Source organism: Oryctolagus cuniculus, chromosome 11, assembly GCF_051225735.1.
Source record: "Oryctolagus cuniculus isolate XC-2025 breed Fujian yellow rabbit chromosome 11, ASM5122573v1, whole genome shotgun sequence".
Classification (NCBI taxonomy): Eukaryota; Metazoa; Chordata; class Mammalia; order Lagomorpha; family Leporidae; genus Oryctolagus; species Oryctolagus cuniculus.
In genome coordinates, this window is record NC_142877.1 from 20,632,868 (window position 1) to 20,776,677 (window position 143,810).

Consider the following 143,810-nt stretch of genomic DNA (forward strand, 5'->3'; position numbering starts at 1 on the left):
CTGTCTCTCTCATTGTCCACTCCGCCTGTCAAAAAAAAAAAAAAAAAAAAAAAAAAAAGAAAAGAAAAAAGAAAGAAAAGAAAAGAAAAGAAAAGAAAAAGAAAGTCACTTGGCCAAAGCTCCAGTTCAGTGACGAGGTTGGGACCTGAACCTGGACCATGTGTGCAGCTAATGTGGGTAACCGACTGCAGCCTCTCCACACAGTTGTTAATGTTACATAAAGGTAGAAGGATTCCAGCGAGATAGGGACACTCTTCAGTCCTCCTGAAACGTCAGCTACACGCTGAGATGCGATTTCTCAAATGTCACTCAGTTCTGCAGTGATGGAACTGATACTTCAACTGGGTTCCAAATTCAAGGCTCTATGCCCTAGCCTAGAGCAAGCTGAATGGACTAATCTGATTTAATGGAAGTGGAAATGAATCTCCCAGGGTTGCAATGTCACAGGGATCCTATCCAGGGAAGCGAAACATATTCTGATTTTGAGACAGATGCCTATGTGGCAGGCCACTGTTCCACGGCGGGTCCCTGGCCAGAGAGAAAGAGCTACTCAATCTAAGCATCTGATTTTTGTAAGTGCATGTGTTAGGAAATACATGGAGACCTCATTAATTCATTAGCCAATAGTTCAAAAGTCATCCTGGTCTGCGCTGGGCTGAAGTGAACTGTACATTAACCCCAAGGTGGGCACACTCTTCCTTGTAAAGGGCCCTTCTCAAGGGTTGTGCAACAGCACCGTGAGCACAGCGAGTAACACAGGGTGATCCAAAGAGTTGGAGACGAATTGAAACCCAGCTCTATCATACACTAGCACCTTGCACTTTTGACAAGTCACTTCTCTGAGCCCCTGCTTCCTTGTCTATAAAATGAGGGTGTTGTGATGTCACTGAGTTGTTGTCAGGAATAAATGCAGAAAAAATATTCACAGCAGCACAACAATACAGGCACCTCACTTCAAAGGTAGTGAAATGTTTACTCCTCCCTGTGAACCCTGGCTACATGATTTGCAAATATTTATTGTCTCTTCACTTTCTTTATGAAGTCATTGAAGAACCTGTAGTTTTTTAATTCTGATGAAGTCTGATTTATCTATTTTTTTTTTTTGTTGCACATGCTTTTGGTATTATATCTAAGAAGACTATGCCTAAATCAAGGTCATGAAGATCTACTCCTATTTTTTTCTAAGAATTTATAGGCTCTTGTTCAAAAGATTTATTTACTTGAGAGGCAGAGTTATAGAGAGCGGTCTTCCATCTGCTGGTTCACTCCCCAAATGGAACCAATAGCCAGAGCTGGGCCTATCTAAAGGCAGGAGTCAGGAGCTTCTTCTAGCTCTCCCACATGGGTGCAGGGGCCCAAACTGTTAGGCCATCTTCCACTGCTTTCCCAGGCACATTAGCAGGGAGCTGGATTGGAAGTGGAGCACCCAAGATTTGAACCAGTGCCCATATGGGATGCCAGTGCCAGAGGCAGAGGCTTAACCTACTATGCCACGGCACTGGCTCCTTTTATTAGCTCTTATGTTTAGGTCTACGGTCTGTTCTGAGTTAATTTTTGTGCATGATGAAAACGGGGTGAAATCCCATTCTTTTCTGTGTGGATATCCACAGTTCCAGCTCCATTTATTGAAGAGACTGTGGTTCCCCAGTGAATGGTCCTGGAACTGTGGTTGAAAATCAATTGGCCATAAATATGAGGATTAGTTTTTAGATTCTAGAGTCTATTCAGTTGCTTTTTTCTATGGCTATACTATACTGTCTTAATTACTTTACTCTGTAGTTAGTTCTGAAATTTGAAGTCTGAGTTTGTCTTTCCCAAGATTTGACAATTTCCATATAAATTATTGGATCAGCTTGTCAATTTCTGAAAAAAAACAAAAAAACAAAAAAACAAAAAAAAACTCTGCTAGGTCTTGACAAGGATTGCACGGACTGTGTAGCTCACCTTCAGAAGTGCTGCCATCTTCATACCACTGTCTCCCAATCCATGGACAGGGGATATCTTTCTGTTTAGGTCTTCTTTTCTTTCAACAATGCTTCTTGTTTTCAGAATGTTTTGCACTTCTATTGTGGCATTTATTAATAGTTATTTCATTGTATTTGATGCTATTGTAAATGGAATTGTTTCTTAATTCTATTTTTGCATTCTTCATTGCTAGGGTTTAGAAATATAACTGATTTTTATATATTGATCTTGAAAACTGCAACCTTGCTGGATTTGTTCTAAAAGTTTTTTAGTGAATTACATATAAGATCATGTCATCTGCAGATATGGATAGTTTTACTTCTACTCCAATTTCCATGCTTCTATTTTGTTTTTCTAGCCTAACTTCCCTGGCTGGAGCATCCAGTACAATGTTGAATAGAAATGATAAGGGAAGACATCTCTCTCTTCTTCCTGACCTTAGGGGAGTTTTGAGTCTTTTACCATTGAGTATGATGTTAGCTGTGAGTTTTTCCTAGATACTGTTTATTAGTTTAGAGAAATTCCCTTCCATTTCTAGTCTGCTGAATGTCTCCACAAATTCCAACATGTTGTGCATTCATTTTCATTCAGTGCAAAATATATTTTGGTTCCTCTTCTGATTTCTTTGTTTATTCATATGTTATTTAGTAATCATTATTTAGTTTCCAAATATTTGGGGATTTTTGAGAAATCTCTTCAGTCTTGATAGCTAATTTAATCTGTGATAGAGAATGAACTGTCTATGGCTTGAATCCTTTTGAGTTAAGATTTATTTATTTATTTGACAGGTAGAGTTATAGACAATGAGATAGATAGAGAGAAAGGTCTTCCTTCCATTGGTTCACTCCCCAAATGGCCACTATGGTCGGCGCTGCGCCAATCCAAAGCCAGGAGCCAGGTGCTTCTTCCTGGGCTCCCATGTGGTTGCAGGGGCCCAAGCACTTGGGCCATCCTCCACTGCCCTCCCAGGACACAGCAGAGAGCTGGACTGGAAGAGGAGCAACTAGGATCAGAACCCAGTGCCCATATGGGATGCTGGCGCCTAAGGAGGAGGATTAAGCAAGTGAGCCACGGCGCCGACCTCTAAGATTCATTTTATGGCATAGAAATATTACCTATATTGGTGAATGTTACTTGCATACTTGAGAAGAATTTGTACCTTTGCTGTTGCTGGGAAAAGTTCTCTCTAGAAACGTCACTGAGGTCAAGCTGGTTAATAGTAAATCTACTTCAGCCATGATTTTCTGTCAACTTATTTTTCCTTAGTCAGCCCAGGCTGCTGTAACAATTACCGTAGACTGAGTGGCTTAAATAACAAACATTTATTACTGGAATTCTTGAGGCTGGGAAGCCTAGGTCCAGGGTGCCAGCATGGTTGATTACAGTGAGGGCTAACTTCTGGCTTGTAGACAGTTGTCCTTTGTGTCCTTACATGGTGAGGAGAGAACCAAGCTCTTCATGTCTCTTATAAAGGTACTAATGCCATCTTGAGGGAGCCACTGTATGACTTAATTAATCTCCCAAAGGCCTCATCACCAAATATCATCACATGGGGATTAGAGTTTCAACATATGAATTTGGGAGGAGGGGGCACATGCAGGCCTTTGTATTATTTCATCGGTTATTCAGGGAGGTATCAAAATCTCCACTACAATTGTATATTTGTCTATTTTACTTGCATTCCTTTTTTAATATTTGTTTATTTGAAAGTCAGAGTTTCAGAAAGAGAGATCTTCCATCTGCTGGTTCATTCCCCAAGTGGCTGCAATAGTCAAGGCAGAGCCAGGCCCAAGCTAGGAGTCAGGAGCTGGGTTTTCCACATGCAGAGACCCAAGCACTTAGGCCATCTTCCACTGCTTTTCCCAGGCCATTAGCAGGGAGCTCGATGGAAAGTAGGGCAGCCAGGACTTGAACTGGTACCTATGTGGGATGCCGGTACTGCAGGCAGCGAGTTTACCTGCTAAGCCACAAAGCCGGCCCCTTTATTTGTATTTCTACAATGTCTTCTTTCATATCTTTGATTATTTGTCACATTGGTAATAGCTGTCTTAGGGTTCTTGTCAGTTAATTCTATATCTGTGTCATTCAGGATCTATTGATTTATTTTTCTCCTGGATCTAGGATATGTTTTTCTACTTGTCTGCATGGTGATTTTTGCTGGATGCCAGACACAGTAAATTTACATTGTTGAGTGTTGGGCTTTGTTGTATTTAAGAAAAAGCAAACCAGTGTTGGACTCTGTCCTGCCATGCAGATAAGTTATCCACAGATCAGTATGAAGCACACAAGCTGTACACTGAGAGCAGTCTATATTTGAAGGATAACTGAGCCCCACTACGACAGCCTGACCTTACTGAGGACCCTACACAAGGCTCTCTGTGTTCTAGCTAATGGAAACCTCACCTATTCCCAGACATGTCTTAGCTATGAGAATTCTGTGGCTTACTGTTTTCTGTTTGCTCTCAAGATGTCTCACTCGACACATGATCACGAACTCACCAAAAGTTCAAGAGGACCCTCTGCAGATCTCCTATGCTATGTCCCTGTGCCACTGCACTCTCACCCTCACTCTCACCCTCCCTCCCTCCCTCCCTCCCTCTCCTGTTCCTCCCTGTAAATTCAGCCTCCCCAGCCTTTCTGAACCCTGACTTCTGTCTCCCTCACTCAGGGATATGATGTTCCCCTGGTTCTCTCTCTCTGCGGCAGCCTGGAAGTGCTCTAAATAAGTAAGGGGAAGCCAATTACAGAAGTTCTCCTTGTTTGTCTTCTCTCATTTCAGTCCTGTGTTTCTTATTCTCCAATGCCTGAAAGCATTTTTCTTAGATATTTTGCCTGCTTTTCTAGTTGTTTACAGTAGAGGGTAATTCCCAAAGTGGTTAATCCTTCATGAGTGAAAGCCTGTAGCCAAGCTCTTTTCCTTATTGGTTTATTCTTCAAAATATCACTTAACTATCAGCTGATGACTTCATTAGAGATTGGTAGAGACTTTTAGGAGAACTGGGGTGGGTGTTTGGAGTAACCATTAAGACACTGCTTGGATGTCTGCATCCATATCAGAGTGCCTGGTTTTCAGTCTTGGCTCCACTTCTGATTCCAACTTCCCACTAATACACATCCTGGGAGGGAGGCAGGAGGTGAGGCTCCAGTACATCCTGGGAGGCAGGAGGTGAGGCTCCAGTACTTGGGTCCCTGCCAGCCACACTAGAGACCTGTATTGAGCTCCATACTCCTGGCTTTGGCCTGGCCCAGTTCCAGCTATTGTGGGCATTCAGGGAGTGAATGAGTGGATGGAAGATCTTTGTCTGTCTCTGCCTCTCAAGTAAAATAAATACATAAATAAAAATATAAAAGAAAACTGTATTTGGAGTTAGTTCATGAATAATGAGTTTTATAATCCTACCAGGAAGCCAGGCTCTGTCCATATTTTTATGACTGTTGAGCTGAGATCTGCAAGGTTACCTGAAATGATTAACATGTGACTCATTACTTATGTTAACTTTTCATTTCACAAGTAGAAGTGTCCAAGATTTTGAGAAGAGTACCAAGACTATTCAAGGGGAAAGAACTGACTCTTCAACAAATGGCACTAATACCAGGAAGCAAAAGCAAAAATAGACAAATGGGATTATATCAAACTAAAAGGCTTCTGCACCACAAAGAAAATAAAACAATCACCTGGGTGAAGAGAAAACCTAAAGATGAGAAAAATATTTGCAAACTATTCATGCAGTTCCAGAATATAAAAGAAATCCAAACAACTCATTGGTGAGAAAAGAAATAATCTGTTTAAGAAATGGGCAAAGGATCTGAATAGAAATTTCTAAAAAGAAGACATACAAATGGGCAACAAGTATTTGAAAAAATGCTCAAGATTACTAATCACTGGGGAAATGCAATCCAAACCCACAATGAAACACCACCTCACTCCAGTTAGAATGGTGATTATCAAAATGGCAAAACAAACAATGCTGTCCAGGATGTGGAGAAAGGGGAACACTCATAAACTGTTGGTGGGAATGTAAATTAGTATTGCCATCATGAAAAACAGTATGGAGTATTCTCAAAAACACGAGAAATACTGTAAGACCCCATACTCCCACTACTGGGTATATACCTTAGGAAAGGAAATCAATATGTCAAAGAGATAACCGTACTCTCACTTTTTAAAAAGATTTTTATTTATTTGTTTATTTGTGAGGTAGAGTTATAGACAGTGACAGGGAGACAGAGAGAGAGGTCTTCCATCTGCTGGTTCACTCCCCAAATGGCTGCCAATGGCTGGAGCTGAGCAGATCCGAAGCCAGGAGCCAGGAGTTTCTTCCGGGTCTTCCATGCAGGTGCAGAGGCCCAAGCACTTAGGCCGTCTTCTACTGCTTTCTCAGGCCGTAGCAGAGAGCTGGATCAGAAGAAGAGCAGCAGGAACTAGAACCGGCATCCATATGGTATGCCGGTGGTGCAGGCAGAGGATTAATCTAGTGTGCCACAGTGCTGACCCCTGTATTCTCATTTATTGAAGCACTATTTACAATGGCCAAAATAAGGAATTAACCTAGGTGTCCACTGGCAGATAAATGGATAAAGAAAATGTGATATAGGAGCTTAGCAGTTAAGATACAGCTTGGGGCTGGCGCCGTGGCTCACTAGGCTAATCCTCCGCCTTGCGGCGCCGGCACACCGGGTTCTAGTCCCGGTCAGGGCGCCGGATTCTGTCCCGGTTGCCCCTCTTCCAGGCCAACTCTCTGCTGTGGCCAGGGAGTGCAGTGGAGGATGGCCCAAGTGCTTGGGTCCTGCACCCCATGGGAGACCAGGATAAGTACCTGGCTCCTGCCATTGGATCAGGGCAGTGCACTGGCCGCAGCGCGCCGGCTGCGGCGGCCATTGGAGGGTGAACCAATGGCAAAGGAAGACCTTTCTCTCTCTCTGTCCACTCTGTCCAAAAAAAAAAAAAAGATACAGCTTGGGACACCTACATCCCACACGAATGCCAGGATTGCATCCCAGCTGTGCTCCCAACGCCAGCTTCCTGCGAATGTGTATGCTGGGAGGCAGCAGTGACGGCTCAGGTAGCTGGGTCTCTGACACCCACATGAGAGACCCACCTTGAGTTCCTAGCTCCTGCCTTCCTGTTCTAGTCCTGGCTGTTGTGGGTATTTGGGGAGTGGACCAGCAGATGAGATCTCTGCCCCCCTCTCTGTCTCTTTTAAATAAATTGATTAACAAATAAATAAGAAAATGTGATATATGTCCATAAAAGAATACCATTCAGCCATAGAAAGAATGGAATTCTGTCTTGCAGCAATATGGATGACGCTGGAGATACTATGTTAAATGAACTAAGCCAGGCACAGGAAGATAAATACCACAGGTTCTCCCTCAATATGTGGAAGCTGAAGTTCTTAAGAAGTAGCATAGTAGTACCAGAGGCTGGGAAGGATAGAGAAAGAGGAGCACAGGGAGGCTGGCTGTTAGGTACAAACAGGCAGTTAAGTAGGAGGAATGAGTTCTGGTATTCTACCGAACAGTAGGGTGACTAGTTAACAATAATTTATTGTACATTTAAAAAATTTATTTATTTGAAAGGCAGAGTTAGCAAGAGAGAGAGAGAGAGATCTTTGACCTGCTGGTTTACTCCCCAAATGCCAACAGCCAGGCCGAAGCCAGGAGTTAAGAACTCCATCTGGGCCTCCCACACGGTTGGGTGGCAAGGATTCCAGTGGTTGGGCCATCCTCTGCTGCTTTCCCAGGTGCATTAGTGGGGAGCTGCTTCAGAAGTGGAGCAGCCAAGACTCGAACTAGCACTCCAGGGATGGGATGCTGGTGTCGCACGCGGTGAAGCAAGCAGAGGTTTAGCCTGTTGCACCACAAAACCAGTCCCGGAGTTCACCTTCTTGAGCAAAGTCTCACTTCTTGATGGGGCCCTGAGACGACCCTGGGACATGGCCAGGTCTTCTCCAGCACCTTTCCCTGCCAAACTTTAGTGGTAGAGGCTGCATTGAGCCCAGCTCCCTCTCCCTTCCTCCCTCAACAAAACACCCACTGGCTGGCCACTTGCATCTCAGCCTTTATATATATATATATATATATATATATATATATATATATATATATATATATTTTGACAGGCAGAGTGGACAGTGAGAGAGAGAGAGAGAGAGAGAGAGAGAGAGAGAGAGAGAGAAAGATCTTCCTTTTGCCGTTGGTTCACCCTCCAATGGCCACCGCGGCCGGTGCACCGCGCTGATCCGATGGCAGGAGCCAGGTACTTCTCCTGGTCTCCCATGGGGTGCAGGGCCCAAGTACCTGGGCCATCCTCCACTGCACTCCCTGGCCACAGCAGAGAGTTGGCCTGGAAGAGGGGCAACCGGGACAGAATCCAGCGCCCCGACCGGGACTAGAACCCGGTGTGCCGGCGCCGCAAGGCGGAGGATTAGCCTAGTAAGCCGCGGCGCCGGCCCTAGCCTTTATATTTTTCTAGGCAGGGTCTGTCTGGTTGCCTGGATTGCCATCCTACAGGGGACACCTCTTCCCTGGCCTTGGAGTAAGGCACAGGTGGTACCCACAACTTCTCCTGCAAACACACTGATGGGCTCTTTTCAAATTCTCAGCTTTGATCCTCTTCCTTTGTCTTATAACTCCTGACCCTTTAGTCCCTCGTGTGGCTGAGGAGGTTTAACGGGGTCACAGGTTTTTGGCTGCCTCCATTTTGAACACTGCATATGGCCCAAGTATGTGATTTCTTGCACTTCTAGTACTGCCCTCCAATAAACACCTGTTTTACTCTCATTACACGTGCATGCAAATGACTGCACGCATCATGTAGTGCAGTAATAGCCATCATCATGCCTCTAACTTGTCCCAGACACGGCTCTAGGCCTTTTCAACTAACATCTCACTATAGTTATGGACAGGTATGTTCGTAACTGCTGTATCTTGTCCATAGCTAAGCGTTCATCCAGGCATCTGGCTTTGAAAACTCTACAAAGTATATTGTGCGAATACTTGGTTTATTAGTAAGATTAGCAGTGGGAGCTTTAGGTCTGGAAAGGACCTGAGGCTACTCAGCCCTCCTCACCTCCTGCAGGAGGGAGCTGTGGTATTGAAAGGCTGAGTGGCTTCCCCAAGGCCAGCACAGATGAGAGACCTGGGTTATATCACCTGTTACTGCTGCTTACTCCTAAAATATATTATAGAAATTTTGATTCATTCTGCTAATTTTAATAGTTGCCAAACTGGTGGTAGAAATGAACGTTTAATGAAAAATAACTATCTCAGAGTCTAAAAAACTGAACAAATAAATGGTGCTTTGAACACTACATAAAGCTGTATGAATCCTAACCTATGGTACATGAGAATCTTAATTGAATCTGTAGAATTGACTTTTAAATGGAAAACCCCACAGAGGTGGTGGCAAGAAATGAGCTGAGCCAGATGAATTATTCTAGGAGAAACTAAGATGGCAACACCAGGCCAGAAAATGGCCTTTTCTTAAACACCTCAAGTAAAATGAATGCCCACTGTCTGTGCCCAGGGCATTCCTGTGTTTGCCAGCAACGGCCTTCCCGGTCTTGGCACTGTCCCGTGTCTGGATCCTTACTATGACCTCCAGGGTGTCACGTAAGCATAAACAGCACAATAGTGGTGCTACCCATTAACCTAACAAAAGCCACCAGGGACCCAGGCTATGCCATCCTATGCTCTCCAACCAAGCTTTTAGAGCTGGCAGGGAGCCTACAAATAATCTTGTCCAATACCACATTTCATAGATAGGAAAACTGAGACGCAGAGAGGAAGGTTCGGGAAGGTCAGCGAGTTAATGGCTCTCATCACCAAAGTTAAGCATTTTGACAGATTCATGAACTCCGGTAGCTCTGTCTTCAGTTCAGAGGACCTCAGAGTCGTTCTGTAGCCTGGAGTGCTAATTAAACCAGAGGAATTATGGACTTACTATTTATAGGCAAGAGAGAAGAAATTAACTAGGCCACAAGGCCCAGGGACACGGATTCACACCCTACATCCAATCTTCATACTTTAAGACCGAGCCTGGGTAACACATAGCTTTGTTCCCTAATGCCAGACCTTTAAGGTGCTGTCAGTCCTAGAGGCCCACAGCTACTGGGGTTTTGTGCCTGGGAAAAGCTGGCAACCCTGCTTCTAACAAGTGCTTCCCTCACCAGGAGAAAGGCTACAATCCTTCCAAACGTTACCACTTGCTTCACAAGGACCCATTCCAAACCTTTTTTATATTGAGAGTTTTTATATTGAGAGTTTATATTGAGAGTTTTAGGCTCAATAGGCTAATCCTCCACCTGCGGTGCTGGCACACCGGGTTCTAGTCCCGGTCGGGGTGCCGGATTCTGTCCCGGTTGCCCCTCTTCCAGGCCAACTCTCTGCTGTGGCCAGGGAGTGCAGTGGAGGATGGCCCAGGTGCTTGGGCCCTGCAACGCATGGGAAACCAGGAGAAGCACCTGGCTCCTGGCTTTAGATCAGCGTGATGCGCTGGCCACAGTGCACTGGCCGCGGCGGCCACTGGAGGGTGGACCAACGGCAAAGGAAGACCTTTCTCTCTGTCTCTCTCTCTCTCACTGTCCTCCACTCTGTCAAAAAAAAAAAAAGAGAGAGAGAGAGTTTTAACCAATAACACCCAGTCAATATGCTCTCACTGACAGCGAAAGTGAAAAGGGGAGAGGAAAGCCTTGAAAATGTTTTTAAAAGGACAGGCCACTTGGGTTTGCAATCACCTTGTGGTTTGCTTCTTTCTACTGTTCAGTGGCTTTCTCTCTACTGCCAAAATCAAAGGGCTCTCAGGAGGCCCAATGATGAGAACAAAAGCATTGAAATCAAAGTGCCACGTTGTAATCTGTCAGAAACTGGCTGTGTGGTACTGGGGAAGTCATCGAACCTCTCCCCATCACTTCCCACCGCTGTACAAGGGGAAAGCTATGGCGGCACCTCTCCTGGGTACCGTGTGGATGGGCTAATTAAAGCTAATTAAGCCCCTGTAAAGAACCAGAAAATACTATGTTAAGTGCTGAGTATTTATGTGCCATTAACAGTCACAAAACTCCTAAGGGACAAGATTCTGCGCAGACAGCACATTCTCCACTGCTGATCACTAATCACCCACTGCTCGCAGAAGCAGCACTGCGTCTTCCGTAACAGGGCAGGGAAAGAAACATCACACCACACTGTTCAACAACACATCTTTATTCAAAAATATATATCTATGAGACATTTCAGAATATACTGCTGTCACCAACGACAGCCTATTCTTCTAAATAAAGTCCTAAATTAATATACAAATTTAAGCTTTAAAAATATTCTTTAAGAAAAACAAAACAAAAAGGAAGATTGAAGACTTTCTGAGGAACATGACCTAAAGGAAAGGTCCCTTGAGGCCTACGGACGCCTTAAGAAGAAAAAACACAAAACCAACCCCCACCAGATCACCTGGGACAAAGAGAAAGGTTCAATTAAATTAAGCAAATGAAGCAAAGCACGGCTTGGGAGCGGAGCGTGTGGAAAGGAGAACTGAGATTTTAAAAACAAAAGCATTTCATTAAAACAAAACAAAACAAAACTAACTTCCTCATAGGAAGTCCACTAGTAAGAGGTGTTAAGAGGCCAACATATTCATTTACACAATTGCTACAGTTTGATTTCTTGCTTTTCTCTGTAATAATTACGCACCTACTGCTGGTCACTCAGTTGGATCAAACAGCAGCGGGCTAGCTCTGTTATGTTCTGATAGCACTGCCATCTAGCTGATCAGAGCTAGAGCGCATCCTCTATGCCCTTCTGGCTGGCTGTGACTGGCGGGATGCTGCCTCCCTGGCAAAGCAGTGTGCCTACAAAGCGTCTGCTGAGAAGCAAGCTCCGAGGTGCAGGGCGGCACACCGCATGTGTGTCTGTATGCAGGGCAGGTTGGGGCAGGGGGTAGGTGCGGAGACACAGAAGTTCAGTAAAGTCACAGACTGCCTGGTGGCCTCTGGGAGACACTTTGTAGACTCGCTAATTTAACAGTGACAGAAGGCAGGCAGTGTCAATGAGCAACACACGGTCTTTTCAAACCCGAAAAACAGCTTCACCCCTAAGAGGATGTGAACTCCCTTTTATTCTCACCTCACGGCAGGCAGGAGCGCTGCGTGCAGGGAAGCCTGGCATACTTGGAAAACTTAGGTTATAGGTTATGGTTTAACATGCAAAATTACATGTTGTTTTTGGTGATCTTGAAAACGGCAACTCAAAGTAATGGAAATCCCATTTCCCCTCTGCTGAACTACTCTTGACAGCTTTTGGGTTTCAGCCTCTGGGCTGCAAGTCCTATGACACCACTGGGGCAAACTGTTTTCTGCCCTTTCCAAAGTCAAAAGTAAGCCTGCCAGATCAGTAAGATTTACATGGAACAGGCCTCACCACGACTATAAGCGAGATGAAAATCCTAACTACATCATACAGTCATAACGTCAGCTGGCATGATAATGGAACTAAAACCCCAAATCAACATCCTGACCTCCCAGGCCCTTGTCCCAGAGCCATTCAGCAGTATCTGATGCAAGGACTCCGCCTCAGGAGCAAGCAACGAGCCCTGCGGTGGCAGGGACCGACAGAAAGACACAGCTAGTGTCCCATCTGCAGGGCAGACGCTCAAGCTGAGGCCTCACACTCAACACCACGCACACAGCGGAGGAAAAGTCAGTGTGCGCCTGCTCCCAAAAGAGAGGGTCAAGGCAACACCCACACCGAGCCAGACTCAGCAGGTCCGTGTGTGGAGCCCTTTTCCTAAGGCCCGGAGAGGACACTGCACGGTTCCTTCAGCTTCCTTCACCACTACCAGGGATCCAAGGACCCTTTTAGGAACACGCTCTACCCCACCAGGGGTGGGGCCCTGAAGAAGCACAGCCTGGGAAGGTTGTATTTGGAACCAAGCCAGTAATTTATGTTTAACCTACATTTGTGATCCCTGTTACTCTGTCTCTGAACTGTGACTTTCTGTCCCAGATCAGTTTTCAATCTTATTGCTAGATTCTCAAGTCTGCTTAAAAAATAAATGCACCTAACCTTTGACTATATGTCACCAGCAGAAGTAACGGCAAGGGAGGATCAGAGATTTGGCAAAAGCCACTGTCTCCAGGGCAAGTCCCTCTGTGGAAGCCTGCATCAAACTTGAACAAGCCCAGCTCAGAGAGGAAACACTGCTTTCATGACAAAATGCTGTCACCAGGGACAAGATTCTTTTGAAAGCTTCCTGAAGTACACATAATTTTCCTAACTTCTTGGTTGTAGAGCGACCGTGTGCGCTAAGAATGGAAAACCAGCAGGGGCACAAAAACATGCAGCGGGAGGAAGAGTCTGTGTTCTTTCAAACTTGAATCTCAACCGTGTCCCACTCGCCCCTGTCCAAACTTGCTCAACAGCGGCTGGAGAGGAGGGTCAGAGTCCATGGTTCTTTCTTGAGGCGGAAGGGCTGGGTGGAAGAAGGGATAGAGGTGGGGGGCCAGGTTATTTCCAACCACGACTTGCACTCTTCTTTCTGCTGGTACAGATGGGAATCTGGGGCACAACACTTGTCCTAGTCAGTTGAAAACAGGTCACCAGCAGAGGGCAGGGGGGCTAGGCCCCCTGTGACATTGGGCAGCAGAGAGAGGTCTGGCAAGCTCTGAATGTGGGACTTCAGCTCCTTGCGGACCTGGGTGACTCGCGCAAGCTTCTGTTTATATTCCTAAGGCAACAAAGAGAAGACAATGCGAAGTAAGTGTCTGCTGTGAACAGGCACGCGACCTAGTGACTCTCACCCCTTCAGGCCACGTCTCCCCTGCTCAGCACTGCCACAACGCCAGGCTTTCCAGACTCAGCAGAGGTCCAGTTTTGTAGAGCGCAGACTAGTAACGCTGAATTAAGTGGTATCCAACTTAGCACTTGAGGTTTGGAAGTAAACACTAATGACATTTAGTATCTATCTATCTATATTCTCTTTTAGTTATTTCTTAAAATTTCAAAATGCCTTACAAAATAAAATAAAATATAGATTGCTTAAGTTTCAGTTATTGTGAGGGCTTCATCTAGACATGGCTAGAAAAGCTACTACAAAGCTATACTTCCAAGGTTAAACTTCAAGGTTCACCCAGGTTTATCATTTGTATAAACAAGCACTACATGGGCTGGCACTGTGGCATAGCAGGTAAGGCTGCTGCCTGCAGTGCCAGCAACCCATATGGGTACCAGTTTGAGTCCTGATTGCTCCACTCCCAATCCAGCTCTCTGCTGTGGCCCAGGAAAGCAGTGGAAGATGGCCCAAGTCCTTGGGCCCCTGCACCTGCGTGGGAGACCCGCAGGAAGCTCCTGGCTTCAAAACGGCCCAGCTCTGGCTGTTGTGGCCATCTGGGGAGTGAACCAGTGGATGGAAGACCTCTCTCTCCCTTTGCAACTCCGCCTTTCAAACTAAATAAATAAATCTTAAAAAAAAAAAAAAAAAAAAGGCACTACAGAAGCTCAAAGTACCCCAGTGTGCAGGACTTCCCGATATTCCTGGGTAACTGCAGTAAATCCCTGATGAGGCCTCGACACAGTCCCTGCTCCCCTAACAGGCCACTGGCTTTATCTCCAAAAAGTCCAGCTTTCATTAAGCCACAGCTCTGAGAAATAAGGTCTGGTACACATAATCTCAATTTTTTTTTTTTTTTATAAGTCAGAGTTACACAGAGAGAGAAGGAGAGACAGAGAGAGAGACAGAGAGAGGTCCTTCTCCGCTGGTTCACCCCCCAAATGGCCGCAATGGCTGAAGCTACGCTGATCTGAAGCCAGGAGCCAGGAGCCAGGAGCTGCCTCTGGGTCGCCCACATGGGTACAGGGGCCCAAGGATTTGGGCCATCTTCCACTGCTATCCCAGGCCATAGCAGAGAGCTGAATCGGAAGAGGAGCAGCCAGGACTAGAACCGGTGCCCAAATGGGATGCTGGCACTGCAACCGGCAGCCTTACCTGCTATGCCACAGCGCCAGCCCCTCGGGGGTTTCTAATATTAGTCACCAGCCAAATGCCTTATTCCTAACTTCCTAACCCCCTTGGAACAGGCCACTGCCTGCCTGGGCCACTGAGTCCAGATCTGCCTCAAGCCCAGAGGGAGCTTCCTCTCCCAGTCCCAGCAACGCTTTGCCTCCCTTCCCTTTGCACCCGCCAAGTTTAGCCCACTAGGGAGATCCTTCCTTTTCACCCAGGACACTGCTCCAGAGCTTGGCCTCACATGGGCATGCACCTGAGCCCCAGGAAGGCTGCTGGTTCCCAGGGTGTCTCTGTCTCTTTCTCCATGTCCCATCTCCACATTCCTCCAGTGAATCCCTGAAAACAGGATGGGGCAGATTCTCTCTCCTCAGCTCCCAGTGACAGGTACTCTTGATAAATCTGTGCAGAAAACAACTCTGGGCTATGTGAGATCTGAGGCTCACACACTCCTCGGGGTTATCTTTTTTCCTTTAGGTATTCCTGCAAGGGTAAGCAGGTCTCTGAGGCTGGGCCCCTCCTGCAGGAATGTGACAGAGAGCACTGGGCTGAGACGCAAAGACCTAGGTTACACGCTAGTTCTGCCTCTAATTTGCTTTACGATCATGGACCTGCTTCCTCCCTTCCTTATCTGAAAGTGGGGAAACTGGACCATACTATAAGATTTTTCTTCAAGTTCTAAACTCCTTGATGCCAAATACCTTATGCATACCTGGAGAGATTAGGGATTTCAGGATAAAAGTTTAAGAACTGGTAAGAAGAGAGACAAGGCAGAGAACAGGTTGGTTCAAGCTATAAGGACAGAAGTCCAAGCCAAGAGTCAGGGAAGGCTCTCCCTCACACTACTTCAGGCAGGCAGTCTTCTACTCAAAACAAGAGCTCTCACGCAGGCTTGCTGAAGAGAGGGGGGCAAAGGGGAAGCTCTCCATTTCTCCCTTTTCTTTCCTTCGTTGGCTTACCACAACTAAAGATAAAGATGACTTATGTAACTTATTAATAATATGCCCCCGCCCCCATTAAACTAGTAAGCTCCAGAAGACTAAGATCACATTCACCTGCTCGAGGCAGCACCCACCACATCTGCAACGCCCAGGAAACAGTAGGTGTCCAGCACACTTGCCAAGTGGATTAACAACAATACATAAGAACTAACAGTAGGCACAAGTACAACACATTAAGTAATCTTCCTGAATCTACACTGGGTCAATGGTAACTTTTTTTTAATTAATATTTTTTTTAAAGATCTATTTATTTGAAAGGCAGAGTTACAGGAAGAGAGATCTTCCATCTGCTCATTCACTCCCCAGATGGCTGCAACAGCTAGGGCTGGGCCGGGACGAAGCCAAGAGCCAGGAGCTTCTGGATCTCCCACGTGGGTGTAGGGGCCCAAACACTTGGGCCATCTTCCATTGCTTTTCCCAGGCAGGGTTGCTGAATGGGAAGTGGAGCAGCTGGGAATCGAACTGGTGCCCATATGGGATGGTGGCATCACAAGTAGCACTTCACCCACTGTGCCATAACGACAGCCCATCTTCTATTCTGGAAACCGAAAAACATTTCAACTCTGAGGATCTGAAATACCAAGGTTTTCCCCTTCCTCCACATTTTTCTTCTCTGGTTGTATGTACTTCAAGGGAAATTAATAGAAAGCATGAAGACCAATAATCTATTTCTAGACACAGATTCATACAACAAACTTCCCCAGAATGCTAGGTAGAAAAATGGTAAAATCAGTATGGTAATGTTCCCCTTGCCCTGCTCCCCTCAAATTCTCTTTCCAAAGTTGACAAATGAAAGCCGACTCAACACGCAGCCACCACCCCACCGTACCCCCTCCCTGGCCCCGGCCACTACAGACAACTGTAGTTGACAGCACTACGCAGGAACAGCCAGCAAATCACTGAGTGTGCCAGCCAGGTCAAAGCCAGGGCTCTTACTCAGAGACCAGCAGACTGACTTCCCAAGCCTACAGAGGTAGGCGATCCAGGACCAAGCCTTTAATCCTACATTCACACAACCCTGGTGGGTACAGGAATCTGAGTGATCAGTACCTGACCATTTACACCAGCAGATGACACACTGTGTGCTCCTGCCCCAGGGCTTCTCCCCCACCAGCAGTTCCACCTCAACCCTCAGCTTCACACACCTGCCTCTCCTCCATGACAATCTTAAGCAAGAGAAGATAAGACAGAGTGGTGCTGTCACTTTTCCATTCCTGCTCATGCCTGACTCGGAGAGGAGAGGGGCTTTGCGGCCCCTCCATTCAGATCCAGCACCTACTGCAGTAAACCCTGCCTGACCACAGAGAGGTCGGGGAAGGAACCACGAACTAGCTAAGAGTACTCATAGCAGACCTGGATCCTCCGGAGGGGAGGCAGAGAGGGAGGCAGGCACCTGTGATAAACTGCCTGGGTTTACATGACTGCCTAGAAATGTTTAAAATATAGATAGGTAAGGTCCAAAATGCAGGTCTGAGATAATGCCTAGGATTTATGCTCCTAGAAAAGCTATGGAATCTCAATCCACACTTTCCAGACTTTCCAGAGAAAATGCATCTATAACAGCCCTCTGCTTCCTGTGGGTCCAGCTGACACTGTGAACTCAGACCATCATGGAACACTAAGACAACTCACTGAAGGAGCAGGGCTTACACATTCTTTGCCTTTTATGGTTACAGCAGTGAGCCAAACCTGACAAGTTGCAGATGAGCTCTGGGATAAGAGGGTTAGAAATGACAGGGGCTGACATTACAATGACCTTTCTATAGGAATTTCATTTTCAAAACAAACAAAATTACAAGCATTTTCTCTAGCAGCTCATGTAAGAAATACTAATCAAAATGTAAACACTGTCAGAACCTACTTTCTTTCCTGCTAGGAAATATTTACAAAAGAAAAAGTATGTCAGCAATAACAGCACAGGCAGAGGCTTTACTTGCAAGCTTTCCAGTATGGAGAATTGTTTTCCTTTATCTTGCCCTGTTGTGCCACAGGACATATGGTACATAAAAATCACCCACTGCGTGGCCACACACAGTTAAATGCCATAAAGGATTAGTATTCATGAAGCAATTTATGAAGGGCCCTGCTTCAAAGGTGACCTGCCACACTGACTGTAAGAACTGTCCCACAGGGTGAGAGCCACACCCAAGGAGGCCAACCCGTGATAATGCTGTTGCATCTGTCCACCTCAATGATGCCAGGAGGTTCGCCCTGTACCACTAAACCCACAGCACCTACACTTAGCAATCACAACCTCTACTTAAACTACATCGATTTTCATTCACTCACTCACTCATGTTTTTGGGAAACACAATACATAAATCTTTGTGCTGAAAATAAAAATGCCCATTTCAATTTTTTTTCCAAGACCCATTCAGGAGCAAAAAACCATCACTGACCTGTACCTCTCTCCCAGCTAGCTCCACGCTTCCAGAGGATGTGCACCCGTGACACTTTTTTTTTTTTTTTTTTAAAGATTTATTTATTTATTTGAAAGGCAGTTACAGAAAGAGGAGAGACAGAGCAATCTTCCAACTGCTGGTTTACTGCCCAAATAGCTACAATGGCCAGGGCTGGGCCAGGCCAAAGCCAGGAGTTTCATCCTGGTCTCCCATTTTGGTGCGGGTGCCAAAGCATTGGGGCTATCCTCTGCTGCTTTCTCAGGCACATTAGCAGGTAACTGGACTGGAAGTGGAGCAGCCAGAACTTGAGCCGGTCAATATGGGATGCCAGCATTGCAGCTCAACCCACTGTTCTGCAATGCTGGCCCCAGCGGTGACATTTCTAAATGACATTCTGGGTTGTCACACAGCAGGACTGTTGCTGCTGAGTAAGACACTAGGAAAGATACAAGGAAAAGAAGAAACAGGGGTTCCAATCCCAATGCTTAGGGCCTCTCGGCTACATTACCAAAACCAATAATAAAGGTACACACAAAGTATTTTCCAAAAGGAAAGATGACAAAATGGCTACACTCAGAGGAATGCAACCATCCACCACAGGAGTGAGCGGGGAACAAAGGCTTCTTAAACTGGAAATCACACTGACCAAGTGTTTTCAGAGTACTGCCTTCTCCTCAGAGGAGTCGCCACTGCCCCAACTTAACAAGGGTTTGTAGAAGCCAAGAATAAAGTCGTATTTACACATAAGAAAACTTAGTAAGTCAAACAAAAACATTTCAGGCCCAGACAACTTTTCAGACCTTATTGCAATCACAAAGCTTAAAGCTGGGGCAGGTGCTGCACACAGCAAGTTAAGCCACTATTTGGGATGCCTGCATCCCACATCAGAGTGCTGGTAAGTCCTGGCTACTCTGCTTCTGACCCAGCTTCTCACTAATGCATCCTGAGAAGCAGTGGTGATGGCCCAGGACTTGGGGACCCGCCATCTACATGGGAGACCCAGATGGAATGCTTGGCTCCCACCTTTGGCCTGGCACAGCCCTGACTACTATGGGTATTTGGGGAAATGAACCAATGGATTAGAGATCTCTTTCTACCTGTCAAATGAATTAAAAACAGAACACTAAACTTATGTGCATATATGCAGTATGGTTCCTCATATATAAAACCAGGTAAAATAAAAAATAACAACATTAAGACAAACTATTCAAAATTAAAGTAACTGTCAAAAGGTAAGCTTGGGACCAGCACTGTGGTGTAGCTGGTGAAGCCACCTCTTGTGGGTCCCACCTCCCATATGGGCACCATTTTGAGTCCCAGTGGCTCCACTTCCAATCCAGCTCCCTGCTAATGCTCCTGGGAAAGCAGCAGAAGATGGTCCAAGTCCTTGGGTCCCTGCACCCATGTGGGAGACCTGGGAAGAAGCTCCTGGCTTCAGATTGTTCCAGCTCTGGCTGTTGCAGCCATCTGAGGAGTGAACCAACAGATGGAAGAGCTCTTTCTTTCTACCCCCACCCAACTCTAACTCTGCCTTTCAAATAAACTAATAAATCTTTTTTTTTTTTTAAGGTAAGCTTTATGCAAGCAACAAAAACCCCACAAACTGGCTTCCATAGTGACAGTTTTAGGGGAAAGCCAGGTTACTAATACCACGCAAACACTGCAGGCATACGCAGCCCAACTGTTCCTGCTCTGGAGCTAAATGCTGGCAGAGTCGAGCATTCCTGGAAAGCAGCTGAGAAGCGAAGCGCAGAAACGGGAAAGCTTCCACACAAAATAACTTTCAGCACTGTTCGTGTAATAGTAAGTGCAGGTAGGCCTGCCCAGGGCAAAGGCAGCCTGTAGGTCACAGCTCTGAATTTGGATATAACTCTCTCTATAGGCAACAAAAAGACTTACATTCTTTTTCATCACCAAACTAAAAAGAGAAGGAAAATACAAAATTCCCAATTTCTCCAAAAGACCATGAGTATGTCACATCCCTCCCACTGGAGAGAGATGACTGTAGCAGAACAGAAAAAAGTCTGAGTCAGAAAATTCAAGTTCAAATCCTACCCCCTCACTTGCAAGTCTGTGGTGTGACATGTGACTTCACTTCACTGGGCTCTCTATTTCATACAAGATTGGAAACTTCCTATACCGTGGTTTGGCTGTAAGGCTGAATGAGACCAGGCACCTGCTAAACTTTACAATGTGAATTAACAGATCTGTAAGGGGAAAAGGGGCAATCAGCTTCTCAGGTTCTGTTATTTTATGAGCAAAACATAATCTTGATCTATATTTTAGCAAAAGACAGGCCGAGTTGAAGAATTATGAATGGGACACAAAAATCCTTCCCACAAACCATTTGAGTATGCCCTTAAAATTTAGCACATTAGAGCTTCCTTGAGAAAATGAAAGGGCCTTTGACTAGGGGCACCCTTTTTCTTTAAGATTTACTTATTTACTTGAAAGGCAGAGTTACAGAGAGATAAAGGGAGAGACAGAGACAGAGAGGTCTTCCACCTGCTGGTTCACTCCCCAAATGGCTGTACTGGCCAGAGATGGACCAATCAGAAGCCAGGAGCTTCTTCTGGTTCTCCCACACAAGTGCAGAGGTCCAAGGACTTGGCTATCCTTTGCTGCTTTCCTAGGCACACTAGCAGGGAGCTGGATCAGAAGTGGAGTAGCTGGGACTCCAACTGGCACCTGTTTGAGATGCTGGAACTGCAGGTTTAACCTGCTACGCCACAGCACTGGCCCCTTTTTCTTTAAAGATCCACCTCGGAGACTAGAAAAACAAGTAACAGAACTTTTTAACTAGGTGCCAGCATAGTCCAAATGCATCATGCCAAGCTGGGATTTTGTCTGCAGAGGAAGCCTGGATCCCCTAGAACATCCTCCATCTGGAAAGAATCCCCAGCAAAGATGGACTTGGACTTGGACCTGGCCTGAGCTGAACTGAGCTGCACTGCTATCTGCCACCTTGAGATTAGCCAACAGGGTCAATCAAGCATCAGCACTGGATTAGGCATGCAAAAGGGACAACACAGATAGGACTTTGTGGTCTGCTCAGGGAAATAAACATAATTCTCCAACAGAATGACAGTGTGGTGCTTTGCAGGAAAAAGACAGGAAGTTAAGTTGGCATACATGGGGATAGGGGTGATTTTATAGGATAGGAGTCTGAGGGAAGACTTGCCTGAGAAAACAGTTTACTTCAGGGATAATGAGGAACAGGACTGACTAGGTAAGGATAACTGGTAGAAAGTAAAAAGGACAAGAATATTGCAGGCAGGCAGTGGGGGCGTACATATGTAAAGCTTGACACAGAGAGGCCAGCACAGACAAAATGCCAGGAACACAGTGAGAAAGGAGGCTGAGGGTGTCAGAGGGCCAAGTTTTGGGGGTGGGGGAGCAGGCAAAGACTTGGGCTGAAGGTTTAGGAGCAAAGAGAAGCCAGGTAATGCTTAAGCAGGGGAATGACATGCTCTGGGAGCTGCGCTGTGCCATCACAGGGCTGCCATGTGCAGCACAGACTGCAGACTACAAGAACGAGTGTGGACGGGTTCTCAGTGAGGCTGCTGGGCCAAAGCAGTGCAGGTGGAGACAGAGGGTGAGAAGGGGAGATTCAAGTTTGGATGAATGGCAACGCCACTCTCCAAGGAAGGGAAAGGACAGGAAAGGTGAGAAGGAGGAAGAAGACAGTACTTCCTGGCCACGCTGTCTGAGGCGTTTGGGAAATAAGGTGTCTGGATCTCAAGTACAGGAAGGTCTGGGCTAGTGGAGGTGCCAGCACACAGGTAGTATGCTCAACAGCCCACGGAGGGAAAAGATTCAGAATGAGAGAAAGGCTAAAGGAACAGCAACACATGCAGGAGAGGGATGGAGAAGAGCTGATTGAAGGACGAAGTAGACAAGTTAGAGCCAGCAGAAAGCAGCACCCGGAACCTGGAGAAAGGAAGCAGTTCACAGGTAATAAACAGTGTTAAATGCTACAGAGGGAGGGGGATTCTGGAGACAGACCAGTGGGCTGCAGATCTGTACACCTGGCAGCAGAGGCGCAGGGAAAACAGGACATGGTGCTGGCTGGAAAGGAAGAACAGTGTGGAGGGCGTGCTCCTGGCAATGCGACTGGTACATGCCAAGAAGGACATCTTCAGCCAGGAAACTGGCAACTGCTTCCATACACAAGAAAACCAATGAGCCCAAATGGCCCCGTGTGACATGGAAAGGAGGAAACTAACTTTAGATCAGTCAGCACGTTGAAACCTGCTGCCCCAGGTGAGGCTAAAATTGTTGTTTTGAAATGAAATCCCACCTTAAACAGAGAAGGCTGTGAGGACCACTGGCCTCCAGGGGGTAAGTCAGACAGAGCCTGGACCAGGTACTGCAAGTCATTTTCAATGACTCATAACTGGGGTAAGGGACTCTGTTTTCAGTGACTCATAACTGGGGTAAAGGACTCTGTATGGGAATAGGAATAATAATAAAGCATAACTCCAAGTAAGTCTATGCTCCACAGGACAGAAATGTGAGCAAAAGAAGGGGCTTGGAAAAGCACCTAATACACACACACCAGGCCAGGCATGATGAGGAACAAATGGGCTGTGTGTCTGTAATCACTGTCCAAACCAAACTACTATGCTTGAAATTCTCAGAGTAGCTAATGACTAGATTTTGTTTTGTTTTTATTTTAAAGTGTTTATTGAAATCCTTTTGACAAAACCAGGTACTTGTACAATGTAAACTCAAGAGCCCCCAAATTTCTTTGTTTTTTTTTTTTTTTTTCTGCATTTGTTGACAGCTACTCAGAAAAACACTGGAAAGACTTAAATTCCTATGATCTTCTCCACATCAGTTAGAAGACAACCTTCTATTAGCAAAATCCATTGCAATCAGAGAGAAAGGGCTCACTCTTATTTGTCAAAGTCTGAGGATGAAGTAGCTCAGGAATCATTACTTAGGTAACCCACCATCCCAACACCGCTTTTGGTTCCAGGCCTCAGAATCTCTGTGCAGGCGTTCTGCCCCGGCTGGGTTTCCGGAGTTCTCATTCACCCACCGTGGCACTGCGGACCCACTGCCATGCAACAGGAACCTGCATGAGGACTGCTGTACACAGGTGGGCTCCGGGCCTTCCCCTAGCTCTGTGCAGCCACCAGGTAGACAGCAGCCTCCTCATAGCTCCCCACTGCCGAAACCAACGCACAAAGAGCTAAGACTAGATTAAGCCTAGAGCTGACTCCACTTCTTCCTCAGGAGGATAAGGGAGCTTGCAGAGCCACAACAACAGCTGGCTGGCCTCGTCCTGGTCCCCAGAGCAGCCACACCTGTGGGTGCACATGGATTTCATTTGCAAAGCCTCCGTTTTGACTCCTGACTAACCAGAACATTTCTGTCCAAATCACAGAAAAGGCCTGCTTTTTCAAGTCCCACATTTTACATACAGAGAAGTCAAGTCAGAGAGGAAACATCCAAGATTGCAAAGCATGTTGCAATCCAATTTAACTTTTTTCAAAACCCCAGTCTTAAATGGGGGTAGTAGGTCTGCCTCACCCGTAGTAACAATAGTTGTAGAAGGGGCCGGTGCTGTGGTGCAGCGGGTTAAAGCCCTGGCATCCCATATGGGTGCCAGTTCCAGTCCCAGCTGCTCCACTTCCCTGCTAATGCACCTGGGAAAGTAGCGGAGGATGACCCAAGTGCTTAGGCCCCTGCAATCACATGGGAGATCTAGAAGAAGCTCCTGGCTTTGAACTGGCTCAGCTCTGGCCATTGTGGCCATCTGGGGAATGAATCAGAAGATGGAAGACCCCTCTCTGTCTCTACCTCTCTTTGTAACTCTTTCAAATAAATAAATCATTAAAAAAATTCATAAAGACCAAAATAGATTTTACTCAAAATAACATGTAACCTAAAGTCATACTTAAGACACTATTGCTCAAATTTCTGTAACCTGAACCCTGCTCTCTAAACTGCGCTCACTCAATCCATGTTATAAGTATCTGCTATTTTCCCACAGCTGTTTCAAATGTAAACAACATCATTTAAATGTCAGAAGAGAGCCCAATTTGTCTAATTACACTATTCAGTGTTTACCCCTTCATAAAATGAAAACTAATCCTTAACTTGGAGAGAGTTTTATATGAAAACTCAGTGAAGTCCTAGACTGCTTTTAGGATCCACAGAGAAAGAGCAAGAACTCCTGAGATCCTGCAATGTATATGATCTTCAGTGTACTTAAAGATAGACAACTGTACACACACACACACACAATTTCCAGAAACCTAAAGGAATAACCCAAACCCAGAAAGTTAGCCCAAACTAGGAGCTCAACAAAAGTGATCACCAAATATCCAAAATGCTTGTAAAATTTTGATTCAAGGGGCTGTGCTGTGGTACAGGAGGTTAAGCATCTGCCTGCAGTGCCTGGTATGTATCCGGCTGCTCATCTTCTGATCCAGCTCTCTGCTTATGGCCTGGGAAAGCAGTGGATGACACTCAAGGGTTTGGGCCCCTGCACCCATGTGGGAGACCCGGAAGAAGCTCCTGGCTCCTGGCTTCAGATCAGTCTAGCTCCAGCAGTTGCAGCCATTTAGGGAGTAAGCCAGCAGATGGAAGACCTCTCCGTCTCTTCTTCTGTCTGTGACTCTGCCTCTCAAATAAATAAATCTTTAAATAAATAAATAAATAAATAAACAAACTTCGTTAAAAAAGGAAAATATTCATGTTAAGTTAAAAAAAGCATGATGGAAAACTATGCATTATCATCCATTTACAAGCTTTTAAATAGGAGGGAAAATATAGAAAATGCACCAAAATTTAGAAGTTTTTCTTCGATAGTGAGATTATAAACTTCTTTTGATACTTATTTGCTAAATTCCCTCTGATGTTTTGCTTTATAATGAGAGAAGAATGAATGAGCGGACTGAATATCAGTTGAATAAGAGAATGCTCTGGCAGGCAGGGAGTGACAAGGAGCCCAGGCACTGCTCTGACTTCACATGTGTATGCATTTTACAAATGGGGACAGTCAGTGCCTGAAACTCAGTGGAGCTGCTGTAGAGAGCAGGGGTTAACCACCTACAAAGCTGGGCTAGAAATATGACAACAATGCCATGGCTGAAAGTATGGAGCTCTTGCTGGGAGTTTTGAAATCATGTCACTCTTTCTTTCTTTTTCTTTCTTTTTTTTTTTTTTTTTTTTTTTTGACAGGCAGAGTTAGACAGTGGGAGAGAGAGACAGAGAGAAAAGTCTTCCTTCCGTTGGTTCACCCCCCCAACCCCCAAATGGCTGCTACGGCCGGCGCGCTGCACCGATCTGAAGCCAGGAGCCAGGTGCTTCCTCCTGGTCTCCCATGCAGGTGCAGGGCCCAAGGACTTGGGCCATCCTCCACTGCCTTCCCGGGCCACAGCAGAGAGCTGGACTGGAAGAGGAGCAACCGGGACAGAATCCGGCACTCCGACCGGGACTAGAACCTGGGGTGCCGGCGCCGCAGGCGGAGGATTAGCCTAGTGAGCTGTGGTGCTGGCCAATCGTGTCACTTTTTCAACATGAAGTTTCAAATGCTGGCAAACCACACTCTGGGGTTGTAAAGGATACTATAATGAAGTATGCTATAATGTGGCAGCTTTTTCCTGGAACGCACAGAAGTATTATAAATGTCACACTACAGTAAAGCGTGCGTGAACATACCCACCTCCACACTTCCCCCACACCCTCCGACAGTAAAAGCTCAGGCTGTAAATCTGGCCTGAGCTGTAAGGGTCAGCAGCAGCTGAAATGAAGGGAAGGAATCCACGCACCACTATCTAGCCTCTAAACTCCAAATCGCTCCCCAACCCCACACATCGACTAAGCAAAGCCCTCACACACTGCAGTGAAACCTGTGGGGAAATAAAACGTTCCCACATCAAAGCGAGAAAGAAAAATGAGCAAGCCACGCCTGGCATGTGGGAAGTACAAGTACAAGTCCCCCATCATCACTTGACTTGTGTAAGCAGACTGACCTGCTCCAACTGTTCTAGCAGCTCCTGGTGCCGCTGGCACTGCTGGTCCAGGGAGGAGGGAGCTGTATGCTAAGGGCAGTGAGTTAGAGGACTGTGGGTGAGGCGGCACCAGCTCGAGGCCAGGCCTCTCAGCTCCCAGGGAGCACCATGAAATGATCACTGCAATCAGGAGTCAGGAGATCTGGGTGCTGGTCCCTGCTGACCTCCTTTGTGACCCTGAATTGTCCATATAAACTCCAAGCTTAGTTTTCTAACCTAAATTAAGGATTAGATTGCCTGCTCCCATCTTGCATTCACTATAAAGGATGACAACAACGTACTGGCTGAAACACGAGGTCATCATGAGGCACAGGGAGAATCAGCCCTAAGCTGACAAAAGGGGACTCTACCTTCACCTACTGGCTGCCCCATAAATGAAACAAGCGCTTCTAGTCATCTGCGCCATGCGTGGACGTGTTTGGGGGAGTTAGGAGGATGCTGCCAAAAACAACAGACGGCCACCAGTTTGCTTTAGTATCTCTCAGCTGTAGCCAAAGAATTTCTCAAGTTGTAAGAGCCACAACGCAAACAGAAACATCAAGAGCCACGAGGCAGTGCTAGATTCTGGCTCACTTTCCCCTCCCAGCTGTGTTGTCCGAAGTCAAAGGCTCTACTCTTGGGTATTCATTCCAGCCAAGCGGGAGGCACTAGGCCACGGGGAAACCCACAGTCCTAAGTTCTTTGCGCCAATTTCTCCCCCTCACTTGGTTAACAGCCTGCAAAGAGGCACAGGAGAAGTACTTGGACAAGGATGGCAGAGTGGCTTCTCTCACATGTATAAGTGACCACCAGACATCATGCTGGAATACTTTCATGCGGCCATATAAATATTCCTACATAAGTTTCCATTTCTCTGAAAAAAGATTCTTGGAAATTGTTTAACTTTGGTTACTCTTCTATGTAGGATGTCATATAGAATCAAACTTTAAAAACACAAAAACAACAACACAAACCTGACAAAGTTCCCAGATGTCTGCCTTGGATATCTGGTCTGCAGCTAAATCCCTCCCCTTGAGTTTCTTCACCAATTCAGAAGTCAGAATATGCGTTCTCTAAGGTTCTGTCCAGCTTTAGTGTCCTATCAATGACATTACCTAGATATCTAGGCTTCTGTGTGTCACTGCACTCAGCAGAGTAAAGCTATCTGTCTCGACTGTGCCCTGGTGACTTTACTGAATGCAGACACAAACGTACACACACCTCATGGGGATTAACAGTGAGTCTGTAAGGCAACATTTCTGCCATCAATCTATGGCCCCTGGTATCTGTGGTATCTAGATGGGCCTCCATGATGTCAAATGCAACAAAAAGTTACTCCATGATGCCTTTTAAAGTTCTACATCGGAAATTAAAGACTTAAATAAGTGAAAACAAATCCATGTACATGGGTTGAAAGATTTAGAGATGAAAAGACCAAAACTTCTCAAGCTTATCTTCAGATGCTATGAATTTCCTATTAAAATTTCAATGCCTATTTTGCAGAAATGAAAAAGTTGATCTTGAAATTCAAATGGAATTATAGGAGGTCCTTAGGGAAAAAAAAAAACTGAAAAAGAAAAACAAAGTATGAAGACTTACACATCCTGATTTTAAAACTTACCACAAAACTATAGTGTTCAGAATAGTATGGTATAGAAATAGAATAGACACATAGATTAATGCAATAGAATTTAGAGTCCAGAAATAAACCCACACATCTATGGCTATGACAAAGGTATCAGGCATTCACTTGGGGGAAAAACAGTCTCTCCAACAAATAATGCTGGGACAATTGGTTTCAACACATGCAAAAACAATGATGTTGGGGCTGGTGTTGTGGCACAGCAGGTAAAGCCAATGCCTGCAATGCTAACATACCATGTGGGTGCTGGTTCAAATTTTGGCTGTTCTACTTCAGATCTAACTCCCTGCTAACGGCCTAGGAAAAGCTGTGGAAGATGGCCCAAGTTTTTGGGCCCCTGCCAACCCAGGTGGGAGGCCTGGATGAAGCTCCTGGCTTCGGCCTGGCCCAGCGCTGGCTGCTGTGGCTATCTGAGGAATGAACCAGTGGATGCTAAGATCCCTCTGTCTTTCCCCCTCTCTCTTTAACTCTTTCAAAATAAATAAATAAATCTTTTAAAAAATGTGATAAAGTTGTAGTATACAGGAGATACAAAGAATTCTCACAACTTAACAAAAAAAGTAAATAACTCAGTTCAAAACTGGGTTAAGGATTTGAATAGGTCTTTTTCTAGAGAAGATATATAAATGGCCAATAAACACATGTAAAGATGACCATCACAATTAGAGAAGCAAAAATCAAAACCACAATGTGATACCACTTCACGTCTACTAGATTAGGTTGGCCAGAATAAAAAGCTAACAATGAAAGTTGACAAGGATGTTTATGGATGCTATTGCCAGTTGAACACTGGTGGTCCCTCAAAAATTTAAACAGAGCTGCCACATGATCCAGCAATTTCACTATGATACACACACACCAAGAGCAATGAAACATGTATTCACACAAAACTTTGTACCAGTATTTACAGCAGCCTTATTTCTAACAGTCGAAAGGTAGAGACAAATCCATACAAAGGGCTATCACTCAGCCATGTGACAACATGGATGAACATCAAAAACACTAGGCTAAGTAAAAAAGTTGGGTGCAATTATATAAAATTATCCATTAGGCAAGTCCACCATGGCAAAAAAGTACGTCAGTGACTGTCATTGGGCTGGGAGGTGATTGCTCAAAAAGTAATGAGTTTCACTCAGAATGATGAGAATGTCTGGACATTTCATAGATGGCGGTTGCATAATGCTGCGAATGTACTAAATGCCACTGAAAAACTTTAAAATGGGTGATTTTGAGTATCAGCTCCAAGGCAAACAAACCTGCAGCCAGGAACACCTTTGCCAGAGCTCGTCCTTGTGTGACACAGAATCTTTGTGCGCGCAGCAGGAGGCCTATGTATCACACACAGGACAGCCTCGTCACTTGTGTAGGACAGACACCACGATCTGACAGAAAAGGACTTCTGTGTCAAGGAGGGACTGTGGGTTCCTGTCCCCTTCTGTTTGTTTCTTTAACATGATCACTGGGACAGACCACACCCACAACATGATTTATTCAAACTGACCAGTCAGGAGCTCTGTCCAAGCCATTCAGACTACAGCTTGTGAGCTTCTAGCACTCACCTGGGTGATAATTACCTCTGGCAACAACAAACAAACATGCCCATTCTCTACGAAGTGACATTTGGAGACTTTTCTGGTACCATTTTGGACCAACTTTCGTCAAAACCCTCCAGTCTTTAACCTCACTCTGGGCTGCTATTTGTGCTTCATTTCACAGGCTGCCTTTTCCATTTCTGGGTTATCTCACTTTCATGATAAAAGCGTTACAAACAGATTTTTAGCAGCATTCCTTCTGGAATTTAAAGGAAAGGTGGTGGGCCAACGTCAACTGTGACAGCAGAAGCAACAATGGATGGTAGGTGAAAAAGATCATTATCTTAAAAGGAACCATAATTCCACTAAAAACAAAAATAGCACAAGGAGAAAAAGCTAAGTTTCTACCAAAGTCACCTTTCTTTTTTTTCTTTTTTAAAGATTCATTTATTTATTTGAAAGTTAGAGTTACACAGAGAGGAGAGGTAGAGAGAGAAAGAGAGAGGTCTTCCATCTGCTGGTTCACCCCCTAGATGGCCACAACGGCCAGAACTGTGCCGATCTAAAGGCAGCAGTCAGGAGCTTCCTCTGGGTCTCCCACATGGGTGCAGAGGTCCAAGGACTAGAGCCATCTTCTGCTGCTTTCCCAGGCCATAGCAGAGAACTGAATTGGAAGTGCAACAGCCGGGTCTCAAACCGGCGCCCATATGGGATGCCGGCACTGCAGGCGGTGGCTGTACCCGCTTTACCACAGTGCCGGCCCTTGCAACACATTTCTTTACCAACACATTCATTACAACTTAAAATTAAATAAGATTTGTTAAACCACTTGCTATGTAACCTGGGGGGGAAAACTAAATTTTCCTCATAGAAAAAGGTTACAGCCGGCGCCGCGGCTCACTAGGCTAATCCTCTGCCTTGCAGCGCTGGCACACCAGGTTCTAGTCCCGGTTGCCCCTCTTCCAGGCCAACTCTCTGCTGTGGCCCGGGAAGGCAGTGGAGGATGGCCCAAGTGCTTGGGCCCTGCACCCCATGGGGGACCAGGAGAAGCACCTGGCTCCTGCCTTTGGATCAGCGCGGTGCGCCGGCCACAGCGCGGCGGCCATTGGAGGGTGAACCAACAGCAAAGGAAGACCTTTCTCTCTGTCTCTCTCTCACTGTCCACTCTGCCTGTCAAAAAAATAAAAAGGTTACAGTAAGTGATGAATTTTAGTTACGGAATAAATATTTACTGAGGAACAAATACATAGTCAAGGTACTGTGAGAGCAGCCAAGAGCACGTGGTCTGGCAGGCTCTAGACGTCCTGCAGAGGGCATCTTCAGCACCTGCCCGTGCTTCTGATAATCCTCTACTTCAACTGAGACACAATGAATTAGAACATGCCCCTTCCTCATAACATTGCTCACATTCTATTTGAACTCCCTGTTCACTGCTGCTTCTCCCCAAGGACCGTACAGGCTCCCTGGGGAGCACAGCACACGGTGCCCCTCCTGCTGCATTGCTTTGTTGACCCACGAAGGAGCAGCTCTGCAAAGAGTATACAGCTGACCCCAGTTCTCCACTGGTAGTCTCTGGTCTTCTAATACCCTCTGCCTTTTATTCTTTATACACTGTCTGGACCATTTGGCTGCTTCCCATTTATAAACATATTTCTCTTCTTCAATTGCTTTTTCCTTTAAAAAAAAAAGTCTTTATTGCTTAACAGGAAGTTTGGATATTCCTTTAGCCACATTAAGAATTGCCAAATGCCTCTACATCTACATGATATAGTCAATCAGTTTGATTTTATGCTTACCTATGCTGTTTAATACCAAAATTTTAATTCCTTGACACATAAATTCCTTTCGTGAGCCCTAACTCCCCTGACCTAACATCCTAGCCCAAGAATCATCACAAACCTCCATCTCAAAGTTTAGGAGCCACCAAGAACTCTAAAACTAACATGGTACCCAGCAAACATAAAATTCTCAAAGAAGAGAAAAAAGATGTCTTCAGGCTGGTGTTGTGGTGCAGTGGGGTTAAGCTGCTAACTGAGACGCTGCATCCCATATGACCACTAGTTTGAGCCCTGGCTGCTTCCCTTCTGATCCAGTTCCTTAATGTGCCTGGGAAAATAGCAGAAGGTGGCTCAAGCGCTTAGGCCCAAAATCCATGTAGGAAACCCAGGTGGAGTTCCAGGCTCCTGGCTTCAGCCTGGCCTAGCCTCAGCCATTAAGGCCATTTGGGGTGTGAACCAGCAGATAGAAAATTCTGTCTCCCCTTCTCTCTTTTAAGGAAATAAAAATAAATCTTGGAAAAAAAGGAGAAAAGATATCCGATACATAAAGATATAAAGCTAGAAAACAAACAATCCTAAGTGTCAACAAATTAGAGATCTGAGAATCAAGAGATGCCCAAGCAAACATGCACGTTTCCAAAGAGTTCTAACAATTTCACGCACTTCTACCCTGAAGGCAATGAAAGGATTAAAAGGGATTTCACTGCATTCTGACTTGGCAATTTTAAAACAAGGACTGGCTGTGTTACAAAAATGACCGCTAAACAGGCAGTTTTACCTTATGCCTAACCAGCGAGAGACTTAAAAGATTTGGAGGGATTCACATATTAACATCCTTTCATTGGCACATGCTTCCCAAGCTTTACCACCACCAGCCCAGTCCTACTGTAAGAGGAAATCTGAGCTTCTGGAGAACAGACTATTTACAAAGAAAGAACCGTCTCTCAACATCTTATGTTGTATCTACTTTGTTTAAATGAACCAAATTTTGCTGTTTTTACAACAAATGGTTCTGTTCAAGCAGCTGAGAGATGTGGCTTCGGACAGGAACCTTTGGTTCAGACTCTGTACGTTCCAGATTGGGGTTCCCTGCCATCCCTCTGAATGAACTGAGTACAGGAATGAAAACTGTAAAGCCAAACAGATCCAAATCTCAGACCCATTTCTCTGCTTTGATGACCTCTCGTGGCAACCACCACATCACGGGCTGTACTGAAACCAGAGTGGTTTCCACAAAACAGAGAGGGGAGTGCAACTGTGGGGAAGGAAAATAGAGCGGAGTTAACCTAGCTCTACCAACCCAATCTTCTCAAATACTCCATCCTCCATGGTAGTGAGCCATGTTCCACCCAACAACAGCTGCTCAGGATAATCGATGTCTGACAGATCAGAGAAAGCCCTTAATGTGTCGCCAAGGGGCAGCTCAACAGATGGCATGGTGACTTACAACCAGAATCATTAATTACACTCTCTTATTAGTCCCGGGGCACAGTGCTGAAAACACTTCCTCGGTGAAAGACGAGCATTTCAGATAAATGACCGTCTGGTACTGCCTGCGAAAATCCCTTCAGGATTTCTGGCCAGTGCTGATTTCTAAATGCAAGCCATTCTACTTTTACAGTCGTTTCCCATCTTCCACGTTCAAGCTGGCTTGAAATCCAAAGTTCCCACTGCAACCTATCACAGCTCCCGCAAGCACGGCAGGTCCGGATATGGTTAAGAGTGCTATCACTCACTTCCCTCTCAAGTCCACTGACCGTGCGGAAAGGAAATAGAGCAATCTCAGCATGTGGCTAGCTCAGAGTTCTCTCCCACTGTGCCAAAGAGATTCCGACTGTAGGGGCCAGAGGGCCTCCCCTCCTTCCATCTACTCAGCGTGGGATCTAAGAGGTGGCTCTTGTACATAACGTGACTCATTCTCTAGCTCAGAACCATCTCCTCCACAAAACTACTGGTTATAATCCCATGTCTCTTTTCAAAAGAGAGGAGCACACACTCAGAAAAGGAAGCCTAGGAGCTCAGGGTTGGGGCCTGCATGAACTCCCAAATCTCCACTCTGCGGCTCTAATATCCCAAGGGACTAAGCACTGGGGTCACCATGTACTTAACTAAGATGCCAAACAAGTGCAAAGCAAGGAAATGTTTCTGAACCCCCTCCCCATGGACATTCGGACCAATGTCCTCAATGCAGGGCAGACAGGAGACGGGCTGGGATGCAGATGACTCAATCACTGGCCTTTGCATGGATACAGTCAGAAATAAACCTCAACACGACTCAAAGAAATTTTTAAGTATTTCAAAAATATCATCAAACATTATTGGTTTTGCTGTCTCCTGTTCCTTTGGTGCCTCAGCTTAGTTTTTGTTTCATTTTGTTTTGTTACCATGAAGTCAAACTAGAGCAATACTGATTCTAAATGCTGTAGAATTTGCTGCTTGTTTCCTACAATCCCATTTATTCTTTCCTGGACATATAAAAACACTCCAATTTTTAAATAGGCTGAAATCTTTAAAATTATCTGACGGATGTCCTCATCTCGTGAATTTTTAAAAGATAAAAATGCTGTTAATTAAGGCATAGTAAGTCTCTTAATGTGGCCAACAAAGAAGGGGAACTCGGGCAGTCTAGGACTGCTTTCCAATGTACTCACTTCTAGCTTTTTCTCCTTTTCTGACAAAACATCCTTCTGATTCTGGGTGTACTCCACCAGCATCCGAGCCAGCTGGCGTCTGTCTTCCAGTTCTGCTGCCAGACGCCCATTATATTCTGCTAGTAACAGACATGCTTCATCTACTGTTTTTGAAAGACGTTCAGCTGCCTCTTTGTCTAAGTATAAATGAGACCAAAAAACAGAGACAATAAACAACTCACATAGGCATGATTGCAAACATTTCGGGGCAGGGAGGGATTGACAGTTTCTCTCCCAATGTATGGAGTCCGCAAAGAAGCCAGAACCTGTGGACAAACAATGAGTTGGCTGATCAAGAAACCCAAAGGCATTTACTGTCAACAAAACAGGACGTTTATGAATTACCTGCAGTGAGGCAACTGCCCAGGGAGGGGAGTCTGGCAGAGGCTCTTTAATGCCCATTCTTGCAAAAGCTCCACAAACACCCGGAAAGAGAATTTACAGTCATCCGTAAAAGAATTTTTCTTTGCCTCTGAGAAGTTTGTGCTTTCGTTTATACTGTTAAGTATTCTTTTTATATGATTTTTAAATAAAAATGCAAGCACTCAATTTTTGGGCGTAGAAACTAAGACACAAAGCAACTACATGACAGGTTCAGTGGGTGGTCAGGGGAAGAGCTTACACTCAAAGTCAGGTATCTGAAATGGAGCTAGAATCTACCTCATCCTATGAGCGCCTCCTTGAATTAAGTAAAACTCAGCATCTGTTAAGGACAGGGACTTTCAAATGCTCTTAAATATGACCTGCAAGCTAAGATACACATCATGTAAAAACAAAAGAAACAAAAATTTCACAACACAATACTTATCATTACTATATTGTAAAGTATCCAGTCTTCTGTTTTTTTTTTTTCTTTTAAGTTGGTCATTACCTACCAGCCAATTTCATGTATAACAGACTGCAACTCATGCTTTGGGGAAGAAAACTGTTGTGACGTATAAGAAAGGTACTCTTGGAAAGCAGTGTGAACAAAGGCTCAACCTCAAGAAATGAGAAGAAACAAAACAATGATTTGGGGGTGAACATTTGGTAAAGGAGTTAAGACGCCACTTGTGACACGAGCAGCCCCTATCAGAGTGCCTAGGTTTGGTCCCAGCTCTGTTCCAATTCCAGGTTCCTGCTAATGCACACCCGGGAAGGCAGCGGCTAACGGCTCAAGTAGTTTAGTCTGTGCTGCCCATGTAGGAGAATTGAGTTGAGCTTCTGGTTCCTGGCCTGGCTGTGGGCATTTAGAGAGTGAACCAGTGGATGTAAGATCTCTGTCTTCTGCCATTCAAATAAATACAAATAAAAAAATTTAAAGAAGTAAAAGTAATTTGTATTTATAAAGAACTGGCATAACTAATTCTGTGTGGGTGGTGGTGAGATCAGAAGTGAAATCTGGCCAGCGCCGCGGCTCACTAGGCTAATCCTCTGCCTTGCGGCACCGGCACACCAGGTTCTAGTCCCGGTCGGGGCACCGGATTCTGTCCCGGTTGCCCCTCTTCCAGGCCAGCTCTCTGCTGTGACCCAGGAAGGCAGTAGAGATGGCCCAAGTGCTTGGGTCCTGCACCCCATGGGAGACCAGGAGAAGCACCTGGCTCCTGCCTTCGGATCAGCGTGGTGCACCGGCCGCAGCGCACCAGCCGCGGCAGCCATTGGAGGGTGAACCAACGGCAAAGGAAGACCTTTCTGTCTCTCTCTCTCTCTCCCTGTCCACTCTGCCTGTAAAAAAAAAAAAAAAAAAAAAAAAACCTGAAATCTAACTTTAAGAAAGCCTTTTGAAACAGTAATTGGTGCTTTGAAACCAAGAACACCAGAGACCGCAGCAGCTCTGGGGAGTCACACCAGGCACCACACACACAGTGAGGCACATCCACTGCTTCTCTGAACACAGGCTGGCACAGGCAAGCGCGCGTGGCACTCTTCATAGCGGGGATTTCAGAATCCCCAAGAAAGCACCTCTGACAAACAGCTGTCTGGCTTTTAGATTTCTTCTTAATGTGAATACTGGGAGACAAATGAGTCTGAAGCCGAAGAGCAGGCCCACTCACCCTCTTCAGGACAGGGCATGAGGGAAAGCAAGGGTACCGCCGTGGAGGGCAGCCAGGACTGCAGGCCCACACTTCCACACTGGTGGCACGCTCTGTGAACAAGCAGCTGGGAACGCCTTGGTTTTAGCTTTGTCCATGTTTGACTAGGTTTTTTTTTTTTTAAGTTAATTCATTAAGATGTTTTTGCTTTGTAGCAAAAAAAAAGCCAAAGAAAACAAATTTTTAAGATTAAAAAAAATTCTCACCCTCAAGTACTTGTACACGGAAAAAAATTCATTTACATTAATAATTGCTACCTAGAGAAATAAGTCATAATAGTTTAGTGAGTTATCCAAAACAATGCAGGAGCAAGAGGCTGGCTCCAGGGGACTTACCTGTGGCCTTCCTCAGGTGCTCTGCTCTCTGATGTAGATTAGCGGCTGCAGGCCTCCAGTGGCCAGCCCTCCACCTGGCATGGGCACCCTGCTCCCCGTTGCTTACTCAAAGACCCAGTTTCTGCAGCAGCCCTTGTTTCTCTGTGCCTCACCAACCTTGTCTCCCTCCTGAAACACTACCAGCAGCATACACACAAGCACTCTCCAGCTACTGCTCCATTTCCCTGCTCCCTTTCACAGCAAAATTTGAAGAGATGTCTCTATTTACAGTAGTCACAACCCTTCAGCAAATCCATCCCAGACGTTTATACTCACCAATCCTCTACCCAAAGCCTTCCACTTAACAAATATTTTAGCTCCTACAGCAGGCCTGGGCTGTCAGAGATGGCAGGAAACAAGCTTTCTGTCCTCTGCTTTATATCCTTGGGCAGGAAGAGAGACAACATACAACACTACACTGATTCATCAGCTGAAAACATGAACTCTACATAGAAACAAGGTACAGGAGAAAGAATGGGGCAGGGGGGAATCACAATTTCCAATGAGGTGGTCAGGGTGGGCTACATGGAGGTAGAATATACACAAGGGACTGAAGGAGGCAAGAGAACAGGTCATGTGACAATGTTCCAGGAAGAAGGAAGTACAAAGGCCCTGATGTGGGAGAGCAGTGCCTGGCCAAGAGCCCGTAGGACTCCAGTAGTGAGCGAGGGAAAGGAGTGAAAGTCTGCCTACAGGGGCCGGCACTGTGGTGCAGCAGGTTAATGCCCTGGCCTGAAGCACCAGCATCCCATATGGGCACTGGTTCAATACCTGGCTGCTCCACTTCCGATCCAGCTCACTGCTATGGCCTGGGAAAGCAGTAGAAGATGGCCTAAGTCCTTGGGCCCCTGCACCCACATGGGAGACCCAGAAGAAGCTCCTGGCTTCGGATCGGCGCAGCTCCGGCCATTGCAGGCAATTGAGGAGTGAACCAGCAGATGGAAGACCTCTCTCTTTCAAATAAATAAATAAATCTTACAAAAAAAAAAAAAAAAAAAAAAAAAAAAGTCTGCCTACAAGGCAATGGGGTGAGACGTGGAAGGCGGGGAAAGATCTGGTAATGGGGGAAGAAACTGGGGTATTCTGAGCAAAGGGAGACATAGTGAGACTTCCGCTTCACAGGATCACAGGATCACTCAGGTTATCATGTTACTTTGAGAAGGCTAGGTACAGCAACAGAAGTGGTGGTGAGCTATCCAATGCTGTCTTTGGTCCTGACTACTAGGAGAGAAGAGGCCATTTACAAGATCTCTAAGACCCTGAGGGAAATGAGTTTTGGAGGGAAGATCAGAGTCCTGCTCAGGTCAGGTTCAGTACTACTAAACAGGAGGCTGGATGTGTGGGCCTCAAGTTCAAGAAGCTCAACATTAAGGATGTAAGTTAGGGAATCGAATCATCAGCATAAAAATTGTTAATGTAAAGTTATAAAACTGGATGAAACCAACTGTCAGTAAAAAAAGCTATAGAAGAAGGTTAAGAGGTCAATGTGAAGAGGCCAGAGAGAAGTGAAACTATCAAAAAGCCTAAAAAGTCAAATGGCAAGAGGGGAAGGGGGAGAGAACGAGAAGGAACAGGAGGGAGAATGTGCGGCCTTGGTTTTGCCTACTGCTGTTATAACAAATCACCAAGGTCAGTGGCTAAAACCCTCACCCATTTATCACTGTACTACTATCACGGCCCCTCCCTCCACCCCAAGCACATCTCTCCCACCCCTGCTTCTGTAGTAAGATCTCCTCCTCGGTCTTTCCCACTGACCCTCCTCTTACAAGGACCCTGTGATTACACTGGGCTCACTTGGGCAATCCAGGAGCCCCTCCTCATCGCCAGATCTTTAACTTAACCCATCTGAGGAGTTCCTCCTGCCACAGACAGGTAACACATTCACAGGTGCTGGGGACTGGGACAGACATTTGGAAGAGAGGCATTGTTCTGTCTACCAAATGAGGAAGGAAGTATTTTCAGGAAGAGGAAATAATTAAAGGGTCAAAACCTCCTGAGGTTAAGTTGAAGGCAGAGAATTTCTGAACTTAACAAGGAAGTCACAGGCAATTCTGATAAGAGCAGTTTGTTTCCCGGAATCGAGAGAATGGGAGGAGGTGAAGAGGAGACAACATAGCAATCCACTCAGGATGTTACACTAAACACAATCAAGAAATCAGACAGTAGCTATAGGAAGCCAGGGGATCAAGAAAAAATGTTTCCCACGTGAGAAAATGGGAAAGGTGTTTTTTATGATTCATAGAGACAAAATGATGTCTCCAGTAGCTGGGGCTCTGTCGCCCACAAAGGAGACAAGGATTGAGTTTCTGGCTTAGGCCTGATCCAGCCTGGCTGCTGCTGGCATTTGGGGAATGAAGCAGATGAGAGCTCTCTTCTACTAAAATGTTAAAATGTATGAATAAAAATTAAGAAGAAAAAAACCACTAATTTTTACTAAGCAGAAAGAGACATAAAGAAAATAGCATAGTCATCAGAAAAACACGAGGACAATTCAACTAAGATACGCAACTTACTTTTACCAATCACACTCGGCGGCAGGGTGCAAAGAAGGAACAGATGGAAAACAAGATTTAAGAATGGTGGCTGCATGGGCTGGGAAAGGGGAAATGAAGTCACTGTTCAATGGGTACAGAGTTTCAGTTTTACAAGATGAAAGGAATTCTAGAAATTGGCTGCACAGCACCGTAAAAGCCCTTACTACTACTGAAATGCACATTCTGATGTCATGTGTGTTTTACCCTTGTATGTTATACATGTTTTACCACAATTAATAATCACAATAAGTATTTTAAAAAGCTACCCAAGACCCTTAAAGGTTTATATATTTTATTTTCAATTTTTGCATTTTTGATTCTGATATTAAGAAAAATGAGGTTTGGGGTAGTGATTTAAAACTCCAGCTCCCATATCAGAGTGCCTGGGTTCAATATCTGGGTCTGGCTCCTGACTCCAGCTTCCTGATGGTGTAGACCCGGGGAGACAAGGGTGATGGCTCAAATAACTGAGTTCTTGCCACCCACATGGGAGACTTGGGTTGGGTTCCTGGCTTCAGCTACTAGCCTGGCACAGGGCCAATGCAGGCATGTGGGGAGTGAGCCAGTGGATGGAGATTTCTCTCTGTCTCTGCCCATTTCTTGGCCTCTCAAGTGATTAAAAAAAAAAAAAAAAAAAAAAAAGACTCAAAAAATCATTTAAAGAAAATGAGGGCTGTGGCAGAAGGCCTGCGGGCCCCACCAGAAGGCCGTGCTCCCCAATGGAGCAGCCGGGCCTCACGGGCTCTCCATGCACTATTCCCTCTGCCTCGCGGCATGAGCTGCTCTTCCGCAGCCCCACGGACCACTTCCCAAGTTTGCAGTCTCTCTCAGAAAAGGCTTCCCCGTGACCCAGCTCCTCAATCATTCTCCCCCTCCAAACGCTGCTTCACTTCTTTCTTGGCACTTAACCCAGGAGGGGAAAGGTGGGGACACACGAGCACCTACCACACAGGGGGCCTCAGTGCATGAAAGAGACTTCTCCAGTCAGTCACCTCGACCTCCTTCTCGTGGCTATGGAAGACGGCTGAGAAGCAGCCAAGTCGGGACTGGAGAAGGTGGCGGCCTTTAGAAGAGTGCAAGATGAAAGGGCTGAGCTTGCACGTGGGAAGAACACGGGCACTGCATCAGAGGGTGGAACCCCAAGATCCACTTCTTGTGTGACCACGGGCAAGACACCCACTTCTCACCAGGCGTGGTTTCCTCCCATACACTCAGTGGACCTCAAAGATCATCACGCAGACACCTGGCACACAGTGTCCTGTAAAGGCTAGCACACGCTTCATTCCTTCCTTCCATTTCCTACACGGAAAGCAGGAATAATGTCAACCACCCTGTTTAATTGGGGGCGATCATCATTAGGGTAAAAATGACAACACACACCTGAAATTCTGACACTGACTCATGGTCAGGGCTGACAGTGTATGGCATACAAATTACTTGGCCTGAATCATCAATCATTTTCTCTTAATGCTAGAGGGTCATAAGTGCCCCTCCTACACACAATTTACACTGTTTTCAACAGACCTTAGTTTAGAAGGCCAGAGGCTGGACATGCTGGCATTTCTGCAGTAATTTTCCGAATCACCACACAAGTCTGACTATTCCAAGCGCTCCTTTGTTCAGCATGTGAGCTACATTTGCAGATCTGAAGATGGCAGAGCCCCAGGACCACATGTAGTCTACACCTGAAGACCTAAGCACGTCTAGCATTTGATGCTTTATGAAAGGGCTACAGATACGCCCACCTTGCTTCATCTTCCACCCAAACCCCTCTTCTCACCTGTTATTTTTTCCAAAAGAGAAACATCCTGTACTTCCTGGGGAAGAGAAGCAATTTTCTGTCGGACAGTAGCATCCCCTGATGCAGCATTTTCCAGGTCCTGCAAAGCTTTGATGAGCTCCTCTGTCTGTGAAGTGAGAACACCAACAACACTATCCATTAAGACATACGGAGTTTAAATAAAATTAGGAGTTAAAGGAGGTGGAGACAAACTCTAAAAACACCCATTCTAGACTCTCTTTTTTTTTTTAAAATAAATTGTTCCCAGGGCTCACACTGTGGTATGCTGGCTAAAGCCGTTGCCTACAATGCCAGCATTCCATATGGGCACTGGTTGGTATCCTGGCTGTTCCACTTCCAACCAAGCTATCTGTTAATGACCTGGGAAAAGCAACAGAAGATGGCCCAAGTGTTTCAGCCCCTGTCACCCACGTGGGAGACCCAGAAGAAGCTCCTGGCTGCTGGCTTCAGCCTGGCTCAGTGCTGGCCGTTGCAGTCATCTTGGGGAATGAACCGGTGGATAGAAGAACTCTGTTTCTCCCTCTCTCTCTCTCTCTGTAACTCTCAAAAAAAAAAAAAAAAAAAAAAAAAAAAATTTGTTAAAAGAAATCGTTCTTAGTCCCAGAGTTAATATGGGAGTGATACAGATTCTAAAAGAATATACAAAATTAATTTTTCCAAGTCCATGGCAGGACACTAATAAAATTCTACGTAACTCTTTTTTTCAAAAATGTATAAATGACATGTTTTTGGCAACTTAAAAAAATGGAGGCATGGCTGGCATAGCGTTAATGGGTTAAGCCACCACTTGCAATGCCAGCATCCATATGTATGCTGGTTTAAATCTTGGCTGTTCCATTTCTGATCCAGCTAAAGGCCTAGGGAAGCAAAGGAAGAAGGCACAAGTATTTGGGCTCCTGCCATGTAGGTGAGACCCAGATGAAGCTCCTTGCTCCTGGCATCTGGCTTAGCCTTGGCAATTGTGGCCATTTTGGGAGTGAAGCAGTGGATTGAAAATCTTTCTCTCCCTCTCTCTATGCAAACTCTTGCCTTTCACATAAATAAAATAAATCTTAAAAAAGAAAGAAGGAAGGATGCAAGAGAGGGAGGGAGGAAACGGAGTCAAGGCCAGTGTGTGGTACTGCTGGTTAAGCTTCGGCCTGCAATGCCAGTGTGCTGGACGAAGCTCCTGGCTCCCGGCTGTGTGGCCATCTGGAGAATGGACTAGGGGATGGAAGATCTCTCTCTTAACTCTAACTTTCATATAAATAAATAAACATTTGAAAAAAATGAAAGAAGGAATATGGAGTCTGGTTTATCTTGCTTACTTTCAAATGAGGCACTACTTCCAGCACAGAATAATCTCTAGTATAGAACAAAGGTATGTGTGTGCGTATATTTATATTTGACATCTGTGTGTTATCTCATTTCTCTTGGGTTTGCTTTACAAGATGAAAATCACGCCCATAATAAAATGTGTCATTAATTACAAACACAAAAGAGGAAGAAATAAGAAAAGCAAACCAGAATACATATCCTGTGTATATCAAAAGGGAATGTTAAATTACCAGAAAACACACCCTGTTGACAGGGGTCTGCCAATCCACAGTGACCTGGGAGTAGCTAACTCTGCAGGTGGCAGTTAGATTACGCCAAAGGCGGATAAGCCAGGCATGCTCTTTACTGTTTTTGCATTCAAATGTAAGGGACCTAACACGGCTGTCATGTAACACCAGTCTAATTCATCATATCAACAAAACACAAATCTGAACACTTCCTATTTACATAAGCTTTAAATACTCCTATGAGTAACAAAGTAAGGTTTTTTAGGTTAAAGGGGCAGTGTGATCCACAGAGGAGGGCACAGGCAACGAGGTAGAACAGGTCTGGATTCAAATGAAGACAATGGCCTTGTTACTGCTCCTCTGGTCTCCTTTTCTTTAAATGTGAATAGATGAACTAAATCAAGCATAGAGTTCATGATTAATTTATACAAAGAGGGGCTGGCGCTGTGGCGTAGTGGGTAATGCCACTGCCTGCAGTGCCAGCATCCCATATGGGCACCAGTACATGTCCCAGCTGCTCCACTTCTGATCTAGCTCTCTGCTATGGCCTGGGAAAGCAGTGGAGGACAGCCCAGTCCTTGGGCCCCTGCACCCACTTGGGAGACCTGGAAGAAACTCCTGGCGCCTGGCTTCGGATCGGTGCAGCGCCAGCTGTTGCGGCCAAATGGGGAGTGAACTGGCGGATGGAAGACCTCTCTCTCTTTGCATCTCCTCTCTCTGTATAACTCTCCTTTTTTTTTTTTTTTTTTTTTTTTGACAGGCAGAGTGGACAGTGAGAGAGAGAGACAGAGAGAGAAAGGTCTTCCTTTTGCCGTTGGTTCACCCTCCAATGGCCGCCGCTGCAGCCGGCGCACCGCGCTGATCCTGGCAGGAGCCAGGAGCCAGGTGCTTTTCCTGGTCTCCCATGGGGTGCAGGGCCCAAGCACCTGGGCCATCCTCCACTGCACTCCCTGGCCATAGCAGAGAGCTGGCCTGGAAGAGGGGCAACCGGGACAGAATCCGGCGCCCCAACCGGGACTAGAACCCGGTGTGCCGGCGCCGCAAGGTGGAGGATTAGCCTATTGAGCCACGGCGCCGGCTCTCTCTTTCAAATAAATGAAATAAACCTTTAAAAAAATTTATACAAAGGGCCAAATTATACAAACACCTGGTTAAAGACTAATTTCATATTTTAGTATTTAAATAAATAGTTTAGCAAATTTGCTACCAGTATAGAGACTGTCTTTGGATATTAATGAGTTGTTTAATGATAAAATCACTATGCTACTGGAGATAAGCCATGGCAGAAGGCTTGTGAATGTCTTTGTAACATTACCTCTTCACAAAAATCATCTTTTAAGAATATTTTTAATTTCTAGGAGTGAAAAAGCCAAGTCCAACTACTTAATAAAATAAACCCACTGCAAGTTCGGGGCATGAAAAGATACAGTGAAGTCTGCTGGCTGGCACCCTTCACTGGGTGGGATCTTGCATCTGGGACTGAGAAGTACCCTTTGGACATTCCATAATATTGGTTACTGGCGCCACCTTGTGACTGTAATTTTCAGCTAGAGGTTGAAGCTTCTGTCTTCCCTGGAGGTCAAACATACCAGGAGGGGTCCTGCAGAAGGATCCTGGGGAGAGTAACTTCCTGGATAGTCATCATCCTCCTCCTCCTGTATCTGCTGAAAAGTTCGCTTCAGAGATTTCTTCTCTTCTGTTGCTAAGGGAAAGAAAAAAATGAGATGAGTCACATACCCCTGCCTTGGTGAGAGCTGACCACTAAGCACACAGTGGGCCACGTGTAAAATCAAGGCAAAAGTGGTGTAACTTTTCAGAAATGATTTAATAGTAACCTTCATGCCAGTTATTTTAAATGGTTGTAGTTCCCCACATTACTGAAAAGTCAAAAGGTCCTGACCTGTCACCTCAAATTGAATTTCCAGAAAAATACTATTAAAAACAAACATCTGGGGCCAGTGTTGTGGCCCAGTGGGTGAACGCCCTGGCTTGAAGCGCTGGCATCCCGTATGGGCGCCGGTTCTAGACCCGGTTGCTCCTCTTCTGATCCAGCTCTCTGCTGTGGCCTGCGAAAGCAGTAGATGGCCCAAGACCTTGGATCCCTGCACCTGCGTGGGAGACCTGAAGGAAGCTCCTGGCTCCTGGCTCCTGATCTGCGCAGCTCTGGCCATTACGGACAACTGGAGAGTGAACCATCAGATGGAAGACCTCTCTCTCTCTCTCTCTCTCTCTCTCTCTGCCTCTCCTCTCTCTGTGTAACTCTGACTTTCAAATAAATAAATAAATAATCTTTAAAAAAAATCTAAAAGTCAAACTCAGAAAACAGTAACATCAAAAACCTCATAACCAAAAAAACTTCAATTTTTTTAAAGGTTAACAGAAGTAAAATGATAAGACAATCCAGCAGACAATGTTAACAAAACAAGTCAATGTGTAAGAAGGTTTACAGAGAAACTACTGTGTATAAACAAGGCTGTTAATGCTTTCCAAGAATCATTTCAGAAAACAGTAGAAAGTCATCAATAAAACTGTCAAAAATTCTAAACACAAACATCCTTTAGACCATCCCTTTAGAAACAAAGCAAACCCAGCTTTACCTTAAGATCAAAAAATAACCGTAATTGAGACATACGATTGATACTGAGAGAAAGTACTTCAGCTACCATTTTAAAATGAACCACTTTTGAGGCTGTCAGGTTACATTTTTTAAAAATCTGTAATGGATGTTTTAACACTGTTATGATAGATATGTTAATTCCAAAATTGTTCCTGTTGGAAAATACAAAATAAATGCCAAGCAAATGTGGGAAATAAATCTAAATACTAAACTCAGGTTTAGAAAGGAAGGAAATATTGGACCTCTAACATGTGCAAGGTGTTGCAATATTGCTTCTCTACATTAAATCTTTCCAGTAACTCTAACATGTAGTATCTCCATTTTACAGGTGAGAAATGAGGGTCTAGGGAGATTAAATAACTCATCCAAAGGGTAACTCCAAAACCCATGCTTATTCCACTGTACTCAAATTACTTAAGGCCACAAAAGTGCCCCCTCATCTGTCAAAAAGGGGGACACTAGGGACCTAAGAACTTAGCAATACTTTCTGCTTAAACATGTTCTTCTGGAACCACGCTAGTAGCTTGTATTCTCTACCTTCCACATTAACTCACCAATCCACACTTCACATTTTCTTTAAAAAAAATTTTTTTTTATTTTGTTTATTTGAAAGAGTTACAGAAGAGGTATAGCCAGAGAGAGAGGTCTTCCATCTGCTGGTTCACTCCCCAAATGATTCTAACAGCCAGAGCTGAGCTGATCAGAGCCAGGAGCTTCTTCTGGGTCTCCCACATGGGCGCAGGGGCCCAAGGACTTGGGCCATCTTCCACTGCTTTTCCAGGCCACAGCAGAGAGCTGGATTGGAAATGGAGCAGCCGCCGACGCCCATATGAGATGTTGGCGCTGCAGGCTGGGGCTTTAACCACTGTGCCAGGCCCCACATTTTCTTAATGTTTTGTTGGTTCTAAGAATGGAAGGGGAAGGGAGGGAAGGGAAGAAAAAGGAAAGGGAAAGGAAGAGTAGCTCCTGTAATATAGGCAGTGTTTCCATGGTCCTGTCATACAGGGATCTGCTACAACAGCATGCATCTATGACACCAGTTGGCCAACAACGTTGTTTTAAATTTCAGTTACCTTGCCCTATCAACTCTGAGTATTTGCATGGAGTCAAATTGCATTGCCCCCAGTCATGGTCAGTGAGCAATCAACTCGAGTCTTTTAAGCCTGTCAGTGACTGCTCACTGCACGTCCATTGCTCAGTTCATACAAACTGAATGCTGCATCCTGGTTTACCAGCAATCAAATCCATATGACATTTTATAAAAATAAATAATCAAAGTAGGAAATTGCTAAAAAGGCGAAAGGCCAGGAAAGAAAGAAAACCTAAATAAAGCTATTGCTAGAAGTGAAAGGTAACGTCACATAAGTGGAGTCAGAGAAAGAAGACATGGCTGTGGGATGCTGCGCTGCCACTGCCAGAGACACTCTAGGTTCATGGCCAAGAACTGCTGCTGAAGGTGAACTCATCAACACAAACGAAAGAAGTGATGACGACAATGTCCTGGAGGAAGCAATGCTCATCACGAGCTTCACACTTAAGGAATAGAGAGATTTTACAGCATTGAGAGCACAAAAGACAAAATGTTGGAAGCTGATCCAAACTTGGGAAGAAGTGTGGCAATTTGCAAAGGCAGAAAAAAAGATACTTGCAGAGGCCAGCATTGTGGAGCAGCAAGTTAGGCCTCCTCCTGGAAGGCTGGCATCTATTTGGGCACCAGCAACTCGAGTCCCAGTTGCTTGACTTCCAATCTAGCTCCCTGCTTAAACTCCTGGGAAAGCAGCAGAGGATGGCCCAAGTCCTTGGGCCCTGCACGCACGTCCTGGCCTTTGCAGCCATCTGGGGAATGAACCAGCAGATGGAAGACCTCTCTCTCTGCCTTTGTTTCTTTGTGACTCTGCCGTTCACACAAATAAATAAATCTTCAAAAGCAAAAAAGTTCCCAGCTCCTTGGTATCCCGGGAGTGAACCAGTAGATGAGAGGCAGGGAGCAGCCTCTCTTTGTGCTTCTCAAAGAAAATGAATGAGTGAAAAAAAAAATATTCAGTATCATAAATGAATGAAGGCAAGACTTGTTCAAGCTACTCTTGAGAAACACAGATTTTTAAGGTTTTCAATTTTATAAGTAATTGTAAGCTAAACTATTGGTTTTTCTGTCTTTTAACACTGAACAAAAATTCTTAAAAGTCACAGTACAATTTTCTCCATTGATGATTAAGATCACTTTGCGTGCTTTCAGCTTATATAGCCACTTTTATAGTCCTGCACTACAATGCAAAGCAAGAATTGCATTATTTTCAAAGACTTCTTTATTTATTCGAAAGGCAGAGTTAGAGAGAGTGGAAGAGACAGACCAGGTCTCTCAAGTGGGTGTAGGGGCCCAAGGACTTGGGCCATCCTCTGCTGCTTTCCCATATCTATTTGCAGGGAGCTGTATAGGAAGTGGAGCAGCTGGGACTTAAAGTGGTGCCAATATGGGATGCCAGTGCCTGTGACACCAGCCCCAAGAACTCTATCTTCGTAAATGGAAAATCTATTAGAATATAATTTCACATGAACTACCTAACAGTACTCCATACACAGCAGCTGCCTTGTTAATCTGTATTGTGTGGCCTGACCCACAAAGACATTTATCCTCAACAGCATTTAAGTGGTAAAAAGAATAGTTATTAGAATGTGAGTATAAGAGGCCCGCGCTGTGGTGCAGTGGGATAAGCTACTGCCTGCAGTGCCAGTGACACATATGGACACTCTACTTCCGATCCAGCTCCCTGCTAATAGCCTGGGAAGACAGTGGAAGATGGCCCAAGTCCTTGGACCACTGTACCCACATGGGAGACCCAGAGGAAGCTCTTGGCTTCAGCCTGGCCCAGCCCTGGCCACTGTAGCCATTTGGGGATTGAACCAGCAGATGGAAGATCTCGGTCTCTTCTATGTTAACTCTGCCTTTGGGGGGAAAAAAAAACAGAATTTGAGTATAAGATCAAAAATATAATTTACGTGCCTTTACTTGCTTTCAAATACCTAAAAGAATCAATAATTGTTAAATATACTAAAGAAGGTAGAAAAAAATAACTTGAAATCCTTCGGTCTTCAAACTATCAGACAGAACTACTTACATAAAGAAACAAAACTCACTGTTTTGAAGCTGGAAGACCTTAGCTGGACCTGTATCTTTGCTTCTCCCAGCTCACATTCAGAAAAAGCACCAAGGCCCACAGGTTTCATTTGTCCAAAGCCAGGGAGCTTAGACTCGGTCTGGGTCCCACAAGCCAACGTGTCCCGTCTCCTAGTGAGAGGTCTTGGTACTGCTTCGTGCTGCCACTCAGAGCATTACAAGACTCAAGACAAATGGATTAAAAAAAAAAGACTGTTTCAGGGCCATTTCTGTCCTTTGCTACCCTGATGGAAGTGGGTGTAATGGGACCATTATCACCCTACTTTCCCATTTTACTCCTAAGTTAACCTGCAGGACCTATTTGTGCTGCAAACTGAAATTTCCATTTCTGAAAAAGAATTTATTCATCATTTCCCCTACAGGGCTACAACTGCCTAAACTTCCTAATTCCACTTTGAAAAACTCCTACTGGCACCATCTTCCAAGTACAAAGATTTGGAGACCACCAGCATCTGTCCCTTTCTCATCCAGGACCTCCTATCAGCAATCTGCCCTTTATGATGCCTTGTCGAGACTGCTGTCCTAACTGGTCTCCCCACCTCTAGCTACTTCTATCCCAATTTAGACCATACTCTATTAAACTAATCTTCCTACACGAGTTTTCATTCCATCCTTCTCTCTTCAAAACCCTGGGATGGCCTCTGCTGATCCTCACTTCCCCTCAGCTGAGAGCCGGCTAGTCATCCAGCCGTGTTATCCAGAGCACCCCAACTCCCACACGCTGGGCCTCGCCTTCAAAGCGCCCATTCCTGCTACCTGTGTGGCTGTTGGCAAGCCTGCCTCTGCTGGAGACATTAAGTATTTTGTTCCTCTATGTCCCTACAGTGCCTAGGAAAGAGTGGATAGGCTGGAGAGTGCACCTCTTGGAAGCAGCACAGTAACAGAGCTTGGAAAGCCTAGGACGAGGCCAGAAATGACCACCATTGCTACAAAGTTAGCAGTTGATGCCCAGTAGTCTTAATCTAGTCAGACAGCCATTAAAAATAAGCTAGGAAGTCAGTGCCGTTTCTACATGTAAATCTAAGATAAGCTCGGCTGGGGTGCTTACTGACACTGATTTCACACACGCAACCACCTTCTTACAGACTGGGCAAACACCACAGGTGGTCAATATCCTCTGTCCTCATATTGTGCACCTTCTGTTTTATCCTCCAATGTGTCCTTGCGTCTCCAGGGAGCCCTCGCTAACCTTCAAGTTACCCTGGCTACCTGAGGGTTTAGGAAATGCCTCTGACAGACGTGAGTACGGCAGAATTTCAGCCGTTATTGGCAGATTGCGAAACTAATCTTAAGGTAAAAAGCTGGCCTGAAGGCTCCCAAATCACATTACAAAATGCAGCCTTCTGCCTGCAAAGCTTGCTTCTCTAAAGGATATCCCTGCAATTTTCTAGAATAAAAAAAAAAATCCTCAGATTTTATTTCTATAAAGAAAAAAGAATCAAGAAATATTACTTGTAAAAGCTCCCTCATTTTTTTCCCTTCTCTGTAAAGTAAAGGAAAAAACTTTAAAACCACATTAAATTTTACTTGTGGGGGAAAAAAGAGCCTGTGACAAATAAGGGGCAAACACCTGAGGCACAACCTCCGAGATCTCTCCCCTTATCACCTCAGTGAACAGAGGGCCAAGTCCAGCCCTCATCCAGGGAGGCTGGGCCTACGGCTCACGGTCTCAATGATCACATCTTCCAGCCTTACACAAAGTCCCAGTTCCCAAGCAAAAACTCAGAATATTAGATATCAGGACTGGGAGTGCAAATAAAAATCCTATCATTGCCCCACCGATATCATATTTCCTGCACCATCTCAAGAAATCCTTACCAAATCTAATTAACAGAATGTTGTACAGAGGACCTGAGGCCCAGAGAGATCAGAAGCCACGCCTAAGATCACATAGCTTTAGAAATGACAGAGGTGGATCTCAAAACTCTGAAAAGACTGAGTACTGGAATGATACAAAGGTCTGGGAAAACTGGGCAGCCTGCACAGGAATTCACTCCGTAATACATCTACTGAAGCCACGTACTTCCAGGACAAAGTACAATGTGAGGAACACTGGCTTTAATGCCATACAGATGAGTTTGAGTTCACTACTTACCAATATATTCCCTTAGACAAAATCACTATACCCTTTCAACTTTAATTTCCTCATTTGCAATAAGAAACAACACCGGACTCACAGAGTAGGTGTAAGGATCTAAAATAAATTAATATGATAAGCAACCAGTAGACAGGCTGGTATAGCACAGGTGCTCAATAAGTGCTAGTTCTTTGTATCTACCTTTTCTAAATCCTTCTGCAACTGCATTGATTCACAATGACTCAAGCAAACAATAAAGTTATATTCAGTCAAGCAACACCTTGAGTGTTCCCAGGAACAGACAGGCAACTTTAGAACACATCTGGGTCTTGCACCTGGGAACAAAGGTATACAAACTCAAGAAATCTCAAGCTCTGAAACAGAATTCCTAAGCTCATGCATTCTCCAAAGGTGAAAGAACTGTCAAAGTTCCAGAAGAAATTTTAATTTCAAAGGTAAACTCTATGAAGTTGACTAAAGACAAAGAATTACCCATGAATCTGGGGGCTGAGCTGGGATTAACAGACACATGTAACCTCTTTATGTGTGATTTCAACCTTTACAGACTAAATAGTAATTACCTTTAGATTATCTTTATAGTTTAGATTAGCTATAGATTATATAATTATCTTTAAATCAGCATTATTCTCCGCACAGAGAATGCTGCCTCGGTTACTGTCACTGTCTGTCTAGACTCTCAAAAACTGGGAAAAGTTCTCTTCAATACTACTATCACCAGGCCGGCGCCGCGGCTCACTAGGCTAATCATCTGCCTTGCGGCACCGGCACAGTGGGTTCTAGTCCCGTTCGGGGCGTTGGATTCCGTCCCGGTTGCCCCTCTTCCAGGCCAGCTCTCTGCTGTGGCCCGGGAAGGCAGTGGAGGATGGTCCAAGTGCTTGGGCCCTGCACCCCATGGGAGACCAGGAGAAGTACCTGGCTCCTGCCATCGGATCAGTGTGGTGCGCCGGCCACAGCACGCCGGCCGCAGCGGCCATTGGAGGGTGAACCAACGGCAAAGGAAGACCTTTCTCACTGTCTCTCTCTCTCACTGTCCACTCTGCCTGTCCAAAAAAAAAAAAAAAAAAAAAACTACTAGCACCACAAACTCCCCAACCTGTCCGTCTGCTCTCTGAGGGCAGAACTACTTCTTCCTCTCTCGCTCTTTCCTACAGCATCTCACATAGCTGTTGATTCAAAGCATGTGTCCAGCAAACACCCAACCTGAAATTCAACATTAGCTTCAAGAATCCATTTTTGGTGCTGGCATCGTAGGGTAGTAGGTTAAGCCTCCGCCTGTGCCACCAGCATCCCATATGGATGCCAATTCAAGTCCCAACCACTCCACTTCCAATCCATCTCCCTGCTAGTGAGGAGCCTGCGAAAGCAGAGGAAGACAGCCCAAGTGCTTGGGCCCCTGCACCCTTGTGAGAGTCCTGGAGAGGCTCCAGGCTCCTGGCTTCAGCCTGGCCCAGCCCTGGCTATTGTGGCCATTTGGGGAGCGCATCAGTAGATAGAAGTCTCTCAACTCTGCTGTTCATATAAATTTTTTTTTAAAAAAGAAAAAAGATTCCATTTTCAGTGTTCTTCTACTTCATCAAAGGTATTTTTAAAAATCAACACTGTTGGCCGGCGCCGCGGCTCACTAGGCTAATCCTCCGCCTAGCGGCGCCAGCACACCGGGTTCTAGTCCCGGTCGGGGCGCCGGATTCTGTCCCGGTTGCCCCTCTTCCAGGCCAGCCCTCTGCTGTGGCCAGGGAGTGCAGTGGAGGATGGCCCAGGTGCTTGGGCCCTGCACCCCATGGGAGACCAGGAAAAGCACCTGGCTCCTGGCTCCTGCCATCGGATCAGCGCGGTGCGCCGGCCGCAGCGTGCCGGCCGCGGCGGCCATTGGAGGGTGAACCAACGGCAAAGGAAGACCTTTCTCTCTGTCTCTCTCTCTCACTGTCCACTCTGCCTGTCAAAAAAAAAAAAAAAAAAAAAATCAACACTGTTGGGGGTCAGTGCTGTGGCACAGTGGGTACAACTGATGCCTGTGGTGCCAGCATCCTATATGGATGCCAGTTTGAGTCCTGGCTGCTCCTCTTCTGAGCCAGCTCCCTGCTAATGTGCCTGGGAAGGCAGTGGAGGATAACCCAAGTGCTTGGGCTCCTATACCCACAAGGGAGACCTGGAGGAAGCTCCTGACTCCTGGTTTCATTGCAGCCATTTGGGGAACGAACCAGCAGAGAGAGGACCCTCTCTCTCTCTCAATTTTCAAATAAGTTAACAAGCCTTTAAAAAAAAAAAAGGAAGAAAGAAAAGAATGCTGGTTAATTTCCCGAAGTTGTACAGAATACCTCCAAAGGATACTACCTGAATCCAAAGAAACATAACCCAAAAATTATTATTTTCTAATAACTCCATGTAAAATGACTTGTAGTCGAAAAGCATTTATGTCATTCTTAGAAAGCCTGACCTTTAAGGTCCCAGAGGAGTTACCCTAACATAAAATGCATATAATCTGGGGCTACTATTGTGATGCAGCAAGTGAAGCCACTGCCTGCAATGCCACCTGCTCCACTTCAGATCCTTCTCCCTACTAATGCACCTGGGAAACAGTGGATGATGATCCAAGTGCTCGGGTCCCTGCCACCCACATGGGAGACTTGGATGGAGTTCCAGGCTCCTGGCCTTGGCCTGGCCCAGCCCCAGCTATTGTAGCCATTTGGGGAATGAACCAGCAGATGGAAGCTCTCTCTCTCTCTAACTCTGTCTTTCAAATAAACAAAATATGTATTTCTTTTTTAAACGTATTTATTTTTAGAGCTGGAAGAGATCATAAGGGTATACAATAAAGTGTTGCTAAATGTTATTATCACATATGCTAATCACAGCTGGGCTCTGTACATAGTACCAGAGAACAGGGAGGGAATGGCTACATATACCCAGACAAGCAAGGGGAGATGTCAGTACTAGAGTATTCCTGGATGATGAGCTCACAACATGGTAAAAGGGGCAGGCCATCTCAGGCAGATGCTAACAGCAGTTGCAAAATAAGGGGTGCCATCAGAACACTCAGGGGCTATCCAAGGGATATACAGAACACGAAGGAAGTACACGGCCAAAGGATATAAAGTACATGAAGGAGTGGCAGGGAAGAAACAGTGGGCTAGTGCAGGTTAGAAAGGGTTCTTAACACTGTACTTCATCTTTCAGACAATGAGAATCTATACAGTCCAAGCAGACTGAGCTTAGAAATACTTTATGCCAACTAGAACTAAACTGCAACTAGCCAAATATCAAATAACAATATAACATTTGATCTTACTCTTTGAAGGAAAAAGTCATCTAAGTTCTTATGAAAGACTTGGCAAAATCCACAGGCATGCTATGTTCACACCTTGTAAGCATATCTTGGGTTCAGTGAAGACCAAAATCAATTTTTGATAGCAAACTGACAATTATTAAAAGTATATTCCATGTCTATAATCAGTGAAACCAAGCTCTAAAAGGCCTAAGAGACTTATTCAAGTTCCTACAGTGGGTAATGGCAGGGCGAGGACAAAATCCTGTAAAATCTTAACCAGGGCACTTCTAGGTAACTCCTCAACTCTAACCAATTTTGCTGTTCCTTTCCCATGTGCAAGCAGAGTCTCTGAAGGACAGAAGAAAGGCAAGGAGAACACAGAGCCCAAGGTAGGGTGTGAGGATGAGCAGCATGAGTGCTAGAACCGGGCTGACACGCCCCGAGCACTATATAAATTCTCACCATCATTCATGATCATCTCTGAAGAATCATAAAATCGCTGGCGGTTCCCAGCAACCCCCACTGCAGCTTTTCATATCTGATTCGAAAGTAGGCAAAGACCAAGAGCTGTAAACGTGGTGATGTCTCTACCTTTCGGGGGAGGGCTCTTGGAGTCCTCCATAGACAGCTTCAGCTGCTGTATGAACTCGCCGCCATACACACTTCTTTCTTGCCAGATGTTCAGCAATCTTTCTAAAGGTTTTTTACAGCCTTCATCTGCCTCTCTGCCCAGAAAAGATGAAAAGATATATATAAGCTTAAGATTTTTTGTTTTTAATTAGGACAGATCTACATTTGAAAAAAAAAAAAAAACGAACAAAAAACCAACAACTGACTAAATAATTTACATATTTAAAACAGAAGGAAGAGAAAGGCACAGGTTGTGTTACCTGGATACCCAAAACTTGACCAGAAACTACAGGAGTGGGGACAACAGAGGATCACATTATGGAAGTAATCTTTCTCGCATTTGAAAGATAGAAAAATGGAGCAAAAAGCCAATGGCTGAGTTTTACAGACAGAATTCCAAAAACTGATCACATCAATTGTGATAGCTTACTTTTAAAGAAGGAATTAATTAAAATGTAGTGCCAGATATTCCAGTGGAAATTAAAGTTGACCAAAACATTTAAGAATAATAATTTTTAAAAAAGATTTTTAAAAAATCCAAATGTTTAAACTACAAAATTTACTACAATTCATTAGTGTTGACATATCAACATCTTTACAAGTATAAATATAATTGAACACACATAAATGCCAAGACTGATTTCAACTTCATAATTCAACTTTACTTATATCAATTCAGGGCTAAGTCTGTATTCCATGTTCAAAGGTATCTAACCAATAATCTTAGGACACACTGAGAACAATGCAACCTCTGTGATTTATATCTGAAATTTATATAATCAATTTTTTTTCTGACATGACACTGTCAAAACAAAGTATGAGGACTGTAACTAGCACGCTGTGAACCAGCTGCCTACCATAATGTGTCAGAGAGCAAGTAAGAGTGGGAGAAGACTTTCTGAATGGAACATGAATGTGCTCGCCACCCATTCTGTTACTGTGGATTGTTTTGTTTTGTAAAGCTGGTTAGATGTCAATGATCTTCTATGCAGTGACCATAATCAAAAAGAGATACTTCATCATCTTTGTATCTTATGTCAAAAATCATTAGGAGGAACTTCAAGAAGACACCATACCAAACTCAACTGAGATGGAATTCTTCCCACCCGACCCTGCAAAACTCATGTTAACACTCCATGCAGATAATGTTCGGCCTGCTCTGGTACTCCTTAGCAATCAGTAGTTGGGAAATTTTACTGAATTGGAATCAAAGGACTAAAATGTCTAGAAATGACTTGCATCTCACCTCCTCCTCTGTTATGCACTGGTCCAAGCCACTGCTATCTCTTGACTGAATCACTATTATCAGTCTTCCTGCTTCTACTCCTGTCCTTAAGTTTTAAAAACATAATTTCCAGCTGTTGTGTTAAAGCGGATCATGTCACTCCTATGCAAAACTCCCAATGTTTCTTTCCATTCTCCCTCAGAATAAATGTGAACATCTTTCTAAAGCCCTCAGAGTCTTTCTCAACCATACCCAGTATTTCTTCGGTCTCAATTGCTATCCACTCTTTCCCTCCCTCCTTCCTACTACAACAGCTACCCTGGTCTTGATTCAGGCCTTTGCATCTAAGAGTTTGCCCTGCCAGGACCCACGTTTCCCACAGGGTCACGGAGCTCAGCCCCTCTGCTCCTTCAGGTGTTAAGTTTAGTCACCCACCTCCTTTTCAGTGAGTCGTTCCCTCATCTCCACATTGGAAATCACACCCACTGCCCATACTAAATTTTTCTCCATATACCTTATCCTTTAGCTTCTTTGTTGTTTAACTTCCGGTTTCAACATAATTTCCACTAGGGAAGGGATTTACCTGTCATCTCCTAGAACAAGCACAGTATTTGTCAACTTTTGATTAAAAAAAAAAAAAATTCATGTATGTTTCAGCAGCCCACACAGTTACTTAACTTTCAACAATCACCTAATGCATCAAGGTCATTCAAGTCAGAAATCAACTAAGCACTTACCAGCTCTATCAATGAAAGCTTACTGTGTTTGGAATACAAAGAAAAAGGCCTAGGCCCTGACTTCTCACGCTTGATCCAGTAGCTCCTCAGACCTCTGCAGCCTCACTTCCTTTCCATACCTGCCCTGGGGCTTCACACTCTAGTAACACTCAACCATGGGTACTTTCTACTCAGAAACTGTTCCTTTTTGTACAAGTGCCTTTGGTTATGTTATCTCCTCTCCTTTGAAGGAACTCCAAAAACACAACAAGGCAGAGAGAGGACAAGCTATAATCCAGGTAGCTGAAGTATATGTCTGTGTGCAAAGAACAGAAGAATCTAGAAGGATAGAATGAAATTAAATTACAGAGGGCCCTGAATGTCATTTTAAGCATGTGGCCCACAGGCAACAGGAAGTCTCGATGCAATCAAATGTGTGGTTTAGAGAAACAGTAATTATAACTAAATCACAACTAATCAGAACTTAATTAACTAATTAACTGGTTGGTACTTTTAACATAAAATATGTTTTCTGCAGATTCTCTCTGTTCACTTAAAAGGAAGAGACACCAATCCTGAGAACAAATTTTTATCAAGAATTTAGTTGCTGGGGCCAGAGCTGTGGCGTAGCAGGTAAAGCCGCTGCCTCCAGAGCCGGCAACCCATATGGGCACCTGTTCAAGTCCTGGCTGTTCCACTTTCCATCCAGCTCTCTGCTATGACCTGGGAAAGCAGTAGAAGATGGCCCAAGTGTTTGGGCCTCTGTACCCAGAAGAAGCTTCTGGCTTTGGATTGGCTCAGCTCTGGCCCTTGCAGCCAGCGGATGGAAGACCCCCCCCCCCCAACCTCCACCTCTCTGTAACTCTGTCTTTCAAATAAATAAATCTTAAAAAAAAAAAAAAAAAAGAATTTAGTTGCCAGGGAGGGGAGAGGCACAGTACCCACTCAACTTCCACCTTTCCTGGGGACTCAAAGATTAGGTTTTGAGCAGTTTGTGCCACATTGCTATATAGTGGAAACTGATACTCAATCCACATTTTCAAAGGTTTTCATTGTGAAAGCTAACGCCAAAAAGGAGTTGTAGTTTCATTAGTGAATGCAATTCACCAGGGAGATCGTTTCTTTTAGTACTAGAGTTAAGTCAGTGTTTTGCTTCAACTTTTTACTGATGAGATTTGGAAGTAAATAACTCCACTGAACTGAAAGTCACTAGTACCTGGAATCAGAGATGACTAAAGCAAGAATGTTTTATAACAGAGGAGCTATCTTTTCAAGTTGTATTAACCCCACCCTAAAATGACACATCTTTAAGTGAAAAATCACTAAAAAATCTTTGCCATCAATTACCTATGTCCAACACACTTAGTATGTATCTTAATTCTGATTTTTCATACAATCAATCACTGCTCACTTTTCTAATACAGCTAGCATCACTGACCTTAAGAAGCGAAAAATGTGTATTATATACCCAAAAACATAACTGCTGCTGAAGTGCTGGCTGGATGCCCTGGGCCTTGCCAAGCCAGCCCTGTGAGGCCTTTTCCTCCTCTGCAGGTCTTTGGAACAACCACTCTGATTTGTGTGTTTCCATCTTATCCCACCCACAGCAGGCTGGCTAGGGGCAGGAGTTTTTTCTAACTATTTCCAGCACTTTCAGTAGCAGCTCACGTGAAGCTGAAGCAGAAATGCTCCATTGCAACTATTCAGAAGAGTCCACAGAAAGCCAAGGACCCTTAGAGGGCTCACTGACAAGGCCAGTCCTTGGCTGACACTGGAGAACTCGGGAGTTCATGAGTGGATCCTGCCATTTCCTAATGATCAGGCAGTTTACTCTGGCTAAACTATGTGAGTAAGGCTCAAAATGAACACCTGCTTTGTTTCTGGGAGCCTGGAATTTTGGCAGAGGATGCTTACATGACCAACCCCAACTAAAAAACTCTGGGCCCTGGGCAATGAGATTCCCTGGTAGATGATACCTCACGCATGTTGTCATCTGATGCTGTGCGACTCCACTAGGAGAAGACTCTTGGAAGCTCAAACCCGAGTCCTCCAGCCTTCACTGCGTGCAACTTTTCCTTCTGCTGACTTCATAGTCTTTGACTGTAATAAATCACGACTGTGAATTCTAGGAACTCAAGCAACCTGGGAGTGGTCTTGTACACTCACAATACAAGAATAAACACCTTGCATTTGGGGATAACGTCCACATTTATATCTCCAGAGACCCATTCTCTACTAAGCTTCAGACTATTTTATCCCTCTGCCTATCTGACATCACCCCCTGGAGTATCTCCTGGCCATTTCACATAGAACATGGCCACAACAGAATGCTTGGTTTCCTGCACCAAATCTTTTCCCTATCTTCAATAGATGGCACCAGCAGCCATCCAGTTATTTCAAAAACCTCGATCTTTTTTTTTTTTTTTTTGGACAGGTAGAGTTACAGACAGAGAGAGAGCGAGACAGAGAGAAAGGTCTTCCTTCCATTGGTTCACTGCCCAAATGGCCACTATGGCCGGCACTGCGCCAATCCGAAGACAGGAGCTAGGTGCTTCTTCCTGGTCTCCCATGTGGGTGCAGGGGCCCAAGCACTTGGGCCATCCTCCACTGCCCTCCCGGGCCACAGAAGAAAGCTAGACTGGAAGAGGGGCAGCAGGGACTAGAACCGGCACCCATATGGGATGTCAGCGCTGCAGGTGGAAGATTAACCAAGTGAGCTACAGCGCCGGCCTAGAAGTCATCTTTGATTTCTGCCTTTCCTCATTACCAGCCTCTACCCAACTCCCACAGATCTTATCAGTTTTACATGGAGGTGGGGGAGGGCGGCAAACAGACAGGAAATTTATCTACAACTTTAAGCTTTCAATAAATGCAAATTCCTACTATCTTCTTACAGCTTCTGCATCCCAGCCCCTATGACAGCTTGCCTGGACTTCAGCAATCCCCTCCAAACTCAAGTCCTTATCTTTTCCTGCCCTTTACGATCCATTCTCCACACCAAGGCATTTATAAAGATAGATCAATTCATTTTACTTTTTAAAATAAATGTTGTTTATTATTTTAATTTTGTTTGAAAGGAAGAGAGAGAGAGATCTATCCACTGGTTCACTCCTCAAATGCCCACAACTGCAGGAGCAGGCTGTCGCCAGGAGCCAGAACCTTAGTCTGGGAGTTGCAGGTGGATGGCCACCACCTGCTGCCTCCCAGGGTACACATTCACAAGCTGTAAATGGAAGCAGAGTCAGGATGCAAAACCAAGCACTCCAACATGAGATGCAAATATCTCAAGTGGCATCTCAACCACTGTGCCAAATGCCTACCAAGCGATCTTTGTAAAATATATGTTGGGATATATTATTCCTTTGCTCAAAAGTCTTCAAAGGGGCCAGCGCCGCAGCTTAATAGGCTAATCCTCCACCTGCGGCGCCGGCACACCGGGTTCTAGTCCCGGTCGGGGCGCCAGATTCTGTCCCGGTTGCCCCTCTTCCAGGCCAGCTCTCTGCTGTGGCCAGGGAGTGCAGTGGAGGATGGCCCAAGTACTTGGGCCCTGCACCCTATGGGAGACCAGGATAAGTACCTGGCTCCTGCCATCGGATCAGCGTGGTGCGCCGGCCGCGGCAGCCATTGGAGGGTGAACCAACGGTAAAGGAAGACCTTTCTCACTGTCTCTCTCTCTCACTGTCCACTCTGCCTGTCAAAAAAAAAAAAAAGTCTTCAAAGGATCCATTAGAATAAAATTCTAACTCTCCCCAAGGCTGACATGGTATACACAACTGGTGCCTGTCTACTTTCCCTTTTGCTAACATGTTCTTCTAGTCATACTGGCCTTTCTTCCATTTCTCTTACGAGGCCAAGATTACATCTACCACTGGTACTTCTGAATAGCTGCTCTATCCTACGTGACTACCTCAAATATCATTTATCATTTGTGTAGAGACCTTCCTGAGCTATACTGGCTGGATGAGGATCCACTCTCAAACATCATTCTGGGGCTGCTGCTGTGGCAGAGTGGGTAAAGCCGCCAACTGCAGTGCTGGCATCCCATATGGGCACCGGTTTGTATCCTGGCTGCTCCACTTCCAATCCAGTTCTCTGCCATGGCCAGGAAAAGAAGATGGCCCAAGTCCTTGGGCCCCTGTACCTGCACTGGAGACCTGGAAGAAGCTCCTGGCTCCTGGCTTCGGATCGGCACAGCTCTGGCCCATTGTGGCCAACTGGGGAGTGAACCAGCCGATGGAAGACCTCTCTGCCTTTCCTTCTCTCTCTATGTAACTCTGACTTTCAAATAAATAAATCTTTAAAAAAAAAATGCCTTTTATTATGTGCATGCCACTGATTTCCTGAAGCATCACGTTCAGTGAGCTGTCCTTGCCTCCCTTATTCACCGCTGTTCCCCTAGAGCCTGGATCAGTACTTGACCCAGGCCCTTGATACACAGAGGGCACTCAAATATTTATGATGGAAAAAGGACATGCCATTGCCCCCGAACTAAGAAAAAAAAAAAAAAGACAAGGCAGCACTGTGAGGAAAACAAAGCTTGCAATCTGGATGGTTAAACTGGTATTAGAATCAAATGTACACTATGAACATGGCAGGTTTCTCTGCCTTGTTTGGGGGAAGGGTAAGAAGCCAGGGGGTTATACTCCTAATCAATATGGTCATTAATAACGGAGCAACTATCCTTGTTCATCAAATGGCCATAGAAAACATGTACAAAGAGCATGCAACAGGCCATTCCTACTTGATAAGGTACGTCAGGATTGAAGTAGCTGCTGGATTTTCTATTCTAATAAAAGGATCAGGAGGGGCCCACGTTGTGGCATAGCCAGCATCCCATATGGGCGTCAACTGAAGGCCCGGCTGCTGCACTCCCAATCCAGCTCCCTGTTAAAGCACCGGGGAAAGCAATGAAAGATGGCCCCAAGTCCTTGGGCCCCTGCACCCACGTGGGAGACCCAGAAGCTACTGGCTCTTGGCTCCAGATCAGTCCAGCTCCAGCCGTTGTGGCCATTTGGGGAGTGAACCAGCTAATGGAAGATCTCACTCTTTCTCTCTGCAACTCTGTGTTTCAAATAAATAAGTAAATAAATCTTAAAAAAAATAAAAGATTATATAAATGGTATTTCCTAAAACTATACAGCCCAGCAGCTCTGTGCCACACACTACTAGGTGCCTGGGATAGCAAACAACAAAACAGAATGGTCCCTCCCTTCAAGGAGCTTGTAATTTAGTACACAATGATCAAGCCAACAAAGTAGATGAGAAACTGAACTGTGCACTTTCCAACATACTGTCATATTACAATAGCTTCACAATAACTAATGAGATAGATGAAATCCCCTTTTATCAATTTGGAAACTTTGTCCCAAGAAGTTAACACATGTGGGATGAGCAGTTAAGACACCTGTGTCCTATATCAGAGTACTTGGATCTGATTCCAGCTCCAGCTCCTGACTCCAGCCTTCTGCAGGCTCTGGGAGGCAGCAGTGATAGCTCAAGTAATCAGGTTCCCAGCTTCTGCCTGGCCTAGCATTGTGGCCATCTGGGGCGTGAACCAGCACACGGGAGCTTTCTCTCTAATGCCCAACAAGCTGTGAAGTACATCTTATCAAAACAAGAAAATCTCTAACCACAATTCCAGATATCTACTCTAGCAGTATATTCTAACTTCACTCATAATTATTTTTTCAAGTTAATAACACATTCTACTATTCAGTGTTCAAGTTCATCCAAAGAACAACCAGCTATGTAGTTGACAAACACATCTTTTCTCATCTCTAGAAAGCTAGATGGCATTCCTGAGTTTCTCATTTTATTCATTTAGATGTTTCTTTTTTTTTTTTTTTTTTTGACAGGCAGAGTGGACAGTGAGAGAGAGAGAGACAGAGAGAAAGATCTTCCTTTGCCGTTGGTTCACCCTCCAATGGCCGCCGCGGCTGGTGCGCTACGGCCGGCGCACCGCGCTGATCCGATGGCAGGAGCCAGGTACTTCTCCTGGTCTCCCATGGGGTGCAGGGCCCAAGCACCTGGGCCATCCTCCACTGCACTCCCTGGCCACAGCAGAGAGCTGGCCTGGAAGAGGGGCAACCGGGACAGAATCTGGCACCCTGACCGGGACTAGAACCCGGTGTGCCGGTGCCGCAAGGCGGAGGATTAGCCTAGTGAGCCGTGGCGCCGGCATCATTTAGATGTTTCAAATAATTCAAGGAGTACCGGCTTAATTTCACATTTAAGGTCTTTCATTTACACTTCAGACCCTGGAACAAGTTTTTTGTTTAACCCACTTGAGTCCTATTCTCCATTCCCTGCTTCCTTTCGCAAGTAGGTTTATTTTTTAACCTGTTTTCTTATAAACATCATAGTCTACTGAAAAAAAAAGTTTTTCTTTGCTCCTCCATGGCACCTCAGCTGTGCCCACAGAAGTTTTTGTTTTCAGATGCATAAAAACGATTTATAAACCTTTTAATCTGATGCCTGCTTGGATGATGTATGATATCAGCTACATGCATGTTCTATGCTCAGTTCTCTCTGCCCCAAAACACAACAGCAGCAGACTTAGCGCAATTCAACAAGCAAACACCTAACTCTCCACACTATACTTACTACTCCTGCAGTTACAGTAATGACTGCACTTTCAATAAACTCGACATCTGAAGAGTGAGCACGGTATAAGCGACTGATTTCTTGCTGCTGAGGTTTATTATGCACTACTCTCAGACTACTTAGCTTTTTTTTTAATCATAAGCAAATGAGACAACTCAGCCAAACCAAGGAAAACACTATACTCAAGAAATAAATTCAATAAATGAATTCCTTTGGGAGAAAAGATGTGCTTCAAGTATTAGGCTGAATTTCTTTAATGTATCAAAATGTTGACATTTCTGAGACAGTTCTTAAGTGAAGAGCAAAACACAAAGTCATATCTTGGCCTCCACAGAGCTAGAAGTAGGAGCTGTCAATTTACAAAGGCTATCACAGAAAAAGAAAATATAAAAGGTGAACAAGGCAATGCATTCTAAAACCAGACAGACAGAAACATACCTGGCAACGTGAGAAAATGCATCCACAAGGACAGATTCAAACTCTCTAGTGAATTCAGGTCCTTTCCTTTTACTGTTTTGAATGACATCATTCGCTAAGTACAGAAAAGTGAGCTTCCTATTTGATTTGGCTGAAAAAGAGAAAAGAGAATTTAATTTATACCAAAGAAATTCTCAATTCACAATTCTTTTGCTCTAGGCTTCTCCTAAAGAACTTAAGGCAGTCTATGTGAGGTCACATAAGTATGTTTAAAAAAAAAAAAAAAAACTAGAAAACTTAAGGAATTCCTAGAGATCTGACATAATAGGTCTAGAATACAATTTTAGAAAAGAAAAAAAATTGATCATTTTCATTTCTTTGTTAATCTAACACCAAGTTTTTCATTTACTTCAGCGCACGGATGAACATGTCTAAGTCATTCCTAATTGTCAAATGCTCCAGAATGCAAGACTAAGTGAGGCTTCAGTTTTGAAACAAATTCTTGAATTTATGCTCCTTAGCTGAGGCTCTCTCTTTGGCATTCCAGTAAGTACAGCCAATGACATCAATCTTACAATTCAAGACGCTCTAGATGCATCCACAGATAGTTATCTCAAATACAAATATATATTAATGCTACATTATTATTGGAAATTTACATACATCTGAAATCTGGATATGCAAATTTACAGCTCCCACAAAAACTGTAATTTTTCTCTCTTACATATACAAAATGAAGTATATCCTATTACTCTATATGGCATCATATATTAAACCATAAAAACCTCATGTAACATGCCTGAGTTACAATTGCTTGGGGGAACATTACTGAATTTCCTGGCTTCTATGCACATAACTTCTCAACTATAAAATTACATCACTACCACTTTTGGTCCCAGTTTTCTTTGAAGAGAAATAAATAAGAACATAATTAGATATTTCAAAATATTAGGTTCTCACCAATACTAAAGTATCTGAAAAACTCAAGCAAGCGCTCTGTCAACGTCCACACACTTGAATAACTAGTCCTTGCTCTGTCTGTCTCAGGAGCTCTTCTTTGTTTCTTTGGACATGTGCACAGCATGTGTTAGTTCTGACACAGCAGGTAAAGGAGCTGACATTTTAAAATGTAGCTACAGAGAACAATCCAAGTTGAAAACAAGATTTTTAAAGCATATTATAGTTTAAAGTGATGTTTTAAAATGCTCATAAAATTAAATATGGGTATCCTGAGTTGTATTAACCTTATGGTAACAACCTAGTTTAGATGGCCAACTGGTGAGAATACTGAAAACCTGGAGCTATCTTTAACTGTTGTAATCACAATGCAAAAGAGAACCAAAGTGCAAACAGTATCCTATCATTGCAGGGAAAGTATGATTATTGCAAGAGCTTGTTTTCCTAATACAAACCTTTTTATAGGAAGTTCCAGTAAGGAAAACTACCATGTCTACAATGCCATCAAGTTTAGCAAATTCAAAAATAAAACAGAACATCAATATGACTAAGTGAAGCTTTTCAAATACTACATATTTTATGTCTATACTGGAAATGTCAACTTGGACATTTAACACCTGACCCATCTTCAGTATTAAAAGTAAGATATTTCATAGGCTCAAGAGTCAAGGATTTTGGGGCCAGCGCTGTGGCGCAGCGGGTTAACGCCCTGGCCTGAACTGCCGGCATCCCATATGCGCGCCGGTTCGAGACGCGGCTGCTCCACTTTCAATCCAGCTCTCTGCTATGGCCTGGGAAAGCAGAAGATGGCCCAAGTCCTGGGGCCCCTGCACCCGTGTGGGAGACCCAGAAGAAGCTCCAGAAGAAGCTCCTGGCTCCTGGCTTCGGACTGGCTCAGCTCCGGCCATTGCGGCCATTGGGGAGTGAACCATTGGATAGAAGGACCCCCTCCCCCCCGTAACTCTGCCTTTCAAATAAACAAATAAATCTTAAAAAAAAAGAGTCAAGGCTTCCACTATCCACAACACCACTTAATTTAATCATCCCTGAACTTAACAATGGAGATTTATTTAGGATAAAACTATACTCCTCTACATGCAGCATCCTGAACAGTTAACACAAGCACTGTATGTGTAAAGGAAATATGACAAAACCCTAGAACACTTGAACAGTCAACAATATACAACAATACAACTGAGCCACAATTCACAGTTCAGATGTCTTTCCAATACAACAAAACTGATCCTTTTACCCTATACCTATGTCCAGTCCAAAATGGCTGAACTAGTTGTTAAGAAAGTGGAAACAACTGGCTAATCAAAACTTTTCATTTGTTTGTCTGGCTTTGATATCTAGAGAACATCTTAAAGTAATCTGGAGGTAAAAAAGGTCTATTTACTTATATAAGAAACAAAACTCCAGTAAAAAAATACTCATCTGAGAGCGCTGCACCCCAACTAGTGCATAAAGAGAGAAGATCTACTTAACACAGCCTAAAGGGCTAAGTGAGGAACTATTCCTAAGGAGCACGAGTTTGGCCTAATAGTTAAGATGCCTGAATCCCATATCAAAGTGTCTGAGTTCAATTCCTGGTTCCGGCTCCTGACTCCAGCTTCTTGCCAGTGCAGACTCTGGGAGGTAGTGGGGAGAGTTCGAGTAATTAGGTTCCTGTCACCCATGTGGGAGACCTGGAATGCTGTTCCCAACTCCTGGCTCTAACTTGGCACAGCCCCAGCTGTTGAGAACACTTGGAGAGTGAACCAGTAGATGGGAACTCTGCCTCTGTCTCTATTTTGCTCTCAAATAAATACTTAAAAATTTTTTTAATTCCTCTTAGAAAATAGAAAGAAAAAAGCATATCAAGAAGAAATAAGGGGGCCAGTGCTGTGGCATAGAGGGTAGGGCTGCCGCCTACAGTGCCAGCATCCCATATGGGCACTGGTTCGAGTCCTGGCTGTTCCACTTCCCATTCAGCTCTCTGCTACAGCCTGAGAAAGCAGGAGAAGATAGCCCAAGTCTTTGGGCCCCTGCACCTGTGTTGGAGACCCGGAGGAAGTTCCTGGCTTCGGATTGGCACGGTTCCAGCCATTGTGGTCAACTGGGGAGTGAACCAGCAGATGGAAGACCCCCCCCACCCTGCTTCCTCTCCTCTTTAAAAAAAAAAAAGAAGAACTAGGTTAGGGCATGGTGGTACAGCAGGTTAGGCCACCACTTGGGAAGCCCACATCCCAGAGTGCCTGGGATCCAGTCCACCTCTGCTCCTGATTCAGCTTCCCGCTAATGTACACGCTGAGGGGCAGCAGATGATGGCTCAAAAACCTGAGTCCCGGGGCCAGTGTTGTGGCACACTGACATCCCAAATGGGCACTGGTTCAAGTCCCAGCTGTTCCATCTGCAATCCAGTTTCCTGCTAATGTGCCTAGCAAAGCAGTAGAAAGTGGCCCAGGTGCGTAGGTCCCTGCCGCCCACTCCTGGCTTTGGTCTGGCCCAACCCCAACCACTGTGGGTGTTTGGAGAGTGAACCGGCAGATGGAAATTATCTATGCCTGCCTTTCAAATAAAAAAGTAAATCTTTAAAAAAATTAAAAGCTCTAGTCCCTGCCGCCCATGGCTCCTGGAAATGCCCAGCCTTGGCTGTTGTGGACATTTGGCAACGGAACCAATGAATGGACGTGCTCTCTGTAGCGCATACACCCTCTCCAAATAAACTGTTTCTTGAAAAGAGATACGACATAAACAAGACAAAGTTTAGAAATAAAAGGAAGATCAAATGTATCAAAAAATAGAAGTAGTATTTTAATCCAAAAAAAGTAATTGTTTGTAAATCTTGTAAAGATTTTCAAGACAATTCAAGAGACAGTATGTGAACGTCAAACATCGTTGTGGGGAAAATGACTTGACCACAGACAGCAACATCCACACTTAAGGACGCAAGGTGGGTTAGAACCCAAGGGACCAGTGGATTTGAACATGTGGGCACAAATTCTTTTCCTACTTTAGTGTGGGTTGCATTTTCAGCTCATGAAGGAAGCCTGGCCATCAGACAGCTGCATCCTGATGTCTGCTAGCTCTGCACGGTCTCCATACAGTGTCAGTAACAACCACATATGGCTACTGAACACCTGAATTTTGGCTACCAAAACTTGGGGCTGAGTTCTCAACTCGGTTTATTTAAAGCTTAGTTCCTTAGTCACACTTTCTAAAAATTTATTTATTTATTTATTTATTAGAATGGCATAGTGACAGACACACACATACACACACTCTTCCATTCACTGGTTCATCCCCCAAATGACTACAACAGCCAGGGCTGGGCCAGCCTGAAGCCAGGAACTCCACCCAGGTCTCCTATGTGAGTTGTAGGGGCGCAAGTACTTGGGCCATCACTCACTGCCTTGACAGGCACATTAGCAGGAAGCTGGATCAGAAGCAGAGTAGCTGGGATTCAAACTTGCACTCCAATATGGGATGCTGGTGTCGCAAGTGACAGCTTAACCCACCACACCACACATTGACTCCCTAGTCACACATTTTAATGTTCAACAGCCATGTGACAACCAGGTACCTTGCTAGACAGGGCAGATATAAAACACTGCTACAGTCACAGAAAATTGTATTGGTCAGTGCTGTTTGGATCCTTTACTCAAAATGGTATCAGGGACCACAATTTAACACTTAAGCTGTTCTTTAACTGTGTGACAGGCAGGCACCTTGCTAAATGATGCAGCATTACAGAGAAACAAGAAAGTTTAATTTCTGCCCCAAACACAATCTGACGGAAAAGACACAACCAAGTGATGGGGTGGAGGCGATGACTGATTCTACTAAATGGAAGAACCAGATGACTGCCTCCTTAGTAAGGGCACCCAGGCACTGGGGACTTGAAAAGTACAAGTTTTGGCATCAGACCATCCTGAGCTCACGTCCAGGTATACGCCGCCTCTGAACAAGGCACTGACTCTCCCAGTATCTTAACCTTCTACCCTATAAAATGGGGATAATAATGCCAGCCTATCTACAACACAGAGCTCTAGCCTGTGTGACGAGAGATAAAGGAGTTTCATAACTTCTTAAACCCATGCATCTTCTAAATTGTCATTTTTTCAGTAAGTCAAATAAGTACAGTGAGGAATCAATTAGTTTTCACAAAAGTAATATCAAGGAGATCCTACCCAGCAGGACTCAGGATGGAGGTGGTTCCCCCTCTTTCCATATCTCAGATGTTACAAATAGTCTTCGGATGGCACAGTGGGGTGCACGAAGGAGGCTCTGGGAGCTCCAGGCTCTCTGCACCAGCTGCCCAAGAGGCTGAGGGGACCCCACACACACACTGCAGCCCACATTTGGAGGTGCCGCTGGAGCACTGAAACTGTCTCCTGAAAAAGCCCAGGAGTTTGGCGTCTGCCAGCCTGCTAAGAGTCTGAGCCGTCTCCGTTCAAAGACCTTGAAAATATCACTTAGCTACTTCAGTGTCCTCATCTATAAAAGAGGGTGGCAGAGAACACAGTCACTTCCTGTGCCACGGACGGCTACTGCACACAGGGGTCCAGCACAGCTCCGAGCGGCCTCTCTTCTGTTCTAGAACTCCCCAGGACACCGCACGTGGGAGCCCATTCCTGACAGGCAGAGGAATTCTGTTATCACCACCTCTGCCTTCCAGACAGGTGAAGCCGCTGGGGTCAGCAGGTGCCAGTCCCATGCTGTCGCATGTCCAACTCAGTGCCTGGCAAGAGGCAGCTCAACTCCGTGCACGTGCCAGGCCCTGGATCCCAGGGCAGCTGCACAGGCAGCGGAGCCGAGGAGGAACGGCCCCTCGACTTCTCTAAGAGGGAGACTACCCAGTTCACAGGCCGCTCAGCCCGAGAATACAGACAAAGGCCTCAGTTCAGTGCCTGGCATGGAGCAAAGGCTTTGTGAAGTGGCAGCTGCCCTTGTCTCCCTCATGGGAAACAAGGAAACTCACCCGGCATCAGGCAGGGTTGGATCTAGGCAGCCTGACTGCACAGCTCTCCAGCTTCTAGTCCCGATGCCCAGCACAGGCCGGGCCTGGCCGCCAACAGACCAGAGCCAGTTCCCTTCATCTCCGCCGAGCGTTGCAGCCGAGATACCGACGGGCATTAAGTGTCAGGAGGAAAACTGCAAATCTTTGCACCTAAGCTCTGCTCCACGAAACCTCAGCTAGGAACCTTAAACCTTCCCAGGCCCTGCTGCATTCTTCCAGAAACCGGGACAATACTGTCCCTGGTCTCAGAAGGGCGATCAGAGAGAGGCCCAGGCCTGGAAAAGCAAGGGCCGATGAGGAAGCTAAAGGGGCCGGAGCGGGGGCAGGTGGATGGAGAGACAGGACGACCCTCGCGAGGGCCGAGGGGGCGGGGAAGGGGGCGCCTACCTTTGCGGAGCTCGCGGTGCCACACGGAGACGATGGGTCCCGCGTGCTTGCGGTGGTGGATGAGCCACAGGGACAAGGTCTGCACGCTCTGCTGAGAGTTGCTCAGCTCCGAGAGCTTCTTCTCCAGCGCCGACTCGGAGAAGGAGGACATGGTGGCGGCGGAGGCCCGGCAGCGAGCGGCCTGGGCCGCCCAGTGCGGCGAGAAGAGCGACGGCACGCGGCGCGGGCCTCAGCTGCCAGACTGCGGGCCGCTTTACCGGCTGACACCCGGCCCGGAGTGCCGAGGCGGGAGCGGGAGTGGGGGTGGGGGTGGGGGTGGGGGCGGGGGTGGGATGGGTCTCCGCAGTAACAGCCGCCCGCGCCGCCGCCACAAGATGGCCACCCGACCTCTCACCCCGCCGCGCGAGCGGGGTCAAAGGGCAAGGGCTGGAGAGGCTGGGGCACCGACCGGCGTCGGAGCTGCAGAAAAACGTTCCTTAGGAGATCGCTGCCTCTCGGAACTTCGCACAGAGAACTTCAAAGCAGACGGGCCAAGACAGGTAGCGCAGTTCCTCGGCCCCCGGAAGGCGCTTTGACCGCCAGAGCCCACACGCCTGCGCAGTGAGCCTCACCGGAACCTTTTCTCCCTCTCCGCAGAACCTTTCTGGCGCGGTACGGCGCGCTGGTTAGCGCGTCACTTCCGGCGGGGCGGAGGAGGCGGGAGAGTCAGGGAAAGGCTGGAAGACGAGGTAAGGGAAGAGTGGCGGGAACGAGAGGGAGCTCAGAGGTAGAGAGCCCTTTGAGAGGCTTCCAGCGAGGACACTAAGGCTGCAATACCGTGGTCAGGGTTGGGAGGGGTGGTTCCTCTCTCACCTGGCAGGCCCCGGGCCGCACTTTTCCTCCGTACGTGCCTTGCTCTTTTTGGTTCTTCTAAGCCTTCCACGTTCCCTTTTCACGTCTCCACGCTTTAGGTCTCGATCGGTTTCTCACCTGTTGAGCGCCCACTCAGCCTTAGGACCAGGTTTTAGCGTCCATTTCTGACGTTGAGTGTGACAGCGCCGCCGCATGAAACACGTTTGTGCTCTTGGCTCTTAATTGAGCCTTCATTCAGGAACTCTGACCCTTACACTTGTTTAGGAAATCTTACATTCCCAGTGGACCAGACAGCAGAGAAGTTTTGTCTGTCTGGCTACCACGAAGGTGGTGGGAGGGATTAGCTTTTCGAGAATGTTGGTCCCAGTGGAGGGCAGACCCCCGTTAGGAGACACGCTCCTAGCTGACGCCGGCTTTTGCTCCTGTTTAGTTCTTTGCTTAGATGCACTTGCCCCTCCTCCACGCTATAGTCACCATCCTCGTGGCTGCCATAGTGAGCCCTTGGAAGCAGGAAACATGTACAGTTGCTTTATGCTTAACTTTGTTTTTACATGGTAACCCTTCATGCACACAGCAAGGCTAGGTGGTGGGTAGTATATTAGCCCCATTTAACACGTGGGGAAACTGAAGCTCTGTTAAGTGATCCATGCGAGATAACATAGCCAAGAGTGGGAGGAAGAGCCTGCACCTTAGCTATACTTCTGAAGCCAGCCGCTGATTGAATTAATTCATAAACGAGAATTGAAGGAACTAAAACCAGTCAGTATCTAGTCCTAATGACAACCGGGCTTTTCAGTCTTTCTGTATTGAGTGACAGTGTCATAAAGAAAGCACTTTCATAGTGAGCTCAGCACATTACATGCATTTTAAAATCATGATATCATTCCTATGGAGTAAAAATTATTACCACTGATCGACAGATGAGAACACTTAAAACATGGGAAAAGAACCTGTCCAGGATTATGTCATAGCTAGGAAATGGCAGAACAGGAGTCAAATCAAGATTATCTAATGTCTAATCCTAAATTCTTGGCTCCCGGGCCAGTGGTTCATTCATTCATGCAGCAAATCTTTTTGGAGCACTTAAATTTGAAGCACTACTCTAGGCAAATAAACAAAATCCATGTCCTGGAAAGCTTACCTTCTACTGGGGAAGATAAAAAGCCAAACATGTAGGTACAGCACAAGCCAGAAAGTGGTAAGTGCCTTGAATAAAAATCAGGGTAGATCAGAGTGATGAGACATGTGCTTCCTTGAGTGGATAGGAATCTGATATATATGCCAGTCCGAAGGCCCCGCTCATTAGGTGACATTTGGTCAGGGCCCTGGAAGAAGGAAGAGAACGGGCGGTATGGTGTGGTTCCAGGCGGAGGGAATAGCAGGTCCAGGCCGCTGTTGGGGTGACGAGCAGCAGCAGGACAGCAGGCTGGAGTGATAAGAGGGGGAAAGGGAGGCTGGAAGTGAGCTGGGAAGAGGCAAGACTTGCTAGGGAGTAGAGGCTTGGTTGCTTGTCGTTGTTACTAAACTCTACGTTGTAACAGCTGTCACAGAGCACTTACAGTTGTATTTGGTGTGTGAGTGACCTAACTTGGGGACCTGTCGGCCAGGGAAGAACTGGGGGTGTTGCTGTGGCTGAAGAGGGTCCACTGGGCAGCTCGAAGCAGAGGAGGAGCCTCCTGTGGTCAGGGTGCAGGGCAGGGAGGAAGAGCAGAAGAAGGTAGGAGGCAGAAAGAGGAAGATCCCGCCTCTTGGTCTTGTTAAACCTTTGTCAGTTTTATTGACCATGTCAAAGAACCACGTGTTTCATCGGTTTTCTCTGTTTTTTGTTTTGTAGTTTCTGCTCTGATCTTTATTCTTTCCTACCTTCTGCTTGTTTTGGATCCATTTTGCTCTTTTTCTAGGCTCTTGAGGTGGGAGTTTAAATTTTGGATTTGAGAACTGTCTCTTTTTTATGTAACTTGGTACTATAAATTTAGGACAGCAGGGCTGTAGCTGAATCCACAGATTTTTGATTTGTTGTATTTTCATTCATTTCCATATATTTGTTCCATGGATTATTTAGAAATGTATTATTTAGTTTCCAGGCATTTGAAGATTCTCCCGTTATCTCTCTGTTAATATTCGATTGTGATTGGGAACCATAGCCTGTATTCTTTCATTTCTTTGAGATTGTGGAGTTTGTTGTATGGTCCAGGTTCCAGTCTGTCTTGGCATATGTTCTCTGGGCACTTGGAGAGAATATGTGTTCTGCTCTTGTGCAGTGGAGTGTTCTGTAAGTGTCACAGATCCGGTTGGTTGGTGCTGGTGTTGGATTCTGTATCTGTGCTGGTGTTCTGTCTAGAGCTGTCGCTGGTGGTGCTGGTGTTGGATTCTGTATCTGTGCTGGTGTTCTGTCTAGTTCTATTGCTGTTGAGAGGGGGCTGTTGAAATCACCATGTGTACCTGTGGTTTTGGCCTTTGCTATTTCACACATTTTGCAGCTGTTATTTTATGCATGTGCATTTAGGATTGCTATGTCTTAGCAGATTTATCCTTAACTTTACATGCTGTTCCTTTCTGTCTCTAGTAATTTTCTTTTCTCTGAAGACTACTGTATCTGTATCTGTTAAGCTCCTTTGCGGTCTACATAATATCTTTTTACTTTCAGCCTGCCTATGTTGTTTGTGTGAAGTGAGTTTCTTATAGACAGTATACAGTTAGATTGTGTTTAAATTCACTCTGACAATCTGCCATTTATTTAATTAATTATATTTGAAAGGCAGAGAGAGAGATCATCCATTCTGTGGATCACTCTGCAAAATCCAGACCCTCCACATGGATGCGGGGACCTACGCGTGCTGCCTTCCAAGATATGCATTAGCAGGAAGCTGGATCGAAAGCAGAGCCAGGACTCAAACCCAGGAACACCCATAGGAGATAGGGCATCCCTACTAGCGTATTAACAGCTGCACCAAACACCTGCTATATATTGGTATATTTAGATCTTTTACATTTAATATGGTTATTACTTAAATTAAAGCTTAAGTCTGCCTTTTGTTCTCTTTTTATTTCTGTTTTCTTCTTTTACCCTTCCTATAGATTATTTAACTATTTTTAGAAGTACATCTGATTTAATATAGTATTGTTAGCGTACCTCTTTATGTATATATGAGTGTATGTAGACTTTTTACTGGTTCCTTTAGGTTATACATTATGTGTATATATAGCTTACCTTTAGCAGTGCTATGACATATAGAAAGCTTGCTCCCCTTAATAGCTCTTTACCCTGCTTCATTTGTAATGTAATTGTCTTTAAAATGTCTTTTACACGCATTTGGAACACACCAGAGAGTGTGGTAATCTGTCCTTGAAACGCCCAGCACACTGAGAAGACTCGAGGCTCAGACGGATCTGCTGGGCTCACATCTCTCTGCTTGCCGCGTCCTTCCTTCCTCCCCAGCGTTCTGGGCTTCCTCTTTACAACAATTTCCTTTCCACTCAGAGAACTTCTGTCAGCTCTTCCTTCACAGTAAGATGCTGGTGACAAAATCTCTTCGTTTGCCTTCACCTGACCATGTCCACTTCTACTTCAAACTCAGTGAACATTTTTTGCTGGGTCGAGGATTCTGCGTTGATAGTTCTTTTTCTTTCCAGCACTTGACAATTATTATACAACTTCTTCTGACCTATGTGGTTTCTGATGAGAAATCTGTCATGTGAATTGTTTTTCATCTATAGGCAAGATAGCATTTTTCTCTGATTGCTTAAAGGATTTTTTTGTGGGTTTTAGAAATTTAATTATAATGTGTCTGAGTATAAATTTCTTTGGGTTTATAGTATTTGGGGTTTGCCCTGATTTTTGAATATATGGAATTATGTATCTTGCCAGATTTGGCACTTTTCAGCCATTGTGTTTTTGGGTGATTTTTAAAGGATTTTTAGAGCTTTTGTTTTAGTTCCCCAGGTCTCTGAGTCACTGTTAAATTTTTTTTTTTTTTTAAAGAAAGTCAGAGTTACATAGAGAGAGAGAGGTCTTCCATCCGCTGGTTTACTCCCCAGATGGCCGCAACGGCTGGAGCTGTGCCTATCCTAAGCCAGGAGCTTCTTCGGGGCCTCCTACGTGGGTGCAGGGGCCCAAGGACTTGGGCCATCTTCTACTGCTTTCCCAGGCCATAGCAGAGAGCTGGATCAGAAGTGGAGCAGCCAGGACTAGAACCGGCGCCCATATGGGATGCCGGTGCTTCAGGCCAGGGTGTTAACCCATTGTGCCACAGCACCAGCCCCACTGTTAACTTTTTTGTTTGTTTGTTTTCTCTCTTGTTCAGACTGAGTAATTTCTATTGGTCTGTCTTCCAACTCACAGATACTCTGTCCCTCCATTCCATGGGCTGTTGAGCCCATCCACTGAGCTTTTTCTTTTCTTTGCATTTTTCAGTTCTACAATTTTCATTTGTTTTTCCTTTGTATCTTCTGTTACTTTCCTGAGGTTTTCTGTCCTTTGATTTGTTGGAAGCATTTTCATAATTTCTTATTGAAATGTTGCAATTGGTGGTGCCTTAATGTATTTATCAGATGACTCTAACATCTCTGTCATCTTAGCATTGACAAGTGTTGAGTCAATGTCTTTTGACATTCAGTTTGAGTTATTCCTGGTTTTTTGGTGTGCTGAGTGGTTGTTTTGTTTTTTACCGAAACTTGGACATTTTGTTCAGTTCTGAGACTCTGACTTGTATTTGGGTCTTCTGTTTTGTCTGGCTTTCTCTAATACCACTCCTCCTCACATAGAAGGGAGGCCCCTATCTCATTACTGCAAGTGGAGTAACCGAAGAGGGAGAGGGTTCCCCATTACTCTGGCTGGAGGTGGGTGTTCCAGCTCCCTGCTTGGCCTCCAGACACTGCAGTGTGGGCAGACATGTTACTACGGCACAGCGGTGAAAGTCCTAACTTTTCATGAGGCCTCATCTGACACCACCCCACTGGGAAAGGAGAGGGGCTGCCTTCCATTTGTCAAGTGGGAGTGGAAGGTTTGGTTCTCCACGTGGGGTCAGGTGGGAAGGAGCCTCATCCTCAGGACTGGTGGAATGGAATTCCCTCACTGCCCCTGCCTCTGTGTGTTGCAGTGGATTCATTCTGAGAGGAGGAGCACAGTGGGGGCAAGAGGTTCTGAGTCACCACACAGACCCTGGGAGTCAGGTGAAAGCAGGCCAGAGGCGAGCAGCCCTCAGACTCATTTATTTCAGTTGCTACAGCAGCTTATATAGCTGAGGCAGCCAATCTGGTCAAGGGGTGGTTTATGCCCTAGCCAATCATAGCCTGCTGCCAGGCAGGCTCTGTTGCCAGGTGGATTCCCAGGTGGTTTGCCAGCAGCCATCTTGGCATGGCCTTATTCCACCACATCTGTGGGTGCCTTGTTACAGCCTCTTGAAAGTGGAAGTTGAGGCTCCCGGCTTAGCCTTTGCCGGAATGGCTGGGGCCACACTATTTTCTCTAGTGTTTGGCTGGAGCAGAGCAGTTATTGTCCAAAAGTTTATTTTCTTGCAAAGTTGTCCTTTCCTGGCCCTTTGGCTAGAAAGAGCAGGTTTTTCTATTTTTGTTGGGGCTTTTTGTGTATGCAGCTGTTGATGCTTCCAGGTTGCCAGCTTCTTCAGCTCTATGCCTGGGATGTATTAGACAGAAAGAAATCCCAGGGAACTCCTTGGGGTCATAAGGTCCCCAGCCAGTCTGCTTGCTTCGCTCTGCCTTTCAGAGTCTTCTTATGTTTGCTTTATAAGTGACATCTAGAAGGTTAGTTATACTTAACAGGAGGAATGTGGAGTACGTCTACTCCATTTCTGCAGTAACAGAGGTTTTGTGTGTGTGTGTGTTTGTGTGTATTTCAAAAAGTTTGTGGGAAAATTCAATTAAAAGATAAGTTTATTGGGGCAGGATTGTGGTACAATGGGTTAAACCACTGCTTAGGATATCTGCATCCCTATGGGAAGTCCTGGAATTGAGTCCTGCCTCTGCTTCCTATCCAGCCTCCTGCCAATGTGCCTGGGAAACAATGGAGGATGGCTAAAGTACTTGGCTTCCTGCACCCACATAGGAGACCAGATGGAGTTCCAGGGTCCTAGTTTTAGGGAATGAACGAGCAGATGGAAGCTCTCTTTTTATCTCTGTCTCTCTGCCTTTCAATAAATAAATAAATAAATTTCTTTAAAAAAAGGGACTATTTTGGTGCAAAAAGTTTTTTAAATCCATGCATAGGTTTTTTTATAGTGTGCATTTTCTGTGAACTTTCTGAAGATCCCTATATACACATACTTAAATTTTTTGCACCAAAATGAACTTATTTTTAAATTTCATTTTCCACAAACTTTTTGAAATATCCTCATATACATGCATGTCAATCACCCAAAGGATTTATCCCACTTTCTGGTCCTAAGGTGTAAATGTAAAGGGGAGGCCAGAGGGACACTTAGCATATATATTCTTTTTCTGTTTTTTTTTTTTTTTTTTTTTTTTTTGACAGGCAGAGTGGACAGTGAGAGAGAGAGACAGAGAGAAAGGTCTTCCTTTTGCCGTTGGTTCACCCTCCAATGGCCGCCGCGGCCAGCACACTGCGGCCAGCACACTGTGCTGATCCAATGGCAGGAGCCAGGTGCTTATCCTGGTCTCCCATGGGGTGCAGGGCCCAAGCACTTGGGCCATCCTCCACTGCACTCCCTGGCCACAGCAGAGAGCTGGCCTGGAAGAGGGGCAATCGGGACAGAATCTGGTGCCCCGACCGGGACTAGAACCCGGTGTGCCGGCGCCACAAGGCGGAGGATTAGCCTAGTGAGCCGCGGCGCCGGCCGCGTATATATTCTGATGTGTGCTCTTTTTCCAAGTTAAGAACCTTGTTTCCAGAGTGTGTTGCTTCCCAGAGAGCTTCTTATCTAGTGGAGAGGACAGACACAAAGTATTGATGTAATACATGGCGCAGTTTAACAAATATTCTGCTGAAGGTGACTAAACAGAGCACCCGTGAGCCGAGAGTGGTTTCTGACCTCCACATTCTGTTCTGTGCACTCAGTGTGCTGCAGTCCACTCTTCTCGCAGAGCTAGCCCTTGTGGGGGTTCACTTTTGTTTTCCAGCGCTCTTTAAGAGCTTACATAGTGTGATGTATGTCGTGCAGTACATTTATTGTAAGGAAACATTTCCAGGTAAAGGGCAGGATGAGTGGAAAGCAACAAAACTTGAGAGTTGGCTGGAGGTTTAATGTTTATCCAGCTTCTTTCTCTTATTAATTAAACAATGAGTGAGTAGGAACTGCCTGGCAGACACTGTACCAGATCAAACGATAAGTAAAGCTATAACACGAGAAGAGTAAACCTTTTGGTTGGGGGAACAAACATATAAACCAATCATTTTAACCCAGAACAATAGTCCTCCAGCAGGACTAGCACTGCTGCTGGATGGATTTTTTCAACAAGGATCTCTTGCGTCACGTACCTCTTGTTCTTTGGAGAGTGAGTATATGTAGAATTTATATAATACAGGATTCCAAAATCTAGCTAGTCATCAGACTGACCTTGGGGACCTTGTTTTTTAACTTTTTAAAAAAATATATTTTATTTATTTATTTGAAAGCCAGAGTGACAGAGAAAGAGGTCTTCCTTCTGCTTGTTCACTCCCCAGATAACTTCAACGGCTGGTCCTGGGCCAGGCAGAAGCCTGGAGCCTGAAATTCCATCTGATTCTCCCATGTGGATGCCAGGGCCCATGCACTTAGGCTATCTTCTGCTGCTTTCTCAGGCACATTAGCAGAGTGCTAAATTAGAAGTGCAGTAGCCAGGACTCCAACTGGTGCTCATATGGGATGCTGGCATCACAGGTGGGGCTTAACCCAGTGCACCACAACACCAGTCCTCTTAGGAACTTTTTAAATCTTCATTTCCGGCCGGCGCCGCGGCTCACTAGGCTAATCCTCCGCCTAGCGGCGCCGGCACACCGGGTTCTAGTCCCGGTCGGGGCGCCGGATTCTGTCCCGGTTGCCCCTCTTCCAGGCCAGCCCTCTGCTGTGGCCAGGGAGTGCAGTGGAGGATGGCCCAGGTGCTTGGGCCCTGCACCCCATGGGAGACCAGGAAAAGCACCTGGCTCCTGGCTCCTGCCATCGGATCAGCGCGGTGCGCCGGCCGCAGCGCGCCGGCCGCAGCGGCCATTGGAGGGTGAACCAACGGCAAAGGAAGACCTTTCTCTCTGTCTCTCTCTCTCACTGTCCACTCTGCCTGTCAAAAAAAAAAAAAAAAAAAAAAAAAAAAAAAATCTTCATTTCCTACCACACTCGCCCCTCATCCCCCACCCGCCACACACACATGTAGATTCTGATTCAGTAGATCTGATGTAGAGTCCAGGAATCTATATTGAAATTGTTCCTCCTTGATTCTGATGAGCCTCCAGGTTGGAAGACCCGGTAGAGGGGAAATAGCACCTACAGCCTTTGGAGTCAGACGGGCTTGAGATGAATCCAACAAGTGTCATCTGCTTGCTGTACAGAGATCACTTAGCCTCTCTGACCCTTGGGCTTCTACACTTGTGGATGAGGAATTTACGTACATAAAATATCACAATGCTTGGCATGTGTTGATTTTTCAGCAGTGAAAGAAAAAAAAAATTGATTCTCTTCTTCCTGTTCTACAACATATATTGGCAACTCTTAGGTTTGAACTTCTGTCTCTGGTATCTAAACACAGCCTTCCTGTCTATAAGCTACTTAACTTGAAGTTGGAAATTTTGGAGATCATCTTTTCCATCAAGTTTATTTTATGTTGGATGAAGCTAAAACACATGTAAATCACACAGCCCGGTCTGTAAGAAGCAGAAGCAGAACACAGCTTGTAAGATTCCTGTTCTCCTGTTTCTTCTCTTCCTTGCCTGGAAACAGCCTGAAAGTAGGCTAGGGTAAACCAAAGTGTCCGACGGTGATTTCCCCCGGAAGCAAATCTAACAAGATCCTTCTATGATGGATGAGATCGATTACTTGTATGAATAACTCTCCCTAAGAGAAGAAGAGGAGTAGACTCCAGTTAAGACATAGATGGTATCAAAGCTCTACCTAGGAGAGAACCAGGTCTCAGATCATGGCCAGTAATTCAACAAGCATTTGTGGAATCCCTGCTCTGTACTAGAAGGACCAATCAGAAATCACTACCTTTGGGAATGTGCATTTAGCTGAGTGGTTGAGGCTCCCATGTCCCACATTGGAGTGCCTGGGTTTGATTCCAGCTTCCTGCTGAGGCAGACCTTGGTAAACAGCATTGATGGCTCAAGTGATTGGGTTCTTGCCACCCATGTGGGTGACTGCATTACGGTTCCAGCTCCTGGCTTTGGTCCCAGCTATCATGAGTGTTTAGGAAGTGAACTAGTGGGCAGGAACTGTCTGATACTCTCTCTCCCTGTCTGTCTCTGTCTCTCTCTCTCTCTCTCTTTGGGTTAATGTGTGTGTTTCTGTCTCCGCCTGTCAAGTAAATAAGTATTTTTTAAAAAATCACTGTCTCTTAGAGCCTATTTTCTAGCGAGGCAGAGAGATAATAAGCAAAGAGTTAGGTAATCTGGTTTGAGGAATGGTTCTAAGCTCTATGAAGGAAGATTTAAGAGACAGGAAAAAGACAGGGAATTCCAGGATGTGGAGGAGTGATCAGAGGCCTCAAGAGTGGTGTGGGTTTTTTTAAAGATTTATTTATTTATTTATTTATTTATTGACAGGTAGAGTTATAGACAGAGAGAGAGAAAGAAAGGTCTTCTTTCCATTGGTTCACTCCCCAAATGGCCACTACAGTCGGCGCTGCGCCGATCCGAAGCCAGGAGCCAGGTGCTTCCTGCTGGTTTCCCATGCAAGTGCAGGGGCCCAAGCACTTGGGCCATCCTCCACTGCCTTCCCAGGCCACAGCAGAGAGCTGGACTGGAAGAGGAGCAACTGGGACTAGAACCCGGTGCCCATATGGGATGCCGGTGCCACAGGTGGAGGATTAGCCAAGTGAGCCATGGCATCGGCCCCAAGAGTGATGTTTGAGAAGTCTTGAAAGAGACAATGGAATGAGCCATGTGGATATTTGGGGGAACAGCAGGTGCAAAGGCCCTGAGCAAGTGATCTCACTGGGCTAGCACCTGCTGAAGCCTGGTTTAGCTGCCACAATGGCATGTCTGTCTTGTCTGCATTTATGAGGTCCTCTGACTTCTTCCTGCTAGTGTTTGTATATGACTAGGCGTTTACCTTGAGCAGCCTTCCCACACAGCCCCAGGCGGGGTAGTCTCCTCACCCCAACACAGGTTCCTCTCCCTAAGTGAATGCTTCCCTCTTGGCGTTTATTTTGTTTCCTAATTCCTTTTGTACTTCTTTTTTTTTCCTCACCTTTTAACTCCTTCATTATATATTCGGTAAGTACCTTGTGATCCTCCATCTTATCCTTTAAGTGACTGGGAAGTAGAAAACTTCACCCTGTACAGACTGCTCCATTTGTCTTTACCCACCGTGACAAGGCTGGAAGAAGTGAGGGCAAGAGGAAGAAACCAGGGAGTTCGGCTCTCTTCTCTCTCCAGTGGCGACCTTCCAGGACCACAATGAGGGTACAGTAAATGAGGATTTAGATGGCCATTGGTAGTCAAGAATTGTTTATTCATTCTTATTAACCCCTATCTAAACTCGCCCACAGCATCAGCTCATTCTGAGTGCCTCACTCTAGTGTCATTTTGTGGGTTAAAATGCCATCGTCACTTCTGATTATATCAACATCAAACTCTGCAACAGCACACTTTAAATAATCAGGATTACACTTTATAGAAATAGAATCTAGGATTCCTAAGGCTTTAGATCTTTAAACAATTCCTTCTGTAATTGACATGTTGTCATAAAACTATGATTTCATGGCCTTCCCATAAAGCTATATGATTGCCTTTTATAGGCATATCAGAGTAGTGATGTGTTATACTGTCTTTACAGAAAACTGGTTTATATACTTCTGAGCCTATAACCCATTCCTTAGAAGATCTCTGGTTGTGGTAAATTTTTATCTATATAGTATTCCATTGAGAAACTATACCACAATTTATTTATCCATTCCACTATGGAGGGGCATTTGGATAGTTTCCACTTTGGGATGAATGCATCTTTTAATATACGTATGTATGCATTTCTTTTGGGTATGTATCAAAGAGTGGAACTGCTGGATTGTACAGCATATGTATGCTCACCTTTAGAATAACAGATTTGCCAGTGTTCCAAAATAACTCTCACCCCCATCAGCACTGAATAAGAGTTCTAGTTGCTTCATGTCCTTGCCAACACCTAGTATTTTCCTTTTTTTTTTTTTTTTTTCCCAATTTAGCCTTTCTGGTGGATGTGTAATAGTATTTCATTGTGGTTTAAAGTTGCATTTTCCTGACTAATATTGAATATCCCTTCAGGTGTTTAATAGCCATTTGGATAACCATTGTTGTGATATGTCAATTCAGGTTCTTTTCCATGTTTCTGTTGGTTTGTCTTGTCTTTCTTTAATGGTTTGTTAAAAAAAAAAAAAAAAGAAAAGTTTTCTATATTCTGGATATAAGTGTTTGTCAGGTGTATATCAAGGGTCTCCCCTCACTTTATGGATTGCCTTTTCACTCTTTTAGTAATGTCTTTTGATGAACAGAAGGTCTTAATTTTAAATGTAGTCCGATGTATCTATTTTTTTCTTTGATGTATCCTATTTTTGCAACCTGTTTAGGAAATTTGTACCTACTCCAAAATCACAGTGATGTTACTTCTTTCTTTGGAAAGCTCTATCACTTTACATCTCACATTTAAATCTGGTGTGAGATGGGATAAAGGTACATACAGCCATGTGTTGCTTAACACGGGATACATTCTGAGCAATGTGTCTGAGGCAGTTTGATCGTTGTGCAGACATCGTAGAGTGTACTTATGCAAACAGTGACGACCATGTCACTAAGCAATTTGTTGTTGAAAAACATCCTTGTGTGGCACATGACTACGTGTGAATGTGTTTATTTTTGAAAGTAGCCAAGTGACATGTGCCTTTGATTGGATTAACTACCCCTTCCCCCACTTCACTTCACTTTCACATTTGTTAAGAGTGTGTGTGTATATCTGGACTTTATGTGTAAGGTTATTTCTGAATTTTATTCTGTTCCATTGCTGTTTGTCTTTTTTTAAAATGCTAATTACACATTAACTTTAATTATTGTACCTTTACAGTACATCTTGAAATCTGATAGTCTGAGTTCTGTAACTTCATTCCTCTTGTTCAAGATAATCTTTGCTATTCTAGTTCCTTTGCATCCCCATACCAATTTTAGAAACATCTTGTTATTTTCTACAAAAGCTGCCAGGATTTTGGTTAGGATCGTGCTGCCTCTACAAATGTTTCTCATCCAGGGATGATTTTTGTCTTCTTTAGGACACTTGGCAGTGTCTGTGGATATTTTTAATTGTTGCACCTGAGTGAGTGCTGATGGCATCCAGGGAATAGACAGATGACCAAGGATGCTGCTAATTATGCAGTTCACAGGACAGCCCTCTACCAGCAAATAATTATCCAGCCCAAAATGTTAATGGGGCCACTCTTGAGAAACTCTGAATTAATATAATCACTGTTTTAGTGGGACTTGTATGCCGTCTTACTATTTGTTTTCTAATTTAGCTCATTAGTTTTGCTTTTTTTTCTCTCTCACTTATGCCTTATTTTGAGTAATCAAAAATATTATACCATTTTTACTATTAACTTGTTAAATAGATATTCTTTTATAGTTATTTTAGAGCTTACCCTGTAGACTTCATTATGCATTCAACATCTTGACATGTTATAGCTAATACAAATTATTTTACCACTTCCTGATACTGTAAAACTTTTAGAATAGTTATCTCTTCCCCACAACCTTTTGTGTATTACTGTTGTCTTGCATTTTAGTTTTAAATGTACTTAAACTATGGAAAACATAATAGTAACTGTTTTTTACAGCTAGTATTATTTTTTAATGTATTTTTATTTATTTGAAAGAGTCACAGAGAGAGGTGAAGACACAGAGAGATCTTACATCCGCTAGTTCACTTGCCAAATGGCTACAGTGGCCCAAGCTGAGCAGATCTGAAGCAAGGAGCTAGGAGCTTCTTCCAGGTTTCTCACATGGCTGCAGGGACCCCAACACTTGGGCCATCCTCCATTGCTTTCCCAGGTGCATTAGCAGGGAGCTGGATCTGAAGTTGAGCAGCCGGGACTAGAACTGGCACCTATATAGGATGCCATTGCTGCAGGCTGGGGCTTTAACCCGCTGTGTGAAGAATACTAGCCTCTAGCTAGTATTCTTTAATACTCACCTATTCTGTTTTCTTCATTCTCTCCTACATTCCCATGCTTCTGTCTAGGTTCATTTTCTCACTTTGTTTTATTACTTTAGTGCAGCCCTGATGGCAATGTATTCCTTAAGTTTGTCTAAAAATATCTTTATTTTACCTTCACTTTTTTTTTTAAAAGGAGGGAGGGTGAGGAAGAGACAGATCCATCCACCGGTTCACTCCCCAAACGGCTTCAGTGGCTGGGGCTGGACCAGGCCTAAGCCAGCAGCCAGGAGCTTCATCTAGGTTTCCCACATGGATGCAGGGGCCCAAGGACTTGGGCCATATCCCACTGCTTTCCTAAGCACATTAGCAGGAAGCTGAATTGGAAGTGGAGGAACTGGGACTTGAGTCAGCGCCCATATGGAATGCTGGCACGACAGGCAGAGGCTTAACCTTCTACACTACGGCACCGGCCCCTTATCTTCACTTCTGAAAGATGTTTTCATTGGGTATAAAATTAAAAATTGGTAGTTATTTTCTTTCAGTGCTTTATTTTGTAAAAGATTTATTTGTTTATTTGAAATGCAAAGCTACAGAGAGACAGAGGGTGAGACAAAGATCCGGTTCACTTGCCAAATGGTCACAACAGCCAGGTCTGCGCCACGTCAAAGCTAGGAGCCAGGAACTCCATGTAGGTCTCTCGTGGATGGCAGGAGCCCAATACTCGGACTTTTTTCTGCTGTCTTTCTATGAAAATTAACAGGAAAATGGATCAGAAGTGGTGTAGCCAGGACTTGAACCAACACTACAATATGGGTGCTCGCATTGTAGGCAGCAGCTTAACCCACAGTGCCACAGTGCTGATCCACTCTTCACTTTAAAGATGTTTTGTTGACTTCTGGGTTTTGTCATTTCTGTTGAGAAGCCAGCTGTTGGTCTTGTTGCTGCACTGCTTTTATGTTTGGTTTGCCACAGTTTGACTGTGATGCATCTGTTGTGCTTCTCTTTGTATTGGTCAACTTGGGATTTGCTGAGTTTCTTGACTCTGTAGGTTGATCTTTTCATTTGGTTTGGATATTTTAATACTGCTTCTTAAAATGCTATTGTTTTCTGAGATTCGTTCACCTGTAAAACCTTTCAGTGGATTCCACATGTCTTTTATGTTAATCTTTCTTTTTCGTTTGTCTCCTTAAGTTTGGATTTATTTATTCATTTGTTGATTTGAAAGGCAGAGTATAGAGAGAGGAAGAGATGGAGAGAGCTCTTCTATTTGCTAGTTCACTCCCCCAAATGCCCACAGTAGCCAGGGGTAGGCCTAGCTGAAGCTGGAAGCCAGGAATTCCATCTGGTCCATGTGGGTGACAAGAACCCAAGTACTGGGCCCAGCATCCACTACCTCCTAAGACACATTAGCAAGAAGCTGGATCAGACCATAGAGTAGCCAGAACACAAACCAGGCACTCCGATATGTGATGTGGGCAACCCAAGCTGCAGCCCAACCAACTGCACTACAATGCCTGCCCTTGAATATTTTTTTTTTTTAAGATTTATTTTAATTATTTGAAAGGCAGAGCTACAGAGAGAGGTATTCCATGTGCTAGTTCACTCCACAAATGGCTGCAACGTCTGGAGCTGGGCCATTCTGAAGCCAGGAGCTAGGAGCTTCCTTCAGGTCTCCCACATGGGTGCAGGACCCCAAGGACTTGGGCCGTCCTCCACTATCTTCCCAGGCCGCAGCAGAGAGCTGGATTGGAAGAGGAGCAGCTGGAACTCCAGTCAGCACCCACATGGGATGACAGCACTGTAGCCTGGGGCTTTAAACCACTGAGCCACAGTGCTGACCCCACCCCTGAATATTGTTTTTTTAAAGATTTATTCATTTTATTTGAAAGTCAGAGCTACACACAGAGAAAAGGAGAGGCAGAGAGAGAGAGAGAGAGAGAGGTCTTCCATCCATTGGTTCACTCCCCAACTGGCTACAACGGCCAGAGCTGTGCCGATCCGAAGCCACGAGCCAGGAACCTCCTCTGGGTCTCCCACGTGGGTACAGTGTCCCAAGGGCTTGGGCCATCTTCTGCTTTCCCAGGCCACAGCAGAGAGCTGGGTCAGAAGTGGAGCAGCCAGGACTTGAACCAGTGCCCATATGGGATGCCAGCACTGCAGGTGGCAGCTTTACCCGCTACACTACAGCACTGCCCTCCCCTGAATGTTTTTAATTGACCCATTCAGCTTAATTCTTTAGCCTGTTGCTTCACATAACTTGAAAATTTGCCAAGTATTTAAGGACCCTCAAATCTAGTTTTGTTACTCTAGCTTGGATGAGCACCAAAATATCACTGGCTTCTATGTCCCCAGCAGTAGCTTTCTTCCAGAAGTCATACATTTGAGGCCCCTCAGAACTTCAGTTTTGTCTCTCCAGCTCCATGTCATCATTTAAAGCATTGTGGTTGCTCTTTCCCCAGTGACAGCCATTCGCTGGTCCTGACCCATGCCCAGGGTCACCTGAACACCAAAAAAAAAGCTATTGGTTGTTGACCCAGCCTAACCATTCTCCCCTCACTAAGCTATTAGTATATCTAATCCTTGTTGCTTCCACAAGTGTTAGATCCTTAAGAAATCATTGGGGAAGGGAGTGGCTGGCATTGTGGCATAGCAGGTAAAGTCACAGTCTACAATGTCAGCATCCCATATGGGCACTGGTTTGTGTCCCAGCTGTTCCATTTCCAATCTAGTTCCCTACTAGTGGCCTGGGAAAGGCAGCAGAGGGTGGCCCAAGTGCTCAGGCCCCCGCACCCATGTGGGAGACCTGGATGAAGTTCCTGGCATCATTCCAAGCCCTGGCCATTGCGGCTGTCTGGGGAGTGAACTAGGATGGAAGATCTCTCTCTCTCTCTCTCCATCTCTGTGTAACTCTTTCAAATGAACAAGTAAATCTTTCTTTAGAAAAAAAAAAAAAGATTATTTTTGTGATGTACCTGGCTTTTTCTGCCACACGCTCCTCATCCTGCTTGGAAACAGAGTCTGTACAGTTGTCATCGAGTGCTGGCCAAGATGCCATGCGCCCAAAGAGCCTCAGTCTAAAGTAGGTAAGACAGACAGATAAGACAAATCCTATAGCGTGCTCAGTACTGCCGTAGAGATGTGTGCAGTGGTAGGAGAAAGAATACAAATGTGACATCGCACCACCTGTTTAGAGAATTTCAAATTTTGTCATTTTACATGGTTTCACTTTAAAGTTCAATGGGCAAAATAATAGAGATGAAGTTGCCAAGCTAGGCAGGGGTCTTGTGATGAAGGACCTTGTATACCGTGTTAAAAGGGAGTTTATATTTTAGGCAGGCTATGGAGAACATATGAAGAACTTAAAGTATGGAGGAGAGTGATCAGATTTTTGTTTTGGAAAAATTATTTAAGGGTCAGCTTGAATTGGTGGATTTAAAGGCCAGCACAGGAGCCAAGAGGCCAGCGGAAACTGTTGCTGTCTTCCTCCGCCTCCCCTCCATTAAATGCATGACTGTCATCAACAGTGGGTTTGAAAGATGTCAGGCCGGCGCCGCGGCTCACTAGGCTAATCCTCCACCTAGCGGCGCCGGCACACCAGGTTCTAGTCCTGGTCGGGTGCCAGATTCTGTCCCGGTTGCCCCTCTTCCAGGCCAGCTCTCTGCTGTGGCCCGGGAGTGCAGTGGAGGATGGCCCAAGTGCTTGGGCCCTGCACCCCATGGGAGACCAGGAGAAGTACCTGGCTCCTGCCTTCGGATCAGCGCGGTGCGCCAGCCGTGGCGGCCATTGGAGGGTGAACCAATGGCAATGGAAGACCTTTCTCTCTGTCTCTCTCTCTCATTGTCCACTCTGCCGGTCAAAAAAAAAAAAAGAAAGAAAGATGTCAAAGGACTAGACCGAAGTGTAAGTAATGGTGGGAAGCAGAGGAAGATGAGGAAGAGCAGAAATTCCAGGCTTTCCAGTTCAGGGCCATAAATCACAAAGGGACTACAGAAGACAGAGCAGATGAGTTCAGCTTTGGACGCACAGGGTGTTCCCATTCATTAGCTCTGTCACATTTTTTTGCAAAATATTCTGAGAATGTTGTTGGGAACCACCACCCAGGGGATCCCAAGTTACCTTTTTGAAACTGCTAAGGTGAATAGATTGGCGCCAGGCCACTGCCCTTACCCCAGCTTTTACAAGAGACTGATAACAAACTCCCACTTAGACATTTTATGTGAAGATGGTTTTCCAAGCCAAAAGGAAAAAGTCACTCGCCAATGTTTCCCTTTTCTTTGACCCTCTTGTCTTAGGTCTCTGTTCTGAGCTGTTTTGAGCAGAGTCCTTCCCCAGGTGTCTCCCCTGTCGGATATGTGGATGATACCCTCTCTGAATCCTCACACGCTGTTCTGCCGTGACCAGGGAGCATCCTTGCCGGATGTAAGGCTTGGGGGCCGTGATCTTTGTTCACAGTCAGATGTTACTGCACTGTCGCCTTGCTTCCACTGTTGCAAACGAGAAGTTGAAAGCCAGTCTCTTTTTCTAAATTATCTGTATTTCTTCCTGGAAGCTTGTATGATTCCCCGCTTTGTGTGCAGAGTGAGGCATTTTACCAGTGTAACTACGTGGGATCCAGGCTTTCCCGTCTCCAGACACAGCTTTGTGCAGCTAAGGGAAATGTTTCAGTTATTTGTTTGCTTTAGCTCTTCCATCTGTTCCTTCTTTGCCTTCCAAATTCCCTGGTTATTTACATGTTGTTTCTCTCAGATCCATCCTCCAAGTCTCTCAGTTTCCATCTCTTTCTGTTTCTGCTCTACATTTTAAGATAGCTCTGTTTGATCTTCCAGGCCACTAATTGGGTCTTAGCAACTAATAGTCCTTTTTCTTATTATTTCACCAATCGAACTTTTTTGGTGTTGAAAAATGATGTTTTTAATTCTGAAGAATATCTTTCTGCTTTGTTGAAGGTTTATTTTAAAGGCAGAGTCACACAAAGAAAGGGAGAGACAGAGCTCTTCCATCTGCTGGTTCACTCCCCACATGGCTGTAATGGCCAGGGCTGAGCTAGACGAAACCAGCCAGGAGCCTGGAACTCCATCCCTGTCTCCATGTGGGTGGCAGGACTTGGTCCATCTTCTGTTCCTTTGCCAGGTGCATTAGCAGGGAGCTGGATCAAAAGTGGAACAACCAGGACTTGAACAGATGTTTATATGGGGGACTGGCAACACTGGCCCCTAAGAAATCATTTCTCTTGTAATTTAACTTCCTTTTTATAACTGTTATCTTAATTCTTATCTGCCTCTTTGAGTTGTTCTGTTAAATGTAACCCAGGAGTGCAGAAAAGCTTCCCCCACCTCTTACTTCTTGGTTCTAGTAAACGGTTTTCTTCCTTCCTTACTCATTAATCCAACCACTTTACCTCTGACAACAGCCCGGATCATCAGTGTGTGAGCCCAAGCCAATGAGGTGTCATTAGTGCCCTCTGAACTTTGTGCTGTCACTGCCTGGCATTTTCCTAGACTGAGATAGCAAAGAGTCTAGCTGGTTCCCTTCCTTGGCTACATGGGGCCACAGAGATAGGAAATATCTTCTAGAAATTTATCAGAAATCAGCAGTGTTTTTCCTTCCAGGGGTCCCTAGATCTCCTTGAGTCAGAATTTCTCTGGGGTATCAGGGTCCTGATTGTGCCCTGGAGCCTTCTCAACCCAACAGGAAAACCTGGCACCAGCTGGACTGAACAGGTCTTGCCCATACTACCAGGCACTATTTGCCTGCCAGTCCTATAGCCAATGGGTTCAGGAGCGTTCATTGCATTGTAGGTAGAGAGAACAACAGAGATTTTATTATTATTATTATTATTTTACCATTTTTAAGATTTTTTAAGATCCAGCTGAGAGATGGATCAGAACAGGAGCAACAGGAGATGGGACCAGAACCGGCGCCCAACAGAGACTTTCTTATCATCGTCTTTCAGAAGCTCCCAGGGGCCAGTGCTGTGGTGTAGTGGGTGAAACCACCACTTGCAGTGCTGGCATCTCATATGGGCGCCGGTTCGAGTCCTGGCTGCTCCACTTCTGATCCAGCTCTCTGCTATGGCCTGGGAAAGCAGTAGAAGATGGCCGAAGTCCTTGGGCCCCTGCTCCCATGTGGGAGACCCGGAGGAGGCTTCTGGCTCCTGGCTTAGGATAGGCACAGCTCCAGCCGTTGCAGCCATCTGAGACCATCTGAGGAGTGAAGCAGCAGATAGAAGACCTCTCTCTCTCTGCCTCTCTGTAACTCTGGCTTTTAGACAAATCAGTAAATCTTTAAATAAAAAAAGAAGAAGCTCCCAGTAAATAGAAAAAAAAAAAAAAAGAAAAACCATCAGACTGGATGATCTCTGAGCCTCCTTCCAATACCAGCGTTTATACCTGTGCGCTTCTGTGGTCTCCAGCTTCAGCTCAATCCTCAGCACCCTTGGCCACACTGTTACGTCTTCCCAGCATGCTTTGCTTCCCCAAAGGGAATATTTGAGACTTTATTTCCCTCCTCAAGGCCCAGGTTTATCCCCCGTCTTGTTTACTGTCAGCCAATGACTTTGAATTTCTCCTCACAGAGAAAAGACTCAGGCTTTGAGTTGCTCACCTTCCTCGCTTCCGTATATCCTGTCTCCTTTGCCTCCCTCCCTGCCTGCCATCCATCTTTCCATGTTGCCAGACTCTGTCTTTTCCCATGACTTCTGTTACTGTGTGTGCTCCTGGTTTTCCCAACTCTGGGCACCCCCTTTCATTTTGCGTTGCTTTCAGTCTCACTTAGTTCTGATACAGGGAATTTTTTTTTCAGTGCATAAAGTTGATCATATCACCCCATTTAAAACATCTCAATGACAAGAACAGGCAAAACGAATGTGTAGTGACAAAAGTCAGAACATTGGTCACCTTTGGGTGGGGGAAATAGCAATTAATTGCAAAGGGCACAGGGGAGCATTGTGGTAAAGTAGGTTAGGCCTCCGCCTGCGGCGCCAGCATCCCAGTTCGTGGGCACCAGTTCGTGTCCCAGCTGCTCCTTTTTTTTTTTAATAGTATGGATTTGCTGATCACCAATTTTTTAAAAAAGATTTATTTATTTATTGTTAGAGTTACACAGAGAGAGAGGTCTTCCATCTGCTGGTTCACTCTCCAGTTGACAGCAATGGCTGGAGCTGCGCCGATCGGAAGCCAGGAGCCAGAAGCTTCTTCTGGGCCTTCCTCATGGGTGCAGAGGCCCAGGCACTTGGGCCATCTTCTACTGTTTTCCCAGGCCATGGCAGAGAGCTGGATCATAAGTGGAGCAGCCGGGACTCATGGAATGCCAGCACTGCAGACGGCTGCTTTACCCACTACAACACAGTGCTGGCCCTTGCTCCTCTTTTGATTCAACTCTCCGCTATTGGCCTGGGAAAGCAGCAGAGGACGGTCCAAATCCTTGGGCCCCTGTACCCATGTGGGAGACCCGGAGGAGGTTCCTGGCTCCTGGCTTTGCATTGGCCCAGCTCTGGCCATTGCAACCATGTTACAGAGAGAGAGAGAGAATCTTCCATCTGCTGTTTCACTCCCAAAAAGGCCACAACGGCCAGGGCTGGACCAGGCCAAAGCCAGGAGCTTCCTCTGGGTCTCTCACATAGTTGCAGGGGCCCAAGAGGTTGGGGAGTCCTCTGCTGCTTTCCAAGACACACCAGCAAGGAGCTGGATCGAAGAGGAGCAGCCAGGACTAGAACCGGCATCCTAGTGGGATGCCAGCATCGTTGTTTGCAGCTTCACCTGCTGCAGCACAGCACTGGGCCCAAAGCATAACTGTTCCACACATCCTTGGGACCATTAGCAGAAGCCCATCCTGGTCCGGAAGAGACTGCATTGTGGCCAGCCATTCACGCCCCTCCCTCCCTCCCCCACCTCCGGGGCTTCCTAGGCCTGAGAACCATCTCTTGAGTTTCACTGCTGCCCTAGTGCCTGGCACAGTGGCTGGCACACAGGCCCCAGGAAGTGTGTGCTGAATGAATGCATGCATGCTTGCTGTGTTTGCTTTGAGCTTGATGCTCTTTACTGAAAAATCTCCTTCCTCCAGCCTGTAGGATGTTTCCTCGGTGAGGGGAGAGCTATTGCATGATGGCAGTTTTCGATACCCCCGAGGAGGCCTTTGGCGCCTTGCGTCCGGTCTGTGTTCAGCTCACAAAGGCCCAGACGGTGGAGAATGTGGAACACCTGCAGACCCGGTTACAGCGCGTGAGTGACTCTGCCCTTCAGGAGCTTCAGCAGTACGTGCTCTTCCCGCTGCGATTCACTCTCAAGACTCCCGGTCCCAAGAGAGAGCGCCTGATCCAGAGCGTGGTGGAATGCCTCACGTTCATCCTGTCTTCCACGTGTGTCAGAGAGCAAGAGCTTCTGCAGGAACTTTTTTCAGAACTCTCTGCTTGTCTGTATTCGCCCAGCTCCCAGAAACCTGCAGCTGTGTCAGAAGAGCTGAAGTTGGCTGTGATCCAGGGACTCAGCACGTTAATGCACTCGGCTTATGGGGACATCATTCTGACTTTTTATGAGCCCTCCATTCTGCCTCGTTTAGGATTTGCTGTATCTTTACTGTTAGGCCTAGCAGAACAGGAGAAATCTAAGCAAGTTAAAATTGCTGCCTTAAACTGTTTGCAGGTTCTGCTCTTTCAGTGTGAGTGTCAAGACCATCCAAGGTCCTTGGATGAGCTTGAGCAAAAGCAGCTGGGGGATTTGTTTGCTTCTTTTTTACCTGGAATCTCAACTACAATGACAAGAGTTATCACGGGAGACTTTAAACAAGGTCACAGCATCGTCGTGTCTTCTCTGAAGATCTTTTATAAGACAGTGGGCTTCATTATGGCCGATGAGCAGCTCAGAGCAATCCCAAAGGTCCAAGCAAAACCTGCAGTGGAGCACAGAGTTGCAGAGCTGATGGTTCACAGGGAAGCAGACTGGGTAAAAAGTACTGGTGAGAAATTGACTATCCTTATTAAAAAGATAATCGAGTGTGTTTCAGCTCACCCACACTGGAAGGTGAGACTGGAACTGGCAGAACTGGTGGAGGCCCTTCTTTTGAAGTGCAGTCAGTCCCTGGTTGAATCTGCTGGTCCCCTTCTGAAGGCATTAGTGGGCCTAGCAAATGATGAGAGCCCTGAGGTCCAAGCCCAGTGCAATAAAGTTCTGAGATGTTTCGCAGAACGGAAGGTGGTGATGGGCAACAGAGCCTTTGCTGACATCTTGTCAGAAAGCCTGCATTCCCTGGCCACGTCTCTTCCACGCCTAATGAACTCCCAGGATGATCAGGGCAAATTCTCTACTCTTTCCTTGTTCCTCGGTTACCTGAAACTCTTGGGCCCAAAAGTAAACTTTGTCCTCAATTCTGGGGCCCATCTTCAGCGCCTTTCCAAAGCACTCATCCAAGTTCTAGAACTAGATGTGACTGACATCAAAATCGTGGAAGAGCGCCGCTGGCACCCTGATGATCTGAGTGCCTCTCCAAAGACCTCAGCCACCCAGCCTTGGAACCAAATCCAGAGGAGGTATTTCCGCTTCTTCACCGATGAGAGGGTTTTCCTGCTCTTGCGGCAGGTTTGTCAGCTTCTTGGTTATTATGGGAACCTTTATTTGCTTGTGGATCACTTTATGGAACTGTACCACGAGTCTGTGGTTTACCGAAAGCAAGCTGCCATGGTCCTTAATGAACTGGTTGCCGGGGCTGCTGGGCTGGAGGGGGAGGACCTTCATGAGGAACGTGTTGAAACAAGCAAAGAGGAACTGAGAGAGATTGTGACATCTGTACTTGAAGAATACACGAGCCAAGAAAACTGGTATTTGGTTACCTGTATTGAAGCTGAGGAAATGGAAGAGGAGCGAATGCTGAAGGAGTCAGGCCTCCAGGCCATCACATCGGGTGCACACGCTTGCCAGGTTCCATCTTTTCCAGCCTTCTCAAAGCCAAGTCCCACTATTTGCTCCATGAACAGCAACATCTGGCAGATCTGCATCCAGTTGGAAGGGATTGGCCAGTTTGCACGTGCACTGGGGAAAGACTTCCGCTTGCTCTTGATGTCAGCCCTTTATCCAGTCCTGGAGAAGGCTGGAGACCAAACCCTGCTCATCAGTCAGGCGGCCACCAGCACCATGGTGGAAATTGGCCAGGCTTGTGGCTACGATTCCCTGCGGCACCTAATCAATCAAAATTCAGACTATCTGGTGAACGGAATCTCTTTGAATCTGCGTCACCTGGCTCTGCACCCTCACACCACAAAGGTCTTGGAAGTCATGCTGCGGAACTCAGATGCTAGCCTGCTGCCTTTAGTGGCAGATGTGGTTCAAGACATCTTGTCCACCCTGGACCAATTTTATGATAAGAGAGCCGCTTCCTTTGTCAGTGTTCTGCACGCCCTGCTGGCAGCATTAGGTACATGGAGAGCTTTTTTTAATGCTGATCTGGGGGCCAGGACTCAGTATCCTGGTTTGCCCAGCCTTATTTGTTTCATTATTTATGGTCATGCCATGGAGGACATTTGAATAGTTGTCACTCCAGTCTCACATGTTATAATAGGATTCCATTGTTTATTTTTTATACTTGCAGTAATCTCTACAATTTTTTGGGCTCCTGCTTTGTGCCAGGGATGTAAACCCTGCAGACTAATTATAAGTTATTATTTGTAGGAACTAACTAATTATTGTTATTTGTAAGAACTAAGTCTAGGAGAGCTCCTACTTAGCCAAGGTCACACAATTGATTAGGAATAAAGTCAGGATTTATGAGCTTTATTACTTCCAACATATTAAACTACTTCTCATGATGCCAATGGAGTATAGGAATAACATGGGTTGCTAAGTCCACACATAGGCCAGAACAGTACTGCCTGATAGAACTTTCTGTGACAGTGGTAATATTCTATATCTTTTGTGCCCTGTCTAGATATAGCCACCAGCCACATCAGGCTAATACAACTAAGGAGCTGGATTATTAATTTTATTTAATGTTAATAGCCCCATGTGGCTGCTGACTATATTACTAGACAGAACATAGCTAGATATTGCCCTTTAACTTTTTGATTATGTGAGTTGGCTTGAGTTTCTCTTTTTCCCTGCAAGAGGGAATGCTGTCTACCATTAGAATGGCAAAATTTTGGACTACAAAAAAAAGAATTCCTCAACTGAACAATCAATCTTTGGGTGAAAATGTAATGAGCACTATACCTGTCCCTTTTATGCAAAAGTATCTCAGTATTTATGTCAGCACTGCTGATAACTTCTGAGGCAGGTGGGAAGCTCAGCTAAAAAAGCCAAGGCTGTGTAAGAAACGTTGTCATGGAATGTGACTGGGGCCAGGACTGTCCACTGCCTCATAATGACACCATTTCCAATGTTTAGTCATTCATTCATGAACATTCATATACAGCATAGATGTCCTTTTATTCGTTCAATAATAAAGAGTATCTGCCATATATCAGACACTGCTGAGTAATGAGGATATAGCAGTGAACAGAACGAATACATTCTTGGAGCTTTCTTCTGTAAGAGAGATGATAAACAAGTAAGCAAATCATTAAACAAGCTCATTGCAGGTTGTGATAAGCACTGTGAAAGAAATAAACACCTCGATGCAAGGGAGTACCAGGAACAGGCTACTTTAGGTGGAGTGGCAAGGGAGGGCCTCTCTGAGGAGGTGACAGTGGAGCTGAGCTGAAGGTGAGAGAGGCCCATCGGTATATATGGGCTCTCACATTGTTTTTATGATTTGTGAGAATATTCAGGCAAAAGGAACAGCAGGTGCAAAGGCCAAGAGGGAAGAAGACACTTGGGGTCTTTGGAGAGTAAAAAAAGAGGTCACTGGGGAAAGAGCGAGAGGTTGGGGACAGATCTTGCTGCATCTAACAGGCCAAGGCAAGGCATTTACATTTCATTTTGCAACCCCTGGGAAACCTGCACAGTGAGCTGGTCACTGGTGGTGGTGGTGGGGGGGTCAGCCATGAACAAGACCTACCTGGGCCTGCCTTCATGAAGCCCCTCCAAAGACTGGCAGGCTGCTAATATTCCATTGCAAAGCAGGACTGACTTCATAGGCCAAATACAGCCCAGCTGTACTGTTGTGGGGGAAGTGTACTACATTACAATTTGAGATTTTAAAAAATATGAACACCTTTTTTTTAAAGGATGGAGATGGAGGATGAGATGGAGGAGGAGGGTCTCCATTGGTAAAGGAAAATGAGAATGTTTAAGGTGGACTCTGGAACAACCTAAGGAAAGAAACAAAACTGGAGAGAGAGCTTTTCTGAAAGCTTGGAAATTACCCAGAATACAGTTGCTTGTTGAATAGTAAAACTACTGAGGTGGAGTTGTCACTCAGAAATCAAAGGAGCACTTTTTGCTGGCACTACTGTCTGTCATCAAGTTAGAAATGGAAATGTGGTCTCGGAAAACTTCTAAAAGGTCTTAAAAGACCCTACTATGTGTTTTTAGGAAAAACACAGTGTTTCACATACGCTGACAAAAATTATTGGATGCCACAGTGAGGATGAGAGCTATCGGTTAAATAATACTTAGCACCAACTACCGACTGGCAGGCTATTCATCACAAGCAACAAATAGAGTAGCTTTGAAAATAAGAAACTATTCGTGTCACAAACTTGGAGGTTGTGTGCCATGTCTGTGCATACAGGGCTACTGCATTCTTTGGACGGCTGCGTAGTATTGCTTTGTGTGGCTGCACCATAGTTCATTTAGCCAGTCCACAGACGTTTAACCAGCTGGTAGTAGTTTCCAGTCTTTGCCAGCCCAAAAAATGCTGCAGTGAAAATCTTGGTAGGTCATTTTGAACGTGCCTCCGTGTATCAATAGGATACATTTCTGAACGAAATGCTGCTTTAAAGGGTATTACCTTTAAATTTTTGATAGAGAGTATCAAATTGCTCTCCTAAGAGGTTGTACCAATTTAAACTCCATCAGTAGTGTAAAGAGTGCCAATTGTGCCACTCCCTCACCCACACTGTGAATTACCAAGCTTTTGATCTTTGCTAATCCAATAGGAGAAAAATAGCACCTTATTATAGTTTTAATTTGCATTAAGAGTGAGGTTGAGCTTCTTTTCATATGTTTAAAAGCCATTTGTGAGCAAAGACATTTTAATGTCTGGCACTAGCCTTGAATCTAGAAATAATCTTTGCAGTGTGTCTAGTCTTAGCAGTGTAAATGCCAGGTCCAGGCTTTAACTCTTGGAGAACCAGTCCCTTAGAGTACACTAAGTACAGATTTACATCAGAGAACAGGGCATTGAAGAAATCATTGAGCCTGCGTCTGGGAACCTCTAGATACAAGATCGAAGGCATTTGCTCCCTGCTACTCCCAGTTGCCTGGTCGTCATCTCCTATCTGCTGTTGCTCCGGCTCTGCACAGCTGCTCCTGGATGAAAAGGAGACCAGCATGTGCTAAAGGTTATCAGTCTCTGTCCCTGCTGTCTGCAAAAGCAGCACACTGGGCCAGAGCAGTGATTTGCAGCCTGTAGATTTTTGTTCGTGTTTCATTCCTTAGGGGGCTTTTATGAAATGAAGACTTTGTGGGGACCCTGACATACAGAAGGTAGCTGAAGTTATTGAGTCACTCCTGTTGAGGAGCAGAACCCCGAAGCCACCCTCTCTTCACTGGTGGCTCGTGGCGTCCTCCCCGTTGTGATCCCTGACACATTTCTGTAGAGCCCCAAGGCTCCTTAAGGCATCCTTTAAAAACCACTGGATTCAGTGACGGTTAAGGTTCATTCTGTGGTCACATTTCAGAAATGTTGGCACATCACCAAAGAAGGGAAAGCTCTGGAGAGAAGATGGCCAGCGTCCTGAAGAGATACAGCTGTCAGAGATACAATTGATACTCTTTTCTCCAGGTTCTGTAGAGTCTGTCTCCTATTAATTCTAAGTATGTCCTGGTGCTCAGAATTTTGTCACTTTTACATGTTCTCCAGCCCTGTGTATTTTTCATTTCTGCATGTATTTTGGGTCCCTACCCTCTAGAGTGAGTACATTGGATTTCCAGTGGTGATCAATGGAACACAGATTCTCAGAGATTCAGACACTAAATACTACACACAAACCAAATAGATAATTCCGAACTGTGATGAGTTGATGTGAAGGGAAAGAACTTGGTGCTACGTAAGACATCACAGAGGTGACCTGAATTAGGGCTTTCCAGGGCAGGTTCTATTTGTGCTGAGACATGAAAAGTGACTTGGAATCAGCCAAATATAAAGTAGGGGAGAGTATTCCAGACAGTGAGAACAACATATGCAAAAGTTCCAATGCAGAAGAAACTTGGCGCATTGGAGGAACAGAAAGATGGTCATTCAGTGGGCAACTAGAAGTGGTAAGAAGGTAAGACTGGAAGAGCATGTAGAGACCACTGCATCCTGCCTACTGTGGCAAAGAGCTTGTTCTTGTAAAATGCTAATGTGTGTCGTCAATGACCGAGGTGATCATTCTAACACTTCATTTACAGCCCAGTGGTTCCCAGACACAGGTAGTCCTGGGCAATCACAAGAGCGAAGGTCAGGAGCGGAGGAAAGAGGTCATTTGCACACAGCACCAGCTGTTGTTGAGAGTAGCACCACAGCAGAAGACATTGAACGGTTTTTGCTGGACTACCTCAAAGAGAAGGATGTGGCAGATGGAAATGTCTCGGATCTTGATAATGACGAAGGTAACAAATGTCTATTCTGTCTTAACTAGTTTTTTTTCTTTTTGAAACAGATTATTGTGAAAATGATGAAATATTACAGGAGGTTTGGAAATAAGTTACTCATAACTTCACCAGAGGAATAAGCCATTCCCAATTTTTTGCTATCTCTTCCCTTTTTTTTTTTTTATTAAAGACCTATTTTTACATGGTTGCAGTCATAGTTTAAATGCATTGTAACCTTTCTGTGGTGTTATAAGAACTCTCCATGTTTCTGTAGAGTTTGCATAACTAATGTTTTAATAACTGCTGCTACTAAGTATCTGTTCCCCTGGGGGATGGGGAGGTTGAGTCTGGCTTTCACTTCATGCACAGTGCTGCAATGGATGATTCGAGCATGTGACCTTTTCCTTTTCATGTATTTCTTTAAGATTCTCAGAAGTGGGATTTCTGGGTCAAGGATATGAACATTATTTAATGCTCACCAAATTGCCTTCCAAAAACGTTGTATCCGTTTATATCTTCCCATCAGTGGCACAGGATAAATACTGGTCTCACCACAGTCTTGCCACATTGGATAGTACCAGTTCTGTTTCTTACTAAAGTAACAGGTGAACAATGCTTTTTATTTTACCTTGCATTTCTTTGATTACCAACAAGATCAAACATTTTTCTATATGCTTTGCCCAACAGTTTTTTTTTCTTATGCCCATTGTCTGTTCATATGCTATTTATTTATAGGTGGGAGATTTCAGTGTTTTTCTTACCAGTTTATATGATAAAGGAAAGAGAGTTCAGGCTAGCTGCAGCTCTGGCCTCTTCTTTTATTCACAAGCTCAATCTGGAGCTTCAAGTCATGGAAGGATTAATAAATTATTAGAATCTCCTCTGCAAATATAAAATGCCAAGTCATAATGAGCTTGGTGGTCTCAGGACCATCCTAAATCGAACTGAGTCCCAAATTAGTTTATTAGGTTGGAATTGAGCAGATTTCTTTTTTTGCTTTTGTGGTTTTTTTTTTTTTTCCTTTGGTGGAGTTGGGGGAGTGATTTCTACTCCGAGACTATTGAACTCAAGCCAATCCTTCCAGAATAACAGGAAAAAGCTCAATGAGACTAGCTACAACAAATCCTTCTAAATAGTGGAGAAGCATCCCATAACCCATAGCCCAAATAATGATTTATGCAGCGTTGAGTCATGACTCTCCCCAAAGACAGATTTTTCCGATCAAAACTTTTGGGCTTTTTCTTCTCAGAATTGTGTCTTGAGCCAGCACAATCCTTTAAAGGAACTGCACCCGTGCCCAAACCTGGAAACCCTAAAGGGGAGGCATTTTGATCCCTCATAATCTGGATTTGCTATTCTCACTTAAAATTTGAGCATTGTCTGGGAATCCATTCTTTCACGATTAGGATCTTCTCTTCTAGTTGATGCTCACTAGGAGCAGACCAAATGAATCAAACCCTTCTGCTAACAACAGAACAATCCACATCCCTCAAATCACATTGTGCAGTGGGTGCATTTCCAGCAATAGATCCTGTTCTGGGAAGAAAAGCACGGCCCCTATCGCTCTTACAGTTCTCATTCATCAAGTGCACACCGTGTCCTTGGCATCATAAACAATGTTGGGCTTGATGTTGGTTTGACGGGAGTTTTCTGTTTTAACCACACGGAAGCGCCTTGTGTACCTGAAGCTCCATTCTCCAAGAAACCCTAGCACTCTGTGGATGCATTTTCATTTATCTTTTCAGCCTCTGCTGTACGATCCTGTTTTTCCAGCAGAGGAACTGAATGGGGGAAAGGTGAGGGAGCAGTGCTCTGCCAGCGGAAACGAGTGCAGCGGCCAGTGGAGGTTGCAGGGCAGAGCAGGGCTGTGAGTAGATAGGGAAGGTTTGGCAGGGCAGGGATTTTGGTCTGAGTTCCCTGCAACTCTCAGGTCTTGGTGTTTTAATCTACAGATTGATACCTATTTCATGTAGCACAGCACTCTGAACAGTGAGAGAATGGTAATAGCCAGTGGCATTCATCTCATTTAACCTCCTCAACAGGCACATGAACTTTATGTGCTTTATCCCTTCTCTCCAGATGGCATGATACAGAATGAGAGAAGTTGCTGGTAGGTTGCAGAGACAAGACTTGAACTGACCAAACCCCATGCTGTATGTATTCCACCAAGCTGCACTGGTACTACCTTCCTTATAGAGAGAAGTGAGCCATGATGCTGGGCGTGCAAAGATCTCACAGGCTAGTGGAGAAGATTGGCTTGTGCCCCCTGTAGTCAAAGGGTGAGTCAAAAGGAAAGAGAGTAGAGGGTAGAGCAAGGTCCAGCCCAGATTCCAAACAAGAACCCTGCTCTCATATTTTTTTTAAGTTAAAAAAAAATTTTATTTTATTTATTTGAAATGCAGAGACAAAGACACAGATGGAAAAATCTCCCATCCATTGGTTCACTCCCCAGATACCCACAACAGCCAGGTCACTGAGCCGGGCTGAAGCTAGAAGCCAGGAACTCCATCCCTGTCTCCCATGTGGATGGCAGGGACTCAGGTCACTGCTGCCTCCCAGGGTACACATTAGAAGGAAGCTGGAATCCAGAGCAGGGCTGGAACTGAAACCCAAGCACTGTGATATGGAATGCAGGCATCCCAAGCAGTGTCTTAACCACTATGCTAAACATTAGTATTGTGTTTTTATGGTAAGTAATTGTTCGTGGAAATTTGGAAAAGACCAAAGGTATAGAGGAAAAAATTACTGTTAATATTTTGTTGCACAAAGATTTATGTAATAGTGCTCATCCTGTGATTGCAATTTTGCATATGGTTTTTCTCCTTTTAACATGATAGTATTCCATGCATATTCTTTGTCATCAAAACTGTTGCTAAACACAAATTTGGGGACCTCCTAATGTGCCATTGCAGGGGTGCACTGTGAGTCATGTAACCATTCCCCGGTGACTAGACATGGAGAGTGTCTTAGTTCATCTGCGCTGCTGTAGCGAATACCTGAGACTGGGGAATTTCTGAAGAACAGTAATATACTTCCACAGTTCTGAGGCTGAGAAGCCCAGGATCATGGCACTGGCATGTCAATTATCTGGTAAGGCTGCTCTCTGCCTCCAGATGGTGCCCTGTGGCTGTGCCCTCCTGAGAGAAGGACCATGTGACCTCACGTGGCAGAAGGCAGAAGGGCAAGTGAGAGAAGTGCTGCATGGAACCTCTTCTGGGACCTCTTAACCCTATTCATGAAGGAGGAGCCCTCTTAAAGGCCCCAGCCCTTGAGAAGGGCTTGTGGCACATCCCGTATCCTAGTGTCTGGGTCAAGTCTCGGCTCCTCTACTTCTGACCCAGCTTCCTGCTAACACAGACCCCAGGAGGCAGCAGGTGAGGATTCAAGTACTTGGGTCCCTGCCATCCATGTAGGAGACCGGAATAGAGGTCTAAGTTCCTGACTTTGGGTTGGCCCAACCTTGGCTATTGCAGCCAATTGAGGGAGGGAACCAGTGGATGAAAGAGCTCTCTCCATCTCTATCTCTGGTCTCTCTTGCCTTTTAAATAAAAAATGAAAAATGTTTTAAAACTTAAAAGATCCAAGTTCTTAAAATTTACTTGATTGGCAGAGTTACAGTAAGAAAGTGAGAGAAAGAGACAGAGATCCTCCATCTGCTAGTTAACTCCCCAAATGGCCACAACGGCCAGGGCTGGGCCAGGCCAAAACCAGGAGCCAGGTACTCCATCTGGATCTCACATGGATAGCAGGGGCCCAAGCACTTACAACATCTTCCACTGCTTTCCCAGGCACATTAGCAGGGAGCTGCATCAGAAGTGGAGCCGCCAGGACTCAAACCAATGCCCATATAGGATGATGGCATCAAGGTGGTAGCTTAACCTGCTGCACCACAGTGCCAGCCCTAGATCCCAGCTCTTAATACCATCACATGGACCATGAAGTTTCAACCCCTGAATTACGGAGGGGACACATTCAGATCATAACAGAGGATCTTTCCCAGTGTTTAGTTGTTACAATTAACACTGTTGTGACAGCATTGATTTGTACAACTTGGCTCAAATTTCAGCTGCTTCCTTAAAATCCATTCCTGAACATTTTGGTTACATGACTCACAGTGCACCCCTGCAATGGCACATTAGGAGGTCCCCAAATATGTGTTTAGCAACAGTTTTGATGACAAAAAAAAAAAGTCGTGCTCCTGAGTCTGAAGCAGGGGGTCAGGCTGGACGGGGACATCTGCCATAAAACACGATCCCTCAACTGTGCTCTTTTTACAGAGGACCAGTCAGCCCCTCCCAAAGTGGATGAGAATGACAGCCGTCCAGATGTGGAGCCACCCCTGCCAGTGCAGATCCAAATAGCCACAGATGTGATGGAGCGCTGCATACATTTGTTGTCAGATAAAAACCTGAAAATCCGCTTGAAGGTCAGTGGGTGGCCCCTTCTCTGCATTCCCAGAGCAGCAGGACTGAGGTGGAGGAAGCAGTGAGTCTACGGGTGAGCGAGTAGCTTTGCTTATCTCCTGGGCCCTGCGTGTTGGCCAAGAGAAGGCATCGTGAGGAATTCATCTGTGCGGTGGCAGTTTTACATCTGTCAGCTCAGATGCATGAAAAACCAGAGTTTGGGGGATTCATCGAATCTTCAAGGGACAGAAAGTTATGTGCTTTGGAAAGGATATCATTCTCTAAGCTGACTTCATGCGGGGTGTGGGTTCGTTAAAGAGGTCATTCTTCCAAGCCTGGTTCTAGCCCTTATCTGTTTCTATTTTCTGTTTTCATTCTAGGACAAACCCCAATACTTTTGGTAATATTCCATCCTCATTTGCTGGCAGTTTCCCAAGCAAACACCCCTGTCCTCAAGGACTTAAACCAAACCCTAGTGACTCAGTAAACAGGACAGAGGGGTGGGTGGGAGTTGGAGTCAGATATTGTCCCCGAAGGAAAATAACGTTCCTCCCTACTCCCAAGCAGGAGTGTGACACCCACCTTCCTTAGTGAATTACTGTTCTCCACGGGAGCTTGTTACCTGGGCTCAGAAACCCTCAATGAACCTCAGATCTCAGGGTCTGTGTTTTGTGGAATTTATTTGGTCTTCCCTAGACATCTCTTAGCATTCCTCTGTTCCATTCATTCAGCAAACACTTTTTGAGCGCCTGTTACATGCAAGGCTGTAATATGGGTGCCTGGCTGACACATTGAGCAAACTGTTGTACCCTTCATGTCCTTCTCTTGCATGGGAGTTTTGTAGCAGCTGAATACACACAGTTATCGAGAGCATTAGTGTTGTAGCCAGACCTCCATACCTAAATTCAGACCCTGGCTTTGCCACCCCCCCACACCGACCTTGAGTAAATTCGTTTGCCTTTTTGAACCTTCATGTCTTCATCTGTAAAATGAAGATGGTGTCTATTCCGTGTCTGTTCTCTATTGCTTCTAGAGATTGCAGTTAGCCTGAGGTCCGACATACGCACTCCTCCACTCACTCATCTGGTGCCGGCTGAAAACTCGCCGTGTCAGGCAGCAGGTGTATAGGAAGGGAGGCAGCTGCATCCCTGTCTTTATGGGACTTCCTGTCTGTTGTGGCAGAGAGGCCCTAATACCCAAACTTACACGCACAAGTCGAGGAAATGCTAGTAAGGTGATAAGCCAGGTCCATGGCCGGAAATAGTAGTTCAGCCACACAGCAAGTATGTACAGGGAGCCTGCCCCGTACCAGACCCTGCTGAATAAGACAGAGCCTACATCCTGGTGTAGACTGGGGTCAGGGAAGGCTCTCTGAGAGAGGAGCATTTCTAAAGGTTGAGAAGGAACCAGCCATGCGAAAGGGCAAAAACCCGAAGGAGAACAATCCAGGCACAGGGGGAGAAAATGTGTCTGAAACCTGATGTCATTTGTTCAGTTAGTGACAGGACTGAAATCCAAAGCCAGTCAGTGATGCCAAAGGCATTTCCACTGTACTGCTCTGTACCCCCTGGTACTAGTGAGCTTTTTCTTAGTTCCCTGCTGACTAATCACCACCCCTCAAGGGCAGACCCTCTTCTGTTTTTTGTATCTGTTCCATAGGAGGCATCCAGTAAGGGGTCACTGCTTAATGTTAGCAGATCCCATTCTGTCTTTCTGACTCAAACGTGTGCCTCCCCTGTGGCTTGAGGGCTGGCCCTTCTCCGTGGACAGGCAGCCTGCCTTGGTCATTGTACTGACCACTGCCTACGACCCTGACATGGGCCATCTGTTTTCAGTGAGCCTTGGAATATAAGAGATCAGGAAGCATATTCTCAAGGGAGGTGAAAAATCAGTTTACGTCCATGCCAGCCCAAACCTCCTTTTGACGTTGGCCTGTACCTCGCCTGCCTGGCCTCTCTGGAGGCAGCAGCAGAACTGGAATCTCACCCAGCCCCGTGCCTTGCTCCGTCTGTCCAGAGGCATCTGCATCTCCTCAGCAGTTCCGCCCGAGCCCAAGGGTGCTTCCCTTCCCCTCCCAAGCTCCAGTTCTTTTTTTTTTTTTTTTTTTTTTTTTTTTTTTTGACAGGCAGAGTGGACATGGAGAGAGAGAGACAGAGAGAAAGGTCTTCCTTTTGCCGTTGGTTCTGAAGCCAGGAGCCAGGTACTTCTCCTGGTCTCCCATGGGGTGCAGGGCCCAAGCACCTGGGCCATCCTCCACTGCACTCCCTGGCCACAGCAGAGAGCTGGCCTGGAAGAGGGGCAACCGGGACAGAATCCGGCTCCCCGACCGGGACTAGAACCCGGTGTGCCAGCGCCGCAAGGCGGAGGATTAGCCTAGTGAGCCGCGGTGCCGGGCCAGCTCCAGTTCTTCAGCAGCTCCAGCCATTTCCGCTCCAGGATGGAGCTGAGATCCTCCTGCCCCATCACATGGCCACCTGGCTTTGTTCCTCTCCCGTGGACCTAGGTCTCCCAAAGGACCTCCTCACTCAGCCCTCCCTGTTCAGATCCTTTCTCTACTCAGCAACCAGGATGACCTTTGCAAGGCATGAACTCCCGGATGGCTCCCCACTGCACTTAGTGTAGAGTGAGAAATTACTAACTCGACCCCTTCCTAGTCCGGGCCGCATCTCACCCCTCGCCTGCCCTGCTTCCGTTCCCTGCGTCCCTCCAGCTCCGTCCCAGCCTGGGCCTTCCTCGCTGCAGTCTCCTGTTGCAGGAACACTTTCCCTCTGTACTGAGCTAACTCTGATCCTCCTTACGCCGCTTTTTGGAAGCTGCTTGCTCAGAGAAGCCTTCCCAGCATAGTGTCTGTGCATTTCAGCCTTGCCTTTCCTCTCGTCACAACCGGTCGTCCTCTCTTTATTTGGTTGTTGTCTGCTCAGGGTCTCTTCTGTTGGACCATAAAGCCTGTGAAGGCAAGGAAAGGTGTGTCTAGCCAGGGCTTTTCATGTAGTCAGCACTCGGTCAATGGCTAGTCCATGAATGCTGTTCTAAGTTTGATTCTTATAAAACGCTGACTTGATCCCAGGTATCTGGTGGCAAGCTTTTACCTTCTGCTGCAATCCTGTCTTTGCTCTCAGGTCCTGGATGTTCTGGATTTGTGTGTGCTCGTTCTGCAGCCCCACAAGAACCAGCTCCTTCCCTTAGCTCATCGAACGTGGCCCTCACTCGTGCACCGGCTCACAAACGATGACCCGCTGGCAGTGCTCAGAGCCTTCAAGGTACCGCTCCGATGCCCCACTCGTTGGCACAGAGCTCACCGGGGTCTTTTGGACCAGCTCTCTTCATTTGATTGCAACATCATACACCTGGAAGAAAATACAGAAAAACAAGGGAAGGACAAAGAAGAAAATAAAACTCAGTTTCCTTTGGAATGTTTAGCAGGACAAACTAATAGATGAAAAGGGCCACCAGTATTGATTAGCACCTCCATGTGCCAGGCAGTGAGCGTGGCACTTGCCCGCATGTGATCTGTCACACTCGCAACCCCCTGGCAAGGCGGCTGTCAGGCTCACTCCTCGGAGAGGAGACGAGCTCCAGGAAGGTAGAGGCTCCTCAGGATCACGCTGCTAGGAAGTGACAGGACCCGGACCTGTGAGCTCACGCCCAGGTTCCTGGCAAGAGGCAAGGTGAAGGGTGTAGGTTCTAGTAGGGGACACCCTCTGCCCAGCCAGGCAACTTTGGGCAAAGCCTGTGACCCCTGATCTTCAAGTGGGGTTAGTAACACCTATCTCAGGTTTCTCAGTGTGGTCGGAGAGGAAATGGAACACTTGGGTGAAATGCTCTGGAAAGCTAAAAACCCTGTATGGAAATGCAGGTTATTCCCCCTGACTTAGTTCAGCTTTTGGTGGCGTACATATTTTAACTTACTTATTTATATCCTTTCTTGTTGCAAAAAGCACTTACAGCTACCTACAGAGCTACATTCACATGGCAAGCTAACATAAATTAGAAGCAGGTGAACAAGAGGAGACAAAGAAAAAAGATATGTAGAGACAAAATGAGGCCAGGAGTACAGCCAGTGTGCTCAGCAGAAGTAGATTCGTTTTCTGTGAGATTGTTCAGCGTAAACCGGACCAAAATGCCAGCCTACCTTGAAACGTATAAAATTGTTAATATTTTTTTCCCAAAGCTAGATGCAGGAGCTGACTGAGTGTGTGATAGTGTGTGTGGGGGGGGGGGGGGGATAGGTTGGTGGAGGTGGAGAGAGTGGGAGAGATGGCTTATTGAGATGTGCTGTTTTCCTTTATGAAAATTAGTAATCTGAAATGACAACAAGCATCAAAAAATAGACAGATGTGTGCAGTGCACTGAGGCTCAGTGACACCTGGGGTTCATGAAGCCTTCGCAGTGAGCTAAGGAACCTGCTCCAAGTGCCGTGTGCTCTGCAGAGTCGGCAGACACTCTGCTGGCTGTGGTTGCCTTCCGATTTTTAAAGAAATTCCTATTATCCCGTATACTCAGTCTTGTGCAGTGGGGCAAGACGTTTCAATATGTTCTGCTAGAGAAAGTTTAAAATGAGACATGCAAAGAAACCGCCTGTTGTGGAAGACAGAATGAGGATGATGTACATAAGAGATTGTGCACTTGAACAGAAGGAACGCAGAGTCGATCCCAGCCAGGGGGCGCAGCCTCGGCTCAGCCCTGGGACCGTGGTCCCGTCCTCCCTGCACACGGCAGGGAAGGCCCTCGTCTCGTATGTGCTTTGCTAGTTAGAGTTAAATGCACAAGTCTCTTCTCAGGGGATTTCAGAAAGTTTCAAGAGATGATCTATATGAATTGCTTTAAGCGATTATTCCTTTTTTTTTTTTTTTTTAGCAAAAAAATGGGAGGAAAATCAAGGTATTAATCATATTACTCATCCAACCCAAGATTCCTCTGAATTATTCTCCATGTAATCTGTATTTATGGATAGAAGCAGCCATGCCTTGGGAGCAGAGACCTCCAAATTCATAACTGTCAGAATCACAAACCATGGGCAAGAAATTAACAGCAGTAATTCTATTTTTTTTTCATGCAGAGACCTAGATGAAATTGAATTAGCAAGCATTCTTTAACCTTCCTACCTTGGCATTGTTCAGTCACCAGACTGGGGGCTCTTTCTGCAGGTTTTGCGTACCCTGGGAGGCAGCTGTGGCGATTTTCTGCGGAGCCGGTTCTGCAAAGATGTCCTGCCAAAGCTGGCTGGCTCCTTAGTCACCCAGGCTCCCGTCAGTGCCAGGGCTGGACCAGTTTACTCACATACTCTGGCCTTCAAGTTGCAGCTGGCCGTCTTGCAGGGCCTGGGCCCCCTCTGTGAGAGACTGGACCTGGGTAGGTACTGGCTACTCTCACCTGAACACACATGCTGCACTCTGCCCACTGTTGCCATTGTACACTTTGCTTAGAAGGGACCCCCCCCCCCCATTGTGGACATCTCCTTCAGTCTTGTTCTGTCCTCATTTGTCCATATATCTTTTTTTTTTAAAAGATTTATTTATTTGACAGGCAGAGTTACAGACAGAGAGAGAGGTCTTCCATCCCCAAATGGCCACAATGGCTGGAGCTGGACAAATCCAATGCCAGGAGCGTCTTCCGGGTCTCCCACGTGGGTGCAGGGGCCCAAAGATTTGGGTCATCTTCCACTGCCCTCCCAGGCCATAGCAGCTGGATCAGAAGTGAAGCACCCAGAACTCGAACCGGCACCTATATGGGATGACAGTGGCTTTACCCGCTATGCCACAGCACTGGCCCCATGTCCATTTATCTTTTTTTTTTTTCTTTTTCCATTTATCTTGATGTGTTCTTTGACTTGGGGGTTGGGGAAGAAAGAGACTAGGGCATCTAGTGTGGCTGTTCCAGTTTGCCCAGGTAGCAGTCATTTGCCGCTTGTCCCAGATGAAGTCTGAGGGCCAATGATTCTTTTGTTTTTCTCTCTGCAGGTGAGGGTGACCTGAATAAAGTGGCTGATGCCTGCTTGATTTACCTCAGCGCCAAACAGCCCATGAAATTACAAGAGGCTGCCAGGAGGTACGTCTGCTTGATCACCCGCGTCTCTTTACGTTTGTTCTAAATTATAGATGATTTGCTAATGGCGAGCAGAGTGGAGGCCTCCCCACCCGCACACGCTCCCTCCTTTCCAGGTTAAGATGATTTCCTTAACTGTGCCAACTCTGGAGATGGTATTTTTACTCGATGCAATTCTCTTCTGCAAGTAACCTTTCCCTCGGCTTCAATGTCAGCAGTAGTTTCAAGGGAACAAAAAGCGGAAAGATGCTGGAGGGGACATAGTACCCTCCTGGTTGGAGGGCCACCCTCAACACTGGGCGTGGCCACGGGATGACCCTGGCATCTCTCCGTGCCTCCCCTCCCACAACAGCTAAGCAGAAGCACTGGTTGCTGATTACCTTGACTCCGGGAGCCCTCACGAATTGTATGCAGAATTGAATTTGCGTGCTAGTGGGCTCACATGTGCCTTTTTCTAGACAGAGTCCGTGCCATTCATCCAATTCTGATAGGAGTCTGTGACCCAAAGAACATTAAGAACCACTGGACTAATGGCTTGAAGGGCCTCTTTTCATTCTGAAATTGTGTGATTCTAATTTCTAAGAGCTCTTTACCATGCTTGTTAGAGAATAGCTGTTCTACCTCGAACAGAAGAAGCTGCCTCTGGTTCCCTGAGCACTGCGGGATTCCTCTCCCAGCCGAAACCCTGAGCGCTGCAGCCTTCTGCTGACCAGAGGCCCAGAATGCACCCTGGCTCCCTTTGCCAGTTCTCCTTCCAGCTGGGAGCAGCCTGCTCCCTGAACTGCCGCCCCCTAGACATCTGCTGCGGGGGCAAAAGCCAGGCTGTCTGGCCTGACACTTTGCACAGCCCTGGGCCCTGTGGCCCCTCATCCAGCCCCCCCCCAGTTCCCAGCCCCTGAGCAGAGAATCCCTCCTCCTTCACAGGCTTGTGGCTGATCCTCCTCGGTGGGGTGGGAGTTAGGCTGCAGCTCATTCCCTGGGGGCTAACGGGCTGCTCTGCCTCACTAGGAAGTGAGAAGCACCGGCTTGCTCTTGCAGCTTGTGCTCCTCGGAGTGATGGAACCATCTTTTAGAATTGATTTATTGTCCTTTGCAATTTTTTGCTCTTGATTTCCCCAGTTCCTGTTTTCTTTCTGTCCCTTTTCCATCACATCCCCTAGGCCCCGAATCAGTCAAGGTTTCTGGAGCACAGGGGTGCAATCCCGTGCGTTTCCTAGGCATTCTCATTCCTTAAAGAACACCTGAGGGTAACACATTTATCTGCAACTCTTTTGGGTGCTTGTTACAACCAAGAATTACAGAGATCTGCTATTCACATCGCCTATCCCGTTCTGCTTTTCCTATACCCACTACATCCCATCCCTCAAGTTTAGAACCATCAAACAAGCTAATATTCGCAATTCATTATCTTTTCATTTCCAATTCTCTTTTTTGCCTCTGAAAGCAATTAAACCCAGAATTAAACCCCGAATTGGACATTGCTGCATCTCGAGTTGGTATTCAGGGAGGAGGCAAATGCCGTCAGACCACTCGCCTGCAGCCGGCTTTGTTTGCTCCACCGCACTCTGTTCTGGGTTGAGTCAGATGACCTCCCTCTGACGGCTGTGAGGAGGAGGAAGTGCAAGGCTGATTGCTTCGCACATACATCATCTGCAAACTTATTTTGAAGTCAGGAAAAAAAAATCAGTGTTGTCCTTGATCAAGAGTTGGTTTGGCATCTTGATTCAGAAATTAATAAGCTCTTTAAATGGGAGGAGAAGCCTGAGACAATAGGAAACCTGGTCTCTCTGTGAGGCTCATTACTGTGGAGGTGGGGGGGCGGGGCATGAGTGTTGATTGAAAGTCAGAGCTACTGGTGCTGACAGCCAGGTCCCCTGCATGAGGTGAAGGCCCCACCCCAGCATCCGTCTGGTGGTTGGTCCTCAATTATCCTCATTCCTTTATATTCTACATCCATTACCAAAAGTCAAGCCTGTCTGCCTAACTTGAAAATCTCTTAAAACAATGTACTTCTCCTCTCCATCATCTCTCACCTGAACAACCACAGATGCCTCCTCACGGGTCACCTGCATCCAGTACCCCCTCCTAAGTGTCCCCCACAGCACTCAGGGTGGCACATGTTCTCTCTCTCCTCCCCTCCGTGCCCCTCCTGTTCTTTGCAAGCACCTAAGGGGAGCCCCTAGAGCCAGAGATCTCAGAAAGCCAAGACAGTCTTAGTATTCGGAAGGACCAGGGACAGTCAGAGATGGCCTAGCACCCTTCAGAGGTTGTGAGTCTCCCACCCTGCAACTCTGTGGGCCAGAGGGCTGGGCAGGGGCTGCTCCGAGCTCCCTGTCTTTACCCCCGCCGCATTCTGAAAGGAGGTTCTGGGAGCAGCCAGCAGGTGGGGGTTCCAACCTCAGAGGACCCACCTTCAGCATGGTTGGGTGGAGGCACCCTGGGCAGTGGCACAGAATCTCTCTTTCTGGGTATACAGTTAGGTTTTTTCCGTCCTCCTGTTTGCATTTCCTGGCTCCAAAGAATGGCCAAGCCGGTGCTTGCTTTTTTAATTTGCTATATTAAATATAGCTTTTGTGGCAGGCTTTTACTTCTAGGCTGTAAACTCTGGAGATGGAAATTGATCAGGGGTGGTGGATGTAACAGAGGCTGTAAATGCTCAGAACAGAGATGCCATTCCAGTTTAATGCCTTTATCTAGTGAATGTGCCTTGTAAGGAGGGGGCATAAATCTTAGAACTTGGGGGAGGGGTGGGCTGGGGGCAGGATTGTAACCTTGCTGTGTGATGCCACCAGGTGTCACTATTAACTGACTGTGCAAAAACCAGCTCCCCCAAAGTCCATGTCACTAAATAACTTCAGTGGATAACAAATGAAGGCATAGTATTAGGGGTATGGGAGTGGGTTGTCACACCAGGAGCTGTCCCCGAGGGCAGGCATTGGATTACCAATCAGAGGTCATCAGCCACACCCCTCCCTCAGACCCACATTGCATTGGCAGACTTAACTGATTTAGATTCCAAAGTGGCCCCAGAAGCCTCCAAAATATCTCCCAGCATGCAGTGGGCCTCCACGGCTGGGTGCCTGAGATGAAAGCACACCCCTCCATTCCTGTGTCCCCTTCAAGCCGGTTATACTTAACCTGGTTCCACTCAGCTCCGCTGAAAGCGCACTCTGTGGGCCAGTCTCCCGGGAACCTGTGAGACTTCTTCCCTGCTTTGTAGTGAGGTTTCATGTCCTCCAGTAGCCTTCCATGTGGGCTAAAAATAGGAAACTCAACTAGATGATAGCTGTTTTAAAAAGACGAAGGCCGTGCCTGCCAAGTCTCCACGCTAGAGGACAGAAGCTTGGGGCTGCTTGGTCTCCATCTCTAACCCAACCTCCCATCCCCACCCCTTCCCAGCAACCAGAAGACCAGGCAGGGATGCCAAGTGCCAGCAGGTGTGACTAGCTGGCATGCCTTTTGGTCAAGCAAGTGCTGCATGCCATAGTCGCTGTGGTCCTTTGTCTCAGCAGAGGAGCGGGGTTGCCCTTCCAGCTTCCTCTGCCTTGCCACTGGGTGTGGACCTGGGTCAAATGTGGCAGTCTTGGAGCTGGACAAACCTGGGTCCAGGTCTCCCAGATGTAACCTTAGTCTCCTTGTGTTTCATTTCCTTCCTCCCACGTAGCTGGGGGTGGCCATGATACCTTTCTTTCCAGGTCTTTGTGCAGGTGAATTGCACTCCTGTGTTCAGGAAATCCACTCAGTGTTTGTTCCTTCTACAGACTGCATGAGGGGCTGTGGTGTGGCAGGCACTGTTCCAGGTATTAAAGATAAAGGCAGGCTATACCCTCCTGGTGCTTATGTTCCAAAGGGCTGTTTGGGTACACACCTATGAGGGACATACAGAGATTTACAAATACAGTGGATTTATACACATCCATACACCCACTCGTGGGCACAGCTGGGGCTGGGCCAGGCCAAAGCCAGGAGCCGGGAGCCAAGAGCTTCATCTGGGTCTTCTATGTGGATGCAGGGGCCCAAGGACTTGGGCCATCTTCCGCTGCCTTCCCAGGTGTGTTAGCAGGGAGCTGGATCCGAAGTGGAGCAGCCAGGACTCGAGCCAGCGTCTGTATGGGATGCCAGTGCTGCAGGTAGCAGCTTAGTCCACTATGCCACAGCACTGGTCCTGCCTTTCAGCTTGCAAGCCTGCTTCATCTCTGTTGATGTCTGAGCAAGGGTTTTCAGCTCAGAAGGAACTTTTCATGTTAATTGTCCACCTCCCCCAGCTCTGCAGAGGTAAGAAGTCTGGACCAGGATGGAAAGGTCCATTAACTGACTGACTCCCCTGCTCTCCTCCTAGCAGCAGGGCCCCAGCCCTCACAGAGCCGGCCACGCCTTTAAACCCTGTACAAGCACAGACTGGCACAGGCTGGCTCGTTTCATCCCCGCCAGGGGCCCAGCGCCGCTCTTTGCCCACATGTGGGCCTACTCTGTTTGAATGGATCAGGAGCCACAGAGGTGATCCGGTAGTTCAGCTGAGCTTGAAATTAGTCGCTCGCCCCCTCCAGCGGTGTGGGCAGTTTGTCTGAGCGTGGGCTGCACAGCTGTTTCCCCTGAGTGCCCCCGCCATGGAAATGAGGGCACGACTAATATTTTTCCTTTTGACACTTGATTAATAGATGACAAATGCAGACCCAAGTAGTTAGCTTTCCTCTTATCCATCTTTTGACAGGCATTGCTGCCTTTCTTTTCAGGGCCCATTGTTCTAAAAATATACTCCGATCTGAGGCCATTCTGGCTGCATAGAGGCATGATTTCATGGTGTCGACAATAAGAGACATCTGTCATGCAGATTACAAACAAAGTGGGTTGCTGGGTTTCAGATAGGAAGGCAAGGACCTCTGTGCTACTTAAATTAGATGCTGCCAGCCCTTTCCCTGCTTCCTTGGCATGGTCATGTGACCGACAATCTGCCAGGGTCCACCACTCCACCGCCCAGTGAGAGAGCATGGGGTATGCGTGCAGGTGCATGCTGTGCTGGGTTGAACACAGGATGCTCTTGATGGCAGACCAAGCCTGGTGGCCACAGTAGCCACACAGATCATGTCTCAGTGATCAGAATCCCTGGCATATCACAGGGCAGCCATTTCATCTCTGCAGGGTTTGTCATCTGTCTTGATCACCAGAGACCAGAGGGAGTGTGGTGACCTCAGTAGAGAGTAAAATAGCAGGGGAAACGACCTCGATGTCTTATTGTACTCATAAGTATTTCTCTAAAAGGTTTTTATTGGGCCTCTTATTATGAGCCGAATATTGTGTTGAGAGTTGAAGATTTCAAAGCTGAATCCCAGGTCAGAATTGGCGTCTCGTGGCCTCTTAATAGCAGTGTAACCTTGGGCAAATTGATTGACTTCTCAGAGTCTCAGTGTCCTCATCTGTGATTGAAATAGGCATAGCTGTTATTTTGCACTTAATAAAATCATTGCCAGGATTCAATAAAGTCATGTGTATTAACTGTGGGCACAGAATACCACCAGAGAGTAAAAAAGTCAATCAGTCATAGTTGTTAATCATTAATTAAACTTCCCCCTTATTCCAGAAATGACTGGGAACATCTTATAAATTAAGTGTAGACAACAAGGAAAAAAGAAAAGTAATTGGAGAAATTGTTTTAAAAAGGAAAAAGCGAGGTGGAGCAGAGCTGAGTCTGGGCTGTGAGGCGCAGGGTTGGAGCTCTGCACCCTTGCGCAGGATGAACTTGGGAAGTGGCTCTGAGCTTCCTAACGGGGCAAAGAGGGTAACGCGACCTCTGCAGCTTCCGGTGCAGAGCGGAACAAGAGTGTAGAAAAACAAAAAAGAAAAGGCAAGGCTTCTCAGAAAGCAACATGCTTTCCTTGTTCCGGAACCGTAAGAAAGTGTTTCCAGGGCCATCTTGGAACCTCGGGTGCTGTGGTGACTGCTGGCCTCCACATCCTTGCCAGGGATACAGAAGAAAGAATGCTTCCTAGAGCTGCTTCTCAAGGCATCCATCAGTGGAGGCTGCTGGCTTCCTGCCGAGGCACAGGTTACAGCAAAACGACTCACAGTCCAGAGTGGAGGGGCAAAATAGGTAGGCTGGCCAAGGTAGAGCGGCGGAGACACTGCGTGTGGCCCGAGAGTGCAGCAGCCAGGGCCAACACCCACGTCAGCCACCACAGAAGGGTGCTTTGGGATCTGTGCCCAGCAGTACTGTCATAGGTTGGAGGCCTGGGGCCAGCAGTGGGGAGCTGGCCAGATGGAAGTGGCTGCTTTTAAGCCCCACCCAGTGGGGATTTAAGCCCTTCTAGAGTCTGGCTTATTTTTGAATTGTCTGTAGCAGATTGGGCCTCTCAGTGCCGTATCTTTTAAATATGCGCAAAGCAATGGAGTCATTCCACTGCATTTATGATACTTTGTCTTGTGGTACTTTAGGGGCACGATTAGCATCGGCCGCTTCTCCTGGTGGTTAGGCTTTTAAATCCTGTCCTCATTGCCTTTAAGTAGTTTTAATATGGGCCTCTGTGAGTAAGGGTGTCGGAATAAGATCGATAGATGAATGGTTTTGAACAGGTAAGCGTAGTTAAGTCTAACGAGTATGTATAGCTGCAAAGGTAATTGGTAGTATTTATTTGGAGAGTAAATCGTTGCTTCAAGTCATAATCCTCCATTTCCAACATTTAGAAACAAAAAAACGACCTCCGTGCAGGAGAAGATAGCTAAATTGAATAGCAAGAAAGGACAGGCTTGAAATACTGGTTAACCAATGAACCGAGACCCATTAGAGTAAATTACTAAGTATAGAAACATAGCCGCACTGCTGGCTGCCTAGGACACGTCGACACCCTGCGCGTCCATTTGTTTCAAAGGCAACACACAGCCTCATTTGCAGGATGGGCATGCACAGGGTAATGGGAGAGAGCATGGAGGCTGTTCTGCCAGAGAGGGAACATCGGTGAGTCCACGGTGGCTTTGTGGGGATGGCTGCTCTCCAACAAGTGAGTTTATGTCCTGATCACATTCAGGCACGCCCACGTAGAGACAGCCCCTAGCGTGTTCCTAAGGATACAGCCTGGATGACTTCTTTAGAAGCCCAAATAAACAAACACCACAAAGCCACAACTCCTTTACCACTGGCATCTACCCTGACAGCTCCAGAGAGAGACAGGAAGCCAGTGACTGACAGAGAAGGAGTAGCCTGTCACCCAGGGGAGCCTGCAGCCCTGCCTCACACACACGGTTTGTTTAGCTCTGCTGGGCTTTGATTGGCTGGTGGTTTTCTAGAGCACCCTTTGAGTAGATGTTGTCTAGACAGAGATGGGAGGACAAACTCTGTGATCCCGGCTTCTGCAGCAAAGATTTCTCTTTGGTTTTGCCGTATTTAGGGGGCCCTGGGGCCGTGTCGCCTCTTCAGGAATCCTCTCCCCTGCCCACCCTGCATATGACTTACAGGATGGCCCTTGCCACACGGCATCCTGAGCTTCCGGGGTTCGCCTTGTGTTCCCCACCAGACAGGGAGTCCTGAAGTCAGCGCCTTTGTCCGCCGCTCTCTGCATCCCAGACACCTCAGCTAGTGCCTGGGCTGGACCAGGTGCTAGTAAATGTTTGATGAAGACGCAGGTGTTTGGTGTTTGTTTGATAAGACCCAAGCCCCTTGGAGTGGGTTCCAGTAGCACACTTCTTCCCTCCCCCACAGCTCGCTCCCTGGCAGCACCCCACATTGGTCATGGAGGAGGGAGCTGCTCCTGTCGGTTTGGCATGTGGAATTTATTACGCATTTACTGATAGCCGTCAATTGTAGATAGGGCTGAAGTGCAGGGAAATGGCTGCCTGCATGAAGTGAAATTCAATAAAACTGCATTTTAAGTGAAAAATCAGTATAAACACCAGGCTTCTTTGCCATGGAAACAGAGGTTGCTTAGAAACTGCCTAACGGCGAGTTCTAAATTTTTTAAAGTCAAGTTATCATTTAAGCTACACGGCCCTACAGGTTATTGAGAGATAATCACTCGCCTCAGGACACTGGGCGGCAGAGGCACAGCCGTGCTCTGGGGACCAGATAATCTCTTGATAACTATGCTCCCCTGAGCCGCTGATTTGTGCCTGGGGGAAGGAGAAAGAGATTTTTGTTCAGGAGTTAAAGAGTGTACATATATTTTTTAAACAATGTTTCTCTTTAGGCCATCTGGCCTGCTCAGCAGCATCTCTGCCTGCCTCCTTGCGCACCTGGAGCATTTTCCAGGCAGCTACCTGGACTGCTTCAAAGCAGAGGTGCTGCCTTTGTCTTCTGGTCTGCCAGGGCTTCGGCTTTCAGCTTTGCTCTCCTCACTCTCCGTGGGTCCCTCTTCCCAGCTCAGGTGGGCAAGAATGGGCCCCAGGACAGAACGGTCCCAGAGCCTGGAACAAAGCCAGGCCGCTGGGCGCTCACCCCAGACCTCCTGGGCCTCAGGCTCAGCTCCCAGGACCTGAAAGCCAGCGAGGGTCCAGGTTCGGAATTTGTCAGTGTTTAGAGTTCAGCAGGCCGCGAGCCTCTCACCGAGCAGAGCACGGCTCCGCCTGCCAGCCATCTGGCTGCATGGCACGGTCTGTGCTTTCCATCTCGGGCATGTGGAGGGCAAAGTAGACCACACTCATTTCTTCCTGAAAATAATGAGCGGAATTAGAACCCCATTGGCTAAGAATTGGGACCCCCACCAAGTCTGCATGGAGGAAATTATGAGTGAGACAAAAGACAAATGTTTTGCCCTTTTCAGAGTGTCGGAATTATCCATGGTGTGGCAGTGCTGCCGGGGTTGGCGGTGATAATTACTCCTTAGACACACACAGTCTCTCTCTGGAAAGAGCAGTGTTTTCATCATACACTTCAAAGTGTTTTCCTGCACCTCGTCTCCTGAGAGTCTCTGGACAAACCTGAGAGCGGGGTGGGCCGGGCTGTGATCGTCTTCCTCTGCAGGAAAAGGAAACGGGTTCGTGAGATGGACTCGTTTGCTTCAAGCCCTGGAGGTGGCGGGAGAAGAAACTTGCATTACTGCCCGCCATTCTGGGACGCCTACCCCTGTAAGAGCAAAGACATGAGACCCCGGGTCATTCTTCCAAGAGTTTGGCTCTTGCTTAATAAAAGAAGGCAAACTTTGGCCACGTTTTTCCTTTGCGTCCCTGTTAGCTTTTTATTTGAAGATCTCTCAGGGCAGAGACTGGCTGCTTTCCTTTTCTTTTCCTGCCATTTAATGCACATTTAAAATGGCTCAGAAAATGAACATTGCAACGTTTTCATGTCGTGTAAGTCAGAGCAGAGCTGTGGCTGAACTGGGCTGTGGCACCACTTTGCTGGGTGTTGCCCAGATAAAAATATTCCTTGATGCAGGGAGAGCGCCGTGCTATAGCTTGAGAAATTGTTCCAGTTCTTTAAGGGGAAAAAAATCAAATGAAACCATTTGCATTCTAACAGTCTTTGGCACCAGGGAAAGCTGTCAGCTGTGTCACGTGTAAATAGAAATCTGCTTCCTGGTTTTGGTGTGTTTTTTATCATCTCCCTTGCCACTCTAATTATCAAAGATATTTTTGTTTTTAAACAAAAATTGTCTCCCACACAGCCCCATCTCCTTTCTGCAGTGAAGTGGAAATGATGAATTAGAATATTCTAATCACTTCGCCAGCAACCACCGTGGAGGCTATAAACGCAAGATTATACAAAACAAGGGAAACTTAAAATTGTTTAGGCACAGAACAGACCAGGAAATTTTTCAAGGTGCCGCTCCTTGCCCCCGCCTGCCTCCCTTACCTCCTTGGCTTCTGCCTGTTAAACCCAAGGAAGAGAGCAAAGCCAGCTTTGTGGAGGTCAGACCCAAATCTCCTGAAGGCACAGACTTTTCGGATTAGTGAAATTAAAAGCCAAGATTTTGTCTATTTAGCAAGCATCTAAATTCCTGTTTGATGCTCAGAAGTGTAGGAGAGGCTCCCAGGAATACTCAGCAAGAATGAAATGTGATCCCTCAAATAGACAATGTATGCAGCCCTCCCCCGGCGTCCCTGGGGGTTGCATGCAGGAACCCCCAAGGATACCAAAAGCTGCGAGTGCTCAGGTTTTTCTTACAGGGCGTAGTGTTTGTGTGTAACCGAGACACATCCTCCCATATGGTCACATCTCCTCTAGATGACTTAGAACACCTCATAAAGTATGTAAATAGTTGCCGTGCCGTATTGCGTAGGGAACAATGACAAGAAAGCAACGTCTGCACACATTCAGTACAGACACAGGTTTTTATTCCCAAGTATCTTTGATGGCAGAACCTGCAGGCACAGGGACCACCTGCATCCTGTTAGTTGGTAGACAGGGGTGTCATGTGCTGGATGCACTGTGGGGTTTGACTGGGGTTTGACACCTCAGCAAAACCTTGAGTGAGGTACCATCTCCATTTTTAGAAATGCAAAACCTGAGACCCAGACAAGTTGAATAATTTCCTGCAGCCACACGGCTAACGATGCAGTGATTACATGGATTCTATTAGTAATGGTCTTTCTTCCCTCCTTGAGGGTGAGCCGCTGATTGCCCCTTCAGATCCTTTTCTGGGATGTAGGTATTCCGGGGGGGTGGGGTGTCACCCCAAGCCATCGGGGTGCTGCTTAAGAAGTCGTTAAGTCCTGGTCAGTGTTCAGGGGCCCAGGATACACAGTGAGCAGAACAGACGTGCCTTCCAGGAGCTTACACTTCAAGGAGGGGAGAAGGTCCAACAGACAGGCGGATGGTGCGTGCTGGGGAGGCTGTCCTGGAGGGGAAGAATAAAGGGCGACGTGGCCCGCTGGCCCAAGCAGGTGATGATGCCTGGGCTGAGGACAGGCTGGCCGGGAGGGAGCCAGCCAGCAGAGGAAGGCCTCAGCCTCCAGGGATTCAGAGGCCAGCCGGAACTGCCGTCCTGGGCAGTTCACACCTGCACTGGCCAGTTTGAAGTTGATTTTTCAGGAGCAGGGCTTAAACAAACAGGCAAGGGTTGTAACCCCAGAGTTCAGGCCAAGACAAAGAGCCGCAGCTTTGGTGGGAGTGGTGTCCAATGGCCCCAGGCCCTCGAGCTCTGTGTTGTGTAGGGACATCAATGCTGTGTCTTTGCCAAAGTGTCCAGGGCAGGGCTCAGCTGGTCCTGCCCAGAAAAAGGGAGCCCTTTGCCAGCCTCTAGTGTGTTGTGTGGATCTGACTCCAGTGGGGAGACAGTGCTCCCAGGAGAACCACAAGCGTGCATCCAGACCACCAAAAACCTTCGGCTCTCACTGCACGGTGCAGCAGCTGCTGGCAGGCCTGAAGACTAGAGAGCTAGGAGGCTGGCCAAGGAGTCTGAGCAGGGCAGGGAGCCCCACTCTGGGCTGCTCCTGTCCCAAGGGCTTCCCTCTGCCACCCCCCATACACCCCACTGAGCCGGGCCCGTAAAGGTGGGTGGGCAACATCTTTTTCTTCTATTTGAAAACTCCTGCGTTACACTCCAAACTCAACCCACTTCTTTGCCAAGAGCTTGTTTCATGTCAATATTGCTCAGACTAATTACTGATTTACTCCATGTCAATGGATATGAAACTGTTTACCTTCTTCCTGTTGGGCGCTGGGACCATCCTGACAGTCCTGTCTTATGGACTGAAGTGTGTTTCTACTGCTGTTTGAAGGGACTTGATCTCATTGTCAGGTTCTTCCGGAATAGCTCTGATGGGGACTTGCAGCACACCCCCGCCACCACTCATTGTTTCCTTCCTTTCTCTCCACAGCGTCTTCCTCCACTTGATGAAGGTAGACCCGGACTCCACCTGGTTCCTCCTCAATGAGCTCTACTGCCCCGTGCCGTTCACGCCTCCCCACTGCAGCCTCCACCCCGTGCAGCTGTGGGGGGCCACCGGGCAGCCGAACGTCTACACGGCCAACGTGCTCCACCTGCTGCAGGAGCTGCCGGGCCCCCTCCTCCCCCGCTACTGCGGCTGGGCCGGCCCCGCCCTGGCTGAAGGCAGTGGCAGCTGCAGGGAAGGCTGCAAAGGTGGAGTAGACAACCGGTCGATGTTATAAATTGATCGATCACACAAGTGCTTAGAAATTGGATTGAAAGAAAGTAGCTGACTGTTATTTATATTTCATACCTAGTGTTTTCAAGTGACATTGTCTGGGGGCTCTAAGGGTTTAACTCCTTCACCTGCCATCTGCACGGCCCTCACTGCCTCCGAGCCCACCCACGCACACGTGCACACACGCACACACACAGCCACACCCCTGAGTGCTGGAGGACGTGGGAGGCAGAGTTCTGATCTGTGCTCCGGCATTGTCCTCCGAGACCCTGAGGTGGGTCAGACGTGGAAGAAGCCTGAGAACACAGCCCTCCATCACACACACACACACAGATCAACCCCTCGGTCCACGCCACTCCTCTCCTCAAATAATGAGATGGAGCGAGTTTGTTGTACCTAACCTGTTCTTTGGGAGAAAATGGAGTAAAGGCACTTCTTGGATGAAAAGTATGATCAAGAGCTCACTTTAAAGTTTCTTATTTAAATTGGATGGTGTTTTCTTAAATGAGTTTCTGTTCTTGAATAGGTAATAGAGAGGCGCAGTGTGAAATCCAGGCAGTACAAACAGGACACAGTGGCAAGTGCGTCTGCTGCCCCATTTCCTTCCGAGGGCAACCGCTCACCGCCGCTTCTGACACCTGCTTAGCAGAGCCGTGCCTGTACCTCCCACTGTGGGTCCTGGAGTGAAGCAGCCCCGTCCCCATCACCAGCCTCACTGCTCACAGCCCGTGTGCCCCGCCGCCCCACACACCTGGGTGCTTCTGAAGCAAATCCCAGATGTTATGTACAATTTTTTTTTAAGATGTAGTTATATATTTGAAAAGCAGAGTTACAAAGAGGCAGAGCTTCCATCCACTGATTCACTTCCCAAATAGCCACAATGGCTGAGACTTGGCCAGGCCAAAGCCAGGAGCCTAGAATTCCATCCGGGTCTTCCACTGCTTTCTCAGGTGCATTAGCAGGGAGCTGGATCAAAAGCAGAGCAGCTGGGACTCCAACCAGCACCCCTGTGGGATGCTGGTGTCATGGGTGGTAGCTTAACCTGCTGTGCCACAATGCTGTTCACCAAGTTTGCTTTTTTTTTTTTTTTAATGTACAACCACAATACCATTATCATACCTAAAAGAATTAGCAGTGATCCTTTAAATACTGTCAAATATTTAGACAGTGCCTAAATTTCCCGCGTGTGTTTGATTCAGCATCCGAGTAAGTGACGTGCCTTGCACAGGTGGCCATATGTCCTTTAGTGAATCTCTTAACGGTCTTGGACTTCCCCTGCACCTGTCTTGCCTCTTCCTTGGGAGTCTTGGGAGGAGACAAGGTCATTTATTCCACCTGCAGCCCTGGGCAGGTCATGGCAGGAGCTCTTCCTGTTGCTGATACTTGCTGTGGCTGGGAAGCAGGTTTGATGTGGGGGTTGTGTTCGGGCAGTGCTCCTCTGTAGCTGCCTGTACTCACTGTCACGAGGGTCAGCGGCCATTGGTGGTCCTGCCCAGCCGCACCCCGTCAGGTGGCTGCGAGGTCGTGCTGTTCCAGCTCCGCCGTGCACCTGCTTCAGTCCCAGTACCTGTGCCACGCACCATACAGTTTGTATGGCAAAGGCAGGGGTCCTTGAGTCTAGCTGAGGAATTCAGCCCAGATTATGTGAGTTGAGGTATGTAGGCATGCACACACCGTGCTGAGGGGTCCTACGAATAACGCTGCATGGTGACGACGGCTAGATAATGCTTCCACGACACAGTAATCCCCGGCTCTGCGACGTCCCCGGCCCTGGGGACATCCTGGAGTAAGGACCCCAGCCAGCAGGTCCAGAGAGGCCCATCGCTTTCCTTTTCAGTCTGCCCATGCAGAGCAGTGGGATGCCCAGGCCTGCCTGGCTCCACCAGTGACCCTCCCGTGGGCCTCAGCTTTCCAGCCTGGGCAGGGCTCAGGCCCCTCCCGAGGACCCACTCCCTACAGCATCCTCTGCTCCTCCCCCTGTCACCTCCAGGGAGGCACTGCATCATCTCGTCAGCTGGGCCTGCTTAGCTGACCTCTCAGAATTCCATGTTCAATTCCAGAAACTTCATGGATGACCCCGCAGGAACCTCAAGTTCAGAACCCCCGGAAGACCAAGACAATCATTTAGCTCTCTTCCAGTTTTAAAATTCCAGGGTGATTTCCTATGGGAACGGGGCGGGAAATGCCTTTTCGTTGAGGGGATTGTAGAAAGATGCACAGCATAGTTCCGAATCCCGCTGCGAGGCGCAGAGCGGCTAGTTCTGTCTCTAGGTCCCGACAGGTGAGGAAGCTGGTCAGGGATGGCGTGACCTGGTGAGCGTTACTTCGCTTCTCCCAGGGAGGTGGAAGCAGCCTGTGCAGGGCGTGGAGATGCTGTATGAGAGGCGGGGCCGGGCCCTAGGAAAGCGCCGGGAGATGCTCTGATGGCAGGATGGGCCCCAGTGTCCCAAAAACCTACCTCTTCCTCGAAAGAGTTACATTATCCTGAGTTGCTTTCAGATTTCTTGCAGGCAAATTGTTGTGCTTGATGAAAAACAAAAACAAAAAACCCCAAGTAGAGTGCCTCACTAGCTGTCACTGTATTCGGGCAACTTTAATTTTGAACCTGTCTGGCTGACTCAGCCTGGTCCTTGTTAACTCAGGCTCTGCAGAGGGCTCCTTTCCCTGCTGAAACTCGCTACCACGATGCCGGTTTTCCCCCTGCTGCAGGGCGCACTGGCGCTTCGAGCGCTGCAGTTAGGGGTACGGAGAGGACCAGGAGTTCAGGCGGAGACGTTTGAGCTGGGATCTGCAGGCAGTAATAGGTGGTCTCGGAGATCTAGGAAAGTCAGCGCTGGGTCCAGGGCTTCCTGTGAAGGTGGCTGGAGAAAGGTGGGCTCTGGGCCCTAGGGGACACTGCGTTGTGGAAAGAACACGGAGAGCTGGAATGCATCAAACTGAGCTTGGTTTCTCTCTTTTTTGTTTTTAAGATTTTTTTATTTATTTGAATGACCGAGAGGAGTGAGACGGAGGTATCTTCCATCTATTAGTTCACTCCCTCCAAGCCTGCAACAGTCAGGGACAGGCCAGGCTGGAGTCGGGAGCCTGGAACTCTGTCTGGGTCTCCCACATGGACGGCAGGGTCCAAACTACTTGAGTCATCACCTGCTGCCTCCCAAGGTGCGCATTGGCAGGAAGCTGGAATCAGAAGCAGAGCCAGGCCAGGGACGCGGACATCCAAGTGGCAGCTTAATCACTACCCAAAGCCCGCCCCAGAAGGAGCTGTCTCAGTGGCACCCGGAACCCAAAAGGCCCTGCAGGCCCGAGTCCACAGCCCCCCTCCTTTTGACCGTGCGTTCCCCGTGCCCCGACAGCCCCTCTGTAAACTGTCAGCGAGGCCTCCATGGCTGAGGCTTCCATTTTCCAGCGGAACAAACAGCTGCAGCTGAAGTCTCAGGATTGGCCCTGGGCCCAGCGCCAAGCTGAGCACTGTCCGACTCCCACACGGGTCGCAAACTCTCGGAAGGGCGGGTCGTGAATCCGTTAGGATTTGCAGGCCATGGGCTGGGGCACCTTCTGGAGTTTCTCTTCCGTTGTTTTTACAAGCTTTTAAAAAAGTGTCAAAATCATTTTTCACTCAGACTTCACAGTCATTCCTCCCTCCCTCTCTCCCTCCCTCCTTTACCCCGGCAGGCTCAGTTTGCCAAGCCCTGATGCAGGGCGTTGTCATGGGCAGACCTGGAGGCAAGGGGCCAACCAGCACATGGAGGGGGCTGGGGGTGTGTGATGTCCCCCAGGAAGAAGCTGTATCAGGCTACAAGGGAGGGAGACGCCAGCACAGGGAGGGTTCCGAAGCCGCAGGCACTCACCACCCGCACCCGCGGCACGGCCCATCTGGGAGGGTGAGGGTTAGGTTAGGGGGGTGGGGTGCTGAGGCCGTGTTTATGGAGAGCCTTGATTGCGGTGTGCAGATCTAAAAGTGGCCTTGGAAGGCCCTGAGCAGGTGAGTCATGCATTGAAAGCAGCATTTGGGGCCCATTCATCCTAGAGGAGACACCGGGAGAGAGACTGGCAACAAGATTGTGCTTCTGAAAGTCCCAGGATGAGCAAAATGGGCCTCTTCCATCAGCCCCACACTGTTTGATGTGCCGTGGTTCACGGGCAAGCCGAGGCACATAAATATGTGCTTTAAAATTTAAAAGTAGGAAGTGAGGTGAATGGAACCTCTGATGAGGCGGCCTCCGGCTCTCTCCGGAGAGTCCAGGAGTGATTTTCCCCAACTCCCGCGGTGACGGACAGCGCAGGGTCCCGCTTCCTTTGTGCGGCTTGCCCCAGTCCTCTGCGGCAGGCTTGATTGGAAGCCAACTGCCCACACCGCCTCTCCTGCAGAGCAAGGAACGGAGTCCAAATCTCGGAAAACCGTTCTGAGTGATGGGGGACTCTGTCGCAGCGTCGATGGCAGCACTGATGGCTTTATAAATGGCTTTCTTCCCTCCGCACCCCAGCCCCACCCCCACTGAAGTTTGGAGGAGCGGCTTTTCAAATTACGCTTGAAAGCAGCCTGATTTCCCACAGGAATCATCGCCCAGATTAGGAACTGCTCTACCTTTTCCGGCAGTTTTACTGGGAGCACAGAGCCTGACTGCAAAGGACAGAGCGGGAGTGGTCCCCTCCTCCAACCCGACGTGGGGACGCCTCCCCAGGCAGCTTCGTCCCAGCACCGTGGGCTGTCGGCTTTCGCAGAGGAAAGGGTTAAAAAGCACTGGCTGCCACCGCCGCCCCCTTCTGTAATTTGCCATTCTTTCTGCACAACAGCTCCTGGGTCTCAACCTGCTCTCTCAGTCAGTACCCTCACGTCCTCAGCTGCCTCCCACACAGGCGGGCTCAGAAGCAAGGAAAACGCCTCTCAGAATCTCTGGGGCCCGTTTCCAAGGGAAAAGGTGGCCGGGGGTGGGGGTGGGGGTGGGTGGTGGGGAGAGGGAGAGTCAGAAGTTTCTTCTTGAAATAAAACAAGCTGCATTCCCTGTGGCGCAGGTGTGCACCCGAGGCCGCCAGGGGCTCCCGCTCCAATCTTTCTCTTCATAGGCACCACACCTGACCTGCTCACACATTCCTCCATGGATGCTGGCCCAGTTCTCTGGAGAAGGCCAGAGAGGACAGAAATGGGAGTCCATTCGCGCACACCTTGCACAGGTGCCCCTGGGTGCTCCCTCCCCTCCCCAGGCTTCAGGTTCCCTGTTTGCTACGTGGAGTTTTTGAGCCCATCCATCTCCAAGCATCATTCCTCCTGAGACATCTGTGCATTGATACTACAGTATCAGCAAGGATGTGGGGAAAGGGGCAAGGAGACAGCGACAAGCCCCTCGTAGGCAACTGGGCAGTGTCATCCAGGGTAAATGCACGCACCAGGGCTGGCGGGGGGTGCAGCAGGGTAAGCTGCCACTTTCGGTGCTGGTATCCATTATCAGAGGGCCTGTTGGAATCCGGGCTGCTCCACTTCTGATCCAGCTCCCTGCTAATGGTCCTGGGAAAGCAACAAAAGACGGCCCAAGCACTTGGGTCCCTGTTACCCACATGGGAGACCTGGAAAGAAGCTTCTAACTTCTGGCTTCAGCTTGGGCCAGCCCTGGCAGTTGCAGCCATCTGAGGACTGAACCGTTGGATGGAAGATTTCTCTCTCTCTTTCTCTCACTAATAAAAATCTTTTTAAAGTCAATAAGTGTACAAAGCTTGACCAACGGCTCTGCCTCTGCATGCTTATTACTCAACACAGGCACACAATGGTGTACACACACACACACAGGCAGGCACTGCAACAGTGTTCCTGATTCACAAAACTCATGGATACCAAATGCCCAAAATGTGCCAGGCATTATGCTCAATGATCTCGTTAATGTTTCAAAGACTGGAAGCAAAATACTGGAAGTAACCTCATTACCAGACTTACCCATCCATCCAGAAGAGACTGAACACCCACCCACATCCCTCTCAATATGGAAACCCCATGTAGGTCAAAGGTCATGACCTTTGAGATGTTGTTGCTCTTTACTATTTCCTAAAAGTAAATGCAGAATAAAGGAAGGAGAGAGATGGGGTTGGTGAGGGGAGGGAGAAAAGGAGGGAGATTTTGGTTAAATGAATTATGGTACCTCCATGTTAACAGAACACTCTGCAACATTTTATTTTTCTCATGAAATATCTATGTATTTAATTTTAGTATTTGAGACAGACAACTCTTGTATCCACTGACTCACTACCCCAATACCCATAAAAGCCAGAGTTGGGCCAGGTCAAAGCCAGGAGCTAGGAACTCCATCCAGGTCTCCCACCTCAGTTGGGGGAGCCCAAATACTTGAGCCATCACCTGCTGCCCCCCAGGGTGCATATCCACAGGAAGATGGGATCTGAAGCAGAGCCAGGTCTGAATCCAGGCACTTTGATATGAGGTGGGTGTCCCAATGATGTCCCTATTGCTGCACCAAATACCCAACCCTGTGCAACATTTTAAAAGAATAAGCAGCAGTAGCTATCAGAGTTTTAAATGCACATAGCCTTTGACTCAGCAATTCTGCTTTGAGGCAGTTACTTGCCTGTGTGCAAAGATGATGAATAAAGTATTCATTGATGCATTGTTTGCATTAATAAAAGATCAGAATCAACCTAAACGTCCATCCAGAGAGGACTGGTTAAATAAGTGCCTCACAAACATGTGTAGTATCCTACAAAGCCTTGCTGAAGAATGAGGTTCTTCTCTGCCTATAACTCCAAGATCTGTTATTGAAGAAAAAGACCCACAGAAGAACGCTACTCTATGGGGGAGGGGATTGTGTCCTCTAAAGAGGACATCCAGGTGGCAGGAGGATCAGTGAGGCATCTTGACAAAGTACTCTCTGGATTCCTCACATGTTTTAACCATACATGCACACGCATTACTTATTCACTGATGCCAAAAAAAAATATGTTGTCATTAGGATAGAAGACATGTGTCAGTCTCCAGTTCTATGGAAAACTCACACACTTGGCATTAGAGACCCCGGGGGGTTTCGCCATTTGCGCCTAGGGGGTTTTCCTAATGGTAGGCTGAATGCAGGGCCCTCACTTAGTGCTGGCACTGAGTGTCACCCTCAGCCCCTGTTGCCCGAGCAGCCCTGCTTGGGGCATGCAGCCTTTTCATTGAGGAAGGGTCACCTTCAGCACCTTGGACAGGGCCGAGGCTTGCCACTCCCTTCGTAGTCAAGATAACATCGCCAGTGACAGAGCAGTCAGAATATGGACATGCTGTTACTAACATTGCATGGTCAGTTACATCAGGGTTTGTGGGACAGGATCCCAAACCTGCTCGTTGGAAACTTAAGTAGCCGTTTTGGGGTTGGCGCTGTGGCGTAGTAGGTTAAGCTTCTGCCTTCAGTGCTGGCATCCCATATAGGTGACGGTTCAAGACCTGGCTACTGCACTTCCGATCCAGCTCTCTGCTATGGCCTGGGAAAGCAGCAGGAGTCCTTGGGACCCTGCACCCGCGTGGAAGACCTGGAAGAAGCTCCTGGCTCTTGGCCTCGGATCAGCACAGCTCCGGCCATTGCAGCCACTTGGGGAGTGAACCAACAGATGGAAGAGCTCTCTCTCTCTCTCTCTCTCTCTCTCTGCCTCTCATTTCTCTGTGTAACTCTGACTTTCAAATAAATAAATAAAAATTTTTTTAAAAACAAGAGCATGGGCTCTGGAGACAGATGGCATAGGTTCAAATCCTGCCCCCACTGTGACGTCATTGTTCTGACCCTGAAGATAATGGGAATAAAACAATGACTCCCTGAGAGCATGCTGAGGACTAGATTGACCAAGTGCTAGACTTGGGGGTGCTTGTAGGTCCCAGGGAAGGGCTGTCTAGGAGTCAACAGCCACGATAAAGATGAGGATTTTCAGAGGTATAAATGGCAACACAAGGGCCAGCATTGTGGCATAGCAGGTTAAATCGTCACTTGCAACACTGGTAACCCAATCAGAGTGCCAGATCAAACCCCAGCTGCTCTGCTTTTGATCCAGCTTCCTGCTAACGCATCTGGGAAAGCAGTGGAATATGGTCCAAGTGCCTGGGCCCCCACACCACATGAGAGACTCAGAAGAAGCTCCTGGCTCCTGGCTTCAGATTGGCCTAACTCTGGCCATTAATGGCCATTTGGGGAGTGAAACAGCAGATGGAAGACCTTTCTCTCTGTCTCTTCCTCTCTCTGTCTGTAACTCTGCCTCTCAGATAAATAAATAAATCTTAAAAAAAAAAATACAGTTTGTGGGCACCTGCTAGACTGACTTCTATGCAGTGTGCACAACGGGGAGGTGCGTGCAGTCCTTGAGTTGACATCCCAGTGTGGGAGGCCAGACTTCCCTGGAAAGATTTTCATCCACTAATGGAGTTAATGAGTGCAGAACTTCCGGTTTTATACAAACAAGCGATTAGCATTGAGGATAGACCTGAAAATGGATCCTAATGAATTGCTAATTAGCCTCCTGCTCTGCCTGGGATCTTTAGCTGTTCAGTTCCCTCTCTGGCTACTGGGGACCTTAGGCCATCACACTGGCACTCATTCTTTCATTCACTTGCTCATTCAGCTTACATTTCATGAGCATCTACTGTGTCATTGTGAGCAAGACACGCAAGATCACTTCCCCAGTCTGACGGGGAAGACAGCATTCATCAGCTCACCTCACAAATGTATAATGACACTGCAAGGACGGAGGTTGGGACAGGGCACACAGGAGGACTTGATTTGTCCTGGGATGGGGCGTCCTGGAGGAAGGCACAGCTCAGCCAAGATCTGAAGAATATGTCACATTTAGCTACATGAAAGGGGAAAGGAACCAGCAGAAGAGTGGTCAGACATCCAGAACAGTAGGCAAAGGTCCTGTGGTGGGAGGAAGCAGGATGCATCTGAGGAAAAAGGAAGAGGCCAGTGTGAGAGGTGTGCCACGGTGGGATGTGTGTGTGTGTGCGTGTGTGTGTGATGAGGGGTGTGACTGTGTGTGTGTGTGTGTGTGAGATGAGGGGTATGACTGTGTGTGTGTGTGTGTGTGTGTGTGAGATGAGGGGTATGACTGTGTGTGTATTTGTGATGAGGGGTATGACTGTGTGTGTGTGTGTGTATGTGAGATGAGGGGTATGCCTGTGTGTGATGAGATGTGACGGTGTGTGTGTATGTGTATGATGAGGGGTATGACTGTGTGTATGATGAAAGGTGTGACCATGTGTGTGTGATGAGGGGTATGACTGTGTGTGTGTGTGTGTGTGTTTGTGATGAGGGGTATGACTGTGTGTGTATGCGTGTGCACACGGGTATGTGTGTGTGATGAGAGATGTGACTGTGTGTGTGTGTGTGATGAGGGGTGTGACTGTGTGTGTGTGTGTGTGTGAGATGAGGGGTATGACTGTGTGTGTGTGTGTGTGTGAGATGAGGGGTATGACTCTGTGTGTGTGTGTGTGTGTGTGTGTGTATGTGAGATGAGGGGTATGCCTGTATGTGATGAGAGGTGTGACTGTGTGTGTATGCATGTGCATACGGGTATGTGTGTGTGATGAGATGTGACGGTGTGTGTGTATGTGTATGATGAGGGGTATGACTGTGTGTATGATGAAAGGTGTGACCATGTGTGTGTGATGAGGGGTATGACTGTGTGTGTGTGTATGTGATGAGGGGTATGACTCTGTGTGTGTGCATGCGTGTGTGTGTGTGTATGATGAGGGGTATGACTGTGTGTGTGTGTGTGTATGATGAGGGGCATGACTGTGTGTGTATGCGTGTGCACACGGGTATGTGTGTGTGATGAGAGATGTGACTGAGTGTGTGTGTGTGATGAGGGGTATGACTCTGTGTGTGCGTGTGTGTGTGTGTGTGTGTGTGTGTGATGAGCTGGAAGTTGAAGATGTTCGTCCTCCTCCTCGAGGAGGCCGACAGCACTGAACGCCTTGCCCACATCCCTCAGGTCTTACCCCTCAGTGTGCTCCACCCAAGTCCCAGCTGCTCCATGTTTGACTTCTTGGCCCGATACAGGTGAGAAAGACCTTCTGTCTCCACACCTGGCAGCCAGAAGTCCTGGCGAATTGAGCAGCACTTGGGAGCAGCCCTCAGCCGATGACAGATGAAAGTTAATATCTAAAAAGCCCAGCTCCCCACGCCCCTGGGCAGGGTAACTTTGAGGTGTGCATTCCACGCTGGCTCCAGAGCTCCCAGTGGGACTGAGCCCCGCGTGCACACACACGGTGGTGTAAATTGCCGGACCACACACCTTTCCCTGGATCACTTCCCCACCCCCTCCTGGTGTCTCCCAGCGTCTCTTCCCCCATCACACCTCTGCCCCGGCATCGGCTTCTGGAGGAGGCCCTATTGAGACCTCCTGGAACAGATGCGTTATTTCGGGCTCCCTCCATGCGCTGGCTACCCTCGCCTGTGTGCGTGCCTCTCTCAGAGCCATCAGCCGCGATGTGGGGGGTCTGCCTGGTGCGGAGTGAATCACCCATCACTTCCCTCTCTCTTAGTGCTCTGCCTCTGTCAACACAACCTTCGATGGTTTTCCTCTGCAGGCACTGCAGTCCAACAGAAAGTTCTCTGAGGATGGGAATGTGTTAGGTTTGTGCTATCGGCATAGTAACCACCACCATGTGTTCTACTGGGCATCGGAAAAAGGCTGGTGTAACTGGTGAACTCCATGTTTTGTTTTATTTTAGCGATTTACATTTAAATAGATGCATGTGGCAACCGACTATGTATCGGACACGAGGCTCTAGGACATATTCTTCACCCTGTAAGCAGATACACTTCCTGGAGACCAAATGTAAGAGGTTGTAGGAAGGGAAGCCAAGTGGACCCAGCTCTCTGCACCCAAGCCAATACTAGGACCCACTAGATCTCCCTTAGGTGGCTCAGGAATCAGTCACATCATCACCACCCCCTTCTTTGAATGCACCATCCTCCAGCTGCCCCCATCAGACAACCAGGAGGGAGGAGTCAGGGTAGCTGGCCTGAGAGTCTAAAAACAGGCACGGGGGGCGCTGACTGAGACACCTCTGGTCCCCAGCACCCTGACTTTCTTTCATGTATGGATTGAGAGGGTTCTTCCTGAAGCTGAGGCACAGATGTGTTCTGAATTACATAGCATATTGCTCCAAGTGCCTGGGCAGCTCAGGACTGCATCTGGCCGAGACTGGGACCTCCATGATGTCTTCCAGTACCTATCCTCCCCTCTTCAAAGCAGAAGAACCCCGGGACTTATCTAGGTGTCTAGCTGGGCAGAATCGAGGCAGCATCTCCCAGTTCCCCTGGCGGCTCAAGATGGCCATGTCACTACATCCTGGCTTTCGTAGATGAGCGGAAGTGGTAATGCTACAGCGGGGTGAGTCCTGAACCAGAGGCCGTGCGTTCTTCCTTCCTCTTTTCCCACTTCTTACTGAACTACAGACCCAATGAGAGGCATGAAGCGACACAAGGCTGAGAGCTGGTACACAGCGTGGCAACGAGGTAGAAGGCCAACTAGTTCAGAAGCAAAGCATCTGTGAACACTGGGGAAGGAGAGAGCAGGGGCCCCAAAGAGTCCGTTGATTAAGTAAGGTGCAGAGGTCCAAACTTTGGCCCAGCCTTTATAAACTGTTAGTGCCTGCCAGAAACAAATCTTTTATTCATTGATTTGTTTATCGAGTGGGTGCCGGGCCTTGGGGAGACAGCAGGAGACCGGCCACATGCAGCCCTCATTACCACCGCTGGCATTTTATCTGCAAGTGTTTTTACTGTCCTCTCCAGTGGACATGGCATCGAGCGGAGGCTTTAAAAATAACCTCAGCTCCTCAGCCGAAGCTCTCATACATTGCAGATGGGGATGCAAAATGGGACAGCTGCTTTGAAAAACAGTCTGGAAGTTTCTTAGAAAGTTAAATGTTCACTTACCGTGCTGCCCAGCAACCACACAGCAGAAATGCAAACGTGTTCACCCAGATGCTCGTAGCAGGCATATACATAACAGTCCCAGCCCAGGAACAGTTCAAATGTCCTACTAATGGTAGAAGGAATAAGCAAAGTGCAATACAGTGTGCATTAAAATTCTACTCAAAAAGGAAGGTACTGTGGATAGACCCAACAACACAGATGAATCAAAATCTCTACGCTGATGGAAAATGCCAGACACAGAGCACACACCTCAGGCTTCCATTCAAAGGGGTTGCAAACTGGTGGACAGAAAGAGATCGGTTGCTTCCTGGGGTTGGGGCAGAGGAGGGACCTGAGTGCACAGAGCACAGAAGTTTGGGGGAGTGAAGAAAACACTCCTTTCTCAACTGGAATGGAGGTGACATGACTGTGATAACCAAGATTCAGTGAAGCATACTCTTCACTTGGCAATTTTACTGTGTATAAATTTTTAAATTTTTATTTATTCAAAAGAGTTACAGAAGGCAGAGGCAGAGAGAGAGAGGTCTTCCATCCACTGGTTCACTCCCCAACTGGCTGCAACGACCAGAGCTGCACTGATCTGAAGTCAGGAGCCAGGAGCTTCCTCCAGGTCCGCTATGCAGGTGCAGGGACCCAGAGACTTGGATCATCTTCTGTTGCTTCCCCAGGCCATAGCAGAGAGCTGCATCAGAAGCGGAGCAGCCAGGACTTGAACTGGCGCCCATATGGGATGCTGGCACTGCAGGCTGGGGCTTTAACCTGCTGCACCACAGTGCCAGCGCTACTGTATATAAATTATACTTTAATAAAATTGATGTAACAAATCATTGTGTTGGGAAGGCAATTGGCCTTGTGGGTAAGAAGCCTGCATGGGTTCCGGGCCTGGCTCTGCTCCTGATTCCGGTTTCTTGCCGGCGCACACCCTGGGGGGCAGCAGATGGTGGCTCAAGTGATCGGGCTCCTTCCACCACAGAGGAGCCCTTCACTGAGTCCCTTACCCGGCTTCAGCCCCAGCAGGAGCTGTTGCAGGAGGCTCGAGAGTGCATCAGTGGATGGCAGCTCTCTGTCTCACAAATAGACGAATATTTTAAAAAATAATGTCCTTGAGTTAATGGAGAACAATGATCCCAGTGTATGCACTGTAATAGATACTTCCAGGGCCAGTGCTGTGGCACAGAGGGTTATAGCCCTAGTCTGAAGTGCCGGCATCCCACATGGGCGCCAGTTCGAGTCCTGGCTGCTCCACTTCCCATCCAGCTCTCTGCTATGGCCTGGGAAAGCAGTAGAAGATGGCCCAAGTCCTTGGGCCCCTGTACCCACATAGGAGACCCAGAAGAATCTCCTGGCTCCTGATTTCAGATTGGCTCAGTTCCAGCCATTGGAGCCATTTGGGGAGTGAACCAGCAGATGGGAGACCTTTCTCTCTCTCTGTCTCTACCTCTCTCTATAACTCTGCCTTTCATATTAATAAAAATAAATCTTTTTTAAAAGGGAGAGACTTCCTTATTTCTTAAATACATGAAGCCCACACTCAGAAACACAGTCAACTTCTGTTTGGAACAGAGAAACAAGGCCAAGTGGAGAAGCAGTGACATCTCAAGGCCGGCCAGGCTGCATGTGCTGCATGGGGGTGGCTGGGTGACCCCTCCCTTGGGCCGCGTGCCAGCAACTGGTCACATTTGTAGATGTCATTGATCAGAAGGGGGCTTTGGTTGGTAGGCCCTGCGCCGGGGAAGAGGGCAGGCGGTGCATTTTGTGTGCACGCAGCCGGCTTCCTTCTTCAGCGTCCACACGGAGCCCGCCGGAATGACGCCCGGAAAGTCCAGAAGAAGGCCGGCAGCGATACAAAACGGGCAACCACAAATGGTTCGAGAAGGCTTAAGCCAGAGAAAGGGAAGCTAAGCTGACGGATTTTGCTCTGTCATGTTTTATAGTCATGAAGATAAAGAAAACAAGGAACAGAATAGTCAAGAATGAAATGAATAAGCTTCCAAGGGCAGCTCTCCCGAAAGCTGTGCCTGCTGCAGCAGCTCCTAAGCTCAGGTTACAGCAAGAAAAGGTGACCAATGCAGCCCAAAGGCGCCAGCAGGAGAAGCTTATGGCTGGAAAGCCGCAGGCTGGACGGCAGAGCTGCCTCCTAACGCTCAGACGGCTCAGGAAACCCCTGCCCCAGAGGCTCCTGGCCAGAGAGCGCCAGGGGCTCCTAGGAAAGTAGTCCAAGTTCTTGTCAACATTAGGGGAAAAAGACACGGTTGAAGAGACGATTGGTGAACTAAAAGATGGTCCTGAGTAATTCAGGAACTTGAAAGCTGCACAGAGAGCTCAAGAAACAGAAGATGTGAAAGACACGTGAAGACATGGTCTGCAGACTCAAAGGTCTCTTCTGTGTTTGTAATAGAAACCCCAGAAAGATGCAATGATGTAAGGTTTCAGGGGTTACGACTGAGATAAAAGGAAACTCTCATACGGAAAATATAAACCAAGCATGGGCATTGGGACTAGCAACCAAGACGCTGCTTGGGACACCTGCATCCCATACCCAAGTGCCTGGGTTCGAGTCCTAGCTCTGCTCCTGATTCCAGCTTCCTGTTACTGTGCACCCTGGGAGGCAGCAGGGATGGCTCAACTGGCTGGGTCCCTGCCACCGCATAAGAGACCCAGCTTCAGCCTGATCCAGCCTCAGACATTGCAGGTATTTGGAGAATTAGCCAGTTGATGGGAGTTCTGTCTTTTGGGTAAATTAATAAAATAACTTTTAAAAAATTTTAAGTATCAATGAGAACATTGCAATGATAGGACAGAATGTCAAGAATAAAGAGCTAAATCTCAAGAATTGCAAGAGAATAAAGACAAATTGCCAACTAAGGAATATCAATTGAACTGATAGCAAATTTTCATTAGCAGCAATGGATGACATATATCCTGATCATGCCAAGGGAGAAATACCTATGCACCCGCCCCAGTAAACAGATACACGAACGCTGAGGATGGAGGCAAATGTGAGACACTTTCAGACTTTCCTAGTTGAAAGGAGCTCAACACTGGAACTTTCACTGGAAGGATTACCAAAGCAGGGGAAACGTAAAAGGAGAGCACCAAGTACAGAAACTGTTCAAACATACTGGTACATCTAATTAATTTCTGACTGTACAAATATTCATTGCTGTGAATTGAAATTCCACACAATGGCAAGGAAGATGGGGTGCAGGTAGCTCAATCGCAGTTACTTTGTGTTCAAGAGGTTGCCTTGTTGACAGGAAAATAGAGACACTGGGTAATTTTACACTATTAGGAACACACATGTTTAAGTAACTATGTTAAAAATTAAAACAAAACCTCTTAAAGGAATGTGATTTGTGGCATTCAAATCCACAAGAAAGAAAAGGGATAGGGTGGTTAAAAATAAGAAAAAAAATCTATTCTTCAAAAGTCAAGAAAAAAATTTAACCATGTTCTCTTCACCCCCTTCAAAATCTCACGGTAATAGAAAATGCACACCTACAATACTATGACAGAAAATAGATCTACATAAATCAGCAATCACAATAAACATAAATGGATCAGACTTACCTATTAAAAACAGAGACTATCAGATGAGATTTTCCTTTTAAGAACTCCAAATTCACTATGAGCTGGGAATGAAATAGACACAAGACAATGACTCAGCAAATGTTGAAAAGAGAAAAAGATATCCCAGGCAAACAACAATCAAACAAAAGTGACCTAACAATGTTAATATCAGGAAAAATAGAATAGATGTGAAAAGTGCTACCAGAATAAACTGAGTCACTATATTTATAATAAATGCAAGACCTCCATGAAAAGGATAAGAAGAGGTGAATTTAAAAGCTTCTCTATCGTTTAGATGGAGTCCTTTTGCAGCTACCCTTATTCAAGGATTCATTGTCCACTAAACAGAGTCTTCAGGAAAGCTTAAAACCTGTAATGTGGAAAAGGATGAGGCAGGAAGACAAAGGGATATTTAACAATAGGGTTGCTTACTAAATTACTACCATGAAGCGATGGGCTGAATCACCATAGCTGCAACTAGGACAGCACGGCCCCAGTGCATCCTAAATCACTTGTGGTGCATTTGCATATTAAATTGGACCATGTATGTGGCCATCGCCTAGAAGATGGCTTTATTCAAATACCCCCCCAGTGAACACTTTCAGACACCCAATTCCTGTGGCTCCAAATGCTGCTCAGCAAGCCTGGCCGCCGGGCTGGGGCAGGTGCGGGGCTGGGTTGTCGATGCAGGTGATGTTGGGGGTGTAAGAAACCCGGCTACAATTTCATGTGATGACCTTGTGGCCAAGAAAGAGAAATGAGCTGGAGGAACACAATCAGGTAAATGAGTCCCAAATGACAGCAGATTGATAGACACCGTGAAGCCGGACAAGCGTCTCCCGGTGGCACTCTGCAGCCACACTCAAATCCTCGGCCCTGAATTTTTAACCAACCGTGTGCCTCGGTGAGGCATTTTTCCTTTGTTTCTCTAAGCACAAGTATCCTCAGAAATAGATCATTGCCCGTGTCAAGAGGTATCGTGCGGATTACCACGTAAAACTCACTAAAGCACTCAGCATTCAGTAAGCACTTAACAGTGATCCTTCCCATTTGCAGAACTGGGAAAGGGTTTGAGAGTTCTGTGCATGCAACAAGTTCAACAGGACGAGACTGCAAGTTTGCAACCGGCTGTGACAACAGGAGCGTGCTGCTGACACTGAGGAAGGTGGTGGTTCCGCTCTGCTTACCTGGAGTAGTGCTTCGTTGCGGGGAACTGTGTGTGTGTGTGTGTGTGTGTGTGTGTTAAAGATGTATTTATATATTCGAAAGGCAGAGTGACACAGAGAGAGAGAGAGAGAAATCCACACAGGGGTTGGCGTTGTGGAACACTAGGTTAAGCTGCTGCTAGCAACACCAACATTCCAGATCGGAGAGCTGGTTTAAGTCTTGGCTGTTCCGCTTCCCAGCCAACTTCCTGCTTTTTCACCTGGAGGCAGAGGACAACGGCCCAAGGTCTTGAGTCCCTGACACCTGTGGGAGACCTGGATGGAGTTCCTGGCTCTGGCCTCCTTTTTTTCAACCTGGCCCACACCTGGCTGTTGCAGCCATTCGGGTAATGAAACAACAGATCAGAGGATGGAAGATTCTTAGCCCCCCCCCAAAACAAAAAGAAATCCATGCATACTTTTTCTCATAATACACATTTCCCATGAACCTTTTGCAGACTCTCAGCATGTCCTCCTTTTGTTTCCTTTTAAGAGTCAGGAGGAAGTGCTTGTTCGGTGCCTGGGACACTATATCCCCTGTTGGAGTGCCTGGGTGTAAGTGCCAGCTCTGGGCCTGATTCCAGCTTCCTGCTGATGTAGGCCCTGGGAGCAGGTGATGGCTCAAGTAGTTGGATCCCTGCCACTTAGGTGGGAGCCTGGATTGGGTCCCCAGCCCCTGGCCCAGCCTTGACTGTGGTGGGCATTTGTGGGGGGAGGGGGGGGGAGGTGAACCAGAGGATGGGACTCTCTCTGTCTCTGTTTCTCTTTTTTCTTAAAGAGTCAAGATCTTTCCCAGGAGGAGCCTCCTTTCCCCTCCAGCAAATGTCCCCTCCCAGCCCACTGCCCATCCCCCACTCACAGGACACTTCCCAGGCCGGCCTGTGGAGGAGCCTGGCTGGGCCAGGGCTGGGGAGCCTCTTCTGTGCCACAGGTGCAGCCGCGGCTCCCTTCTCAGGTACTGTGTAACAACATAGGATAAAACGACAGGGTTCCCAAGGGAGCCAATGACACTGAAGTGCACTTTTCAAACTATCTATTGTAAGGTATGCTATCGGAGTAGATGGGGTTCTTTGTTAGCGCGACGAAGAGCACACCTAGCAGCAGGTTTGGTAGCAGGCGTACTTCCGAAGCAGCGATGAGTGTAAAAAAGTCCCGAGGTGCCCGCAGCAGCAGTCGGGCGGCATTTGTGATTTCCACTGGTGACGAAGTCACACGAGGCACAGCCCGGGACAGACTGCGGCTTGTTCCTTACGTTCCCAAGAGAGGGAAGTGCTGGATTCCACCTAAGGTCAGTGAGAGCACAGAGCTTTCTCTCCCGCTCCGTCAGCTACGGGCCGGGCGCTGCGGAGAGGGCTGGAGTGTGGCCCCTGGAGTCCCGGGCTGGAAGCTGGTCCTCATCTGGCAGTCTTAAGAGGTGGGTAGGTCACTGGGGGTCCTGCCGTCTGCAGGCATCAGTGCAGCCCTCGTGGGACCCCAGTTAGTTCCTGAGGGAGGGTTGTAGAGAAAGAGGGAGGCCAGCGCCTCCCCGCGCTCCTCCCGCCGCTCCCCCGAGTGATCCCGGCTCCCTGTCTCGCCTCGCGGTTGCTCGCGTGTGTGATTCCGCCATGATGCCTCGAGCCAAATCAAAGCCACTGCCCAGTGCTGGACGTTGAGCCTCCAGAACCGGACGCTAAATAGACGTCTTCCCTTTGGGAAGCGCCCAGCCTCGAGAACTTTCTCACAGCCACAAGCAAACGCTCCAACGCAGCATTCCTGTCCTCTCTCACCCCTGGGCGTGCACAGCACACACGGAGACCAGGCAAGCCCTTTCTGGGACAAGCGGTTGGAAACCAACATAGAAACCGAAAGGAAATCAGGGCTAAGGGGAGCCAGAGGGGAGGACTGGGGAGAGAGGTCGGGGGAGCAGTCCCCGGGGGAGCAGTTCGGGTCTGCTGCAGGCGGGGTCGCCTGGGCGGCCTCCAGCTGGAGACAGCCCCTCCTCGAGGGAGGAAGACATCCTCACGGGGACTCAGGCGCCAGATGGTGCTCCTACTAGGATTCCCGCCAGCCTTGGCGGGCTTTCATTTCCCCATTTTATTTACTTTTGTTTCCTGATTGATTTTCTTTAAATATTTATGTTTGTTTTAAGTCACAGACAGAATCTTGCCCTTTAACAAAGAGTCAGCCTACCAGGACTTAGTGGCCCCGGCTTTGCAGCCTGGGACCTGTCTTTTCAGACAACTTGCTGTGCACAAGCCGTACCCCAACAATTCACCCGCTTCAGCATGCAAGGAAACTTAGTAGCAATGCAGATTCCCCGGCCCCACTCCCCTCACCTCCACCCATGCTGGCAAATGAGAGCAGACGCTGGGTGCTGGATGCATAGTGTCCCCTTTAGTTTTTCAAGGAAACTTTGAGGTGCAGAGAGAGGAGGTGGTTCTAAAACCATATGATACCTCAGAGGGGACAGAGCTGGGATTTGAACCCACCTCCTTCAGAACCCAAAGTCTATCGGGGTGGGGAACCGCTTCTCTGCCAAAGGCTGTTTGGAGATTTATAACATCATTCACAGGCCATACCAAATGATCAACTTAAAACTTAGCCTCCTGTAGTGTAATGAATCCGCCACTGCCCTGGCAGAATCAGACCAAACAATTCCCCAGGCGGTATATGGCCCGTGGGCCGCCGGGAAGCTCCCCACCCCTGCTGGTGTGAACCTTTTGGCTTCCACAGCTGTACCTGAGATGATCAGAGCGAGGCACTAGGCAGCACCCCCAGAACATTGTCGCTTCTGGGGTAGAGGTGGCAAGCCTTAACGCATTGCTGGCACCTGCCTTGGATGGTGCTAACTTGAATGCACGCTCACATGGAAGTGCTCAGTGCCCCAACAATAAAGCTTGAGCCTCCTAAAAGTTCACAGGACACTCTGGATGTCTGTTCAAAGCCGGTGCTGGGAAGAGAGCAAAATTAGGAAAAAATGGGGAGCCGGCACCGTGGCTCACTTGGCTGGTCCTCCGCCTGCGGCGCTGCCATCCCATGTGGGGGCCAGGTTCTGGTCCAGTTGCTCTGCTTCTGGTCCAGCTCTCTGCTGTGGCCCGGGAGGGCGGTGGAGGATGGCCCAGGTGCTTGGGCCCCTGCACCCACATGGGAGACCGGGAGGGGGCGCCTGGCTCCAGGCTTTGGATTGACCCAGCTCCGGCAGTTGCGGCCAATTGGGAAGTGAACCAACGGATAGAAGACCTCTCTCTCTCTCTCTGTCTCTCCTTCTCTCTGTGTGTAATTCTGACTTTTAAATAAATAAATAAATCTTTTTTAAAAAAATCAATAATACAAATTTTAAATTGTAATTTTTTAAGATTTTCTTATTTATTTGAAGGACAGAGTTACAGAAAGAGGTAGACAGAGAGAGAGGTCTCCCATCTGCTGGTTCTCACCCCAGATGGCTGCAACGGCCAGAGCTGCTCCAATCTGAAGCCAGGAGCTTCTTCCGGGTCTCCCATGTGGGTACAGGGTCCCAAGGACTTGAACCATCTTCTACTGCTTTCCCAGGCCATAGCAGAGAGCTGGATGGGAAGAGGAACAGCCAGGTGTCGAACCGGCGCCCATATGGGATGTCGGTGCTTCCGGCCAAGGCTTTAACCCACTGCGCCACAGCGCCAGCCCCAATACAAGACTTTAAATACCAGAAACCAGAGTGTTCATTTAGCCAAATGCTTAGGAGCCCTATGTCCACATTGGAGTACCTGGATTCCTTTCCTGGCTCCAGTTCCTGACTCCAGGTTCCTGCTAATGCTGATCCCAGGATGCTTCCGGCCATTGGGTTCCTGCCACACATGTGGCAGATTGAGTTCCTAGCTTTGGCCCAACCCATTCCCAGCCATTGCAGGCATTCGGGGAGTGAACCAGTAGGTGAGAGCATTCTCTCTCTGCTTCTAGAATGAATAAAAAATTCAAAAAGTAAATAATAAACAAATAAGATACAGTAGCCAAGGGCCTTCACATTTATACAAACAGCTAAGAATCAGATGTCATTACAACAGGAACTGTGAGAAGTAAACATTTGGTTCATTTTGGAAGTAAGGTGCTTAGCTGGGCGTGGACAACAAGCTAGCCTAACAGTTTGCAGGTGTGTGCAGACTAGCCACCCTAGCAGCTGGGTCACGTGCACCTGGAAGGCTCTCAAGCAAGCAGGAAGTCAGGAGTGGCCAAAGCAGCTGAAGTAACACCAGGAAGATCCTGACCCCGGAGCCTCAGCCAGTGAGGACTGCGGAGGGAATAAACACTGGCTGTCAACCCCCCCGGGTGCAGGCTGCCGGGCACCTGGCGCGCAAGGTGGATCATAAAGTCCCGCTTTCATTTTCGCTTTTGCTCCACTTGCTGCATGTGAGCTCCTCCTCTGGGCGGACTGCGGAGGCTGTTTCTCACAATAAAAGCAACAACAAGTGTCAGGAATTGATCCAACCTGAACTACGCAAGACTGTGGGGAGAAGACGTCTAAATACTCTCTCTGCCTCCACCTCTGAGGGTACAGAGAAGCTGAAGCAAATGCGTAGCCACCACCTTGATTGTACGGTTTCTACCTTTCGAGCCTGCCATCTTTATCCAACCGTGAGGAACAGCTCTATGCTCGAATACGTCCTTCTACTCATAAGCAGACCCATCTTATTAAAATACATTGTGGAAAAGCACATAAAAGGTCTTAAACAAGAGAGCACATCAGAGTACAGAGGGTTGAGACATGGAGAGATAATGTACTGAATAGCTAAGCTTTTGCTGTGTGATTTTATGAATTCAATATGATCCTAAGTAAAAATAACAATTGAATTTTTGTAACTAGATTATTCTAGTTCTCATAGAAAAGCAAAGAAAAATTCAAGCAAGGTCTGGAACCAGATTAAACAAAGAGAGGAGGAGAAAACAGCCATGGGCTATATTAAAGTACATTATAAAACTATAATAATTAAAGCACATGGAAGTGACTAGAAATGAGGTCAAGGAACAGAAGAGGGAGTTGAGTCGTCCTGATTGGGGAGGGGGTAGGGATCTAATAATGGCAGCATTTCAAATCAATGGGGCAAATAAATAGTTTTGAAGACAACACATTAAAAAATTTATATATTGGGAAAAATTTAAATTAGAGCTTTATCTCATAACCTTAAAGCTAAATTCCTGAAAGGTCAAATTTATATTTAGACAAATGAAAGATAACACAAGTGTGATAAAATAAAAGATGAATAGATACAAGTCATTTAACTAAAACATTTAACTTGGAAGAGAAAAAAAACACCAAAACAAAGTCAAAAGAAAAAAAGAAGGCTGGGAAAAATATTTGCAATTCATCTCAGAGGGAGCTCCTATAAATCAATAGGATGACAACCAACAAGCCAATAGAAAAATAGGCGAAAGTTATGAGCTGTCAGTTCAGAGAAAAGGGAGCATAAATGGTTCTTAAACAGGCAAAAAGACGCCCCATTTCCCTCATAAGAGACATGCAAATTGTACTCAATAGACGGACCAGGATCCACACGTTGGATCCTGGGGCTGGGGCGACTGGGGACCTGGGGGTCAGGTGCCTGTGCTCAGACACAGTTTGTAGGAGTGCAAATGGTCCTCCTCCTCGTGGAGAGTCCCTTGGCGATAGTCACCAAAATGGAAAATGCACAAATCCTTTGACCCAGCATTCCTACCTCCTCCATATTTGTCCTCCAGACGCATTTGCATACGCATGCACTGATTTATAACCTAGAAACCCCCTGCAGCCCCATTGTTAATAACACAAGACTGGAAACAACCTGGATGTTCATTTTGGGGTTTGGTGAATAAATATTTTTTTAAAGATTTATTTATTTATTTGAAAGGCAAGGGTTACAGAGAGGCAGAGGCAGAGAGAGAAAGAGAGAGAGAGAGAGAGAGAGAGGTCATCCATCCGATGGTTCACTCCCCAAATGGCCGCAGCTGGGCCAATCTGCAGCCAGGAGCCAGGAGCTTCTTCCAGGTCTCCCATGCAGGTGCAGGGGCCCAAGGACTTGGGCTATCTTCCACTGCTTTCCCAGGCCATAGCAGGGAGCTGGATTGGAAGTGGAGTAGCCGGGTCTTTAGCCAGAGCCCATATGGGATGCTGGCACTGCAGGCAGCGGCTTTACTTGGTACGCCACAGCACCGGCTCCATGCATAAATCTTGGCTTGTCTTTATAATGGGATATACTATAGCCATTGAAAAAATCCACATGGGACCATTGCCAAGATAGCCACATGCCACATAATGATGTTTCCATCAACAGTGGACTGCGAATCTAGGACAGCAGTGGTTCCATAGGATTATACCAGGGCATGTGTGGTCCCTGGGTTATCCTGTGTGCATTGTGGTCCTGCTGATGTGCCTGGGAGGCAGCAGATGATGGCCTAAGTACTTGGGTTCCGGCTACACACGTGAGAGATCCAGATGGAGTC

General features: G+C 46.7%; 2 protein-coding genes across 4 annotated transcripts; one reads left to right on the plus strand and one right to left on the minus strand.

The window, feature by feature from the left end:
• Positions 1 to 11,151: 11,151 nt before the first annotated feature.
• RPRD1B (regulation of nuclear pre-mRNA domain containing 1B) lies at positions 11,152 to 70,071 on the minus strand. 3 transcript variants are annotated; one of them, XM_002710771.6, is made up of 7 exons: positions 69,428 to 70,071; positions 63,103 to 63,232; positions 54,082 to 54,215; positions 43,925 to 44,037; positions 40,771 to 40,897; positions 33,972 to 34,147; positions 11,152 to 13,684 (listed from the first exon to the last, which is right to left on the minus strand). In XM_002710771.6, exons 1-7 carry the CDS (start codon positions 69,576 to 69,578, stop codon positions 13,535 to 13,537), a joined length of 981 nt encoding a protein of 326 aa, XP_002710817.1. In that variant the 5' UTR covers positions 69,579 to 70,071; the 3' UTR covers positions 11,152 to 13,534. The 3 variants fall into 3 exon arrangements, with proteins under 3 accessions (XP_002710817.1, XP_089163254.1, XP_089163255.1); XM_089307128.1 differs by lacking the exon at positions 33,972 to 34,147; XM_089307129.1 differs by lacking the exon at positions 54,082 to 54,215 and having other exon boundaries at positions 69,428 to 70,068.
• On the plus strand, positions 70,018 to 120,772 carry TTI1 (TELO2 interacting protein 1). Its single transcript, XM_008256008.5, is given in 9 exon segments — positions 70,018 to 70,155; positions 91,621 to 93,963; positions 98,040 to 98,240; positions 102,500 to 102,648; positions 105,745 to 105,885; positions 107,773 to 107,977; positions 108,586 to 108,673; positions 120,413 to 120,698; positions 120,700 to 120,772. Coding segments are annotated over 8 exon segments (3,405 nt in total). The 5' UTR covers positions 70,018 to 70,155; positions 91,621 to 91,658; the 3' UTR covers positions 120,730 to 120,772.
• Positions 120,773 to 143,810: the final 23,038 nt, after the last annotated feature.

Excerpts from the sequence above, each read along its gene's own strand:
- RPRD1B (XM_002710771.6), bottom strand. The coding sequence starts at position 69,578 with ATGTCCTCCTTCTCCGAGTCGGCGCTGGAGAAGAAGCTCTCGGAGCTG. Across the intron at positions 63,233-69,427 it reads GCACCGCGAGCTCCGCAAAG|CCAAATCAAATAGGAAGCTC; the intron begins GTAGGCGCCCCC and ends TCTCTTTTTCAG. Across the intron at positions 34,148-40,770 it reads TCTTTTGGAAAAAATAACAG|ACAAAGAGGCAGCTGAACGT; the intron begins GTGAGAAGAGGG and ends ATTTATACTTAG.